Source organism: Rhinolophus hipposideros (genome assembly GCF_964194185.1).
Source record: "Rhinolophus hipposideros genome assembly, chromosome: 2".
Taxonomy (NCBI): Eukaryota; Metazoa; Chordata; class Mammalia; order Chiroptera; family Rhinolophidae; genus Rhinolophus; species Rhinolophus hipposideros.
This window is the reverse complement of record NC_138048.1, coordinates 61,903,025-62,024,984: the sequence shown is the minus strand read 5'-3', so window position 1 is coordinate 62,024,984 and position 121,960 is coordinate 61,903,025. Positions and strand designations below refer to the sequence as shown.

The 121,960-nt window shown below is 48.6% G+C and overlaps 6 protein-coding genes across 30 annotated transcripts; 4 read left to right on the top strand and 2 right to left on the bottom strand.

Annotated features, from left to right (window-relative positions):
* The first annotated feature begins 2,111 nt into the window (after positions 1 to 2,111).
* EIF4G1 (eukaryotic translation initiation factor 4 gamma 1) lies at positions 2,112 to 20,825 on the top strand. Of its 9 annotated transcripts, none has more exons than XM_081079996.1 (34): positions 2,112 to 2,242; positions 3,062 to 3,118; positions 3,333 to 3,426; positions 3,724 to 3,810; positions 4,288 to 4,308; positions 4,888 to 5,064; positions 5,326 to 5,395; positions 6,469 to 6,581; positions 7,402 to 7,494; positions 7,699 to 7,765; positions 8,078 to 8,896; positions 9,157 to 9,245; positions 9,333 to 9,519; positions 9,604 to 9,737; positions 9,862 to 10,020; positions 10,160 to 10,348; positions 10,496 to 10,693; positions 10,917 to 11,063; positions 11,257 to 11,493; positions 11,665 to 11,769; positions 11,883 to 12,042; positions 12,241 to 12,341; positions 12,976 to 13,078; positions 13,299 to 13,401; positions 13,749 to 13,981; positions 14,125 to 14,243; positions 14,338 to 14,510; positions 14,820 to 14,945; positions 15,107 to 15,188; positions 16,770 to 16,868; positions 16,980 to 17,114; positions 17,228 to 17,309; positions 17,430 to 17,570; positions 20,209 to 20,825. In XM_081079996.1, exons 3-34 carry the CDS (start codon positions 3,367 to 3,369, stop codon positions 20,388 to 20,390), a joined length of 4,791 nt encoding a protein of 1,596 aa, XP_080936122.1. In that variant the 5' UTR covers positions 2,112 to 2,242; positions 3,062 to 3,118; positions 3,333 to 3,366; the 3' UTR covers positions 20,391 to 20,825. The 9 variants fall into 9 exon arrangements, with proteins under 9 accessions (XP_080936122.1, XP_080936119.1, XP_080936118.1 ...); XM_081079993.1 differs by having other exon boundaries at positions 5,296 to 5,395; positions 10,163 to 10,348; XM_081079992.1 differs by having other exon boundaries at positions 5,296 to 5,395.
* A 620-nt stretch (positions 20,826 to 21,445) lies between these two features.
* Positions 21,446 to 30,087, top strand: FAM131A (family with sequence similarity 131 member A). Of its 3 annotated transcripts, XM_081079948.1 has the most exons (7): positions 21,446 to 21,644; positions 22,812 to 22,872; positions 23,893 to 24,035; positions 26,257 to 26,350; positions 26,588 to 26,770; positions 26,952 to 27,068; positions 28,358 to 30,087. In XM_081079948.1, the coding sequence occupies exons 4-7, from the start codon at positions 26,281 to 26,283 to the stop codon at positions 28,831 to 28,833; spliced, it is 846 nt and encodes a 281-aa protein (XP_080936074.1). In that variant the 5' UTR covers positions 21,446 to 21,644; positions 22,812 to 22,872; positions 23,893 to 24,035; positions 26,257 to 26,280; the 3' UTR covers positions 28,834 to 30,087. The 3 variants fall into 3 exon arrangements, with proteins under 3 accessions (XP_080936074.1, XP_080936073.1, XP_080936072.1); XM_081079947.1 differs by lacking the exon at positions 22,812 to 22,872 and having other exon boundaries at positions 21,460 to 21,644; XM_081079946.1 differs by lacking the exons at positions 21,446 to 21,644; positions 22,812 to 22,872 and adding an exon at positions 23,062 to 23,220.
* On the bottom strand, positions 30,011 to 44,092 carry CLCN2 (chloride voltage-gated channel 2). 2 transcript variants are annotated; one of them, XM_081079926.1, is made up of 24 exons: positions 43,862 to 44,092; positions 41,433 to 41,589; positions 41,160 to 41,291; positions 40,686 to 40,814; positions 40,465 to 40,598; positions 40,281 to 40,358; positions 40,122 to 40,200; positions 39,881 to 40,006; positions 39,702 to 39,786; positions 39,511 to 39,612; positions 38,499 to 38,583; positions 38,215 to 38,370; positions 37,767 to 37,836; positions 37,423 to 37,533; positions 36,984 to 37,197; positions 36,524 to 36,657; positions 36,132 to 36,304; positions 35,901 to 36,015; positions 35,599 to 35,672; positions 35,311 to 35,370; positions 35,131 to 35,169; positions 34,851 to 34,955; positions 30,756 to 30,842; positions 30,011 to 30,613 (listed from the first exon to the last, which is right to left on the bottom strand). In XM_081079926.1, the coding sequence occupies exons 1-24, from the start codon at positions 43,931 to 43,933 to the stop codon at positions 30,419 to 30,421; spliced, it is 2,712 nt and encodes a 903-aa protein (XP_080936052.1). In that variant the 5' UTR covers positions 43,934 to 44,092; the 3' UTR covers positions 30,011 to 30,418. The 2 variants fall into 2 exon arrangements, 1 of the variants encoding a protein (XP_080936052.1); XR_013995364.1 differs by lacking the exons at positions 30,011 to 30,613; positions 30,756 to 30,842 and having other exon boundaries at positions 34,857 to 34,955; positions 35,599 to 35,709.
* Positions 44,093 to 44,133: 41 nt separating this feature from the next.
* Positions 44,134 to 50,715, top strand: POLR2H (RNA polymerase II, I and III subunit H). 4 transcript variants are annotated; one of them, XM_081079886.1, is made up of 5 exons: positions 44,134 to 44,468; positions 46,979 to 47,062; positions 47,146 to 47,239; positions 47,776 to 47,859; positions 48,770 to 50,715. In XM_081079886.1, the coding sequence occupies exons 1-5, from the start codon at positions 44,447 to 44,449 to the stop codon at positions 48,885 to 48,887; spliced, it is 402 nt and encodes a 133-aa protein (XP_080936012.1). In that variant the 5' UTR covers positions 44,134 to 44,446; the 3' UTR covers positions 48,888 to 50,715. The 4 variants fall into 4 exon arrangements, with proteins under 4 accessions (XP_080936012.1, XP_080936011.1, XP_080936013.1 ...); XM_081079885.1 differs by lacking the exon at positions 44,134 to 44,468 and adding an exon at positions 44,893 to 46,044; XM_081079888.1 differs by lacking the exon at positions 44,134 to 44,468 and adding an exon at positions 45,833 to 46,053.
* Positions 50,716 to 51,874: 1,159 nt separating this feature from the next.
* On the bottom strand, positions 51,875 to 56,432 carry THPO (thrombopoietin). 4 transcript variants are annotated; one of them, XM_081079848.1, is made up of 6 exons: positions 56,033 to 56,432; positions 55,768 to 55,936; positions 55,405 to 55,532; positions 55,038 to 55,124; positions 53,412 to 53,579; positions 51,875 to 53,176 (listed from the first exon to the last, which is right to left on the bottom strand). In XM_081079848.1, the coding sequence occupies exons 1-6, from the start codon at positions 56,327 to 56,329 to the stop codon at positions 52,514 to 52,516; spliced, it is 1,512 nt and encodes a 503-aa protein (XP_080935974.1). In that variant the 5' UTR covers positions 56,330 to 56,432; the 3' UTR covers positions 51,875 to 52,513. The 4 variants fall into 4 exon arrangements, with proteins under 4 accessions (XP_080935974.1, XP_080935976.1, XP_080935975.1 ...); XM_081079849.1 differs by having other exon boundaries at positions 52,377 to 53,164; XM_081079851.1 differs by having other exon boundaries at positions 52,505 to 53,159.
* A 2,903-nt stretch (positions 56,433 to 59,335) lies between these two features.
* CHRD (chordin) lies at positions 59,336 to 68,225 on the top strand. 8 transcript variants are annotated; one of them, XM_081079780.1, is made up of 23 exons: positions 59,336 to 59,620; positions 59,853 to 59,956; positions 60,421 to 60,550; positions 60,691 to 60,819; positions 60,895 to 60,994; positions 61,116 to 61,203; positions 61,563 to 61,704; positions 61,818 to 61,958; positions 62,043 to 62,125; positions 62,201 to 62,348; positions 62,506 to 62,612; positions 62,734 to 62,853; positions 63,495 to 63,651; positions 64,002 to 64,222; positions 64,670 to 64,783; positions 65,075 to 65,347; positions 65,428 to 65,521; positions 65,636 to 65,692; positions 65,929 to 66,032; positions 66,487 to 66,589; positions 66,984 to 67,138; positions 67,311 to 67,410; positions 67,753 to 68,225. In XM_081079780.1, the coding sequence occupies exons 1-23, from the start codon at positions 59,473 to 59,475 to the stop codon at positions 67,806 to 67,808; spliced, it is 2,874 nt and encodes a 957-aa protein (XP_080935906.1). In that variant the 5' UTR covers positions 59,336 to 59,472; the 3' UTR covers positions 67,809 to 68,225. The 8 variants fall into 8 exon arrangements, 7 of the variants coding, with proteins under 7 accessions (XP_080935906.1, XP_080935909.1, XP_080935904.1 ...); XM_081079783.1 differs by having other exon boundaries at positions 62,016 to 62,125; positions 67,756 to 68,213; XM_081079778.1 differs by having other exon boundaries at positions 62,016 to 62,125; positions 67,753 to 68,213.
* The last annotated feature ends 53,735 nt before the right edge of the window (positions 68,226 to 121,960 follow it).

The following is a 121,960-nucleotide window of genomic DNA, read 5'->3' as shown; positions in this document are numbered from 1 at the left end:
CCCTCCCACAACAGTGACTGTGCTTTAGAGTGAGAAATTTTCATAGTGGCTCTTTAACATTCAGTGGTTCATTCAGCAACAAATAACAGTGGAACCTTATTCTGCATTGGACATTATTATAGTTTGTGGGGATACAAAGATTGAAAAAAATCCTCAAAAAGATGATGTAATGGAAAATAAAACAATTGTGATATATTGTGATGAAAACTGTACAGGGGTGTGAACAATGTACCCTGGGATCATTGAAATAGGGCCTAAGCACCCAGGTAAGTGAGGGGAAATTATTGAGGAAACACTTCGAGAAAGATGAGTTTGTCCAGAGGAAAAGAGAGTAGGATACAGCTAAGGGAGTAGCAAAAGCTGGAAGGAGTAAAAGGTACTTGTTGTCAGAAACCGTGGATAATTTGGTTTGCCTAAGTATATAGAATGAGGGAACAGTGTAGCAGGAGATAAAGTTCTAAGCCTTCTCTGACTAGGTTTAGAGGAGCTTTGTTGTTTAAGAAATTGACAAGTATCCCTCAATCACTGCATGAGAGCAGGAAAAGTGACATCAGCCATCTGGGTGGGAAAGCTCACCACGGAGGCCCAGGCTAGGGAAATGAATGCTTGAACTAGGGCAGTAGAAATGGGAAGATGGGAAAGGGCAGAAGATTTTTTAAAGATAAAATCAAGAGAACTGGATTTTGATCCAAACACCAATAGATCTGCTGTCTGATTAGATGCAGGACGTGGACAGGAAGGAATGTAGGATGAATCCCAGGTTTTCTGCTTGGGCATTATTCTTTGAAAAAGAATACATGAGCAACATGTTTGGGGGCAAGGTGAAGGACTCTGTTGTGTAAAGAGAAATGACAAATTCCTATCTGGAATGCACAATTTGAGATCCCTGTGGCAATTAGGTGAAATACCTTTTAGGTATTACCTTGTTTTGACTGGAGTTCAAGAGTGTTTTCTGAGGAACAAATTGGCATGTAGGCAGTAATTGGTTTTTATTTATTAGTTTGCTTAGGGAGAAAGAAATGAGAAGAGTAGAGAGAGGAGCCACACATGATAAAGTCACAGCACTCGAGGAGTGTCACAGAGAATACTCTAGATCTGCATTTTCATTCTCACTATAGTCTCTCCTCAATGGACCTATTTCACTCTTCTTTCTTTGGAGCTTCAGTTCCTCATACACAATGGGAATGATAATACAATCTATTCTGTAGGCAGTTGTGAGAATTGAGATCACATAGATCATATGTATTAAGTGACCAGTTAACCATTGCTACTGAGAAAATTTTTCTTCTGAGATTACGTGTACACACAGACAGGAGAGACAAAAAAGTAAGAGAGAACCAGAATCTTTGCTAGGTACCTAAGCACTGTTTTAAGCACTTTCACGTTAATTAGCTCCTTTAATCCCCAATCCAATGGAGTGGACATTATCATCGTGAGAAAAAGCATCAGGGGCTTCTTCCCATTTTACAATGGGAAGTATTAGGTAGGTAGGTGGTAGGTACATTGTCAGGGAGTGAACAGTTTGGATTGAAACCAATCTATCTGATTTTGACTACGTGGATTTGGCTCTAGTACAGACCCTTCTGGTGTCCCAAACCTTTTGGCAACCGGGCAGGGGTCTTGGGAGTACTTTTCCCATCATTCTGAATTTTCCATGATTGATTTTTTTTACCCTCCCTGGGAGTGGCTGAACTTTGTGAAAAACAAATCTATTCAGATGAATTTCCTAGTTAGAATATTTCAATTCTTTTAGCATAACATTCGATTTAAACTCTTTCAATGATCTACATTATTTTCGAAGGCTGCATAATTCGTATTTCTTTCCGTACTCGTACCACGATTTACTCAGGCAGGACTGAGTCTTTAATTTAATGATTCTAAGCCCCCAGCCAGCAGCTTACCTAGCACTGAATACTCACTCAATAAATGCTTGCTCAAGGTATGAATGAACTAAGAACTGCGGAACAGAGACTCAGAAAGGGGTCTGTCTGGGAGTTCTAAAGTTCGGGAGGGGACACGGGGGCGGGCAGTGGCTGTCACATGACGAGGCGGGGCAAATCCCATGTGCTCCGCGGCGCCGGGCGCGACTCCGCCCTCTGCGCCGGTCACGTGGGGGCGCCGGCTGCGCCTGCGGAGAAGCGGTGGCCGCCGAGCGGGATCTGTGCGGGGAGCCGGAAATGGTTGTGGACTACGTCTGTGCGGCTGCGTGGGGCTCGGCCGCGCGGACTGAAGGAGACTGAAGGTAAAGCCGCCATGTCCGGGCCCGACCCGGCCCCCCCACCCCCTCCCCCCGCATCCGCCGCCATCCGGGCCGGGACCGGCCACTCTGTGCCGCCGCTCCAGCGCCCAGGCTCCGCGGCTCGAGTCCGGGCCCGGGCCCGCCGGGGCCCGATCTCCGGCCCACGTGTGCTCGGCCTGGCCCGGCCTGGCCGCTGGGTGGGGGTGGGGGAGCGCAGGGCCGGGATATGCGGTCCCAGGGGCCTGGGAGGGCGCCGGGTTCGCCGGCCGCGAAGTGCCACTGCGGCCCACCCCGAGGAGGCCCGCGGACGCAGGCACCGCGGCTCCGGGCCCGCCGCCCCCTCCCCCCTCCGCGGCCCGGCCGCCGGGAAGTGACACGTTGTTCTTTGGCACTGGCCGGCCCTGCGCAGGGAGGGCGCGGGAGAGGGAGGCGGCGGCGGCGGGCAGGGAGGAGCCCCCGGCCCCGCCCGCCCTCCGGGCCGACCCTCACTGGCTTGAAACCGGCTCGTCTTCGGCCGCCGCCCGCCCGGCCTTTTACGGCCCGACTCCCGCCCTTCCTGGCCTCCGCTTCGGGGCGGCGGCACGCTTTGCCTTTGGTCCCGCGTGGGTGCCCCCGCGGCCACCCGCGGCAGGCGTGCCTTGTGTGCCCCTGGGCCAGGCCCCGAACCCGGTGTCCCCAGGTGGGGGGTGGGGACACCACGGCCGAAGCTGCTAGCTCCGTTTGTGATCCGGGAGCCTGGTGCCAGCGAGACCTGGAATTTCCGGTCTGGTTGGTCTTGGGCCCCGCGGAGCCAGGTTGATACCCCTCACCTCCCAACCCCAGGCCCTCGGATGCCCAGAACCTGCAGGCCGCACCGTGGACTTTTTCTTAACCGAGGGGGTGAGTGAGGGGGTTGTTTCAGCCGATGAGGGGGGTGGTTGGGGGCTTGACAACGTGTTGGTGGGGACACAAGCTGTGTCTTTTCTGCTCCTTTGCCCCCGTGGCACGTCCGGGGCCCGGTGTGGGACCTAGCCTTTGCTTCGCCCCCTCCCCCACCCCGTTTGCCTTAAGTTTGGGTCCCTTCCCCTTTCCGAGCTCCACTCTTTCCTAACAGGTGCTGGGGGGACCCTGATGTGGCACCAAATGAAATGAACAAAGCTCCACAGCCCACAGGCCCCCCACCTGCCCCATCCCCTGGACTCCCGCAGGTAATGAGGGAGGAATTAGCAGACACGGGTGGGGGTGGGGGAGACCAGGCAGCCGGTCAGAAACAGGTTCCAACCCTCTGGATTTTCCCACCCCCATCTGTGTCAGGGCAAAGTGCAGCTTCCTGCTGCCAAATTGAGACAGGGCCCCTACTTGTTCCCAGGGGCTAGCTGTCATGGGGAGGGGGTATGTGGACTGTTGATGTTCTTGCCACAGATCTGCTCCCCTTACTTTACCAGCTTGGGTTTCTGCCCCACCCGGGTTTCCCCTCTTGCTGAACTCTGGTCTCCCCCCTTCAGCCAGCGTTTCCCCCGGGGCAGACAGCACCGGTGGTGTTCAGTACGCCACAAGCGACACAAATGAACACGCCTTCTCAGCCCCGTCAGGTGAGGGGCTGTGGGGAGGGGAGTAGGGGACCTGGGTGGGAGCCATGGAAAGCGCAGACCAGCTTGGGCCTAGGATGGAAACTCTGGAGGCCCTGTACCTGCCCCAATTTCCTGACAGTTGCTCTGTTCTTTCATGCGGCTCTGCACTTTGTGCTGTTGATTACTTTGGCCCCTTGGGGAGTGTGTAGTCGGTGGGGGTGGCATTCCTAGGGGTCCTGATGCCATGAGAATTGGGGACAATGCTTTGGGTTCTGCTGCCAACTCCTGTTTTCCTATTTCCTCCTTTTACGGGGAGGCTGCCATTGCTCCATTCCCCTTCCCTTCTTTTTGGACTGTGGTAAGATAAACATTCTAGCTGGTTCTTGGCCTTTCTTTGTTTCCTAAATTCTTTCTCACTAAATGGGAGGATTCCTGTCTTACTTCCCCCTTATCACCTTGGGGGTAATTCTCTTCTTTCCTGTCCCCATGTGCTCTCAGGGAGGATTCAGGTCTCTGCAGGTAATACCCTTTTGCTAATCCTGGACCCTCTCCTGGTCTCACTCTTACCGTCCACCCTAGTCAGGGGCTAGACATAGGGACGGGGAGGCTTTAGAGTGGGGACTTGTTTGCTGTCCATACCCTCAGTCTGAGGCCGACCGATGCATGTTAGGGACTAAATCTTGCAGAGTGCATACCTGGGAACCAGGCAACTTGCATGTTAGCTGTTAGCTCCTCAGTAACTTTGGGTGGAGCAGTGCATGCTGGGGAGTAGGTTGCCCTAAAGGGCTTTACTTAGGCATGATGCATCTAGGTGTTAGGAAGCCTCTGTGGAGACGTAGCCTGGTGGGGGTGATATGAGTGTGCATGGCAGTGAGGGAGTAAAAACAGAGAGTGCAAAGTGTATACCTGAGTGTGGAGGGCACGTGTGAGTACAAGAGGCCACTTAACCATCATTTGGTCAAGTGGGACTTGGAAGGACTGGTCCCCATGCTCCGAAGCCCGCAGTACTTCTCTCCACACTAGAGACATTACGGAGTGGCCACTTTGCTGTCCACTTCTCCCCTTCCCAATATCAACTGTCTTCCTCCCTCCTGACAGCACTTCTACCCTAGCCGGGCCCAGCCCCCGAGCAGTGCAGCCTCCCGAGTGCAGAGTGCAGCCCCCGCCCGCCCTGGCCCAGCTGCCCATGTCTACCCTGCTGGATCCCAAGTAATGATGATCCCTTCCCAGATCTCCTACCCAGCCTCCCAGGGGGCCTACTACATCCCTGGACAGGTGAGGCTGGAGGTTTAGGCACTGGAAGTCAGAGAACCTTGTACCCCAACCCTTACCTCCCCTGTCCTGACCCTCCGGTCCCATCTCTTCTCCAGAGGTGGGACTTCCTTCTGGTCACTGCCCAGAATTGGCTTGTCCCATCTTGCCCTACATTCTCTTTGTAGTCTGATAAGGTGCTCAGCTCCCTCAACTCTTTCTCTCCCCTCCTCCTCTCCCTTCCCCCTCCACCAGGGGCGTTCCACATATGTTGTCCCAACACAGCAGTATCCTGTGCAGCCCGGAGCCCCAAGCTTCTATCCGGGTGCAAGCCCTACAGAGTTTGGGACCTACGGTAAGCGGTGAGGGGGAGTGGTGTGAGTGAGTCCCAGGGAGCATCTAAATCCACCAATTCCTCAGATCCTTTCCAGGCTGGTCTCTTGGTCTAAAAATGATAGCGTTGATAGGTAGTAGGGATTGGTGCTTAATATTGGGGGATGGTGGTGGAAATTTTAGCCTATTGCTGAGAGTTGGAGTCCTCCCCACCTCAAGAAATATTGAATCAGGCACCAGTTTGAGGACCTGTCAATAAACATTCCCTCTGGCACTCATTCCATGGTTGGGGGGAGACTTTGTAACATGGATTTGGGAGGTTTTTGTAGCTGTTTTTCATTTACATTCTAGGAAAGGATTAGTCTGTTCTTTATGGCAGTGGTTTCCAAAATTTTTTGATCATCAGGAAAGATTTTGAGTATGTATCTCTAATACGTGTATGTTTTTGTTTGTTTATACGTATGCATAATTTAAACAACACTTAGTGTTGCTTGTGAAAAACAAACAAGTGGAGATTATGGATGAGATTAAAGAGTGCATCCCATTTTGGAGACCATTGCTTTAAGGAATTCCTTTTACCTCATCCTGGGCCTCGTTTATAATGTTACTTTTTTGTTTCCTTGCCCCTGAGTAAAGGGCTGGAGACGGGAACTGGACTCAGGTTGAGTGGCTCAGGGTTGGCAAATCTGTTTTTCGCATTCTCAGCCAGAGACCTGATTCTGTTTCAGGTTAAGTAGTTGCTGCTCCCTCAGAGTACATGTGGTGTCCCGTAGTGGGGTACATACACAGCACCTTATAGGGTAGAAGAAGAAGAGCCAGAGTCTTGGTGGCTGGTGTGTGGTGGGAAAGGAGCGCCTGCCTACGAGGGGTGTGTGTCAGTGTCAGGAATTCTTGTAAACGCAGTTCAGACTGGTTCCCCAGCTTTGATAGACACCTAGTTCCCTTGGGGAGGAGAGTGGGGCAGGGCAAGGGGCCGGCTGTGGGTGATGAGAGGTTCTGGGGTTGGGAGGTGGCTCAAGGAGGCATTTGTATATATGGTTGGCCCTGACGCTGCCACCATTCTTCCTTTCCGTGTATGTCTCCCCTCCACCCAAGCTGGCGCCTACTACCCAGCCCAGGGTGTGCAGCAGTATACCCCTGGTGTGGCCCCTGCCCCGGTTTTGATGAACCAGCCACCCCAGATTGCTCCCAAGAGGGAGCGGAAAACGGTGAGTAGAAACAAGGGGCCCTAGGACATCTGGGAAAGGGAGAATCAAGGTCGGGTGTGTTGTGGATCAGGGAGCAGGAAGTTGAAGGAGCTCATCAGCTGAAGTGGGCAGAGAATGGGGATCTGTGAAATGTGAAATGCTTAGCTTCTCTGTAAGGCACAGAGGTTACAGTGTAGAAGAAGCTCATGGGAAGCCTGAAGTGGCTAGTGGAGAAATTCCTGAGAGACGTGGGTTCCGGGGTCCATACGATCTGCGTTTGGTTTGGGGTTTCTGATGGCTTGCTTTAGATTTAGAAATGGTTTGTTTTCTGTGGCCCTACCTCCCCCACTCCCCAGTCCTGGAAGCTCTTGAGGCCTACGCCTCTGCTCAATCCTCAAGCCCTGGGCGTGGTGCCCAGAATAGGGTGCCAGGGCTGGGGAAGCCGCTGAGTCACCCTGGCTCCACCCACTGGATCTGGGCCCTGCCCCCAGAGATCAGGCCGACTAGCCACAAGTGAGCTGGATGGGTGCTAGACAGGGGTCCTGGGCCCCAGGGTGTGCGGCCACTGCCTGGGGGACTGCTGGTAGGGCAGGGATGAGGGCGGGAGGGGCATTATGATGTACGGGCGGCTCTGTGAGGTCAAGGGCCTCTGAGGGGTGGGAGCCAGGACAGGGACAAGAGCAGCCCGATGGGTTGACAGTAGAACTCATGGGGTTTCTGGCCCCCACCCACCTGCTTTCCGGTGGGGGGTGGAGGGTTGGCCTAGAGTCTTAGGAGTGAGGCAGGGCAGAGACGTGGGCTCCTCCTGCTTCCCATTTATCCCATAGCTTTCTTTCCCCAGATCCGAATTCGAGATCCAAACCAAGGAGGGAAGGATATCACGGAGGAAATTATGTCTGGGGCGCGAACTGCCTCCACACCCACCCCTCCCCAGGTACTGTCTGCTCTCTGAGTAATGCCCTGGCTGGGATGGCGATTCTGCCCTGGACTCCCAGGTCCCTTGGTTTTTTTCCTTCACTAAGGGATTTATTTCCCTGCTTTCCTGGATTTCTAGGCAGAGCTAAAGTAGAAATGGCCCTAGTAAAGAAGGGTTGTGGGACTCTGCAGGGCAAACTTGGTAACCCTTTGTGTCCTGCAGACGGGAGGCAGTCTGGAGCCTCAAGCTAATGGGGAGACACCCCAGGTTGCTGTCGTTGTCCGGCCAGGTACGTGGGCACGTGGGGCAGAACTTTTATGGGGGAGGAGTGTGACACTGTAAAATGCCAGAGAGGTGGGGTTGACTTGAACTGGGTGCCAGAGAAGAATGACGTAGGTTTCAGGTAGTGGAATTTTGAGGGTAGACTGGTTTTTGGCTGAAAAGGGAAAAGGTGGGAGAAGATTGTGGCGTTGTGGCGGTGGTGGTGGTGGTGGTGGTGGTGGTGGATGGATAGGTTAGGAATGTCTTGGCAGGGAGGAAGAGAAGCCACAGCAGTGAAGGACTTGCCTTTAATTACTCATTCTTCTCTCCTGTGGTGCAGATGACCGGTCACAGGGAGCAATCACCGGGGGCCGGTCGGGGCTTCCTGGAACAGAGCACAGCCCTTCAGAATCCCAGCCTTCATCACCTTCTCCGACCCCGTCACCACCCCCAATCTTGGAACCAGGGTCTGAGCCTAGTCTCGCAGTCCTTTCTATTCCTGGGGACACTCTGACAACGGGGATGATACAGATGTCTGTAGAAGAATCAACCTCTGTGCCCCGTGAGACTGGGGAGCCGTATTGCCTCTCTCCAGAGCCCACTCCCCTCGCTGAACCCATACTGGAAGTAGAAGTGACACTTAGCAAACCAATTCCAGAGTCTGAGTTCTCTTCCAGTCCTCTCCAGGTTTCCATCCCCCTGGCATCTCCCAAGGCGGAAGTTCTTCTTGAGCCTAACGGCACGATTCCATCCGAGGATCTGGAACCAGAGCTGGAGTCGAACCCAGAGCTTGCCCCTCTTCCTCTCCTGGCTTGTCCCTCTGAATCCCCCACGCCCATTGCTCCAACTGTCCAACCTGAGGAACTGCTCAACGGAGCCCCCTCGCCACCAGCTGTGGACTTAAGCCCAGTCAGTGAGCCACAGGAGCAGGCCAAGGAAGTTGCAGCACCAGTGGCTTCCCCCGCCGTCCTCTCTGCCACTCCAGCTATGGCTCCTCCAGCTACTTCCCCTGCTCCAGAGGAGGAAATGGAAGAAGAGGAAGAAGAGGAAGAAGAAGGAGAAGCTGAGAGTGAGAAGGGAGGAGAAGAACTGCTCCCCCCGGAGAGCACCCCTGTTCTAGCCCACCTGTCCCAGAATTTGGAGGCAGCAGCAGCCCCAGGTAAGGTGTGGCTGGATGGTAGAGGTGGGGCAGGCGGAGGGTGTGGTTCTTTCTGTTCATTGATAATCTTTCATTTGTGCCATTGTGACTGGGTAAGAAGCCCTGTGATGGAAACTAAACTAGATTAAGGAATTTTAACTCCGGAGAGGGTGTAATGGAAAGGGGAAATTTTACACAGTGGCTGCTTTTTCTTTTTCCCAGGAGTTAGGGGTACTCCTTAAGTTATTCCCAATCCTTTGTCCTTTTTCCCCCGTAAATAGTGGCAGTATCTGTGCCAAAGAGGAGACGAAAAATTAAGGAGCTCAATAAGAAGGAAGCTGTAGGAGATCTTCTAGATGCCTTCAAGGAGGTAAGGGAGCAGTGGGGAGGGGAGAGGGTAGAGTCTGGGTGTGGCACTGGTCGTACTACAACCAACAGGATGTTCCTGTGGTTGCAGGTGAACCCGGGAGTACCAGAGGTTGAAAACCAGCCTCCCGTGGGCAGTAATCCTGGCCCGGAGCCTGAGGGCAGCAGTGAGCCCCCACGGCCTGAAGACTCAGAGGAGCCCTGGGACTCGAAGGAGGACAAAATTCACAATGCTGAGAACATCCAGCCTGCGGAGCAGAAGTACGAGTATAAGTCAGGTATGCTGAAGGGAGGGTTAGGATGCGGGGTGCTCTTGTTAGGGCCCCAGGAGACAATAGTACTTCATCCCGTCCTTCTTGCAGATCAGTGGAAACCTCTAAACCTTGAGGAAAAAAAGCGTTATGATCGGGAGTTCCTGCTTGGCTTTCAGTTCATCTTTGCCAGTCTGCAGAAGCCAGAGGGCCTGCCCCATATCAGCGATGTGGTGTTGGACAAGGTGGGTGGGCTTGAGGGGGAGGCTAGCTCGGTGCTGACTGGTGGCCTCGGGAGGAGCCTGAGGTCCTGAAAGAACAGTCAGTAGCCGTGGCCCGTTTCTGATACCTTCTCCGTCCACTTCACAGGCCAACAAAACACCACTGCGGCCACTGGATCCCACTAGACTTCAAGGCATAAACTGTGGCCCAGACTTCACTCCATCCTTTGCCAACCTTGGCCGACCAGCCCTCAGCAACCGTGGGCCCCCACGGGGTGGGCCAGGTGGGGAGCTGCCCCGAGGGCCGGTGAGTGAGACTGACTAGAGGGGCAGCTGGGCAGGGGGAGTGGGGGTGTGGCCCTCTGGTTGGGGGGAGGGAGAAGTCAGCCTTGGAGATGTGTGGTGTTTCGAGTGTGCTGACTACTTCTGTACCTTCCCTTATTTAGCAGGCTGGTCTGGGACCCCGGCGCTCTCAGCAGGGCCCCCGAAAGGAGCCACGCAAGATTATTGCCACAGTGTTAATGACCGAAGATATAAAACTGAACAAAGCCGAGAAGGCCTGGAAACCCAGCAGCAAGCGGACGGCCGCTGATAAGGACCGAGGGGAAGAGGATGCTGATGGCAGCAAAACCCAGGTACCAACTTGGGGCCGGCTTGGCTTTTTTGCTTCTGTTTCATCCTCATCTGCAGTAAGTCCCCACCACCCTTTCTAATCCCTCCCAGTGGCCTCTGTTCTGAGACTCACTGGATCCTGTGTCTTCTCTGCGCCTTCTCCCCACCAGGACCTGTTCCGCAGGGTGCGCTCCATTCTGAATAAGCTGACACCCCAGATGTTTCAGCAGCTGATGAAGCAGGTGACGCAGCTGGCCATCGACACGGAGGAACGCCTCAAAGGGGTCATTGACCTCATCTTCGAGAAGGCCATTTCAGAACCCAACTTCTCTGTGGCCTATGCCAACATGTGCCGCTGCCTCATGGCGGTTAGTTTCCACTGTTTTCTAAGTCTTGTGGTTTGGTTTCCACTTCTGTTCCCAAGACTCCCTTGAGTCCAGTTCTTGCTTCTCCTCCAGCCTGTGTTGTTGATGGCAGCCAGGAGGAGGCAGGGCTGGGGCTCGAGGTATTCCTGGGTTAGGTAGTTAAAGATTCTGGGAGGGCCTGCATGTCTTGGACTAGTCTGAATGTGACATCCTCTTCGACATACAGCTCAAAGTGCCCACTACAGAAAAGCCAACAGTGACTGTGAACTTTCGAAAACTGTTGTTGAATCGATGTCAGAAGGAGTTTGAAAAAGACAAAGATGACGATGAAGTTTTTGAGAAGAAGCAAAAAGAGATGGACGAAGCTGCTACGGTAAGAGAAAACCCAACTCCACTGCCCACCCAGATGCCCCTCAGCTGTAGAGTTGGGGGTGGGGAGAGTAGTTTGGGGGGTGTCTCTGCCTTAGGACATAAGTGCTTGTTGCTGAGTTTAGAAATTCGATATGTAGGAGGGAGTTTTAGCTGTGTGGTTGGGTATCTTTTGATGTGATCCCCTTGACTGGCAGGCAGAGGAACGGGGACGTCTGAAGGAAGAGCTGGAAGAGGCTCGAGACATAGCCCGACGGCGCTCTTTAGGGAATATCAAGTTTATCGGGGAGTTGTTCAAGCTGAAGATGTTGACAGAGGCCATAATGCATGACTGCGTGGTTAAACTACTTAAGAACCATGACGAAGAGTCCCTCGAATGCCTTTGCCGTCTGCTCACCACCATTGGCAAAGACCTCGACTTTGAAAAAGCCAAGGTAGGAGTCCTTGGAGGTGGAGGGGGACAGGCTGAAGCGCGCAGGGCCTGCTGTGCACTGACACATTCCCTGTTGTGTCCGGGCCACTGAGCCACAGTGATGGAGCTGAGGGCCTGCAGCTGGAGGTAAGGGATTAGAAGTTCCTGGCCTGATCCTTTTGCTTCTCCCTAGCCCCGAATGGATCAATATTTCAACCAGATGGAAAAAATCATTAAGGAAAAGAAGACTTCATCCCGAATCCGCTTTATGCTGCAGGATGTGCTGGATCTGCGACGGGTGTGTGTTCCCTCCTTCCCGTCGCTCGCTAGTCTTCTGCCTCTGACCTCACAGCCCCCAGTTGCCGGCACTGCTTTGGCGCTCTGATGTCTTAAGTACCTCTGTCCCCACAGAGCAACTGGGTGCCACGCCGGGGGGACCAAGGTCCCAAGACCATTGACCAGATCCACAAGGAGGCAGAGTTGGAGGAGCATCGGGAGCACATAAAAGTGCAGCAGCTGATGGCCAAGGGCAGCGACAAGCGTCGGGGTGGCCCTCCAGGCCCACCTATCAGTGAGTTTGAGGCCAGACTTGAGGAGGGGCAGTGTGAGGGCCTGTGCTTTCCCCTGATGACTTCTTCTTAGTGCCACGTGTCTGGGCCACTGAACTCCATGATGGAACTGAGGATCTGAGGAAGCGAGTCTGGGGCGGCCCGAGGGGCAGGGCTGCCGGCCTCACTCACAGCTCCAGTGTGCTCTCCTTTTGTCCCAGGCCGCGGCCTTCCCCTTGTGGATGACGGCGGCTGGAACACGGTCCCCATCAGTAAGGGCAGCCGCCCTATTGACACCTCACGACTCACCAAGATCACGAAGGTAGGGCTGTGTGTTGGAGGGAGTGATGTGGATGGAGGGTGAAGAGGGATCAGGTGGCATTAGACACAACTGGGTCTTAGTCCCCTGACTCCCTGAGGTGGGGAAGGTGACAGCTGCATTTTCCCTCTTGGACTAACTGGTTAGATTACCAGAGACAGGACTACCCACCCCGGGAGCAAAGTATTCACATTGCTTCTGGCCCCTCAGTGGTCAGCAAACTGATGCGGGCACCAGGTGCAGCCCATTCATTCCCTGCTTCTGCACTTCCCACAGACTGAGAATGGTTTTCATATTTTTAATGGTTGGGAAAAAGTGAATACTGTTATGTGATGTGAAAGTATGTGAAATTTAAATTTCAATGTCCGTAGTTTTATTGGAACACAGCCACACTCATTCCCTTCAAGTATCGTCTGTGATTGCTGTCCTGTGACAGTGGCAGTGTTGGAGTTGAAATAGAAACTGTGTGGCTGGAAAGCCTAAAATATTTACTACCTGGCCCTTTACAGGAAAAGTTTTCTTAAAAAAAAAAAAAAAAAGTTTTCTTGGCCCCTGGTCTAGGCCTTTCGTGGCTGCGTGTGGCTGGGGGCTTTAGCCAATTAGACCCATGACTTTCCACTTCCCTTTCCTTCCTCAGCCTGGCTCCATTGATTCTAACAACCAGCTCTTCGCACCTGGAGGGCGATTGAGCTGGGGCAAGGGCAGCAGTGGAGGCTCAGGAGCCAAGCCCTCTGACGCAGGTATGGGAGGTCACTGTAAAGAGCTGCGTGCTTATTTATTAGCTCTTGAGGGTAGAGCTTTGTCTCTGGGAGGCTTTTGGTACAGAGTGGTTAGTTAATCCAGGGGCTGTGTACTTGGTAGGCTTTAGTGTTGGGATTAGGACCAAGTATCCTAAACTGGCAACTAGGTGATAGGATGTAAGAAAATGGAGGTTTTAATCTTGCTTTTCTGCCTCCTCAGCATCAGAAGCTGCTCGTCCAGCTACTAGTACCTTGAATCGCTTCTCAGCCCTTCAACAAGCAGCACCTACAGAAAGCACAGAAAACAGACGTGTGGCCCAGAGGTGAGGTTTTCTAGGTGTCTTTGTTCTTCACACGGAGAGGACCATGATTGGGTTTCGGTTGTTGCCATAGGAATCCTTAACACCTACAACGTTCAGGGGCCCTTGCTTGAGATTGGAGCAATTTTCCTGGTGCCAAGAACAAGGCCCGGGCTTGAGGAGGGGCAGTGTGAAGGCCTGTGCTTTCCCCTGATGACTTCTTCTTAGTGCCACGTGTCTGGGCCACTGAACCCCATGATGGAACTGAGGATCTGAGGAAGCAAGGCTGGGGCGGCCCATTGGTTGGGTAGTTAAAGGAAACAGCGCCTGGGTAGTACAGGTGAGAGACCATGTGCTTGTCTTTCTTCCAGGAGTAGCTTGAGCCGAGAACGCGGTGAGAAAGCTGGGGACAGGGGAGACCGCCTAGAACGGAGTGAACGGGGAGGTGACCGTGGGGACCGCCTTGATCGCTCTCGGACACCTGCCACCAAGCGGAGTTTTAGCAAGGAGGTGGAGGAGCGGAGTAGAGAGCGGCCCTCCCAGCCTGAGGGGCTGCGCAAGGCATCCAGCCTCTCAGAAGATCGGGACCGCGGGCGCGATGCCGGTAAGCGGCTGGGAGAGGACACGAGGGGAATGGTGTGCGCTGCTTTGGAATTTGCCAGTCCCTACACCGTCTTCAGAGCTCATACCCCGTTTGCTGGGAAGACGGGAACTGAAGAGTCTCTGATCTGTTTTGTATCCCCTCAGTGAAGCGAGAAGCCACCCTCCCCCCGGTGAGCCCCCCAAAGGCCGTGCTGTCTGAGGAGGAGCTGGAGAAGAAATCCAAGGCAATCATTGAGGAATACCTCCATCTCAATGACATGAAGGTTGGCAGTGGGAGGGAGCTGAGTGATGGCAGAGTGGGTGGGGTGTGGGTCACACGCAGACTATTCTCCCTCCTATACCCTGTGCCCTCTGCAGGAAGCAGTGCAGTGTGTGCAGGAGCTCGCCTCACCTTCCCTGCTCTTTATCTTTGTCCGGCATGGCATCGAGTCCACACTGGAGCGCAGCGCCATTGCTCGTGAACATATGGGACAGCTGCTGCACCAGCTGCTCAGTGCCGGGCACCTCTCCACTGCTCAGTACTACCAAGGGTACGACTGACCTCTGTGGGCCTCCACTTTTACACACCTACAGAGTTCCCTTCTTTGTAAGGCCTGTGGACCCTTGGGTAAGAGTGTAGGCTCCTCAACCATCCTGGTCAATATTACTTCTGGCAGGGATGGGTGTGAGCCATCTAAGGACAAGAAGGTGGCCTTAGCTGGAGATAATTGCCCCATGTTGAGGAAATGTTCTTGAGGGGCTCCACAGTTGATCCTTTAGACATGCCTTGTTGACCCAGAAGAAGGGTCAGGGCCTGGCTCCTCTTTTCTAGAATGTCCTGATTTGAATTCCCTTTGTAGGCTGTATGAAGTCCTAGAATTGGCTGAAGACATGGAAATCGACATCCCCCATGTGTGGCTCTACCTAGCAGAACTGGTGACGCCGATTCTGCAGGATGGTGGCGTGTCCATGGGGGAGCTGTTTAGGTGAGCTCCGTTTGGTGGAATTCAGGGAGGATAAAGGCAGAAAGAAAGAGGAGAGGGAAGGGAGGAGTGGCAGGTTCGACACCTGGTTTAGGGAAAAATGAGGTAGTGTGTTGAGAGAGCTTTTTGTGGAGGCTATGAACACAGACTGAGTTTTCTTACAGGGAGATTACGAAGCCTCTGAGGCCCCTGGGCAAAGCTGCCTCCCTGTTGCTGGAGATCCTGGGGCTTCTGTGCAAAAGCGTGGTGAGTGAGAGCCTTTCAGGGGTGATGCGATCAGGACTTCTCTTGGCACCATGCGGTTTGGGCTACTTGCGGTGACCCTGAAGCCTCGTGGTCCTTTGGTAGAATGGGGTTAATGGAGATGGTACTGTTGTGTTGGTACCTTAGAGGCTGGCACACTCCCTCTGACCAGTTCCTCTTGTGAGTTCTGGACGAGGCATGAGAATGGGAATCTAAGACCCTAGGCTCTTGATTGGTTGATTCATTCATTCATTCATTCATTCATTCATTCATTCATTCATTCAACTAGTGTTTTGTTTTTGTTTTTCTAAACAAACATTTACCACATACTGGGCCCTGGGAATACAGCAGTGAATAAAACACAGGAAACAAGTTGGAAGAGAAAAAAAGTAAGAAATGACAGCTTTGTAAAAACAACAGTGTGAAATAAAGCATGAAATAAAGTACTTGAAATGGAGTATTTTAAAGTACTGTGAGGTTGCAAAGGAGTGTGTTTGGTAATGTTCATGACAGTAAGCTTTTCCTGGAAGGGCACTGAAGCTGCCTTGTGAAAGTTAATTGGTGACTAGCATGTGGAAAGATGGGAAAGGCAAGCTGGCTGTGGTGCCTTCCAGCTTCTCAGTGAGAAGTTGGTAGTGAGAACTTGGAAAGTGCAGTTTCAAAAGAGTTCAGCCATCTGGAACCCGGAAGAGTGAGACTTTGAATTGAAAGGAATTGTTCCTTCGGTATCATATTAATCTTTTTAGATAGAAATATGTACCAGGATAATTTGTGTTTTTTTTTTTAAAAAAAGAAAGCATATTGAACTACTTAGGTATTTTCATTGAATGTGCGGTGCCATAGATTATAGGATGTGTTTATGCTCTGCTAAGAAAAGACTTGTGGTCATATTTTTTAAATGTAACATATCAGCAGTGAGACAGCTCCATTTTAGTGGTGTTAAAATGGGCATCTTTAAAGTCCATGAGCTACAACTTTATTAAGAGTTGATGTCATCATTTCGAATATCTGTTAGTATAAAAGAATAATGCCTTTAGAATCTCTTGCCTTGTACAGAAAATGGGCTGACTGCTGTTTGTGTGAAGATTTCTCGTTTGCATTGGGGGTGGAGGGTATATCTGCTTCTAAAATGTTCTGGACTTGGAAAACAAGCATACTTGTTAGTCATCCTCTCCCATAAGCATTGTTACTTGGAGTAATGAAAAACTAAACTATTTTAGAAAAAGGCAGATGAGTGTGGAAAGCTGGAATAAGATATTTGGATTTAGTTGCGTATCTTTTGTGGTTCAGTAATTCTTTGAGATCTTGTGGAAGCTAATGAACATTTTTCCTGGAGACTCTTAGGTCATCCCCACCAGCCTCATAGCACTGCGGTGGGTGCGTTCTTGTGTCTAGGACTGAAGTCTGTGCCCAGTGCTAGACTAGGTGTGGAGGGACTCTGCCTGTTTGGTACCTCGGTAGCATCCTTAGGTCCTAGCCCCTGGTAGGCACTTAGTGAACTTGGAGTAAGTATCTGATGGATGCCATTTGTGGTGCTGGTAGATTATTGAAGAGAGATAGTTGCTGAGTTGGTCTGTTTTTCAGGGTCCCAAAAAGGTGGGGGCATTGTGGCGAGAGGCTGGACTCAGCTGGAAAGAATTTCTACCTGAAGGCCAGGACATTGGTGCCTTCGTCACTGAACAGGTTTGTGGCTGCCGTTAGGTTAACTCCATGTGGGGCTGGCTGATGTCTCTCTTTCCTCATTTCACTCACCTGGTACACTTTCCTCCTGACTATGGGCCGTTTCGCTTGCAGAAAGTGGACTATACCCTGGGAGAGGAGTCAGAAGCCCCTGGCCAGAGGTTGCTCTCCTCTGAAGAGCTAAGCAGGCAACTGGAGAAGCTGCTCAAGGAGAGCAGCAATAACCAGCGCGTGTTTGACTGGATAGAAGTATGTTTCTCCTGAGTATTGGGAAAGAGGGATAAAGGAGAGGTGGTTCTTGGTGTGGTGATGGAGGTACAGTGAGAACTTGTGAACCATGTATTTCTCTTTCTCCTGCACAGGCCAACCTGAGTGAGCAGCAGGTAGCATCCAACACATTTGTTCGAGCCCTCATGACAACTGTCTGCTATTCCGCAATTATCTGTAAGAGGAGCCAGGGAGATGGCGGGGCAAGGGAGGGAGGGAGTTTTTGGTCTTTGCCTCCTGGTTGTGAACCAGGCTGAGGGTGTGTTATTCCACTTATCCGTGTCTTCCTTCCTGTAGTTGAAACTCCGCTCCGAGTGAATGTTGAGGTGCTGAAAGCGCGAGCGAAATTGCTACAGAAATATCTATGTGATGAGCAGAAGGAGCTGCAGGCACTCTACGCCCTTCAGGCCCTTGTAGTGACCTTAGAGCAGCCCGCCAGTAAGAGCCGGGATGGGGGGAGGAGAAGGGGGCAGTGGAAGAGCTGCCAGATACCAGGGGCAGTCATGGAAAGTGCCTCAACCCAGGAAAGGTTGGGTGGTCATTGGAGAGTAAAATGCTCTGATGGTTGATTCTTGACCTCTATGACGTTTGTTTCCTTGCCTACAAATGGAAGGAGTTAGACTCAGCCTTGAAGGCTGGCTACCTGTTTTGTGCTTAGCCAGCTATTAGGTGTCAGGAGTGCAGAGATGATAAATGGTAACGTTTTCCTCTGCCTGGCACAGGACCGAGGTGCTTTTCTTCCCTCATTTAATCCTCACAAGTATTGTTTAGGGTAGATGGTGTTACCCTCTTTTCCATATTGAAAGACCGAGGCTTAGGTTAACATGCCTGAGGTTGTGTGCTTTCAGCAAATGGGTATGTGCCAGGGCCCTGGATATTACATTGAGTAAGTCACGCACAGTTCCTGTGCTGGCCTGGAGTCTATAACAGAGTGATAAGTATTGGAAGATGGGTCTGGAAGGGTACAGCTAGTCTGAGGGATAATGAGTGGGAATTGACAAATGGGAACTAAGTGACAAATAGGATGGGGAGAGACTTGGAACAAAGGAACTATGTAAAGGAAGGCCCTGAAGTAGAAAGAACTGGACACAAGATAAAAGACCTTTTGAAGGAAGGCCATTGCGGGAGAGCAAGTAACCAGTCATATATAAAGCAAGATGGACATGGGCCAGGTCACACAGGGCTGTGTAAGCTGTGGGACAAATTTTGGGCTTTAGCCTAAGGCCCGGAAGAGGCCTTTGGGATTTTTAAGCAAGGAATAAAAAAATTCTATCTTAGTTTTTAGATCATCCTGGCCAATAGTGGGAAGAGTGGTTTGGAATGGGGGTGACTGTGAATGTGGCAGGATCAGCAGATCAGGAGTGGTGTTGGTAGTGGCTCAGCCTTGCCGGTGACAGTGGAGATGGGAGAGGAGTGGACAGTTTTAAGATGCACTGGCCTGGGAGAGGGTGATGAGAGACCAGAAGTCATATGACTCCCAGGATGGTTTTAGCAGGTGAGGTGATAGTGTGGCACCATCCACTGGGTGGTAGGAAGCACTGGACCGAGTAGTTTGGTCATCATGAATTTGTGGTCTGTGGGTAGTGGTGATCAGGGATGCTGGCAGACAGCTGGGTGTGTGGATTCATTTGGAGACGAAGAGGTCAGGGGTGGAGGTTAATCTGGCACAGGGCAGCACATGCAAGTCACAAGAAGACAGGATTGCCTGAGGGAGAGTGTTGAGAGCCTAAGATGGCACCTTGAAGTGCAGCACCCACAGCTAGGGAATCATCGGACAGGGCCCTATGAACAAAGGACAGTAATTTTAGGAGAGGGAAGTGGTCAGTAATGCAAGACGCTACTTGAGAGTCCCATGGGAGGAGACCTGAAAGTTAAGGGCTACTGGAATATAAAAACATGGAGGCCACCCTGGCAGAAACATTTGGTGGAACAGGGGACAGAATCTGCATTGGAAAGAACTGAGTAAAACTTGACTGAGACAGGAAAAAGGAAACAACAAATGTAGACAAAATCTGAATTCAATTAATCTGTTGTCAAAAGACAAAAATCTTTTGTTTGGTTGTAGGAGATAGTGGTTGTAAAGGAGGCCTTTTGTGTTGAGATTGGAGAAACTTGGGCTTAAAAATACAGGGCAGAGTGGATAATCAATTATATAGGGTCCCTAGGATGGGTGTGCATGGGACTTAGAGCACACGTTTGGGGTAAGTGACCGGCTGCTGTTGGCGGTGGTACAGGAGTGGGGGGGTTGTCCACAGGTGGCGGCTGTAGATAGATCTGAGGGTGTCCTGGCTTACAGCTTCTCATAAATGGCTCAGTGTTTCACAAATGGACTCTAGATGAATCTTACGCTTTATTCATTTCTTTATTCAGAAATGTATTCACTACTCAGCCTCTTGCTTTTAGAAGTGTTAAGTTTGCTTTGGAAATACTGGCAGTGCAGTGTGGCGAAGGGAATCAGTTGTGTTCAGGGTTATAGGACAAATGCTTGGAAAGGGTAGTAGCCAATGGGTGAGGGAGAAAGAGGGTCAGAGCAAGAGATGCTTGAGTTGAGCCTAAAAGAATTCATCAGGAAGGTGACAAGAGAAAGGATGTTCTTGCCAAAAAATATAGCACATGTAAAAGTGTCAGAGAGGGTGTGTATGTTCAGATGTGTGGAAAGTTAAAAGGAAATTGGGATCGACCATTTGTCAGAATCTAATGGGGGCCAGTGGATGCTCTAGGTTATACCTTGTCAGTGATACAGCTGGGACTTTTGTAATTTCCCTAATTCAGGAGTACCAGTTCTTCATGTAGTTTTTTCCATTAAACATCGTAAGTGGAGAAATTTGAAGCTGCTGAGGTGAGGCTGGGCAGATTTGTAAGGTTTGGCCAAGTGACTGATTCCTGTCTCTTAGACCAAGAGATTTTTAGCTTCCTATTAGAGACCTAGTCACTTTGAAATGGTCAGACACACAGTTGTCAGGATGGTGGGTCAAGAGTCTTGTTTTAATATTGGAGCTTGAGGAGGGATCCTTTGCGGATGGGATGGGGTCGTTGTGGGCAGTACGCCTCTTAACTCTGTCCTGCCTGCTTGCAGACCTGCTTCGGACGTTCTTTGATAAGCTGTACGATGAGGACGTGGTGAAGGAGGACGCCTTCTACAGCTGGGAGAGTAGCAAGGACCCTGCTGAGCAGCAGGGCAAGGGCGTGGCCCTTAAATCTGTCACAGCCTTCTTCAAGTGGCTTCGTGAGGCAGAGGAGGAGTCTGACCACAACTGAGGGCGGGGTGGGGCCGGGGACTTGGAGCCCCATGGACACTCGGATGGCCCAGCCAGCCGCCTGGACTGCAGGGGAGTCAGCAGCAGTGGCGGCGGCAGTGGGTGCCTGTAGTGCGATGGTGTCTAAGCTAATAAAGTGGCTGAAGACGCAGGATGGCTTGGGGCTGCCTGGGGCCCCCTCCAGGATGCTGCCAAGTGTCCCTCTCCTCCCCTTGGGGCACAGAGATATATATAAAGTCTTGAAATTTGGTGTGTCTTGGGGGGGGCACCACTGCCTGCCCCTGAGGTCCTTTTTTTATTTTCTGAAAATCACTCTTGGGACTGCCGTCCTCGCTGCTGGGGGCATATGCCCCAGCCCCTGCACCACCCCTGCTGCTGCCTGGGCAGGGGGAAGGGGGGCACGGTGCCTGTAATTATTAAACATGAATTCAATTAAGCTCACTGCCTGTACTTTGTGGCCTGCTCCCTCTGGAGAAGGTATGGATCAATGGGCAGCCTCCTTTCAAGAGCTGGCACTCATCTATAGCACTGTTCCTGTAACCTGGCACCCCTCTTTCCTTTTCCCGTCCATAATTGTGTAAGGTGGGGAGGTCACTTTCCTGGAGGGTGGGGCCCTCAAAATAGATGTGGTGGGGGGCCCATATTAGGACAGGAGGAGACAGTAGCTGTGCAGTGCTTCATAGAACACACTTAGCTGGTTTTGCTCTATGTGCTCCAGACCCCTTTGCGTGTAGGTCTTGGGTTTCGGGCTGTTTATAGCCGGCAAAGCCCTTTATGGTTTCAAGGTCTCATCTGTAAAATGAAGGGGCTGGGTGCAATGAGATCTAATGTCCCGGTGCAGTGCCTCTGGCAGCCTGGGCCCGGTGCGTGCCCGCCCATCGTGGTTACCTCTGGCGTCTCCCTTTCACCCCGCCCCACCCATTTTAAGGGGTCGCTCCGCAGTTGGGCCTGAGAGCATAGAACGAGCTTTTTCCATACGCCGCTCGTGCGTGGCCATGACGTCGCCTTGGTCCCGCCCGCTTCGGGTGGTTACGCTAATGGCCACGCCCCCGTGCTGACGTCACCAGCCCGGTTCTCTCCGGGGAGCGGCGGCGGACGCGCGGCTCCCACCCCCTCCCTCTTCCCGGGTTCTCCCCTCCCTGGTGGCGGCCGCGGTCCGACACTGCAAGCTGATGGCCCGGGTCCCGAGTGCGGGCTAGCGTGCCTGGGTGCCCGGCCATGGGCTGTATCAGCTCTGGGAGCCCGGCGGGTCAGGGTAAGAGGCGGAGGCCGGGCACCGGTTGGGGAGTCGGGCTGCGACTGCCGGGTGCGCGGGCCGCGGGTGGGTGGGGGCCTTGAGGAGGGGTCGGATGTCGAGAGAGGGAGGAGCCTGCACCGAGGAGGCGGGCCAGGCGAGAGGAGGAAGCAGGCGCGAGCGGGGAGGGGGCTAAACCGACTTGGGTTCGCTCCCTTGGCCTCCCTGCTTCTGGGCTCTGCAGGGCAGACTCGTGTCTTTCCGCCTGGATTCCCACCGCTGAGGGCAGGAGGCGCACGGCCTGGGGAGGGGCCAGTCAAGCCTCCTCCGCCCATGGCGACTGGCCTCACACCGGTTACATACACTTGTCTCACCGTCCTGGGAGTGGCCCTATGCTGGGAACCTGCCTCTCCCATCTGTGTCCCAAGCCCCTTACGCCTGCAAACGGTCAAGAACCCTACCAGGGAGTTTTTGATTAAACCTTACTCCGCACTTCAGAGTCAGCTGGTGGATGAAGGGGACTGAGGCCTCACTTGGGGCACCTGTGAGCACCTGGTCACCTCTTACCTCTTAAAGCTCTTAGTTCTCTTCCCCCACATCCAACAACAAAAAATCATCCTACCCTGTGGAGGGAAACGAGCGGAGAGGGAGGCCATCAGGGCTTCCTTTCCACAACTGCTGACCCTTGCTTGGGCCTTGGTTCCCATGAATGGTAAATGCTGGGGCCTGGCCTTAGTCCTCTGCGTCTGAGGTTGGCCAGCTTACTTTACTCCAGTGTCATGGATTTCTCCACGCCTAAGGCCAGGCAGGGACTTGTGACGTTGAGGGCAGGGTTTGAAATAGGTCCTGGGTTTTCAGGGCAAATGGTCAGTCACACAGGCCTTAAGTGTGGTTGGTACTTGAGGTTCTTTGGAGCTAAGACTCTAGCTGAGATTTGTACTTTCCTTGGGCTCCCATGAGGGATTCTGGGATTTGTAGTCCTAAATGAACCTCATGGCTTTTGAAGCTGAGAAGCAGCAGGCTGCTCTGATTCCTCTGGCCCTGCTAAGGCTTGGAGTTCTGGAAGTCATTCCCTCCTGTAGTCGGGAGAGTTTGGCTGATCTCAGGACTGGCCTCAAGAGCCCTGGTTAGGTACCAGCTGGGGGCCAGGGATGGCCTGTAACCTTGTGTCTTCCTTCTGGTTGGTAGCATTTCTGGGGACCACCAGCTGGCTGAGGCTCAGGGACAGAGACGGCTGCTCCAGCTAAAGGTCAGTTGTGATATATGTTGCCTGTTGGCACTGTCTAGGGGACAGGCCTCAGCTCGCTGAGCTCCAGAGAGCTTGGCTGGGCCTCTGGCACTCCCACCTCCTCAAAGACACGAGGCAGGCATGTTCTCCTTATGTGTCTAGGCACAGGTTCCAAGTGGGGAGGGGACTGGCTCAGCATCCGGAACTAAAATAGGAATAGAACTGGGAGCGGAGCCTGGAGCAGTTCTGGGCTTTTGGTTGTCTGCATCAACACAGCTAGCATGCCTATGATTTCTGTGCTGGGTAAAATGTTTCTGTGGCAGCGTGAAGGGCCTGGAGGACGATGGACTTGTCAGACAAGTCGCAGAGGTGAGACCAGGGGCTGTAGATGTGATCTGGGAGGTGATGGGAAGCTGAGGAGTAGGGTGCTCAGGTGGCAAGAGGAAAATTACTCTGGCTTCGATATTGGGAACCCGGCTGAAACAGGAACAACCAGCCTGGGGCCAGACAGGGCATCAGGGAAAAGGCTTGGGGGACTGGGACGAAAGTCGGAAAAAAACCATGGGGTTGTCAGGAAAAGGGTGAAGAGCTGCATACCAGGTGAGGCTGGCAAGAGCAAAGACCCAAGGAAGGAAGGCAGCAAGCCTGCAAAGGGTCTAAGGTGGTGGTGGGGAGGGCGACAGTCAGGGGAAAGGGAATGATGATGATGGTGGAAGAATGAGTTGTGCTTTCCAAGAGGAGTGGGTAGACTGAGAAACTGAGAAGATTCAGAATGTATGAAAGCTTAGGTTTCATCCTAGGGTTTTGATGGCAAAATATCTCCAGAAGAGGAAGGTGGCCAGTGGCTGCCACAAAATGGCCCCAGGGGCCTAAAGGTCAGGGCTGTGGGACAGGGGCTTTCAGAGTTGTGCACCAGGTGGTTGCTGATAATTTGGGAGATGGAGAAGGGGGTGAGGAAGAATGATATGGCCACACCGGATGAAAAGGGGGATCTTGGCAGAAAAGGGAGCCCAGCTGAACAGCCTTTCCACCCCCCCGCAGTGGCCTCGGACCCCGCGTGGGCTGTGGAGTGGATCGAACTTCCTCGGGGCCTCTCTCTGTCTTCATTGGGATCTGCTCGGACCCTTCGAGGCTGGAGCCGGTCCTCCCGCCCTTCCTCCGTGGACAGCCAGGACTTGCCAGAGGTGCTGGACCCCTTGGTGTTGGTGGCGGGGAGGGGGGCCACGTCCACGTGAAAGTGATCTGTATCTCCCACCCCCGCCTCGCCAGCCTGTTTCTGGCTCCCTTTGCCTGTGAGCGGAGGCGCTATCCGGCCGGGAGCGAGGCCGCCCCCGCGCCGGTCTGCTCTTCTCGGCGCGGTGCCAGCGGCGGGCGGGCTGCTTCGCGCCTTGGTCGCTGACGTCAGCGCATCCCGGGCTGTATCCCGGGAGACCCTGTTGCATGGTGATGGGTTGCCAGGGAGACATACACCTTTTCTCGGGGCCTGGGCCGCAGCTGCGCGGAGCGCCAGCACGGATGGCGGCGACTGTGGGGAGTGAGGGGAGGGAGGGTGAGCGAGCCAGGAAACACCCAGCGGGTGCTCCTCCCTCCAGGCCTGGCCACAGGCTACCAGCGCCACACTGGGGGCCCTGTCAGCCAGGTACTGAATGGCAGGGACAGAGGGTGGGCCTGAGGTCAAGGGGCAGGTAGAGCCCCTCTTGTGAGGAGTGGAAAATGATGGAGGAGAGCTAAGCAATGCCTGGGAGGGGGCGTGTGCTTCCGACTTCATGTATTCGCTGAGGGAAATATTTGCCAGGGGCTTGCCAGGGAGCACTAAGCCAGGTGCAGGGTGGAGGTAGGAACCCAGGTGAATCAGACTCAGGCACTGGCATCTGGAGATCCCTCGGGAGAGAGGCAAGGGCGATGCTGGGGTGGGGGCGGGGTTGAAGAAGCCAGAGAAAACTGTGAACTGAAAACATAATAGGAGGTGGCACTTGAGTCACCCCTTCAATGGTCGGGAGCGTTTTGTCAGGCAAGGATGGGATTCTTAGCCCAGGGGAAAGCTGGGTTCCCTGGCAGGAAGGCTGCTTGCTGACAGGGAAAGTGGAGATGTGGGGTTTTTCTGGGCAGAGATCAGTGGTGGATTCCAGCCTGGCCTGGGGCAGGGGAAGGAGGCAGGGGCCTCTGAGAATGGGTTACTTCAGTGCCTGGCTGTGAGCTTGCACTTCGTTGCATAGTGGAGGAGCCCAGAAGAGATTGTAAATAGGGACATATTCATGACCAGTTGCACTCCAGGAAAATTGTTGACATTTACACCTTGCCTCGTTCATTCAGCCGATGTATTTTGAGAGAGCGCTCTGTACCAGGCACTGTGCTAAACGCTGGGGTACAGCAGTGACCACAATAGACGGAATTTCTCAAAGAGCTAAAGAACAGTGAGGGAGACCAACAAGAAATAAGGAAACACAAACAAGAGACCATAATTACACACATGGGGTACTTTGATAGAGGATGCTGACTTCTTACAGACGAGAGAGAGTAGACAACAAAGAAGGGTGGTCAGGAAGGCTCTTCTGAGTGAATAATGTTTTAACCAAGACCCAAAAGATGAGAAAGCCAGCCAGACATGGACAGGGGGGAGGGGAACACACATGAGGCTGAGAAAATGGCATGGAGTGGGAGGAGCTCAGGGGACCACCACTTGGGTTAATCTGGGGGGTGGGCATTGAAGACTTGAGGAAGGGCAGTGGCAGTGGGAGTTGTATTAGAGGATGAGGGTTGTATTAGACGCAGTTTGGAGATGGAACCATTAGGCCTTAACATAAGTAAAACGGCAGAGTGGATGGTAATGCTGAGGTAAGTAAGCATGACGGGACAGTTGATGGGAATTCTGTGGTTTGGAGCCAGATTGAGTGGGAGAATGGTGGGGTGAAGCAAAGTAAGGAAGTCTGGAAGCAGGGCCAGCTATGGGGAGAAGGTGTTTGGTTTCGTTTTGGTCATGCTGAGTCTGTGGCCTCGGTAGGCTCTAGAAGCAGCTAGAATGTGGTCTGAAGGCTTAAAACGAGGAGAGGAGCAAAAGAGAGGGGACCTAGATGCCACACCCTTCTCCCTTCTTCTCTTCTCAAAGACCCTACTCCATGGTTCTTTACTTCCCAACCTGCCTCCTTCCCTTCTGGGAGCTGGGAAGGTGGAGGGTTAGCTGAATTTCTGCTCCGTTGGGCCTGACCAAGTCTCCATTGGTCCCTGGAAGGATACAGTTTGCTGGTCCAGTCTTCTTACCGTTTTACATATCGCAGCAGCTATTGGGACACGTGCTACCCTGCCATCTCTTACCAGCTCCGATTTCCCCTGATGCCTTGGGGGGGTATGGGCATGTGGGAGGACACTGTTGTCAGAGGAGCACTCACCCTGATTCTGTCCCTCAAGGTGAATGTTGGAGACACAGTCGCGATGCTGCCCAAGTCCCGCAGAGCCCTAACTATCCAGGAGATAGCTGCGCTGGCCAGATCCTCTCTGCATGGTATGCACCCCCTCCCATGCTCTGCCATTGGGTCCTGTCTTCTCCCTTTCGCACATGCCCTTGGGGACTGTATCCTGTGAGGTCTTGCGGGGATCTCCCTTTTTCAGGTAAATCCCAGCCTCCTCCTCCCACCCAAAGGCACCTGTGGAACTTAAGTACCACCACCCTTCCACTTCCTTTCCAGATGCTCCCTGGCCCATGCTCTTACCAGGCTTCCTGACTCTGCCCCACCTCCAGGTATTTCCCAGGTGGTGAAGGACCACGTGACCAAGCCCACCGCCATGGCCCAGGGCCGAGTGGCTCACCTCATCGAGTGGAAGGGCTGGAGCAAGCCGAGTGACTCGCCTGCTGCTCTGGAATCTGCTTTTTCCTCCTATTCGGATCTCAGTGAGGGTGAACAAGAGGCTCGCTTTGCGGCAGGTGGGTGACCGAAAGGGGATCAGCCCTGCCTTTGTCATAGGGATGCTTTCTCTCATCTCCTCAGGCCTGTTGTGGGGGTTGGAGTCTTTCCATATCCCTTTGTCTTCCCTCTCCTGTCTCCAAGCTGAGCCCTCATCTTAGCTCACCTTCTCTGCTAATGAATTCCGGTCGTGCCCAACAGGAGTGGCCGAGCAATTTGCCATTGCAGAAGCCAAGCTCCGGGCATGGTCTTCAGTGGATGGCGAGGACTCCACTGATGAATCCTATGACGAGGACTTTGCTGGGGGAACTGACTCAGGTGAGAGGACATCCCATGCCAGTGCTGCCAGCTGGGGTGGACCTGCCTGACAGGCCCTGTGGTTCCGAGCTCAGCCTTCGGAAGGGGAGAGGAGTGCTGCAGACTCTGTGCTGGCAGTCCTTGACATTCCCGGGCAGGAGGGCTGTCCATGCTCGTGGGTGGGCAATCAGCAGGTGGAAATGGAAGTTCCTTTCCCACAGGTGCTGAGCCTTCTCAGCCTGTCTGTGCAGTTTGGCCTTGCATCCTCAAAAAAAAACAAGCCCAGAGACCTCACCAGCACCTATATGCTACTGTGTCCCTGGGAGGATGTATTGTACCTTACCTCTGAAATGAGCCCCAGTGCAGCAGCACAGCACCATATGGGGCTGTGGCCCCAGGCAAACAGGAAGGCTTGCTGGGCCTGGACCGCCCGCGGAGCCACGGGCTCCAGCTTAGCATCGTCACATTCCAGCTGAGACCTGACTGGGGGCCTTTCTCGGGGCCATTGCTTGCAGAGGGGACCCTGCGGGGCTGTGCAGCTGTGCATGGCCCTCCTTTCATCTTCCATTTTCTGGACTACACAGCTGACTTTCTCTAGCTTCTGGACTGAAGCCTCCAAGGCCTCCATCCCCACCTCCCCCACCCCCTTTGCCTTTGAAATATAGGCCTGCACCCACTCTCACCCCTCTAACTAACTGACAAGTTCTCAGAGGTGGGCAATACATTAGAGCAGGTCGGAGACTGTTTCTGTGGTCCAGAGGGGACTGGTTTGGATGACTGAGACCAAGACAGACCTGAACCACAGCATTTTTGTTTGATTGAGTTCCAGGCCTGCTTTGACCCCTGGTATAACGACTAAAATTTATCCAAGGCCACTACTAACCCTTGTGGAATCTTTGTGCAAATGAGAAAGGTACCCCTTTCTCTGGTGGGCACAGCCCCATGCCAGGGCATGCTGCTTGGTGAGCAGAGGGTGGGCTGAAATTCAGCCCTCACTCACTGCCTTGGACAGGCTTCCCTTGTGCAGCAAACAGTCTGCAGGACCTTGTATGGTGTCCCTGCATTTATTGCTTTCTTACTGTGTGCCACTCTCTCAACAACCCCATAAGGGAAGCAGATTAGAAGCTCCTATTCACCATTAAGGAAATTGAGACACTGAGAGGTTAAGTGACTTGCCCAGAGTTTCCCAGCTCCTATCCGCCCCCCCCCCCCCCAGAGCTGTGCTGAGGATAGAATGGGGAGAATGTGGCTTCTAGTTTGTCCAGTTAAGATGGGGCTAGAGGGCTGTCTTCTTTTCTCTCCCCCGACAGACATGGCTGGGCAGCTGCCCCTGGGACCCCACCTCCAGGACCTCTTCACTGGCCACCGATTTTCCCGGCCTGTGCGCCAGGGCTCCGTGGAACCTGAGAGCGACTGCTCACAGACCGTTTCCCCAGAGACCCTGTGCTCTAGTCTGTGCAGCCTGGAGGACGGGTTGCTGGGCTCCCCAGCTCACCTGGCCTCCCCGCTGCTGGGTGAAGAGCTGCTCCTTGCCAACCTGCCCTCCAGCCGGGAAAGTGCCTTCCGCAGCCTGGGCCCATTGGAGGCCCAGGACTCACTCTACAACTCTCCCCTCACGGAGTCCTGCCTTTCCCCCGCCGACGAGGAGCCAGCTCCCTGTGAGGACAGCCAGCCGCTCTGCCCGCCACCAGTGGGCAGCTGGGAACGGCAGCGGCAAGCCTCCGATGTGGCTTCTTCTGGGGTGGTGTCCTTAGACGAGGATGAGGTGCAGACGGAGGAACAGTGACCTGGATCATGCCTGGTGGTGGCATGTGTCCCCTGGCTACTGCTGGGGGTAGAGCCTCTCTGCCCAAGTGTGGGCACGAGGCTTCCAGCAGAGCTCCAAAGCCTAGAGGGCTCCTGGGAGCACTCCGTCTTGTTGTGTGTTTTGCATGAAAGTGTCTGGAGAGGAGGCAGGGGCCAGGCTGGGGGCGCATGTCCTGCCCCCACTCCTGGGGTTTGCCGGGGATTGCCCGGGGCCCCTGGGGCATGGCTACAGCTGTGGCAGACAGTGATGTTCATGTTCTTAAATCCAAAATGCCATATACATATTTCCTCCTTGGATGATGTGAACCTGAGGGGTGGTTGTGACGGCTGTGTGGGATGGAGCTGGAGGGAGCCCGGCCTCCCCCGCTCCCCCTGCCTCTCTCTGCTTCTCTCCTCACCTCTACATCCACAGTGCAGTGCTTGATAGAATCACCCCCACCCAGGGAGCCGGGAGCCTACGGATTGAGCCATCATCCCCCAGGCCCCCCTCCCTGCTGGGCTCGTGCTGTGCTTCACCTCTCCATCGTCTCTAAATCTTCTTCTTTTTCCTAAAGAAAGAGGGGTCTTGGTCTGTTCTTTCAGTCGGATCTTCTCTGGGAGGCATTGGAATGATGCAAGCATGTGCCGTCCACCCTTTTCCTGACCACCCTGACACGGTCTGGGCCCTTGCCCAGTCCCTTGTAGGAAGTATGGGCAGGGGCCTGGCAGCTCCCAGCCTACCGTGCTGTCACATTCAACGAGTTCGGTGGGGTGGAGTTGGAAGAAGGGATGGTTGCTAGTTGTGACTTTCCTGTTATTCCAGAGAGGGCCACCAGGGGGCCCCACCAGTGGCCAGGCAGTTGTCTGCTGATGCCTGAGCAGGGCAGGAATTGTGCCAACTGGTGACCGGCATGAGGGAGCGTCTCTCCTTGGGGAAAAGAGGGTAGTGCCTTTCTTGGCTGAAGGAAAGTCCAAAACTACAGTACTGGGGGCCCCTGTTCCAACCAGGGTGTTGAGGACCAGGCAGTGGAGGCCGCTGCAAATCCTGCATTCCGTGGACAGCAGGCTCTGGAGTTTTATGGCTGTGGGGGTGTGGGTAGCTGCAGATTTCAGGCCTTGTAGGCTTCAGCCGGTGAGAGGTCCCAAGGTAAGAACAAGAGCTGATGGGCACAGGTATTCTATATATAAGTGGCTCATTAGGTGTTTATTTTGTTCTATTTAAGAATTTGTTTTATTAAATTAATATAAAAATCTTTGTAAATCTCTATATACATCTGGTCATTGGAAGTTCCAGTATAAACCCATCTTAGTTCTACTCCTTTTCACCTTCAAAGGGGCAGCAGGGATCAGGCGGCCCCAGCTCCCTCCTGTCAGGGCAGTGCCGAGCTCCCTGCCTTGGCTGCAGGTGGGCGCTGGGTCAGGTTCCAGGAAGGGGGAGGAAGAAGCTGGTGCCCCATCTGGAAGGGGGCTGGGGCTCTAGCCTTTGGCTGCACCTGCCTCCTTCCCCCAGGCAGAAGAACAGGAGAGCTGCAGGATCTGGGCCAACAGACACAGCCATCGCCATCCCACGCCGCCCATTGAGGGGCTCACTGGCACTTGTCGTCACTGTCAGAAGGGCTGCCCTCGCGGGGAAGGCCGTGGCGGGAGCGGGGCCCCCAGAGGGCATGCACCTCAGTGGTCTCTGTGTCACTGCTGCTGGTGGCACTGTCACGGAAGCTGGCGAGTGGTGGCCGGACTTTCACGCCCTGTGCTGTGACAGAGCCCTCAATAGCCTTCCGGAGCTGGAAAGGGAAGAGGGTCAGATGTGTGGATTCGTAGCTTCCTGCTCAGACTCCTGCCCAGCACTTCCCCTAGATAAGCGGGTCATAAGCCTCCACGCCATTTTGGAAGTAGACGTGGCTTAGATGGCCACTATCATCTCACCTCCTTTAGGGTGACGATTCCAATGAGTCTGCCAATACTGGTGACGTAAGCATGGTCCACTCCCAGCAGTGAGAAGATGGTGTGAGTCTGAAGGGTGGGGAGAAAATACATTGGACTTTATTCACGAAGGGAGAGGGGAGAGGGGCCCGGGTCAGGGTGTTGGGGGGAAATAGAAGGGGTGTCATAGATGGTGTGGAGGAGGGGGCAGGACCCCTGGAGAGAAAGAACAGTGAGAATGGACAGCCAATCCTCAGAAACTTGATAATGGGACACTTTATGTTGCTTATGTTGATGAAGAAGTGGACAGAGGAAGGAGTCTTCATCCCATGCTACAAAGGAGGATGGTGGAGGACAGAACAACTGTTCAACTATGACATCTAATGAACGGCTAGGCACCCAGCTAGGTCTTTCTTACATTAGCATTTAGTTTCAGCTCTGTCCTGAGAAGTATGATACCCATTCTACAGGACAGGCAGCATGAGGCTCAGTGGTGAAGTGACTTGATCATCAGTAAGAAGGGGCCTTGGGCCACTGTTCATCACTCTAGAGGGAGGATGTACAGCCCGAGTGGTCCTGTGCAGATGTCCGATTAGTCATGGATATATCCAGGCAGGGGGGAGGGAGGGAGGGAGGTTCCCACCCCCTAGGGGCACTGACCCTGAATCGTGCGCCTCTCACCCCACCTTGGTGGCTGGCACTTGCTTCCCCTTTGCCCTCAGCTGGCAGGCCAGTTAAGGAAGGTATCCCTTCACCCTGGCTCCAACCCTCCAATCCTGATCTCTCATAGTTTGCCTTTTTTGGGGCCCAAAGCACCCCAGGTCCTGTTGAGATGTAGCTTGCAGTCCAGGGGACAACAATCTCCCTGACCCTCTCATGTTTTTCTTGTTTTGGGCCCTCCTCCAAGCTTTCAAATGTAATCACCAAGGGTTCAGAAATTGTCAGCCAGTTCCCCTTGTGCTCTAAGTGGATTTTCTTGGGCCAGATGTCTTGAAAAACACTCTACTGACTCAGCAGTTCCTGGAATTTTTGGCTTATCATCTATCACACTGTTTTGAGTTTACTTGTAAGCCTCTTGGCTTAATGTTTGAATCAAAATGGGCATTAATATCCCGGCTTCTTGAATACCAGTTACTTAGAAGTCATTGTCTTAACACTTAAAATGTTTTTCTTACACAGTTGCTGAATTCTTTAGGACAGAACTTCCAAAACTTCCCTAACTTTCTCCTTCTAAGGCACGACAATACATACGCAAGGAACTAGAAGTTCGGTTTTAGCATAAGCTTTTCTGTGCTCCTTCAATACCTATGTCATAACTGTCATGTGGCCTCATATCTAACTTGAATCCTACATGTTACAAGCTATCTTTAATTTCCTCATCTGACTTCAGAGGGAAACCTGACTTTAAAAGATTTCCTATTTTAATAGTCCCTTGGCTTTGTCTTCTTGTGGTTTAATAATCCCTCATCTTTTCCCAAGGATCCTATTAAATCATTTCCTGGGATTTTCGATTCTCTACAATCCTAATCAGAGTGAGCTTCTGGCAGGCTATATCCCTTTTAGGTTTGCAAACCACTTGTCCTGGGCAGTCACCAAGGCTTACTGATCTGCTTCCTGAACATCCTGGCCTTTCTCCTCGACTCCCTCACCATCCTCACCAGGACAGGGCTGTAACACCCGAAGGGATTCTGCTTTCTGTCTTTCTTCCCTCCAACTTGGCGCTGCCATCCTATCGGCTTTCTCAAACTTGAGTTAGAGCCCGGACTCTCCAGAATGGCCCATAAGATCCTTTCCAAGCCAGGCTCCCCTGGTTCCAGACTCACGTAATCATTCATCCTTTTCTGAAAGCATCGACTTCTTCCATACTTCAGCCCTTCCCTCATTCCACCACCTTTGAAAGCCTCCTATTGTTCTCCTCTCAGTGTAAGTAGTAGCAGTAATAGTACTAGTTCTGAACATATATTGAATACTTACTATGTTCCTGGTCCTCTAAGTGCTTCATGTGGTAGCAACTCCTTTAATGCTCAGAAAACCCTATGGTGTAGGTAGTATGATCCCCATTTTACAGATAAGGAAAGTGAAGCACAGAAAGGCTAAGAAATTTGACAAGGTTACACAGCTAGACAGCAAGTGGCATAGAGGATCTGGGTTCAGCCAGTCTGGCCTGGTGTTGGCACTTGAACTTGCCCCACCTCCACCCACTGCTTCTCTGTGGGTGGCCTCTGAATGAATAAGGTTCTTAGCTGGTATGGTGATCTCCAGTTGCACAGGTTCCTAAATAATCTCCAGTATATTCTCTCTCTCCCCTCTAAATGTTCCCCTCCTGAACTTAACTGGGCTACTACTTACTCCTCAGGCCTGCAAGGATGTTTTGAATTCTAATCTTTTATGTTCTTATCGCTTCCAGTTCTTTGTACTTTTGTTAGTCGGTTCCTCAAAGGCTTCTTCTCTTCCTCTGATTTTTAAGTTTGTAACAAACACCTACTTTGTTCTTTTTCATTTTAATTTAGTTAGACACCAGGGAGCTCATCGGAGAGCCTGTATTTCTTGGGCTTGGGAACAGTGAATCGACAGGGAGAGGAAGAACATGGGTCTGTGAAAGAATCCTGGGACTGGGGCCAGGGGATCTGGCCTCTGGGCCGGACTCTGCTGCACTGACTCAGGCAAGTGACCTCGTCACTGCCTCACTTTCTCTGTGTATTAAAATGGTTAAATCCACAGGCTTCTGGGTCAGACCATTTTGGATTCCACGTCTGATTCTGCTTCTTACTAGCTATGTGACCTTGGTCACCTTGTCTAATTTATCTGAATCTCAACGTCCTCATCTATAAAAACTGGAATATCATAATATTTTATAGTGAGGATTAAATTAAACATGTGAAGAGCATAGCCCAGTGCCTGGCACATGGCAGGAACTGAAAAAAGGTCAGCATCATCATCATCATCATCATCATCATCATCATCATCATCTTCATGTGATGTTTGAGGACTAAGTAAGATGGTGGAAAAGCTTTAGCGGTTTTAGGAACAAAGGCTTTAAATAAAAGCCAAGTGTATCATTCTCAGGCCTGTCTCCTTTTTTTCTTGCAACTGCAGTTCCCCACTCACTTTGATCTGAAGTCTTTACCCAAAGGCTTGTAAGTTCTTTTATTAACGTTTTGCTTTTTTTGTTTCTCTTCTGTCCCCTGTCCTTCCTGCCCAGGCCCTGCTTGTCCTCAGAGGCTGGCTCTCAGGCACAGCTTGTGTTTAGGCTAGCAGCCCAAGCTACAGACCTGGGCAATGCTCCCCCACTGTTCTCCACCCCCATGCCTCGGGTTTGCACATTAAATCTAATAATTCAGCTAATTTACCCCTTGGTTTCTGCCTGCTGCTGGGTGTGCCTGAACTCCCTGCCTTCACTTAGAAGCCCAAAGGTGCCCAGTGACGCCACAGCCCCTTCATGTGGAGCCCCTGCCCTCTAGTGTCAGCCTCACCCATCAGCAATCTGTCTGCACTCAAATTTTCTGTCCTTTTCTGCAGGCCGTTTTGCCCTTCTGCTGAGCTGTTTTCCTACGTCTCTACCAGTTTTCCTTTGGCCTACAGACTTTCTGGGGTCTGACATTCCAAGCCCCCCACTGGGCGTTTCTCATCTTTGTTTATCTCTTCTCTGCAGTGTCCCCACCCCTACTTGGATGTTTGTTAGATTGTTTATTAGATTTTCTTATCCCGCCTGTTTCTCACCCATTTTTTTCAGCGTGGGTGTATCAGCGTCGTTGGGTGCTGGCAGCCTCCTGCCTAGCTCTGACCCTAGCCTGGCCTTCTGGCTTCTACCCAGCTCGAGCCCTGTCTTTATTGCTGCCTTGGGCCAGAATTCCCTGGGGGGCAGGCTGAGAAGAGGAAAAACGATGCCTGACTCCACCGCAGGCAGGAGGAAGCTAAGGGGGTCTGGCTCCTGGCCTCCCATCGTTTGGAGCAATATGTTTGAACAACATCTCAGCACACAGCCCACTCTCTGCTGTCCCTTCTTTTCCCAGTGGTTTGAGTCCAAACTTGTGGAAGGACCTGATCCCCACCCCGTGCTCCCGACAGCCCGGGCCAGCCCTGGGTTGCTGGGCCTACCTTGTGCAAAGAGGTTCGCTCCACCAGCTGGAAGGGGGCAGGGTCAATTTTGCAGTCACTGAAATTGACAGGTTCGTCTAGTTGCTGCTCCTCCCACTCCAGAATCTGAGGGTATGAGACTAGGAGGGTTAGGGAGAAGGTGCCAATAGCGCCTTGCACCTCCCTGAAAGCTGGTCTGCCCTTTTTCCTACCCCGTGGTCCCTCCCATGGGGACAGCAGCCAAGATGATGACTGAACACAGCCCAGAAGAAACAGGGTCCAGAGTCCAGTCACACCTTACCTCCTCAGGGGTCATCTCGCTTTCCAGGTCTGAGTCGCTCTAGGAGAGAGGAAGGGGGGGAGGCTGGAAGCTGCGGCTGGGCAAAGGGGGTGTGGCCCCCCAGTGGGGGACGTTTACTGCCTAGACAACTGGCTTGCCCTGCCTAGTGCTCCTGAGTTGGAGAAGAAAGGGGGCCCTTACCGCCAGGGAGATTCGGACCCGCTTCAGCTTGCGCTTGTCACAGGAGTCTGACTTCTCCAACTGTTTGAGCCAAACAGGAGAGAAAAGGAATCGATGTTATAGGAAGGAGGGAGGTGAGAGGAATGGTGAAGCCCAGGAGGAAGGGCGCACGCCAGGGACAGAGCTGGCATCTAGGAGGGCAGAAGGGCAGGGAGAACGGAGGCAGGTGCTGCAGGGCTAATGGAGAGGTGATCTGAGCATCAGAGAGCTGGAAAGAAAGAGCTAGACAGAGAGGCTCCAGCCACTCACCTCTGAAGCAGCCTCGGGGGGTGGACTGCCACAGAAGAGGCTCCTGAGGGCAATGCCAGCCTGCTCCACATTCCCTGTGTTCCCAAATACAAGGCCCCGGGGCAACGTCATCTTTATGGGAGAGGTGAAGAGGGCAAGGGGAGAGGAGGTTTCCTGCTTTTACACCCCTGGCCTATACAGGCAGCTTCTTAGCTGGGATGTGCCCCAGCCAAGAGGTGCGTAGAGACCCTTGTGTGGTTTCAGGGGCTGGGCTCTAGTTCTGTTGGAGGATGGAGGGAGGTGCTAGTGGGAGCTGGGCTCACCTGGGGGACTCTCCCCAAGGCTCATGGAGTTGCTGGGTCCCCTCTTGAGAGCAGGCTTCAGGGGTTTGTGAGTCTCCCCCCGGGCTGCAGGGAAGCCTGAGTCCTCTGTGTTCACCTGCACAGGTAGGAAGGGGCTGGTAAGTCTGTGGCTACCTGTAGGTTGTCCTCCCGATTAGTCTATGCAACCACATTGAGAAGGAAATTTGTGTGGCTGTGGGGCTTTCCCCTCACCTGGAAGCGGACAGAGGTCTCAGGGCTGGGGGCACTCTCCGGGTCGGGTGGTGGAGAGGTCTGGGCAGCTCGACGCTCCTGCATGTGCTTCCGCCGGCGGGCTGGGCTCAACTGGGCCCCTAGCAATGCCACTACCTGTGAGCGCTCGATGGAGCCCAGGAGGATCATGGACTCTGGATAGAGCAGATGGGAGGACTCAGGACCCGAGGGTGAGGTCCTTCTCTCACACTCAGAGTGGGGCCTTGGACACAGGCCACACACCAGACGGAAAGCCCTGACTGGCAAATGCTGGCCATTCCCTTGGGACCACGGGGACTGGTCCTGTTCCCTCCCCCTTCCTGAACAGCGAGGCTAGGAGATGTATAGCATCTGGGCCCCCCTCCTGGTCTCACCAGGGGACTCTACTAAGGCCAACATGCGGCCCTTGGTCCTGTGTAGCGCCAACCGCAGATCCCGGAAGGTGCAGCTGAGGGCCACATGGGGAACGTCTCGAACCATGATGTCCTCCACTCGCACCCGGTACTGCCTGCGGCAGAGAAAGGCACTTGGCTTGTGATCAGCATGGGGAGAGCAGCCTGGAGCATTACCATCCCAGGGCCATAAGGAATGCCCCAGCGCCCATGGGGACGGAGGCTAAGGGCCAACGAGTACTCCCTGCCTTTGTTTGGGTCAGGCAGGGCTCGCCGCAGCTCCCCCAGGCTGTGCAGAAGGGCAGCTCTGGCCAGGAGTGAGCAAGGGGGCCGGTCTCCCAGCTGCACTGGCTGAGGACCTTGCTAGAAGAGGGTGTGAGGGGGGTCGAGGACACCTGCCCCTCACCCACACTCCCCTTGTCACACGCCCGGCCCTCCGTACTGGTGGCGGCCCCAGCCCAGCTCAGGCAGATAAGGCAGTTTCTTGATTCGGATGATGCTGTCGTAGAGTGAGGGCTGGAGGCTCTGGGCCACGGCATTGGCCAGGATGACGGCGATCATGACCGGCAGGATGTGAGCAATCTGTCCCGTGAGCTCAAACACGATCACAGCCGTGGACACTGTGTGTGTCACTGCTCCTGCCAGTGCAGCCGCCCCTGGGGACAGCCACTTTCAGTCTCCTCAGGGTACCCAGGCCCCAGACAACCCTCCCCACCCAGGGACAGTCCTGTGAGGGCCCTCAGGGCCGCCCGGTACAGTCCTGGGGCTTGGGCTTCTGCGGCGAGGGAAGGCCAGGTTTCTGCCAGCAGGGGGCACCAGAGTCTCAGACCCTGTGGCCTCTGCAGGGGTTTTCAGGACAGATGGCGACCTGGAGTACTCACCCACCACTGCATAGCCTCCAGGCACAATCCGATAGGTGCTGCTGTCCGTGTGAATCCCATCTGGGAACCAGGCCGCCATGCTTTCGCCCACCAGACGCCCAAATGCCGCTCCTTCAGGGAGGGGGTTGGGAAGAGAAACAGGTAGTGGAGGGGGAGGGTGGGGGTACTAGAAAGAGAGAGGGTCAGAGGGTAGGGGAGGGGGGCCAGTGGGTCATTCAGTGCAGGGGACAGCCCTGTGGGGGTGGGGGGTGGGGCGGGGGCTGTGCCAAAACCCACACCCCGGCAAGGGGTGGCCAGAGGGTGGGAAGGGTGCAGGCTGGGAGAACAGGCAGCTGAGGACTCACCAATGACAAAGACAGGCATGAAGGCCCCACAGGGCACGGGGATGGTGGTGGCCAGTGCAGACATCCAGAACTGCAGGCAGGAGGTGGTTCAAACAGGTTGGAGGTGCCACCTGGCTCCAGGAAGCCCCCAGCTCCACCAGAGCAGCCTACTTTGCATTATCAGGTAATAAACGTCCAGCTATCAGAGCCCCCCAGAGGTGAAGGGATGGGGAAGGGCTTGGGAACCAGATGGCTTGGGTTCCAGTCGTAACTGTGCCACTCGCTGTATGACTTCGAGCCAATTATTTAACCCCTTTGTGTCTCGACGTCCAGTCTTTAAACCAGGGGAACTGATAGTACTTCCCCATATTAGGCTTAAAGGAGTTAATGTATGGAAAGTGCTGAGGACAGCGCCTGGTCCTCAGTCAGCCTAGGTAAGTGTTAGATACACCTCTGTAAGGAGCCCCACCTTCATGAGAATGAAGATGACCAGGGTGAGGAAGACGTTGGCACGTGGTGGGCTCCAGGCCTGGGAGGTTCCGGGTGGTTCTAGCTCTTCCACCAGGCCCTGGCGGACCCACGTCCGGTTGTCAAACAGTGTGACCAGCGTCTCTTTCTGTGAGAGCTATAAGTGAACAGGGTGCCTCAGGCTGGGGAATGAAGGGGAGAGGCCCCTCAGAGAGCATGGGCTGTTGGTTTTAGAGGGGATGCATTCCAATAGAAAGCACAAGTTCCTGTTCTGCCTGGGATTACCTGTCCAGCCATGAACTGTCCCAAGCCAGGGGGGAAGGTCAGAGTGGAGATGAGCAGGGTCACCAGAGCCGGGAAGAGCAGACGTCTAGAGAGAGAGATTTCACAGCATCAAACATGGGTGGTACATGCACTACAGGTAGAGACTGGGTGCCCTCACACACCTCCAGGCTGAGGTCACAGCAGAACCTTGGCTCTTACACGAAAGAGCCAAGGTCCCCTTTGCTGTTCACTGTATGACGGCCACGAGGGTGATGGCATCCGGGGTTATTATGAGCCCAACCAACTTTCTGTTGGCTCCCGACTCTCTAAGTGGGTAGCAGTGACAGAAAGTCCATCGCCAGCTCTCTCCTGGACACCTCTGAGCTGTGTCTCCTCCCCCTGCCCTCAGAAGCCCTGGCTCAAGGGCACATTGTGTGAAAGTGTGGACAAGTTTCTGCCTCTGTCTGTTTCTCTGTGGTGACTTAGAGCGAAGGTCAGTGTTAGGGGCAGCTGGGGTCACTTATGAAGTTGACCGGAGGTGCTATAGGGAGCAGGTTCAGTTGGCTGCCCTTTCCCCAAAGGACGTTAGTCCCAACAGAAGGCACGTCCCAGGTCTCCCCATTCCCAATCCTCAGGGTCACAACTGAGAGCTGTACTCCAGAGATAAAAAAAAAAAAAAAAAAAAAAAAAAAAAATCTCACCCGTCTCCACGTTTCACTGGAGGAAACGAAGGCTCACATACTCTCCAGGGAGCACTGCTATCTGTGCCAGGCCAAGTGCCTAAGGAAGCCTTAGTCTTTCATCCAAAATGCCCCCCTGCCACTGACCAAAAATTCAAAAGTGCCAATTTTCCTATAATTCATATAAGAGCCAAAATGTTCAATCCGCCTGGAAAACACCATTGGCTGATTTTTCTGAGTGAAGTGCAGGTTTTGGGCCACTATATACCATCTTACTGTCACTGCCCGCCCCCGGCCCCACTGTGACCCTCATAGCAGCCCAGTGGCCTAGAGAGGAGCCCAGGGCCACTCACTTCCTCATGAGGAAGCGGTTGATGGTTTTCTGCTTCCGCATCACCTGAACGATCTTCCGGTTCAGGTAGACAAAGAGTGCTCCCCCGAAGCCGCTGGCAATACTGCAGAGGGAAGAAGCATGCGGGTAGATGGGGATCTCCCCTCTCTCCCGTCTCCTCTCCAACGTGGCGCCGCTCCCTCAGCTCCTCACCCTATGACAGCGAAGGCCGGGAGCTCCTGGAGATCGAAGGGAAAGTCCAGCCGGAACCGGGTTTTGAACAGAGCAGTGATGGTCTCTGAAGGGAAGGCAGAATAGCAGAGGGAGGGAGGTGTGATGTCGAGCCCCCCGAAGCCATCTCGGGGCTCTCGTCACCCCCCACGACACCCCACCTTCATCACGGTTCCAAACCGCCAAGACCCGGAAGATGAAGGCACTGAAGGTGGCAGCAAAGAAGCCGCGCCAGTAGTTGCGCACGGCGAAGAAGGTGGAGGTGACCTCAATACTGAACAGGACCCCTGTGAGGGGCGAGAACACCACTGGGCGCTGGGGCCTGGCCTCAGGACTCAGACCGAGGCGGGAGGGCACGGGAGCTGCGGCCAAGCGCGGGGCAGGGGCCTGGCCCGCGTGTACCTCCGATCGGTGCCGCGAAACAGCAGCCCACGCCCACGGCACACGCAGCGGCCAGCATCTCGGTGTTCCGGGACTCGTTCTGGCCAGAGTGGTGAAAGGGGTGTCAGCATGGGCTCAGCAGCCCACCCCTCCTCTGCCTTTCCCCCGGGTCCCCCTTACCTCATAGATGCCCCCAAAGAGGGAGAGGAACTTGCTGAGCAGGGCAGCACACATGCTTGCTATATGCACAAAAGGGCCCTGGGAGGTGGGGGTCTGCAGTGAGTGGGGAAGGGGCACACCCCAACCCTGCCCTGGCTTCTTCCTGCACCAGGAGGGCCTCTTTCATTCCCCAACCAGCAGTTACCTCTTTGCCAAGGGGCATCCCGCTGCCCAGAGCACAGGTCAGCCCAATGACCTTTGCTACAAAGGTCTTGAGGGTGAGGTATTCCTTTAGCACCACACCCCGCAAGATGGTCTTCATCTCGGGGATGCCGGACCCTGGAGTGGGTACAGTCCCAGGAGAGTTATTTGATGTGCCCATTTCAGGGGGTTCCACCTCTGCCCTCCCCTCCTCTCCTACTGTACCAACAGCCTGAGGAGCCAGGATCTGTGTGAATCCCGCTGAGAACGTGATGAGGACAACAGGATAGGTGACCCAGGCCAGGTACTGGAGGAAGAGGCTGGTGTTCAAGCCCCGGGACATCCACTGCTGAGCTGTGGGGAGAGGACATGTTGTCGGACCTCTGGTGTGGATACCCAGTGCCCGCCTGGCCACTGGGACATACTGATATGATGCACTGTCCAGGGAATATCATACAGAACCTCGGTACAAGGAGCAGGGAGGCGGCCCTGGAGAGCCTTCACTGGGACAGAGATCATTGTAGGTAAGAGGGTCATTGGAGAGCGGAGGCAAGAAGTTGCGGCTTATGGGAGTGGCAGTGATTATGTCTGAAGATGGGCATTCAGGCTGGCCAAGTAGCCAAGATACTTGGACAAGTGTGGCACAGAGGAAGCAGAATGGTGCGTCCCAGCCCTCCTTCTGCCAGCCCTTGTCCTCACCCTGCAGACAGGCAGCGATGGCATAATCCATGGCCCAGCTGACCAGCGCCATGAGGAGCCCCAGCAGGACCAGGAAGATCCAGTCTTCACCAACTCTGGACACTAGGAACTTATGGCAGCGTACGGAACAGACTGGGAGCAGGAAGGGAAGAACGGTGGGCTGTCACCAAAGTGCTCCTACCCCTGCCCCCCCAGCCCCAACGGGCAGCTAGAATGGCCTCCGTCCCCCTCTGCACAGTACAGCCAGATCCCCTGCCCCAACCCAGGTCTCACTGCGGCACCGGGCACAACGGCTCTGTCCATATTCCAGGAGCTCTGGGGGAACCCGTGGGGACAGTGGACCCCTCCAGGGCTCAGGCCCTCCCAGGCGGATCCGAGCAGCTTCCTCTTTGGCAAAGGCCCCAAGGTCCTGGGTATACCGGCCATACATCTGAGTAATGGGAAAGATGGGGGTTAGCAGACATGTGTGGGCTGAGTGGGGATGCAGGGAGGGCCCCTGGGGCCTCAGCTCCCCTTCTCCCAGCCCCTACATTATATACCACCTCTTGAACCCACACTCCCCACTTTGGCTTGGGGTGTGGGAACAATGCACATTGCAGACTGTGGGGGCTGTCTGTCCTAGCCTGAGTGATGGAGACAGCCAAGGTACAGGAACACAGCTCTGGGGGGTGGCAAAATAATCAGTCCTCTTCTCACTGAGGAGGAGTGGGAGGGAAGGCCCCAGAGGAGGAAAGATGGAAAAACCTAACACAGTCTGAAAGTGGGAGGAGGGAAGGTCAGAGAATAAGAGATGGTCAAGGGCATGTGGGTAACAATAAGGGCCTCAAGGAGCTGGGGGCAGCTGAGTTGGGCCTAGGAGCAGGCAGCGCCCCAATCCTTATCACGTTCCTGCTAGGCCTCTGGCCTGTGACCCACTCAGCTGCACCCCTCCCACCTACCCTAATCCCCTTGTTCCCATTCTCCACCCTTAACCCCCACCAGTTTGCCAGCCCAGCTGGGAGTAGAAAGTCTCTCTGGGTAGGTGGACAGTTGGTGGCCTCAGTCCACTGTGGAGCTGCCTTGAGTCCAGTGGTGGGTGAGGGGGACAGAAGAAGTGGTGGCCGGGCTGTGACTGCGGAGACTGGGGTGATGGGGTGGGAGAGTCTCTGAGCCAAGGCTAGACCAGCCAAGCTGGGTGTGTGTTGGGGGGTGGGGAGTAGATTCCGGCTGCCACCCGCAGAGCTTCAGGACACAAAGGGCTCCTGTTGGGGCAGGGGGTGGGGAGGGAGGGAAAGATAGGGACAGAGAGAGAGAGAGAGAGAGAGAGAGCGCGAGAGCAAGGAAAGGGAAGAGAGGGAATTAGGGAGGAGAAAAGGAGGAAAGAGAGGCCAGGGGAAGGTGCAGGGAAGAAAGAGGAAGAAGGGAGGAGGAAGGGAGAGAAAGAAAGTAGAGTATAAAGAGGCAGATAAACAGTGTCCGTTGGAGCTGGGAGGTGAGCCTGTGAGAGAAAGACAAAGGGATTGGGGAGGAGAAGGGGGAGAGACCAGAGCAGAGAGTGCCCGGGAGAGAGCTTGACCCTGGGAACTCATTCCAGAGATAGAGACCCAGGCGAAGGAGATGGAGGTGTGCTGGTGCAACAGATAGACACCATTTCAGAGCCAGGTGCCTGGCTTCTGTGACCAATGCCCCACTGTCAGCCAGTGCAGAAGGACAGACACCTCCCCGCCATGTGAAGGCTTGCCCCTCTACCCTTGCTCCACCCCCACCCCTGCCACCTCTCCCTGTCATCCTGTTCCATCCAGTCACTCCCTCTCTTAACTGGGCAACTCCCAGCCTCAATTACAGCCCAGGCCCCCTCCTCCTGGAGAGGTTCCCTCCCAGACTCCTTCCTGGGCAAATTCCAGAACCAGCTGTTACAAAGGAGCCACAGGGCCCACTCCCTTCCCTACAGTTTGGGTCCCCCACTCCAGTGACTACAAGAAGGGGCAAAAGGCTTCTCAAACACTAAGTTACAGAGGTGGCCATGAGTCAGCTCTGAGCCCCAAGACCCCTGCTTCTAATGAGGTCAAGGCACACCCCTGGGGTGGGTGGGGGCTGGCTACTCAAGAGTGAGCATGGACAAAGGTCCCAATTCCCACATCCATTCCCGCTTGACCCATCCTCCCTAAAGCTCCTGTCCCCTAAGGTGGCAGGCCACTTTTGTTCCAGGGAATAGACTGAGGGGTTCCTGCCAATGCTGGGTTGCCAGCCTCCAGGGGTAGGGACTGGGTCTAGATTTGGGTCTGATCATCTTTCTGCATATACACTCCTGTTTCTATGCCTAGCACAGTAAAATGCACTTCCTGGGAACAGAGGGAATGTCATGGATGGTGGAGATAAGAACGTAAAGAGAGAAAGTTCAACAGTGTGAGCAGTGCTGGGGAGGAGTAGTGGGGTGCTGAAACGGCTCAGGTGGCGAGGGGGAGGAGCAAAGAAAACGTGGGGGGGAGTAAAGGGAAGGACACCTGGGACAAGTACCTGATGTCCTTGTCCTATGCAGGTCCCCAGCCCCGGCCAGAAACCTGCATGCAGTTTTCCACCCCTTAGTCCTTCAGCCTCAGTTTCCCCAGCTCAGAAGGCTGGGGCGAGGTTTGGATAGGCCCCCCGGTCCTCGCGCTTCCAAGGGTAACCCGAAGCAGCACTTCTGGAGCGTACACTTCAGAGCTCGGCTCGGCTTCACTTACCAGGGTCTGCTCGTACTGCAGCGCCCGCGGCTCCATCCCTTCCTCTGCCGCGGCGGCCGGGGCGGCCGCCATCTCCGCGCACAGCCCTCGGGCCTCCCACTGCGGCTCGGGCTCCGGCCCGGACTCGGCTCCCAGCCCTCAGAGCCCGCACCCGCACCCGTCCGGTCCCCGCAGCCCGGGCGGCCAAGTGCAGAGAGCCTCCCGCTCTCGTCCCCTCCTCCGCGGGCGGGCAGAGGGCGGTGCCCTTCGCGGTGCTCCGCCCGCCAGCCCATACACAGGGACCGGCCCAGCCCGGTGGGGGTCTGAGTCGGGGCGGCCTCCCGGGCTCGGGAGAGGCGGTAGGGGGCGCTAGGAATGCTGGAGCCGGCGCCCCCACTTCGCGGAGGCCCGCGGCTGAGACCCGGAGGTTCCGCGGGCACGTGCAGGGGCCCGGCGGTGTCTGCGGCCCCGGCGGGAGGAGCTGGAGACGCTGGGGCTCGGCTTGGGGCGGAGGACGGCAGAGCCGTCTAAATCAGACTCTTCGGGCCCAATTTTCTCTCTAGAGCGGCTCCCTCTCTTGTTTCTCCCGAGGGGCCAGCGGCTCTGATGCGCCGCTGCTTCGCCCGGGGTGAGAAGCAAAGCTGCGGGGACTCGGAGGGGAACGCTAGGCCCGTGGAGGGTGGGTTCTGGGGGGTGGGGTGGAATGCTCGGAGCTGAGACCCTCGGTCTCTCTCATCCTCTCCCTCCTCCCCCCCCCCCCGCGGCTGCCCCAGGGAGGGGCACCTGGAGCAACCTGGCCTGCAGAGGGATGCGGGGGGCCAAAGGGCCGATGACTGGAGGTAGGGAGGGAAAAAGTGAGCCTGAGGAAAGGGAGGTCTAGGTGCCCGAGAGGCTGCTCCTGGGAGGCGGGCGTGAGGGGACAGAGGTCGCTTCTCCCTGGCAGGGCCCAAGGAGAAACCCGAGTAGCTGCTGACGTCTCGCTGCCTGAGGGGCACGGCCTGTTGGGGCTCTGCGTTCTCTATCAGGGTCCAGAGAAGGATAGTGCAGAGGGTGGGGCGAGCACAGGGTGGATGGACTGTGTGTGTGAGATAGTGTCTGAGAGAGGACAGTGCCCAGGAAACAGGCAGCGTGCGGCAGGAGGCAGTACCAGGATGAAGGGGCATGTGGGAGGCAGAGGTGGTGCCCGGGAGGAGGGGGCACTGCCCAGGAAGGGGTCAGTGAGAGGAGCCAGCTCTCAAGAGGAAGGGGCTACGGAAGGGAAGAGTATCTGTGGGAGAGGACAGTGCCAGGATGAAAAGGCACACAGATCAGTGTCCAGAGGGAGAGGGCGGTGGTGGGTGAACGGGCAGTACCAAGCTGCAGGTGCGGTGTTCAGGAGCGCAGTGCGCTGGGGTCAATACCAGGCTGAAAGGGCGGCGTGGGGGAAGAGAGCAGTGGGGGAGGGTGCGGTTCCAGGGGAAGGGACAGTGCAGGCTTTCCTCTTCCCCTTAGTGACATCATGGCAAATTCCCAAACTTGAAAGGACTCAGCTCAGGTGACATCCAGCTGGGCAGAGCCGGCCCGGGCTGGCCTGGGGGGCCTTAGTACCAGTTGGAGGGGTTGGGTACTGCGCCCTGCTGGGCCAGCGCTCTGGGGGCGGGGTTCTGCTCCGCCCTCCCTTGGCGCGGACTGTGCCCTCGGCGGGCACGCGGACCGGCAGGGTAGGGCTAGGGCCGGGCTTCTCTGGGCCAAGGATCAAGGTCCCTGGCAGGCGTAGGCCCCCAGGCATTCCAGTCTTCCCTACTGGGATTCTAAAGAGGGCGCAGAAGAGCTTCAGCAGAGAGTGAGAAAACGCGCCACCTCGGCCAGAGCTGGGACCTACTGTGACCCCGCCCTAGGGCGGAGTTATCTGGACCTGAGACCTGCCCTCAACACTGAAGCAATGGTTCGGGGCGGAAGTTAGGAATCCCCGAGAGCGAGGCGACGGAAGTGGCCGCCTTACTGCTTGTCGGTGCGCATGCGTTGTTGTATTCGCTGGCTGCTGCTTTTCAGGCGCTGCGTTTTCCCTTCTTTTCTCCACGCGAGTGGGTGCACGTACTCGTAGTCGTGGTCGCGCGCTAAGCCCTTGTGCTACTCTCGTGGCCCTTTCACTATGGCGGGCATCCTATTTGAGGATATTTTTGATGTAAAAGACATTGACCCGGAGGGCAAGAAGTTTGACCGAGGTAAGTAAGGTATGTAGGGCGGTTTGGGGTTAGGGGCTAACCTCGTCCTTGGGGACACGTGCCTGTGCCTTTGGTCCACCCAACTCACGTGGTCTGCTCGTACCGACAGGTCCTGATGTGCGATCTCTCTTAGGAAACGTTTTGTAGATGAGAAAACTGAAACTCCGAACTCTCCCTGGGTTCATACATGTTGTGCCCTCTTCCTGCGTGGCCTTTCCGCGTGGTGCTAGTAAACTCCCGGGCATCTTTCTAATCGCTACCCACTCTGTGCTAGGCGCTGTGTGGTGCACCTTACACACACTTGGTCTTGCTTATTCGTTTCAGGAGCCTCCATGAGGTAGGCGGCGTCTCACCCTTTTTGCTCTAAGAGCTGGCTGCACAGCGAGTTATCCGACTCCAGGACCTATGTTCTTGTATTGCCCGTAGAGGCTTTAGCTCTTTGTGAGGTCCTCTCTGACTTAGAGTTGACTGCTTGGAAAAATAAAGAGTAGCTCTTTATTCTGTCATCGATCGATAATTGTTTCTGGTGTCGCTTCCTTTGCCTAGAGACTGAGATGTTCTTCAAGACAACACCAGTTCTTACACTTCCTGATAATCCCCTCCGCACAGCACCTGGCACAGAAAGACCAAACCTTTGGATGAATGGATAACTTTCCCAAAGTCAGATTGTTTCTTAATCACCAAGGCAGGCTTAGAATCTGGATATTATTTACCCTCAGAGGACCTGTGATTCTTTTCTGGGGATTCTGCCCACTGGTCATAGTTTTCTCTCCTTATTGCCTGTTTGGTTCTGATTGAGCCTGAACTTCTGTGGGAGCAGATGAGAGGCCAGTGGAAGCACACTGCGTTAGATTAAGTGTTCTGTTGCATATGGTCCCCCAAAGTGGGGTCTGCAGGCAATTACCTCTGCCTCTCTTCCTCTGCTTCCCTCTAGTGTCTCGACTGCATTGTGAGAGTGAATCTTTCAAGATGGACCTTATCTTAGATGTAAACATTCAGATTTACCCTGTCGACTTGGGTAAGTATTGAACACAGACAATAGCAGGAGACTTTTTGTCATTTCGGCTGTTCTTCACCCTCAGAGATTACCATTCTTTTCAGGTGACAAGTTCCGATTGGTCATAGCCAGTACCTTGTATGAAGATGGTACGCTGGATGACGGTGAATACAACCCCACGGATGACAGACCTTCCAGGTGAGGGAGTGGAGAAGGGAGTAGTTGAAATATGCCTGAGGATTAAGTGGATAATTGGTATAGAAAGACCCTTATTTAATTCATGGAATAAATGATTGTTAGCAGAATCTGAGGAACCTTGAGGAAATTGCTGCCCTTAAGAACTCAAACACCCAAGTATTTATCCAGAGGTTGCATGTTTGTGAGTCGTAGCTTTTTGGTGGAGGAAATGACCACTGAGTGACCTAGACTGTGTGGCCCTTGCGTCTTGGGAGGGAGTTTGGTGTGATGGGAATTTGGAGCCCCACTGAGTTCAAGGAGCCCTAGGAGCCCTACCACTTATTTGTTGAATACCCTTAATCTCTTTCAGCCTCAGTTTCCTCATCAGTAAAAGACAGATGGTCATACCTAGGTCACAGGGTTGCTGTGAAGACTAAATGATATTGTGTTTGGAAAATGCCTGTTACAATGCTGGCACTTAGTTACCAGTTACCACTTTTAAAAGGATGTTTTCTTATTAACTACCTTTGAGAATAAATACCACTGTTGTTCCGCAGGGCTGACCAATTTGAGTATGTAATGTATGGGAAAGTGTACAGGATTGAGGGAGACGAGACTTCTACTGAAGCAGCAACACGTCTGTAAGTTCCTTGATCTTGTGAGAACCCTTCCCCCATCTTATTCTGAGAATTAGGGCCATGCATATGCTTTCTGTGTTGGGTCCCTAGACCCAAGTACCTCAGACCTAGGTGGGACCCAGAAAGAAACTTTTGGGAACAAGTTTTCTATTTGAATGTAGGCTGCTCTCTAGGGCCTTTGTTGAGGCCTTAGGGCCAGGTGGTCCAAATGAGAAACTGGTAATATTGCTGTGTGCAGTGCAAAGGAAGGTTGTTTCCTCAGGAAATAAATGTAGCATTAAGTAATTAAACTGCTAGGCCTGTGTGTATGTGTGTGTGTGTGTTGCTACTCTGCAACCCAACCCCTAGTTATTTGGTTTCCCTGCCCAGCTATTTTTTCGTTTTTTAAAAAAATCTTATTAAAACAATATGTACCTTTTGTAAGCAATTTGAAAAGCAGAGAAGTAATGCGAAGAAAGAAAAACGTCGCCTATAATTCCATACCCAGAGGAACCTTTTACATAAAATTTTTGTCTATTTTAGGTTTTGACAATTTTAGGTGTGCTTTTTTTTTCTTTGAGATCATGTTGTTTATTACATGTTTTCTTCTCTTTTTGCTTAATGTTATGTAAAACATGTTTCGCATGTCACTTTAAAGCTTTTCCTAAACATCTTAATAGTTGTAAAACGTTCAGGAAGTGGCTATGTCTTAATTGATTTAACCATTTCCCTTATTCTGGGTATGTAGTGTTTTCCACCATTGCTAATATAAAGAATACTGCCTTGCACATATCTGTGCATTCCTCTTTGTCTGAATTTTGGTTCCTAAAGACAAAAACATTAGAAAGGTGCTTCTTTTCTTAGGCTGGTCTGCAGAGCCAGAGTAGCAGCTGCTCCAGAGCTCAGACTTATGAGACTGGACCTTCTGTTTCAGCTCTGCCTACGTGTCCTATGGGGGCCTGCTCATGAGGCTGCAGGGTGATGCCAACAACCTGCATGGATTTGAAGTGGATTCCAGAGTTTATCTGCTGATGAAGAAACTGGCCTTCTGAACCACGCGGGGAGCCCCCCTTGCTGCCTAGACTCCAGTCATGAATACTCATTCAAGCCTGAGCAGCAGTTGCTGGTGTTCACCTGTTCAGGACGGGTGCTGAGGGTGCATCGCTAGGTGCTCTGGGCTCACTGGGAAACTGACTTGCCTTGAACGACCCAGTGGGAGAGCTTAACAGGAGTCAGAAGTTGTTTTGTATATATGATTTTTTACAATTAAACTTTACTTTTTCAGACTTTTCGCCCCTTTAAAAAATTTTTTTCCCCCATTAACTTTAAAATCCTTTTTTCCAATTTGCCTATGATATGTTATGTTACCGGCCCAGAGCTATATGATCACATGTCAATGCAGGATCTGTCCCTGCCTTTTGGTATCTGGGTTCAGGGTTTCTCAGTCTCCTGGCTGACTCTCCCCAACAGTCATCCTCCAATGTGATTTTCTATCCGGGAGAGAGAGCGTCGTGCTTTTGGCGCCTGAGCGCACCCCAGGTCCGGAAGATACCACCCATTTGGCATAGAAGTTTGAATTGGCAAGGAGCCCTGTTCGTGTCCTAACACTTGCAGTCTCTTAGGAAGTCAGGTCACGTTGACTTGAATGAGTCACTTGCATAGCCTGGAAATGTTCATCATTTTTATGGAAGCTTTGGGTAGAGGCTTTTAGACACATGCATGGGACACGACTCTGAAGAGAATAGGAAGAGCGGGGTTTGGTGGTTATGGGAGCAGGTGGAGGAGCTAGTTGTCTGCTCTACATTCTAGTGGTTTCCTCGAGGGAGGGTAAGTGGTTTCTTACCAGTGACACTGAACAGGGAGCTGCTGCACAGACCAGTGAAGTGGACAGGGCAGCAATACCAATGAGGTTGGCAGTCCAGTGCCAGTGCCTCGGACAATGCAGCAGCCCGAGTGCAGCCACTAACGTAAAAGTGGGGGAAGAACACAGTTGAGGAAATGGTGATGCCTCCAGCATAGGAGCTGGCACTTCAGCCTGGCATTCGAGGTCTCTGAGAAAGTGTCCCAGGTCTCTGATTTCCCCTGGGAAATTCAGGTGAAGATCCTGACACATTGTGAGTGTGTCTGAAGGAGTTGTCTCTTGATTTCCTATTTTGACACGGGAGCCGGTCCCTCCCCTGCTGGGATGCCTGGGGTATCTCCTTTCCCATCATTTTCAAGTCTTTACATGAGGTGTTAGAAATAGTCTTTAGGGAAATGGGTTGAAATATGGTCCCTGCAGAGAGGAGGAAAAGGTGTTTCTCTTGCTGTAGTTTGGGGTAGGGAGGGTGGATAGAGAAATTGGAGAAGCAGTGGGAGTTGGGATGAATTTTTATGGAATCCTAGAATCTTTCCATGGAGTCAAATTTGTGGAGAGGAAGGGTTGGAATAGGATGAATTTAGGTTAGAGTGGGTATGTAGGAGAATCTAATTACCGGTAATAATTTGTGGGGTAGCATAGCAAACTGTCCTAACTGTTCTGGGGTGGCAGAAGAAAGAGAACTGGTGTACAGTTGAATAGAGGTAGGAATGTTCTGTTGTTACAATTTTTGTTGTTTGTTTTTGGTGCGTGTAAAGGGAAGAAGAAACAGAACGATTTGGGAATGGGTTAGATCCTCAATAGGGGCAGATTAGTTCACGCTGGAGAAGACCATGAGTTATTTGCATTTGCCCTGGAATAAGTCAATACTGGATGCCTGGAAGTTTCTGGCTACATACTTCTTGCAGTTTTGCCATCTTTGTCTCTCATCTGACTGTACTGAGAACCCCTAATTCTTTGTCTCTTTTGTGCTGGGTGCTGCCTCTTTCATGTACCATAAAGTGTTTCATTTGATTATTAGATTTAATCTATTTTGGTACTTCAGTAAATTAAAATTTCCACTTACTATTCCCTTTATGGCATGCTGGAATTTGTAGTGTAGATGAATTGCAGAAACTGACACCATCCAAGATTTAGACAACACTTTGAGCTTTGTGCATTCGTTGATTCCTTCTCCATGGCAACTGTTCTGTCCATGAGGGGAGAGAAGGACACCTGGAAGATGTCTAAATTGGTCCCCCCCATCCCCCAAGAGCTTTGGTTTTCTACTCAGAACTCTTTAACTTGTGTAAGGACTTGGAAATCTTTCCCAATAAGTAGAATCACTGAATGACATGTTGGACAGTGTCACAGTGGGGAGAGTATGGGCTCCAGGCTAAGGCAGCCTAGGGTATATCTTCTTTTGCTGCTCACCGGCTGTGAAACCATTGGGAACATGCCTGGCTTCTCTGAGCCTCAGTTTCCTCATCTGTAAAAATAGAGATGATAATACCAAGCTTTAAGAGTCATGAAAGCCTTACAAAAAGAGTCCACAAGGTTCCAGGCATACTCTGACTTTCATCCTGTTTTAGAATGCCTTTAGTGATCCTGGAATATTTGTGGCCATGTTTGGAACTCTGGGTTCCTGGTTCCTCTACCTACATGGTAGCCGTCCCTATCCTTTGGGGAGTTGGTGCGGAGGGAGGAGGAGAAAGCTTCCATTAGTTTTCCCTCCAGATCTGGCGGTAGCGCTGACGTTTGCAGTGGAGTTTTGTGTGGGCAACATAAACCTCTTCCTAAGCACCGAGTCTGCATTTAGTGGCAAAGTCCCCTCAGCCTGGCTTCTTTTCTAGAGGCATCCTAACAGTGTATGGTGGTAACACAAAGCCACTTTGGGGATACAACTCACTTCTGGGAATTAGGAAATGAGTCTTCAACTTGTACTTGACTTGTACTTGTCTCTCCTGCTGTGTGAGCCCCAGGAGACTGACTCATGCTACTTCCTGCACTTCCCCCTGACCTCCACAGGAGGGAGGCAGGAACCCAGGCCTGGTGAAGCTTCCTGCGGAGCTGCTGAAGCTGTGGCTGTTTGCTCAGCTGTCACATCCAGGTCTTGTCTTGACTGAACTGTCTGCACCACCTTATTTGAGGTGTGAGGCTCTCCTAGGCTTCCTGTTAGCTTTTCTTTTTTTTCCGTTTTTTAGGAAGGGATAGATCTGTTGCCCCCTGAGAAGAACATCTTTCTGTTCCTTTTCTGTTAGCTTTTGGGTCCTCTCATTTATTTAGTCTTTATTTATACAGGCTCAGTTTTGTCTATTACGTAGAAACAGCCTTTAGGGGGGCCAACTTCTCATTCATTTCTGAAGGGTAAGGATTTCCAAAGAAAAGGAGATCAGCGTCCCTCTGAGAATAATGGTAAAAGGCTTAAAGAGACCAACCTTATTTCTGAGTAGAAAACCAAAGTTCGTTTTTCTCTTGTTTTCTGACATAAGATTAGTCTCTGTCTCTGTTCAGAGACTGGCCTCAAAGGCCAGGCCAGTCCAGGCCTTTGAGGAATTATCGTATGCAAAAAAACACAGAATTTGTAAGTTATAAATTTGTGCAGAAAAATAGACCAAAGATAACTAGCTGCTCTGGTGAATATTATTGATAGCTTAAAAAAATAGCCTCTGATGTTTTATACAGTGAAAAATGATCCCTTTTTCTGTCCTATGTATCCGCTTTTACTAGGGCTTTGGGTGTCAGGTGAAAGCAGGAAATCCGGTGTAGCTGCAGTTGTCTCCCAGGGCCTTTCCTTTGGGTAAGGGAATTACACATGGGAGACAGTGCCTGAGTACCTTACTATTCCTGAGACAGATTATGGAAGTGAGGGTGGGCTGCAGTTAGAAGAGGACTGGTAGGATTGGGCATGATAGCAGAAGGGTCAGGAAGTGGGAGTTGGAGCTGGACCATGGGGGTGGGCAAGGTGGGTGAAGGGGAGAAGAATGTATATTGTCCAGTGGGAGGATGAGTTAGGGAAGGGGAATATCCAGACTGGAGACTGGGCGGTAGTGAGCCCGTGTCCGAAGTTCCTGGCGGAATATTCAGGGCTCCCAGGGCCCTGGGTGAGGGTCCAGGGAAGAGTCCATGAGTTCCATTCAAGGGTCTGTGTGTCCTGTTCAGATGTCCAGGGATTTCGTCCAGGGACCTGGAAGTTTGGTTCAGCAGACCAGGAATCTTGGCTCTGAGTCTCTGTAGCCTCTTCAGAAGTCCAGAGCCAGTAGTTCTGGCTGAGACACTGGAGTTTGTCTCCAACAATCCAGAAGTCCTGTTTGGGAGCTTGTTCATTGTGAAGAATAGAGAGGTACTGCTTGGAAGAGCTGTGGTAGGGAGGGCCCGCTTGGCACAGAGGGTGGGCCCTACTACATGAAGCAGGAAACGCACCTTTCCTCGGAGCAGTTGTTGGAAGGTCAGGAAAATGGCGTCGGGATCTTTGTGAGCTGTGGTCCTGCCCTGTGGAGGAAGCTGAGGGCAGAGGATGGGCCTGAGGCCAGAGACTGGGCCAGATATGCCTCCCTTGTCTGTGGGAAGGTAGGGTACCAGAACCTGGACTTTATGGATGGGAGGAAGCATTCGTTCCTTGATATGTCATCCCCTGTACCTCAAGATTCCTAGAATTCCTTTCTTCCCTCAGGTCTCCTAAGGAGACTGAGTCAGAAAGGAAGGACAATTTCTATAGTTCCCTTGACTGGGGCCTTACCTGGGTTCCAAGGAGGCCCTGCAGGGCCCCAAGGAGGAGGCGGACCTGTCCAGAAAGCTGTCCCAGGAGGGATGAGAGGCAAGTGGGTCCCAGTTGTCCCCGTGCTGCCATCACTCCCTCCAGCAGAAGGGTCGTTGCTCCCAGAACGTCCTGTGCCTTGGTCTGCTCCTGGGAAAGAGATGGAAGAGAGAAGCGGATTGCTTCAAAGGGCATGCAAATAGCGGGTGGGGAGCCTGTAGGAGTAGCCAGCAGAATGAATCATAAGAGCTGAGAATCGGACAGGACCATGGTCCCACCCAGCACAGGAATTCCTTCACAGTCTCCCGACAATTGGTCATCAGCCTCTGAATAACCCTAGTGTCCGGTAATCCAGCCTGGTCTTACATTTAATTTCAGTCAGAAAAGCTGTTTTTTCCCCTTACATTACACTGAAATCTGCCCTTTTATAGCTTTACCTCTTGGTTCTAGTGCTGCAAATCTCTTTCTGCTATAAAAATCTTAGGATCATATGATTTATTTTTAAAATGTAGAGATGAAACCATTATAAGAGTATAAAGAAGAAGGGAAGGGGCTTACTGATAAATGGCAGAGCTGGAACTACAAGGACCCCTTAAGGAACTGTCCTTCCCTGGCCCAGCCCCCCTGGACAACCTGAGGGAAGAAGGGGATCCCAGGGATCCTGAAAGCAGACCTACTAAGGAGTACTCCCTCCCAGGAGGTCTCAGCATCTCAGACTGAAGCACTTCATGCTATAGCACAAGACTGCCACTTCCTCCAAGCCAGTCAGACAGGCTTTATTTTTTAACCGTTCCTCACATAACATGTTTTCTAACCTCTCGCTGTGCAGGCTGCTTCATCCCGGACACATGCTAGTTTAATAGATCCCTCTGAATAAATTAGCACATGTCTAGAAGAGAATGTCTAGTACTCAGTCCAGTATTTTTAAGTGCAGTCCACTCAGAATACAGTTTTATTGGACTATTTCCGTAATGTGGATGCTAAACATCTAAAGTTGCCTAGAATCACTAGCTCTTAAATAGCTGCTTCAGAAATGTTACAAGCTAAGTTTGGGGTCAACTCAACCCTCCCAGATTGTTTTCATAGTGAGTTCTAGGGTTAGAAGTTTATATGAGGGAAGCGGGAGCATTGTGGCCTGAAAGCTGGAGTAGGGCTTTACTCAATTACACGTGTAGAATTTTTTTATGTATCTGTTAAATTTCACTATGTTTTGAACCTAGCCTTGCAGTGATTTGAATCTTGATTCTGTCTTTTGTTTGTTATTTTTTTGCTGTTTCCCAGCTTTGTGTCATCTGTGGCTGACAGATCATTCTTACTTCTTCATGCCAACTTAAGAAGGTTGAACAGAAATAAGTCAAAGCCATGGCCCACGAGAGACCTCTATCTAGCTTTTCATGGTGTTCAGCTTTGAATCTACTTAATGTACTGGGACTGCAAGCCATCAACCAGAGGATATCGTCGTAGTAGGATGTAGATTGGGTTAGGGTGGCCAAGCTGAAGGTGAGGTATTTTCAGGGAGCTCAGGAATTTTGAAGAATCTATAAGAAGCAGCACAAAATTGATGAAGACAGGATGTAGAGAAACTGAGGGAAGGGATGGCTTTCTTACCGTCTGGGTTTTCCATTCTCTCAAGCTAAAGTCCACAGCAGGCAGCAGGACAGGTGTGGACAGAGGGTTAATGTCTGGGCACTGGCTCTGTGGAAAAAGATTATTGGGGGAGGGGAGAGAAAGGAGCTGAAATGGGGATGTGGTGGCCCAATGATCAGGATAGGAGTAATATATCCAGATTCGAGCTTTTACAGGGCTTGATTGTAAATCATAATCCTTGGCAAAGAGTGGTGATCAGGAAATGGTGGCCTTACCAAAGACAATATTGGAGAAATAGTGATCGGATCAGGGAGCAAGAGGAAGTGATGGAAGTGAAGGTATCTTCTCAGTTAAATGGATGGAGGGGAGAGTGTTTGGGGATTCTCACCAGTCTGCCGTGAAGGACATGGGAATCACGAAGCAGTTTATTTAGGAGTCGGGGGTCACAGGCGGGAGGAGCCAGGCTGGACTGCGTCAGTCTTGCACTTAGGAGAAGCATGACCACCAGGAGCAGTTCTTAGATCAGGAGATGTGAGGTTGAAAGGGGTGAATAAGGAAGAAAACATTGTCGGGTGGGGGTCCAGGAATTCCCACTCAGGACCCAGACCTGAAATCCAGGGACTCTGCCACTCAGATGCCTTATTCCTGGGAAGTGGAATTCCCCCAGCCCTTCCCCACTGCAGCACATCTCCTCTCTTTACCCCTTTTCCACATTCTGATTCTGCCCTTGGCCCCTCAAGTGTGTTCTTACCAGTCAGCTCCATTCTGGCCAGGCTGTCTGGTTGGAGTGGCACCCTGTATGGGGCCTCTCCCCTGAATCCTTCCTGGGGCCATGGAGGCGGCTTGGGCTCTTGAACTTCTGGGCAGAGAGGGGTGGGGCACGGCACAGGTGGGCCAAGGAAGAGGGTCTGGAATCTATCCTGCAAGTGACAGGAATAACGAACACTTAATCAAGTTTCAAGGAAGAGACTCTGCCTAGGGGGGTAACAGATGCTGGGAAGGCTTGTGATGCTCACCAGCCCAGAATTGCTAGAGCTCTGACCGCTCCCATGTTTTCTTGTGATTGTAGCATATGGTGTCTCTTTGTCAGAGTTCCTCAGTGAATCTGATATGGGTTCGGTGCCCCTGCCTGCTGAGAGCAGCAGGACAGGATATGTACATACACACATTTTAATTGGCCTCAAATTCTGAGCAACCTTGGTTGTTTGGTTGGAGAAAATCTGGGATGGGGATAGAGAATGGAAGTATTGTGGCACAAGCCTGGAGAAGAGGGGGAAATGGGTAGAGGGCCAGGATGAGGAACTAGGAAACATATGCAATGTATTGAGAGGTAGCTTGGGAAGTGCGGCTGAGGAGTGAAATTAGGCAAACATTTTAAAAAACTAGATTACTAGAGGTCGGTGATTAAAAGATTAAGAGAAGGTGGTGTGGGAGAAGTTAACCTCTCATTCTTTCCAGTTTACCCATACACATACATAAAGCCTCCTTTTCTTTGCCCTCCAAATTCTGAAATACTGGGTTTTCCAAGGTGAAGAGATACACTAACAGTCTTGGGAACTTCCTTCCTGAGGCAAGTTATCCAGGAATGGGCACCTGCTAAGTGAGGTGATGCCCGCCTTACATGGCATACTTTGCCTTAGACACCGCCATATCTATTTGGTAGCCCACAACTTCCTCCCTGCCCCCTCTTCAGACCCCTTCCTGTTCCTTCACAGGACCCCCCACATGGCTTCCTCCTTCTTTCACAAGTTGTGCAAAGAGGCCTGCACCTGATTCAATATTGGGATTTCCTGTAGGTCTGTCAACATGCATGAGCCCTCCTCCCATCACCCTCTCCTTGTGCCCTGGCTTGCCTGACCCAGCTTCCCCAGACCCTGGATTAAGAACCTTAAACTAATTGGGAATGACTGGGTAAGCATGGCGATTGAGGCTGAGTCCATCTTGGTGCTGTGTTCCCTAAGCCCTAATGTATCTGTCTCATTTTCTCCCTGAGCCCATGCCCCCTTTCCTTAGGGCCAGTTGGGACTGTGCTATATTCCACTAAATCTGTGAGCAGTCCCTTAGGATCCAGCACCCACCCCCTCCCCCTGCGCTGTCCTGCTCCTCCCATTCTGGGAAGGCCATACTCTTCTTGACAAAGGTCAGTGCCTGTAGGTTCCAGTTTGCCTGCCCCTCCCCCAACTGGGAGCCCAATCTTCTTTCCTGTCCTTGCTACCCTCACTTAACTCCAAACTCTGCTTACCACTCACCGGGTGCAGGACGGCTCCAGGACCCAGGTGCAGAGCAGGCAGTACTCTGGGGAGTAGATGGGTAGGAAGGCATGTGGCGTTGGAGCATAGCCCCTTCACGGCAGTGGGGTCACACGCCTGCCCAGGCCACTTCTGCCCAATCAGAGAGCAGGGAGCCACCAGACACTGGCGAGGGCCCCCGGAAGTGACGCCTTCCTCCCACCCTGGTTGGACCTGGAGCCCCTGCCTGGACCATGGTCCACTAGTGGAGCCCAACTCCTCCACCCACACACACCACAGACAGGATTTGAATAGAGCAATCTATCTTTTCCTAGGAGATAGGAAACCTGGGACCTGACTGGAGAGGAGATGGGAGGGGAACAGGTTTTTTTCTAGGAGGAATCTAGCAGGACATTTTTGTTTTCAGTTTTTGGCTGGCCAAATTTATTTTCCCTGGACACGACAACTGCTGCCAAAATCCAGTAGGGCTCTTGCTTTCCCTGCTTTTCTCTCCTATAACTCCTAGGGGATCATATCTTATACCCCCTTTGTGAGTGGGAATGTGGGTTGCCAGTATTAGAGAATGACCCTGTGAGGGGTCAGTGATATGGGGAAAGGGGCTTTGGACAGCTTGAGAGGACTGGGAGGTGTCGGGTGTGTGCTGGGCTCAGGTGGTCCTCTGTTGGGGCCTATTGGCTTCGGCAGCTACGCCCACTTATCTCTGCCCTGTGCCCTCCTTTGCTTGCCGCTTCTTTCTCACTCTTCCATTTCCTACCATTCCATATGTGACAAGAGGAATAACCAGGCCCATGTGTCCCTGTCTTAGGAAAGACAGCTGCTGAACCTCCCCCGCAAATACCTCCTGCTGGCCCCCCTCTTCCTTTGGTCCTGGCTTTCGTTCCTTTACTTTCCCCTCAATCCCAGTCTCCCCACAGCTTCTGTCCTCAGAGGCGTCCAGGCCTGACCTTGGTCCCATCCCCCCACCCCCCTCCAATTCTTCCTCAGTCTCTCTCCTGCTCCTTCTCCCCAGGATGGGGCTGTCTGCTAAGGAGTATGGCCTAGATCCCGGAATTCTCCAGTTCAGCCAGATGAGATGCTTCCCAAGATTAGGAAGGAGGGTGCTGGGATGGTTGGGAGGATGGTGGGTGTGTGGGGGTGGGAGGGGACAGGGAGGCAGTCAGGACCAGGAAACCAAGACTGAGGAGGGTGGGGTGGGGTGGAGAGAATGAGGGTCCTCTGGGTGAAGGAAGAAGGTGAGAAAGTATGTCAGGTTGGGGACAATGATGGTTGGATGGGCCTGAGGACAGGTTACAGTAGGGAGGGAAACACTGTCACCAGACAGAAAGGAGACACTGTTTCTGGCCAAGTTCCTGTCCTGGGAACAGTAGAGTGAGGAGAGACCTCAGAGAAGAGATAGGGACACGGGCTAGGCAGTGAGAGTGGGTAGTGTAGGGTTTGAGAGATGCTGTGCGCCCAGAGTTGGGGAGGTCAGTTGAGGGGCCTTTCCTGCACGCTGTCATCCTTAAAGACAAGCCTTCATCCTTCTGGCAGGAACCGAATCCTAGCCCAGTGGCCGGCCCAGGCCTCAGGCCCAGCCTTTGCCCTTCCCTGGCCAAGGGATCTGGTCCTGGGCCGGACACGCACCTCCTGGTTCAGTCACCCTGTGGCGGCCGGCAGGGGGGGTGGGGGTGGGGGCTTCAGACCTGCCTCTCCTCCCCTCTTAGCGCCCCCTAGTCCCTCCCCTCCCCCTACCCCCTTCGCTCCCCCTTCCCCTCCAGCCCCTCCCTTCTCCCCTGCCCGGTCCCAGCCCCTCCCTCCCCTCCCCCACTCGCGATCCGGGCCGCGGCTGCTGGGCCGGACCCCCCGGGCTCAGCCCGGCCCCTCGCCGAGCCGCTGCCGCCGCCCCGTTTGCTGAGGAGGAGGCCCCCGACCGGGGTGCGGGGCGCTGGGCATAAAACGGGCCAGAGCCGGCGCCCGGGGCACTAGAGCTGCGTACGGCCCGGGTCAGCGCCCGCCCGCTCGCCCGCGCTCCTCCCGGCCGCTCCTCCCGCCCTGCCCGGCCGGCGCCGCGCCGACTGCACCGCGGCCCGACGAGCCCCTCACACTGCCGGGGCCCTGGCCCCTGCCCCCTCCGGTTGTACCGCCCCGGGCCCGGCCCTCCTCCCACCTCCCTCCTCCCTCTCCTGCTCCCTCCTCCCTCCCTCCTCCCCAGCTGTCCCGTCCGCGTCATGCCGAGCCTCCCGGCCCCGCCAGCCCCGCTGCTGCTCCTCGGGCTGCTGCTGCTCGGCCCCCGGCCGGCCCGCGGCGCCGGCCCCGAGCTCCCTGCGCTGCCCATCCGGTCCGAGAAGGAGCCACTGCCCATTCGGGGAGCGGCAGGTAGGTGGGCGCCCCAAGGAGGTACGGGCGGGGAGTCCTGCTTGGGGCAAGTCCGCGCCGGGCGGGAGGGGGCGCAGGGCGCAGGTGGCTCCGCGCTGCGGGCAGCCTGTAGGCGTGGGCGGGGGGCCGCGCGAGGCGCGTAGTGCCCGGGGACGCGGGCCCGGCCGCAGCTCCTGGGGCGGGCACACGGCGGGACTGGGACAGCGGCTGCCAGCCAAGCCCGTCCCGGCAGGCTGCTCCTTCGGCGGAAAGGTCTATGCCTTGGACGAGACGTGGCACCCAGACCTGGGGGAGCCCTTCGGGGTGATGCGCTGCGTGCTGTGCGCCTGTGAGACGGTGAGTGGACCCAACGGGGCCCTCACGGGTGGGGTAGCGCTGGGTTCTGGGACGTCGGAGTGGACTGGGAGCTGCTGAGGAGAAAGAAGCGAGCCTGCAGATATTTGGGATATTGTTCTGGCAGAGGACGGGCTGGGGGGAACGCCCCCTTCAAGTCTCAGGCGTTGGCTATTACTGCTCGTCCACTGTCAGGCTCTTTGACAGCTCCATTTCGTCCGTCTCTCACTTAACTCCGAGAACAACCTTGCTAGATAGATTCTATTACTATCCCCGCTTTTTCAGATAGGGACCCCAAAGTCCAGAGAATTTAAGTAACTTGTCTAGGGTCCCGCAGCTTGTAAGTAGCACAGCGGTCTGCCTCCGTGGCACCGCTTGCCTTGCTCCTGTGACTCCCCACCTCGCCCTTGGGTCTCACGGATTGGAGTCTTTCACTCACTTGGTTTTCCCGTCTTTTCCACGAGCAGCCTCAGTGGGGTCGCCGCGCGAGGGGCCTGGGCAGGGTCAGCTGCAAGAACATTAAACCCGAGTGCCCAACGCTGTCCTGCGGACAGCCACTCCAGCTGCCAGGACACTGCTGCCAGACCTGCCCCCAGGGTAAGGCCCGTTCTATAGTGAGGGAAGGGCGGCAGCACCACGGTGCTTGGTCCTGAGCCCCGTGGATGGGGCAGATGGAACGGATGGAGGGGTGCCCCGTGCCCAGCTGAAGCCCGTGGTGTCCCTCATTCCCCGTGCAGAGCGCAGCGGTCCCGAGAGGCAGCCGATGGGCTTGGCCTTCGAGTATCCGCGCGATCCAGAGCACCGCAGCTACAGCGACCGCGGGGAGCCGGGCGCTGAAGATAGGGCTCGTGGAGAGGGCCACACAGGTGGGCAGGGACCCGGCAAGGACTAGGGCTGCCACAGCAGGTGACAGTACTAGGGACATATTTCTCCTCTTGCAGACTTTGTGGCGCTGCTGACTGGGCCAAGGTCACAGGCTGTGGCACGGGCCCGAGTGTCGCTGCTGCGTTCTAGCCTGCGTTTCTCCATCTCCTACCGCCAGTGAGAAAGGGGAAAGAGGGAGATGTTGGCTGGGCACCGGAGGCGGGAAAATTGGGAGAAGCTGGAGGGGCTGCTAGTAGCTGAGGCTCAAAGTCAGTGCTCACTGGACCCTCATTCCCAGGCTGGACCTTCTCACCCGGATTCGCTTCTCAGACTCCACTGGCAGCATCCTGTTTGAACACCCTGCAGCCCCCACCCAAGATGGCCTGGTGAGATGATGCCATTTATGAGTGTTTAACCAGTGTGGGCACTGTGCTGAGAGTGTTCTGTTTTGCCTCCTTTGGTCCTCACAACAGCCCAGTGAGAGGAAGTCACTGACATTATGATGCCCATTTTACAGATGAGGGAACTGAGGCTCAGTAACAGAATGTGATTTGGTCAAGATCACACAGCTAGTAAGTGGAGGAGCCAGGCTTTGGACCCAAGCACCTGGATTCAGGGTCTCTTCTGAAGTTTCCTAGGAGGGCCTAGGGCTCCTTCCCATATTCCTTCCTCACTAGAGCTGGGCCTCTTAGCTGGTCTATCCTGCATACTGTCTGAGTAGGGCCTTCTTGTCTCTCTGCTCCAGGTCTGTGGGGTGTGGCGAGCAGTGCCTCGGTTGTCTCTGCGGCTCCTTAGGGCAGAACAGCTGCATGTGGCACTTGTGACACCCACTCATCCTTCAGGGGAGGTCTGGGGGCCACTTATCCGGCACCGGGCCCTGGCTGCAGGTGAGGGGAGCAAACAGTCCCTGGGCATGAAGTTCTGTCTTCTCTGTCTCTAGGAGTGGAGTGGGCTGAGGACGGGACTTTCTGATGGGCTCTCATGGTCCTCCCTCCCCCAGAGACCTTCAGTGCCATCCTGACCCTGGAAGGCCCCCCACAGCAGGGCATAGGGGGCATCACCCTACTCACTCTCAGTGACACAGAGGACTCCTTGCATTTTTTGCTGCTCTTCCGTGGGCTGCTGGAATCCAGGAGTGGGGGTAAGTGGGATACGGGGAGGGCACGTAAGAAGGGTAGGGAGAACATCTAGCTCTCAGAGGTGTCCACATGTGCCACTGTTGCAGGACCAGCCCAGGTCCCCTTGCAGCTCCAGATTCTACACCAGGGGCAGCTATTGCGAGAGCTCCAGGCCAATGCCTCCGCCCAGGTGAGTGAAGGTCTGGCTTTGCTGTCACCTGCTCTGGCCTCGAGCTGCGCCCACCATACCCTGCTTTGTCTCCAGGAGCCAGGCTTCGCTGAGGTGCTGCCCAACCTGACAGCCCAGGAGATGGACTGGCTGGTGCTGGGGGAGCTGCAGATAGCCCTGGAGAGGGCAAGTGGGCCAGGGTTGCGTATCAGCGGACACATTGCTGCCAGGCAGAGCTGTGATGGTGAGGCAGGGTGGGGCCTGGCACCCCGCTACACATAACTTAGAAGCACAGACAGTGCCAGGGGCCGGGCCAACGTGGGCATGTGAGGGATCCTGGGGATTGGGGGTACGAATGGCCATGGGGCCAGCCGGCTTCCACCTGTCTTGCTTCTCTGCAGTCCTGCAAAGTGTCCTTTGCGGGGCCGATACCCTGACCCCTGTTCAGACGGGTGCTGCTGGCTCAGCCATTCTCACACTGCTAGGAAATGGCTCCCTGATCTACCAAGTAAGAGTCAGGGGCTGCAGGAGGTGGGAGGGCAGCAGGGTGGGGTGGGGCTTTGGGCTGCAATGGTTCAGATCCCAGGCCTCTGCCATTCCAATTTGCCCTCCCCAACCCTGTCGACCAGGTGCAAGTGGTAGGTACAGGCAGTGAGGTGGTGGCCGTGAGCCTGGAGACCAAGCCTCAGAGGAAGGACCAGCGCACTGTGCTGTGCCACATGGCCGGGCTCCGGCCCGGAGGACAGCTGGTGAGTGCTAGCTGCAGAGCTGGGCCACGGGGCCCATGAACCGCAGCGGACAGTGCGGTGCTGTGGGAAAGCAGGGGCATGAGCAGGGATGTGCAGCGTCAGTCAATCATCCGCAGGCTCTCTCACTGGTGCATTAACGCACTGGACACATTTTTAGTGAGCCTCAGGCGAGGGCCTGGATACAAAGGAAATCAGATGTGGCCCCTGTCTTCAGCCAGCTCATATCCAGTGGGAGGTGTTAGACAGGGAGGCCAGTGCAGCAGATCACGCAGTAATAATCGCGAGAGCAATGGCTGCCACTTGTTGAGCCTTTCTATGTGCTGCGTACTGTACTGGTTGCTTTACTAATATTATTTTTGGTCCTCACAGTACGCATGTTAGAGAAGGTGAAGTGAAGGATCAGAGAAGTTAAGTAACTGTTCAGCAGTGTTCCATAGGTAGGAAGTAGCAGAGAAGGCACTCGAACCTGAGCCTCCAAGGTTCTTATCCAGTGTTACTGGTTTCTGGAAGTATGCGTGGGTGTGGTGGGGGCACAAAACATGGGCAGACTTCAGAATCTTGGACTTGTGTGTGAGCTGAGGAGGGGTTCATCTGGGATCTGGCAGGCTGCAGGTGGGGCTCACCCTTCCCTGCCCCCCCAGGCCGTGGGTGTCTGCCCTGGGCTGGGGGCCCGAGGGGCTCATATGCTGCTGCAGAATGAGCTGTTCCTGACTGTGGCCACCAAAGACTTCCCAGATGGAGAGCTGCGGGGGCACGTGGCTGCCCTGTCCTACAGTGGGCACAGCGCCCGCCATGACAGTGAGTGCCCCAGGGGTCTGCCTGCCTGCCCTTTGCTATCCTTTAACCAGGGACTCCAGCATGTGCGGGGAGGTGCCAGAGGGCGAGAGCCTGGTGTGCCTTTCTCTGAGCCTGAGCTCTAGGTTCGCAGACGGAGATGTGTAGGTGGAGGTGTGTGAGGTGGCCCTGCTGGGAGACCCTCCTTGTTGCCATGGTGCAGGGGTCTAAAGCTTTCTGCTCCCCCAGCCCTGGGCTGTGCACAGTGTCTGCCAGCTTGTGGAATCTGTGCTGGGCAACATGGGGAATGCTGGGATTGAGTGGCTGCTCTAGGCCCTCTTCTTATCTGTCATCTCTCCTCTGTCTGGATCCAGTGCTGCCCGTGCCCCTGGCAGGAGCCCTGGTGTTGCCCCCTGTGCAGAGTCAGGCAGCAGGGCACGCCTGGCTTTCCCTGGATACCCACTGTCACCTGCACTATGACGTGCTGCTGGCCGGGCTCGGTGGCTCAGAACAGGGTACCGTCACTGCCCACCTCCTCGGGCCCCCTGGGGTGCCAGGACCCCGGCGGCTGCTGAAGGGATTCTATGGCCCGGAGGTGAGGATATGATGGTGGGAGGCAGCTTGGAAAATACCTGCTCTTTAGCAGGAAGGTCTGTGGCTGGCGAAGCAGAGAGCAGACTGCCTAGTGTGGCCCAGCTGGCATGGGCTCAGGAGTCAGACAGACTGGCTGAGAATCTGACTCGACCTTTTATTATCCATTCTCCTTCCTGCATCCTTCTCTGGGGGGATCCCGTAATAGTATGTAACGTCCCGGACCTCCAGACTAGGTGAGATGACCAAGCCGCCTGAAGGGGGCTCGGTTGTCATAAACTCAGCATCAGAGCAACTGGGCTTCTGAGCTCCGCGGCATCACTCACGGGCTTTGGTTCCTTGGAGACCTTATTTAACCTCCCCGAGTCTCTGTTTCATCGTCTGCAAATTGGGAATGGCAGGCTCAGCCTTAGAGTGCCTTGTTCCCGTCCCCTATCCTATCTACTCACAGGCCCAGGGTGTGGTGAAGGACCTGGAGCCCGAACTACTGCGGCACCTGGCACAGGGCACTGCCGCCCTACTGATCACCACCAAGGGGAGCCCCCAAGGGGAGCTGCGAGGGCAGGTAGGCAGGCAGATGGGCCCGTGGGGAGGGGTCAGAGTAGAGCTGGCACTGCGTGCCCTGGGGGTGGTAGTGTCACACTCCCTGGCTGCTCCAGAGGATGAAGTCATACGAAGTCCATAAATGACAAGGCTGGCAGCCGACCACCCTGTCCCTGGCAGCTGGCATGACTGCGGTGGCTAGTAGCATCCTCCTGGGGCTCAGGGGCGCTCAGGGGACAGGTATTTCTGGCTGGCGGGCAGGTGGAGCCGCATGGGGGACCCGGGAGCTGCCTCAGCCCGCGTCTCCTCCCAGGTGCACATCGCCAATCAATGCGAAGTGGCCGGCCTGCGCCTGGCGGAGGCAGGGGCCGAGGGGGCGCGGAGGTCTGGTGCTTCCCATGCAGTGGCGGCCGCACTGCCCGCGTTGCCCGCTGTGCTCGGCCCTGACGCCCCAGCGCCTGCCAAACCCGGCAGTCCCTGGCGAGCCCGAGACCCCAACACCTGCTTCTTCGAGGGGCAGCAGCGCCCCCATGGGGCTCGCTGGGCGCCTAATTACGACCCGCTCTGCTCGCTCTGCACCTGCCAGGTAGGAAGCCTGGGAAGGGCGCACTAGGGCCTGGATTCAGGGTCAAGGGTGCCCAGTCACCTCCCCCACTCCCCCTGCAGAGACGCACGGTGATTTGTGACCCTGTGGTGTGCCCACCGCCCAGCTGCCTGAGTCCGGTGCAGGCGCCGGACCAGTGCTGCCCAGTATGTCTGGGTGAGTGCCCTGCAGGGGTGGAAAGGGTCCTGGAGGCTTCACGTGGGGGGTGAGGCCTCTCCGGAGGGAAGGGGGGGGTCAGCCTCTGCCTTCACTATTTCTTTGGCTCCGCAGAGAAACAAGATGTCAGAGACCTGCTGGGGCTGCCACGGAGCAGGGACCCTGGAGAAGGTGAGCTGGCAGTATATGAACTGGGGTGGGGAACCCAGAGGAGCTGTGTGTGGGTCCAGGAAGGGGACGGAAGGGCGAGAGTGTATGTGGGTGGGGGCGAAGGCTGAGGGCCGCAAGTTTCAGTGACACCTGCTAGGCATCCTTGACTTAATGGCCCACAAGGGACCCTGGGGTTAGACAGTGTGGGGTGGCCTGAGACTCAGTACTAATGGAAAGTGGGCACTGTCCCCCACTAGGCTGCTATTTTGATGGTGACCGGAGCTGGCGGGCAGCGGGTACCCGGTGGCACCCCGTCGTGCCCCCATTTGGCTTAATTAAGTGTGCTGTCTGCACCTGCAAGGTATGGCTGTTCAGTCTTCTCCAGTGCCATATCCCAGCTGGGTCTGTAGAGGTGGGAGGTGGGTCTGTAGAGGAGAGAAAAGCCCAGCCTTGGTGAGGAGAGCTCAAGGATCAATATAATGTGGGCTTTGCGAGGTGGCTTCCTGTAGGAAAACGGCAAGCTGGCTCCCTGACCCGGCGCGAACGCTGCCTCTGCCAGCTGCCTAGCTCCGTATGATCCCAGGCACTTTCTGTACCTCCCGAGCTGGATTTTCCTCTCCAGTGAGCAGACGTGATAGCACCTACCTGGCAGGGCTACACTCATGACTGAGTTCAGGTATATAAAGCACCAACCCAGGGTTTCTGAGCGAAGGACCATGGATATGTTACTCAAGCTATGGGGAAGGAGAAGGAAGAAGCAGGAGGCTTATGGCCCCCCTCCTTCCTGACACCCCTCACATAATGGATCCCTACAGGGGGACACTGGAGAGGTGCACTGTGAGAAGGTGCAGTGTCCCCGGCTGGCCTGTGCCCAGCCTGTCCGCGCCAACCCCACTGACTGCTGCAAACAGTGTCCAGGTGAGGGGGGTGGGCACTGAGGCCTCTCGGGGGCAGATAAGGCCCTTCACTGCCTTGTCCTGGGTGAGGGGATGAATAGTGAGGGTGGATGGAAGGGACTTCTCAGCCAATTGCGCATTTACTGAGCACTGCTCTGTTCCTAGCCTGGAGCCAGGGCTCTAAACACAGTGGAAGGAAGTGCATGCATTAGTGGGCTATGATGGATTCCAGCTCCTGCCCCATCCACATCCATCCATCTATCCATCCACCCATCTATTTAAATTTATCACCTACTAAGTGCCAGAAACCTCTAGGTGCTAGAGATTCAAAGACAAATAAAACCTGGGTCGCTCTCACAGAGCTCATATCTGTTGACCTGTTGTTTCTCCTTCCTTTCTTCTCTCTCTTCCAACAGTGGGGTCAGGGGCCCACCCCCAACTAGGGGACCCCATGCAGGCCGATGGGCCCAGGGGCTGCCGTTTTGCGGGGCAGTGGTTTCCGGAGAGCCAGAGTTGGCACCCCTCAGTGCCCCCCTTTGGGGAGATGAGCTGCATCACCTGCAGATGTGGGGTAAGTGGGGAGTGAGGGCCTTGTGTGAGGTGGGCACTGGAGCCCTGGCCTGGTGTGGGGAGACCTTCCCAGGAAGGACAGGCTTCTGGGAGCAGGCCTCCCCAAAGAAACTGAAGGCTGCTGAGCCCCAGTGCTCCTGGGGACCCTTAGGATCTGTTTTGTCTTGCCCCAGGCAGGGGTGCCCCACTGTGAGCGGGACGACTGTTCGTTGCCACTGTCCTGCAGCCCAGGGAAGGAGAGTCGCTGCTGCTCCCACTGCACGTCCCGGCAGGGTAAGTGAGGGGGTCTCGGGGCAGCAGAATGAGGCTGACTGGGAGGGCAGGGAGCATCTGCTGTGTGCAGGAGCAGCACTTGCAGCTGCACAAGTGTCATCCCACTCTGCCCTCACAGCTACCTTGGAGACTTCTGTGGATTACTTTTTCTTTACAAAGGAGATTTCTGAAGCTCAGAGGAACTAGGCAATTAGCCTAAGGTCACACAGCTGGTGTGTGCTGACTTGCTTAGAAAATTCTGACCTTTCTGGGGCCCTACCAGAGCTGCTCTGCTGGGCATTCTGTGCTACCCCTTTCATTTCTTCTCTTCTCCTCCTCCAGTTTACTCCCTTCTGTCTCCAGCAGCCCCCGAGACCAGGACAGTTCCAGAGCTGGAAAAAGAAGCTGAAGGCTCCTAGAGAGCCGCCAGAAGGCCACACGACCAAGAGGACGGGGCCTGGGCTGGGGGGAGGAGTGGTGCCGAGGACCCTGCAGTTTCCTGTGGGGAACCCAGTGCCTTTGGCTCCTCTTTTCCGCCTCTTCTCCCTCCCCTACTACCTCTGGGAACCACGACTCCACAAGGGCCAGGGGCAACCAGGGCTGACTAAGGCCATGTCTACCCCAACTCCTGTCCTGTCACCCTCGGGCCTCTGCCTTGGAAGCCCAACCCCTTTCCTCCTGTACATAATGTCACTGGCTTGTTGGGACTTTTAATTTATCCTCACTCAGCACCAAGGGTTCCCCCACTTCACTCCTGCTGCCCCTGAGCTGAGCAGAGTCATTATTGAAGATTTTTGTATTTATTAAAAAAAAATTTTTTTTTCAGTCTTTGAGCTAAAGATTGTTTCTTTGTGGCCAGGGGCGAAGGTCTGAGAGTAAAAGGGGAGAGAGGAGCTCTGGCTCCAGGGGCGGAGCCTTAGGGAGCAGGATGGCGCAGCAGTTGGCTGGCATGCCTGGGTCCCGCAGAGGGACGTGGGACTGTCTTTGAGACGGACTAGAGCCTCAAGAACAAAGGCGACCTGAAGTAGAGAATTTAGATGTAAGTGTAGTTTCCACTGGCCTACCCATGGCAGGCATTTTTGCTGATTCCATGTTTGAAGTTGCTCCAGAGAGAAAAATGTAACCCGCCTCGACCATCTTTGACTCAAATGAGATAAACACTTCCTGTTATTGTTCCTTGCTGGAAACTGGTTGTGTTCTGGACCAGTTCTAGGCAAATTTGAATCAGAGTGGATTGCAGTCAGCCCTGGTCCAATTGTTGGCTGAGCTTATCTTGGGACCAAGTGATATACAGAATAAGATTTCTATCCCTTTCTCCTCATTCCTGCCACCAGCAACTGGGCATTCCCACAGACTTCACCAGCTCATGATCTACCTTTTGTATAAATAATGTGGGATAAAATGAGTCTGGAGTTTTATGACCTAGTAGGATAGTAGGAAAGGGAAATCATAGCCTTCTTATTTAGAGTTAGGCATGCTGTGTGTGCTACAGAAGTTACTATCTTAACCTATTGAAGCATCAAGTGCCAGCCCTGCTCTTAACTAGTTGAGTCATTTAACTTCCATTTAAGTCCCTGTTTCCTTTCTGTAAAAACGTATCTCTCTCACAGGATTCGATGAGAACTTGTGAATCACGCAGCTCAGTGCTTGGCACATATTCGTTGGAAAGGCATTCTAGCTGAGGTAGGATTCCTGGCACGAGTTTGAAATGAAAGGCAGGGAGAAATCTGGGGAGGAGAGTGGCAATGGGTTTCAATTACGTTTTGATATTCTGCTGACTGCCCGGGGGGCGTGGGGAGGCCAGGCTGGGGGTGAGGGGATGAGGAGGATGGGGCTACTGGACTTAGAGCCCTGGCTGTCAGCAGCGGGATTGTGCGGGTCAGACACGGAAGAAACAGCAGCAGGAGGGACCCGGGGCTACACGCAGCGCCAGGTGTGGTGTGATGGAGGACTTGGCCCAGAAATGAATGTGCTGACTGTGCTGTCTTCCCTGGGGAGAGAATTTGGTGGGAAGAAGGGTTGTGAGGGAAATTGTGATCCGTAGATTTAACATGAGTTTGCTGCTGATGCTCCGAAGACGAGAGGAAGGGTAGAGGTAGCGAGCTTCCGCCGGAGGGCCTGACGGGCTCCCAGAGGGGGGCCTTACTGCCCCTCAGGCACCCAGCCGGCCTTCAGAAACAGCATCAGTGGAATAAACAGCTAATGGGTCTGGACAGACCATTGTGCTCCTTAGACAACAGTCCTTGAAACACCTTCCCCCGGCCAGCCTGCATTCTAACCAAGGCTGACCAGTCCCCACGCCCTGCTGAGTCCTGGGAAGGTGGTACAGTGACCGCAGAGGTCCATCCCTGCACAGTGTGAGTGACACATGTCAGACAATTTGGAAGCCCCGATCTGCAGAGACCTCAAGAGGTCACTCCATGCATTCCCCTTCAGGCAGCTGTACCACCTCAGAGAGCCTTTTCCCTTCCTAAAAAGCAAAACCAAAAATCCCTAAAACAACAACACCCAAGGAGAGGCCCATTTTCCTGGGTAGAGTATTTTAGTGTCTCCAAACGGTTGCTGGTAGGATTTAAAAGTTGGTCTCTAACCCTGGCTCAGTCAGGCCTTCTGCTTTGTAGAAGGTTTCACTAGGCCTCTGAGCTTGACGGGGAAAAGGAAAGTAATACACAGGGGCTCTGTATGGCTGGAGGAGAAATGGGGTGGTTCTGATACACCTGTTTTTTGAAAACTCCTTCGCATTATTTTCCACTTTGCCACTTTCTACTTGTGAACACCTCTTATGCATTCAGCAGTGACACCCTTTTGCCACCTTTAATTTGCCACATCCAAATTTTAGTCTGTCACGTGAGGAACAGCCACTGTTAGTTATCGCATGGTGGCGCTGCTGGCAGCCTCCGTTCATGTTAGGCCAAGTCAACCCAAGCTGTGTCTGTGCAGATATCTGAATAATTTACAGCAGTGACTTAAGAAGGGTAGTTTTCAAACCCTGACTCAGATGTGTGAAGGTGCTGCCAGACAGAGGGAAAAATGGGGCCTGGGGAGAGTGGAGCAACCCAGGTACTTACTGGGAGTGGGGAGTCCTGCCCCCTACCCTCACTCTACTTCCAAGTTGGCTGCGCCACTTCTTGGAAAGCTTGCTTTCCAAAGAGTTGGTTGCTTTCAAAAAAGTTTCAGAACAACTGTTTTATTGCATTTCACTCTTAGTCTTTTATGGGAAATGGGAAAACGAAAGTGTGACACTTCTGACACAACAAAAGTGACAGAAGGGGGAGGGCTCATAAAGTAATACAGTGGGACAAGGAGGGAGTTCTCCAGGCATGCTAGAAGGGACACATTTTGGCTCATCAGATTTTAAGTTAGAGATGATGTACGAAGGAAAAAACCACAGCGAATATGTGTAGAATACTGGAAATACATTGTTCAAGATGACAAAAGGGGAGGGATTAGTAAGGACTGTTGATGATTCGAGTTCTGAGAATGAGGCTACCCTCTTAACATTGGTTTTAATATATGTTTTCAGGATTTAATATATGTTTCCAGAATTATTTTTGCTCATCATAATCAAAGTAAATCATCATGAACAATTATAGTAATGCACAGATGTATGAGGAATAAAGAAAAATTCACCTGTTAGAAAGAATTCCAAATCCTGGATAACTGCTATTAATAACTCACTGAGTGGTTTTTTAAGTTTGAGTTCATCTGGCCCCAGCGGCAGCTCTGGCCCCAGTCTTGCCCCCACTCTGGGCCCTGCCCCCACTCTGGGCCCTGGCCCTGCAGCACCCCTGTCCCCACCCCTGTGCAGTGGCTGTGATGTCTGTCCTTGACCCAGTTGAGGGTATTTGTATGATAACCTCTGGAGCTGGAGCACCTGTAAGTCTGCACAAACAGGGAAAGCAGGAAATTGCATTTAAAGGAAATCTGACTGTTTGTATTTAACATGGCAGGGGAAGGAAAACCCCAGAAGTTTTGAAAAAATTCTCACCAACTCAGAGAAGTTGGCAAATTTGGCATTCAGTGATTTGATTTTTAGCAAATTGACTAGAGTCCACCAGTGGGGTTCCAGCTCCTTAGGTGATGGGTGTTGGGAAGGCCTGATGGTTGTCCTGTCCTCATGTGGGCAGCAGAGGTTGGCCAGTAGAGCTGTCGTTTGAAAATCTCACTGCATACCACCTAAAGCACCATGCAGAAAACACAGATAGGCTCGTGGAAAAGCTCAGAAAAGGGGTTCACGTGAAAGAAGGGGAACAAAGAAAGATGATGGGGGGAGGTACCTGGTGGACTCTTCCTGGGAGGGCAGACTCTAGATGTTGGAGGACAAAAGATGCCTTATTCTCCCCAGCAGCTTCTGCAGCTGGAAGCACATCAGCCCAGGTTGTCTTCCCAGGGGAGGAGGGATGCCACCTGGGGAACAGCCCAGAACCTCTCCTCCTGACTCCACTCCCCCCTAGGTCCCAGGAGATCTAAATCAGATTTACTTTTAGGATTCATTACTCCTCTCCCTTTGACACAAACATTACTGCACCTGCTGGCTAATGCCTGAAATTCCTTTATAAAGAGATTTTTCCTTCTACAACTGCAAGACGGGAGTTTTAAAATGCAAACGACTGGTTAAGATATTAGGTCTTCTGCTAAAGTATTATATAATCTGTCAACAAATGCAAATGATTATTGTCAGATACTGTTCCTTTTTAACAAGGGGAGAATTAGGTGGAAGAAAGATGGGCCACTGAAGGATGAGGAGGTAGGGAAATGGGAACTCAGTCTTTTTCCAGGCGGGGCCATTGACAAGGGTGAGGCCCATTACCTTCCAGAGCTCCCTGAGGTATAGTTTTTGTGTGAGATTGAATTTCTGTCCTACACATCTGTGCACTCTCCCAACTTAGCGGGAACTTGGCCACTCAGACATATGATTCACATCAACTGTGTTTTTCCTGACTTTTAGAAGCCTTTTTTTTTTTTTTTAAAGAAAGGCTGATGTCATTATGCAGGAACTTTTTTTCATAGGTTTCAACTGAGGTGTCACTTAGGTTCTCAATGGGGTACCACTGGAAGTGGTGCCAGGGAAGGCTTCGAGAAGTAGCTTTTTTATTCCCCGCCAGGGATAGATGAATGAGAGAACTTCCTGAGAGAGATAAAAGTAGTGTTTTATTTTTGTCTGATCATAAATGTAATAATTTTTCATTGGAAAAATTTTGGCAAGCCGAACAGGATAAAGTGAAGAAAATTTAATGTTAATTACTTAATAAAATTAGAACAACTCAGAAAAATCCCCATTTATCTTTGATTTCCAGCCCCCCAATCTTTTTCTGAACATACCACGATTTATTTCAACATTTCAGATGGTTATTTCTAGTGAACCACCTTTTTAAATTATAAAAATGATGTTTGTGTGAAGTAGAAAGTTTGGTTAAAGAAAAAAATAACAAATTTTTTTCGTAGAGAATACAAAGGTATTTTTTGTATTTTCTTCCTTCTGTGTGTTTTGTTGCATTTACACTGTATTGATAGTTTTATATCCCTCTTCTTCACTTGGCCCTATTATCACACATCTCATGAGCTTTTGCCATGGACTGTTGGAGTTTTAGGAGACTTTTTCGCCCGTATCTGGGTGAAGCCGATCCAAAACCCCTGCAGCCTGAGTGCAGGGGTGGGATAAACTCGGCCCTCGGGCCAGCAGGACAGCCAACGGCAGGGCAGATACTTGGCGACCGTGCCTGGGAGGAAGAAGGAATGAGTTTGGACACCTAAGATGAGCCACAGTCTGGAGCAGTGGGGAGCCATGAAGGAGCTGGAAAGTGGCAGAGAATCAGAGATGTGCCGCCAGGGGAGGAGGGGCTGCTCCTCTTGAGATCAGGCAAAAGCTGCTCCAGAGCTGGACCAGCTCCCTCCACATAGCTGTGGTTACCTTCATAGTTTGCAACGTGTGTATTCGTTTTGGATGCCAAGAAAACTCAGCTGAGTGGATTTGGGCTCACTAGATGACATTTTGTGAGGAGACAGGAGGCAGTTGTCGAGGGTCATGGTGATGGAGCTGAGGAGCAAGAAAAGTCTGCTTTACTAGAGACCATTTTGGTCATTTGACCTCCATCACTCCAGTTAACTTACTTGTAAAAACTTTCCAGAAATATGGCATATCTTCAACTAGCAGCAGCTTAATATAGTGGTGGTTCGATTCCAAGGCCTGACACTTTCAAAAAAAAAATTGAGGTGACATAAGTTAATAATATTATATGTTTCAGGTGTTCAACATTATAATTGGATACCTGTATACACTATTCGCTATAGCATGCTCACCACCAATAGCCTAATTCCATCCGTCATCAAACATTTGACACCCTTCACCCATTTTACCCTCCCCCACCCCTTTCCCCTCTGGTAATCACCACTCTGTTGTCTGTAGCTATGAGTTTGTTTTTGTTTTATTTATTTGTTTGCTTCTTTTTTTGTTTATATTCCACATGTGAGTGAAATCATACAGTTTTGTCTTTCTCTGTCTGACTTATTTCACTTAACATAATACCCTTAAGGTCCATCCATGTTGTTGCAAATGGCAATTTTTCATCTTTTTTATGGCTGAGTGATACTCCATTTTGTGTGTGTGTGTATCTCACTTATTCTTTATCCAAGCATCTATTGATGGACACTTAGGTTGTTTTCATATCTTGTCTTTTATAAATAATGCCGCCATGAACATAGGGGTGCATATATCTTCTCAAATTAGCATTTTCTTTTTTTTCTTTCATTTAAAAAAAAATTTTATTGGGGAATATTGGGGCACAGTGTGTTTCCCCAGGGCCCATCAGCTCCAAGTCATTGTTCTTCAATCTAGTTGTGGAGGGCGCAGCTCAGCTCCAAGTGCAGTCGCTGTTTTCAGTCTTAGTTGCAGGGGGCGCAGGCCACCATCCATGTGGGAACTGAACCGGCAGCGTGGTTATTGAGACCTCGCGCTCTAACCACCTGAGCCACCTGGCAGCCCCCGAATTAGCATTTTCATATTCTTTGGATAAATACCCAGAAGAGGAATTGCTGGATCAAATGGTCATTCTGTTCTTACCTTTTTGAGGAACCTTCGTACTGTTTTTCATAGTGCCTACACCATTGTACATTCCCACCAACAGTGCACAAGGGTTTCCTTTTCTCCACATCCTCTCCAACACTTGTCTTTCTTGTCTTCTTGATAATAACCATTCTGACAGATGGGAGTGATACCTCATTGCTTTTTTGACTTGCATTTCCCTAATAATGAGTGATGTTGAACATCTTTTCATGTTCCCATTGCCCATCTGTATGTCTTTCTTGAAAAATTGTCTATTCAGATCCTCTGCCCATTTATTAGTTGAGGTTTTTGTTGTTGTTGTTGAATTGTATAAGTTTCCTATATATTTTGGATATTAATCTCTTATCGGAAATTTCATTTGCAAATATTTTCTCCCATTTCAAGGTCTGACACTTTTTGGCTGTGTGACCTTGGACAGGTCATGTTTCCTGAGACTGTTTTCTGCAAAATGGTGATAAATGATGGTTATCTACATGATTGTTATAAGGACGGTAGGAAAAGTATGTAACATGTTCAGCATATAGTTGGCACTCAATGACACCACTGTAATTAGATCTGATTGTGTGAGAATCATCAGGAAGGTGGAAAGTGTTATTATGCCCATGAAAGAGGGAGGTTCTTTTGGAGTATGGGAAACTGAGTGCTCAGGCCTCCATTATGTGATGGGACAAAAATGATTACTGTGGGCCTGACCACAGCCTTTCTACTGTCAAAGAGAGTCTGTCATAGCCAGCTTAATTTTTGGTGTACGATTCAGTGGCATTAAGTACATTCACAATGTTGTGCAACCATCACCAGTGTCTATTTTCTAAATTTTTTCCTCATCCCAAACAGAAACTTTGTACCCATTAAACGATAACTAGCTCCCCATTCCCCTCCAGCCCCAGGCAACTTTTATCATACTTTCTGTCTCTCTGAATTTGCCTATTCTAGGCATCTTGTAGAAGTGGAATTATACAATATATGCCTTCTGTGTTGGGCTTATTTCTTAGCACAATGTTTTCAAGGTTCATCCACATAGTAGCATGCAACAGAATTTCATATCTTTTTAAGACTGAAAATCTATTGTATGTATAGTTCACATTTTGTTTATCCAATTACCTGTTGATGGATTATTGGGTTGTTTTCACTTTTTCACTATTATGAATAATGCTGCTACTATGAACATTGGTATACAAGTTCTATTTGAGTCCCTGCCTTCAATTTTTTGGGTGTACTCGTATACTTAGCAGTGGAGTTGCTGGCTTACCTGGTCATACTATGTTTAGCTTTAAAATTCCTCTTGAAGTTCTTTTGGCTGTGCATCTTTTGTTCTTATTATATTTCTCAAATCTTTGCATTCTGTTATAGTCCCTGCCCCTCTTTATTTCATGCCAATGATTTTTTGGAGACACTGGGTTATTTGTCTCTACAGATTCACATTCTAGATTTATTTATTGCCTCCTCATAGTGCCATTTAATTTGTTCCTGCATCCCCTACATTTCCTGTAAACTGGAGGTTAAATATAGAGTCTCGATTAGATTCTGGTTCAAGTTTTCCATGGGAATATTTCATAGGGGTGCTCTGTATTTCCCACTGGGTCATATCAAGAGGTACAAATCGTACTTCAGAAACATAAATCTACTCTGAGAATGAACCACCCAGGTATCTGGGCTTTATTTGGATTAGAGTTCTCGGAGCTGCATTTCATGGGAAAGGAGGAGGGTCAGAAAGTAACAGTCAATGGCAGTAGTGCTCCTTCTTCAGGTTCCCTACAGAGAGTGTCTGTCCCCTCTCCACACAAGCACCACTGAGCCTGGGCCTGGCCCAGGGCTCTGAGATGAAGCTTCTGGCCCCTCAGAGCTTCTATAGCTCGCCAGGTGGGGCCAGAGGGGAAAGCAAAGAGTGAGAAGTCCCCATGCCTGTCTCTGGGCTTTGTACACAGCTGATATTTTGGGGAATGTTTGCCTGTAGTGATGACGGTCTATGGATGAAGTGAGGAAAGAACGAAAAAGATGTTTTAGACGAGTGCTGGTGAGGATGTGGAGCAACTGGAGCTCTCATACATTGCTGGTAAGAATGAAAAATGGTACAGCCACTTTGGAAAACAGTTCGGTAGTTTCTTATAAAGTTAAACACATATTTATCCTGCAGTCAAGCAATTCCACCCCTAAGTATTTACCTAGTGAAATGAAAACTATGTTCACAGAAAGCCCTGCACATGAATGTTTATGGAAGCTTTGTTAAAAACTGTCAACAACTGGGAACAACCCAAGTGTTTTCAACAGGTGAACAGATGAACAAACTGTGCTGTGTCATTCCATGGAACAATACTACTAGGCAATAAAAGGTAATGACCTACTGATACGCTCATCAGTGTGAATGAATCTCAAGTTCATTATACTTAGCGAAAGAAGCCAGACCCAAAAGTATGCTTCTATTCATATGACATTCTAGAAAAGACAAAACTATATAGATAGGAAAGAGGTCAGTGGTTCTCAGGGACTGGGCTGTGTGCTACACGGGAGCACAGGAGAATTACTTTGGGGTGATGGTACAATTCTACATCTTGATGGTGCTGGTGTTTACACAACTGTATGCATTTATCAAAAACTTAGAAAGGGTAAATTATATTGTATGTAAGTTACCTTAATGTGAACTGGGGGAAAAATGGTAGTGTACTGATCACTTGTCATTTTGAGCCTGCCAATCAGGAGCAGATCACCTGGGTGATTATCCAGCTCACAGATTACCCACTGTCTCTTGAGTTTCCCGCTCAGAGAGGTTTTGTGTAAATCAAAGGGAACACGTGTCCCGCTCTCGGACTGCTCTGAGTGGGCAACCAACTGGATACCCTCTCCTGGGATTTTGAATCTTGAGAATATGTGACCAAAGGTTTGAGGATGGTGGCCAATGAATTTCATTGTGTCAACAGCAGCGGCTGGTGGACAGATGGTCCTTTGGTGAGGCCTTGGCATTCTCGTTACTGCTCTTAAGAACTTCCCTGCTTCCTCCTCCTTCTACCAATTTGGTTGAGTAAGTTTCTGTTGTTTGTAAGTCATGAAACTTGATGCATTAGAGCAGGTAGAAATGAGGAGAGGGAGGAAAATAGAAGTAGCTATGGGGAAATGAAGATGGGAGAAGAGGAAGGTAAGTAGAGGCAGAGCTAAGTAATGAATCTGGGGCAAGCCCACATGAGGGAGGCCTGTCGCTGGTACGGGGGTGGGTTTCTAATGTGGTCCTGATACTGCTACATTGCAGGCAGTGGTATCCGGCTCCCCCACTGTTGTGCTTTGTGGAGGTGGTAGTATGTGTGGGAGGCTGTTGAGCGGATGTACTAATGTACTTATCCTAGTTCTTCCTGGTTTGGAGTGATGACACAATGAATAACAGCAGCTGTTATTTATTAGCTGCCTACCATGTGCCATGCATTCTGCTTTCCATCTACACTGCCCTGGGTTAGGGTAGGTACTATGATTCCCACTTTACAGAAGAGGAAACTGAGGCTTAGAGAGATTAGGCAAGGCATACAAAGACACACTATAAGTGAGTGGCTGAGTGAGGGCTCAAATGCAGGTCTGATTCATGGAACACGGATTCAAGGGGTCACTTCAGTTTTAAGGGAGGGGACAGGATGTCCAAGGGTCCCCAGACTCAGTGCCTAGGATCCAGGTCCCTTTGAGGATTTATGGGGTGTCACCCCGTTCGCAGTATTCTCTAATAAGTTGTATGTTTCACAGCAGGTCTTCAGAGCTCAGCAATGTACAAGTTATGTAGAGGAATAGTTTTGATCTGGGAGCTTTTACAAGACACCTATGCCTGACCCCTAAACCAGAATCTCTGGGAGTGGGCACCTGGCCACAACAGTTTTCAAAAGCTCCCCAAGGGACTGTGATGCCGGTGAGGGAGGAGGACAGAGGCAGGCCTTGGAAGTGTGCTCAGGAGACGTGACTGGCCTTTCTTCAGTGCAGAGCTTCCCTCAGAGCCGCCAGCCAGGGAAGGGAGCAGCCTCTTTGGCGCATTACGGTCAAGGGCAATGGTGACAATCTGTTACCTGCACCCATGAGAAGACAGTTCTAGGCTGGTACCGCAGGGCTCCGGATCTCTCCTAGAAGCCTCGTAAACCCCTCATACTGTGGGCTCTGGGCAAGGCTCGTCCCTCCAGTGTGCCGTCACCTGCCAAAAGGTAGGGCCCAAGCCTTCCCCCATTGCGTTTCTCCAGGTGTGTTGGGTTCAGAGGTAAGAAGGGAGCCAGGGATGAGGCAGGTGTGTGTGGGTGTCTCATTTAAATTACAACAGCCCCCTGAAGCTCTTCTCCGTTGCTGTTCTCACCAAGTCTCTGCTCTGTTGTCCAGTATGTCCCACCTCCTGACCTGACGTGGGCCTCCGTCCCTGTTCATCATCTCTGGCCGTCAGTCGCTGGCTCCTCCCGCACCTCTCCCGCCATGCTGGCTGCCCACCCTCACCCTGTCCTTGGGTCATGGGACAACGCTCACTCTTTTGCCTTGTACCTAAGAGTGCTTTGTCACCTATCCCCAGATTTCTGGGGCTCACAATCCTATTTCAGTTTAGCTTTTTTAAGGGGGAAGTGTATGTATGTGTCCCATGCTTGGGTTCCCAGTGGTAGTTCCTCCCCTCATCGTCCCAGCCCTGGTTTTACTCTGAGCCCTCTGGGATGAGGCGTGCCTCCTTCTCCTTCGTCATCACCCTCATGATCACTGACTGAATATTTACCATGACTGAGGGTCCCTATGATAAGGATTATCATGCATGTGGCCCTCCAAACAACCACATGCGGTCGTTAGTATTATCATCCCATCCCCATTTTGCAGGTGAGGAGAACAAGGCACATAGAAGTGATTTTCCACAACAACATAGCTGAGTAGGTCCCCCATGATGTATGTCTCCCTCCCCACGCCGCTTTAACTTCAGATCTTTGCATTCCAGGAGGAGCTGAGTTTGGAGGGCCCAGGTGCAGCTGGGCCTGTAACAAAGCAGTCTTTTGCTCAGCAGTTGGTGAACCAGAGCTGCCCCTTTTTGTTCTATCTGGTTTGATCTGGGTTTCTGTCACTTGTTTCTGAATGAGACCTGACCAATACCCCTGATCTTGGCTCATCTGTTCTGTTCCCTCTTTTGGACATAGGTCTTCGCTGCCTTTCCAAGTCCCAGCTATACTCAGAGAGTCCCTGGCTGTGTTTGAGCTCCAAATCCCGGCAGAGGGGATTTAGCCAGAGAATGGAGTCACACAGGAAAGTTGTGGCTGCCCAGGAACCACTTCTGTGGGGGCCTGGGTAAGTAGGCAGGAGAGGAATTCTCAGACAGCGAGTTCCATCGGGAGCCAGGTAGGCACCCAAGAGGTGTTTCCTAGCGGCCAAAGTGTTCTTATGTGATGCGCACATTTTTGTGTGGGCATCAGTGGTATTGGTGCCACCGATAACTTGCTTTCTCTTGTCCTGCAGATGCCAGGACCTGTCTTCCACGTTGCGTCCCCTCCTCCTGTCTTCTCTGGGCTCTTTTGCTCCGTTTCTGGGCTCCTCCCCAACCCTCCACTCTAAGCGTGGCCCTGCCCCTTTGACACGTTGTCTTCTGGGTTCTTATTGTCTAGTAAGCCAGACCTGAGTTGTGTATAAAGTCCCCATGACACTGAGCAGAGGGTGATGAGGACAACAGGTGAGGCCAGCAGAGATCTGGGGACAGACCCATTCCCAGCTGGGGCAGCAGAGCAGACCACACAGAGCAGGTGGCATTTAAGCCGAGCCTTCAGCATCCCTAAGCTTTAGATGCTGCAGGTGGGGGAAGGCCTCAGGGCCCTGGGATGGGAAATCACAAGGGGAGAGTATGGGTTCAGTGGGGTTGAAGAAGGAATACAAAGATGAGGTTGGACAGACAGGTTGGGGAAGCCTAGAAAGGGCCTTGAATGCTGTATATATCTGCACCGGAAGAGCACAGGGTCCCCAAAAGTCAGGGCTGACAGATGGCTTGGAGGCAAACTATTTCCTTGGGCCACTACTGCCCTTAGATGTGGGCAAGCAGGTACCTGCCCCAAGCCGGGCCTCAGAGGGCCCTTTTGAGTGCCTTCCTCAGAGTGTTTTAACACCCCCTCCACCCACCCCTGGGATGTCTGGGCTGGGTGCCCTGAGCCTGCACTGTGCCTGTGTGGGTCATGGCTTCCAGAAGCCTGTTCCTTGAAATTTTCTAAGTTCCACTCTGATGTCCTAGACCAGCCAGAACTGCCCTCCCTGAGCCAGGCCCAGGACCCATGTGGGCCTTGGGCCCTGTTCTCCTCTGTGGTGTCTCTGATCCTCTGCTCCCAGGGTAGGTCAACCAGATGTCCTGAAGAGCTCCAGAACTCATGCCAGTGGTGTCCTGGGGCCCATGCACGGGTCCCACCTCCAGGAGAGCAGCCTGGTGAGTGGATTGCTCCTGCTGGCCAGTACAGTATGTTTTCTTGTGGGATCACATGACTTTGAGTCACTTAGGACAGAGGACAAATTCAAGGCTCTGGGCTAATGATGATCAATGGCCATTTCTTGGGCTGGTCCGTGTGTGTGTTCATGCTTCGGCTTTCACCTAGCAGTGCCCCAACTGTGCACGTGGGTCTACAGCACCTGAAGGTGGTGGGATTGGCAGCAAGGGCTCTCTGTGCACCCTCCCCACCCTGCCAATAGCACTAGGACAGTCACCCCAAGCAGTCTCCTGGGAGTCTCCCATCTCCTCCAAGGGCTTTCAACACCAGATCAACCATAAGGGGCCTTGCCCATGGATATCTTTCCTTGCTGTGATGGTTATGGTGAGCATGAATGAGACGGTTCTTTCTACGCTGGCCAATGGTTCCCTCACCTTTCCTTTCTGTGGTCTGTGAAGGGCAGGGGTGTGGTCAACAGAGAAAGAGTGATCATGGCCTAAAGAGTTCTAGAGGAGTCATGGTTGGAATAAGTGCTTCTGTGTTTATGCTATAAAATCCCCAAGGGTAAATTTAACACGATCTGAAATACTTGCACATATTTTTTTTTGCATGCTCTGGGAAGCATTTGTGATCTTTATCAAGGGAGCACCATTATAACCTTTGAGAGAGTCATGGGAAGCCAGCCAGCACTCACAGCTGTGCTATGGACAATGCCGTGTCCTGGGTAGCAATGGAACCAACATTACGTACACGGTGCTAAGGAATGCAGAGGCAGGAAGGTCTATAGGTTTTCAATGTAAACAGGTTCTGAAGAGCCACGGCATTGTGAGTAATAACAGCTTTGCTACCTTTTCCTCACAGTGAGATTTATGAAGTTAGCCAGGAAAGACAACTTTGACCATAAACAACATGAAGAGATGGTTCCTGGACTGGACAGGATGAGATGGTGCCTGTACGTCATGGAGAGCCTTCACGTGCTCTGATTGGACAATAAACAAACATGTAAGTACCTCTTCAATCACCAGGATAGCTCACGTGGGCCCATGGATTTTGATAATAGATTATAAAATCAAATTATTTATATTGACGGGCTCCACCAGAGCCTGCATACCGTGAGGATGGTCCTGCCTTGGGCAGTACTTCTGGGGATGAATGTGGGCAGCCCCATCCATCCTGGCCTGGAGATGATGGGCGCCCTGCACGGGGACCCAAGGCCTGCATCCTGTGCCTGTGTGCCTGCCTGGTCTTACACACAGGTGGGCACGGGGCACAAGAGATGTGCAATGGCATAAGAGTGGGGAGGGAAAATGACCTCCGTTGTCTGCTGGAATGAGGGAAAGAGTTAGGGCGGGGTGGGGGAAGCAATCAATCCTCAATCCTGTTTTTGGCTCCACCTTCGCCAGCATCTCTCCCCTCTCTCCACTTTCAGATGTACCTGGTGCCACCAATTCCTGAACCTGGCAGTTCTGGGGTATAAATAGGATTTTTTTCTTTACTTGCCCCACAGCTCAGGCTTGAGCCTTCTTGGTTCTGCTACATTGGTCACCCTCTGTCTAGTTGCTTTCCACCTTCCAAAATGTTGCTATTGACACCGCTCCTGCTTTCTTTTTCCTAAAGGATTTTTAATCTTTAAAAAAAAAAAAAAGGATTTCAGGAAGCAGTGAGGATGAATGTGTGGGACCAATCCAACACCATTAATCTACCAGAGCAAACTTTCAGCATTTAAATCTGATTATGTTTCCCTTCTGTGCAAAATACTTCCATGGCTCCCCACTGGCAGCAGGATAAAAATTCGAAATCTTGTGCCTAGGATTTTTTAGGCTCTGTCCTAAATCAGAGTTTACCCATCTCGTGGAGGATTCTATTAATTTCAATAAAGCAGAAATCTCAGGACATCTATAGACAGAAAGAGTCAAAAGTTTACTTTTGTTCTCTATTAAATGCCAATGCTGAAACGGTACTTGGGGATCACCTGCATCACTTTCAGTCCTTTTTCTCTGGAAAACTTTAATTGCTGAGTGGCCTTGAGTTGGCTAAGATTGGGGTACAATGATGGTATACTGGTGTGTGTGTGTGTGTATGTGTGTGTTCACACCTGCGGCCACAGCCCTGAGCTGCTGCAGGGAATTTCCAGTTCATGTTGCCAGCGGAGAGAAGGCAGACTCTTCTTTCTTTTCATATTCTTTCCGGAACATAAATTGCAGCTGGTGATAAAATCTGTTCAGTCTCCATCACTACCAAATCACACTGGACCACACAAATGCTTGGCCTGCGTAATCCTGTTAGACCTATACTAAAGGGACAGGCTTTTTCCCAGCTGGATTAGGGAGACATACATCCGCAGGGTGAGCTGGCAGGATCTCCCAAAAAGTGTGTGTGGGGGCGTTGGCGTCTGTTTTCTCTTCCCCTGGTGACAACATGGAGGAATTGTCATGAACAAGTGGAGTTGCATTTGATGAAGTTTGTCCTTGGCAAATTCTTACCTCACATTTGAGTGCCCAGCCAGAGGCCCGTCTTCTGGGAAGCTGTCCCTGACTATCCCAGGCTGCCTCTGATCTGAGCTTGGACTGTGTGCTTCAACTCTCTTTAAAGCAGTTATGGAGGGTCTGCCTGTGAGTCTCCCCACCCTGCTGTGAGTACCTCGAGGGCAGGCATCACCTCCTACCCCTTAGAACCCTAGTGCCAAACAAAGAGCAGGTGCCTGATAATTTACTGACTGACCAGCTGAACACCCAGTGTGGCTGTGCTTGAATCACGCCTCTGGTTCAGGTTCAGAATTCTGCATGTATTCTCTAAGAGTACGGTCTGCAGGCCACTGGGTGGGAAATAGTTAAACAGGAGCCTGGACAGGAATCGCGCAGGCACCTGCAGATAGAGGTTGTGTTTGTGATTCTCAGGGACAGCTTCATGCCAGAGGACTTTGGCCTTCATGTGGGGCCTCTGCAGTGTGGACTCCAATTGGGCCTGGTCCCTCCTAAAAAATCCCCCCTTTCATCTTCAAGAAGTCCCTCTAACATTCCTCGTAATACTGGTTTGGTGGTGACGAACTCCTTTAGGTTTTTCTTGTCTGGGAAGCTCTTTATCTGTCGTTCGATTCTAAATGATAGCTTTGCTGGGTAATTGACCACTGTTCTCTTGCTGCTTTTTAGATTCTCTCTTTGTCTTTGACCTTTGGCATTCTAATTACGATATGTTGGTGTGGCCTCTTTGGGTTCATCTTGTTTGGGACTCTGCGCTTCCTGGGCTTATACTTGGTATGTCTATTTCCTTCGTCAGGTTAGGAAAGCTTTCTGTCACTGTTTCTTCAAATTGGGTTTCAGTTCCTTGTTCTCTCTTTCTTCTGGTAAAATGCTGTGAATGTTGGTACCCTTAATGTTGTCCCAGTGGCCCCTTAAACTATCCTAATTTCTTTGGATTCTTTTTCTTTTTGCTGTTTTGACTGGGTGTTTTCTGCTATCTTATCTCTCAAATCGCCAATTTGATCCTCTGCTTCATCTAATCTACTGTTCATTCCCTCTAATATATTCTTCATTTCAGTTGCATTCTTTATTTCTGACTGGTTCTTTTTAATCTTTTCTATCTCCATTTTTACGTTTCCTATCTCTGTTGAAGTTCTCCTTGAGATCATTGAGCATCCTTATAACCAGTGTTTTGCACTCTGTGTCTGGTAGATTGCTTGTCTCCATTTTGTTTAGTTCTTTTTCTTTGTTCTGTTCTTTTATTTGGGACATGTTTCTTTGTCTCCCCATTTTGACTGCCTCACTGTTTTTTTCTATGTATTATGTAGGGCTGCTATGTCTTCTGGTATTAGTAGAGTGGCCTTATGTAGTATGTATGCTGTGGGACCTCTCTGGTCACCTGAGCTGGGTGCTCCAGCTGTGTCCCTTGTGTGGGTTGTGTGTGCCCTCCTGCTGCAGTTGAGCCTTGGTTGCTGTTTGCACATTAGTGGGAGGGATTGACCCTCAGGATGATTCATTTTGAGGAACTGGCCACAGTGGAAGAACTGCTGTGTAGGGGCTGACTCTACAGAGCAAGATTTGCTTTAGCAGGGCTCTTGTGCCTCCTCCATCTGCTTTTTGGGTGTCATGCTTGGAGGTGGCCAGGTGATGTTCCAGCTCAGTGTGAAGCTGGTCACTGGACATGCCAGCCCAAGGGTTTCTTGGGAGGGGCACTGCTGCAGGCCAAGTTCAGTTGCAGCCTGTGTCCTATCTGGGGCCACCTGGCATGAGCCATAAAGCAATCTGCAGATGGCTGCTGCCCACACTGGGCTTGGAGGTTCCTTGAGAGGCCAAGCTAGCAATTGAGGCCAGCTGCTGCTAGTGCCAGGCTTGAGGCTGCTCAGCAAGAAGTAATATTCACACCAAAGCCAGATGCTGCTTGTTTGTTTTTTGTGAACCTTTGAGAGATTTTAGGAAAGTCCACAGCATGAGCCAAGACAGGCTGTTTGTATGGAAAAGCCACTGGAAGTGGCTTGGATGTGCCCAAAAGTTGGGTGGGGCAGGGTCTCAGGGAATCACCAGGGCATGGCAGATGAACCATGTTAGTCAGGTCGATGGAGACTCAGATATGGCAGCTGCCTGCATCTGCACTCAAGGATTGGGGAGGGCTCAAAAAAGAAACAATTGATGCTGCCAGCACTTCTGTCTCAGAGAAAGCTACCCCTCCAGCTCTTGCCCTGAAGCCAGACAACTCAGTTCCTCCCCATATGTTCCTGGAGCCTTTTGTGCTGCTGCCCCAGTGTTGGAGCTCAGAGCAAATGAGTCAGTCAGCAAGTAAGTTTGTGTGCAGGCTCTTTAAGAGGGTTGACTAGCACTCTAACCACTCTCTATCTCACCCAGCCACAATCTCTGCTGGTTTTCATGGCCAAAAGTTATGGGTACTTCTTTCCTTGGCACTGGAACTCTGGGCTGGGGAGCCTGGTGTGGGGCTGGGACCCCTTGCTCCTATGGGTGGGGTACCTCCACAGCCAAGATATTCCTCCTGATTATTATTATTAATATTATCATTATTATTTACAAAACAACATAATACTTAGTCATTTATACACCTCAAAAAGTGATAATTCCAGCAAGCCTACTACACATCTGACACCATACATAGCTATTACAATACCATTGACTATATTCCTTATGCTGTACTTTACATCCCATAACTATATATATATATGTACATATATATATATATTAAAAGTTTAGTTGACATTCAATGTTATTTTATATTAGTTTTAGGTGTACAGCACAGTGGTTAGGCATTTATATAATTTATGCAGTGATCTCCCCCACCCCAATAAGTCTAGTACCCATCCAATACCATACATAGTTTTTATAACATTATTGATTATATTTTCCATACTGTATTTTATATCCCTGTGACTATTTTGTGACTACCAATTTGTATTTCCTAATCCCTTCACCTTTCTCACCCATCTCCCCAATCCCCCTCCCATCTAGCAACTATCAGTTTGTTCTGTGTCTGAGTCTATTTCTGTTTTGTTTGTTCATTTATTCTATTCTTTAGATTCCACATATAAATGAGATCATATAGTATTTGTCTTTCTCAGTCTGACTTACGTCATTTAGCCTACTATCCTCTAGGACCATCCATGTTGTTGCAAATGATTAGATTTCATTCTTTTTTATGGCAGAGTAATATCCCATTGTATAAATGTACCACAATTTCTTTATCCAATCATCTATTGATGGATGTTTCAGTTGTTTCCATATCTTGGCTATTGTGAATAGTGATGTAATAAACATAGGGGTGCATATATTTTTTCAAATTAATGTTTTGGATTTCTTTGGGTAAATATCCAGGAGTGGAATTACTGGGTCATAAGGTAGTTCTATTTTTAACTTTTTGAGGAACCTCCACAAAACCTCCGTTATTTTCCACAGTGGCTGCATCAATTTGCAATCCCATCAACAGTGCAGTTTCTCACATGTTCTCCAATACTTTTTTGTTGATTTATTGATGATAGTCATTCTGACAGGAGTGAGGTGGCATCTCATTGTGTTTTTTATTTGCATTTCTCTGATAATTAGTGACATTGAGCATCTTTTCATATGTCTATTGGCCATCTGTATGTCCTCTTTGGAAAAATGTCTATTCAGGTCTTCTGCCCATTTTTAATTGTGGTGTTGAGATGTACGAGTTATTTAAAATAAATTTTGGATATTAATCCCTTATCAGGTGCATTATTGGCAAATATCTTCTCCCATTCAGCAGGATATCTTTTTGTTTTGTTAATGGTTTCCTTTGCTGTGCAAAACCTTTTTAGTTTGATGTAGTCCTGTTTGTTTATTTTTCTCTTTTGTTTCCCTTGTCTGAGGAGATATATCAGTAAAAATATTACTAAGGGCAATGTCCGAGAATTTACTTTCTATATTTTCTTCTAGGATTTTTATGGTTTCAGGTCTTACATTTAAGTCTTTAATCCATTTTGAGTTTATTCTTATATATTATGGCATAAGGAGGTGGTCCATTTTCATTTTTTTTTGCATGTACCTGTCCAGTTTTCCCAGCACCATTTGTTGAATAGACTGTCTTTACCCCAATGTAAGTTCTTGCTTCTTTTGTCATAGATTAAATGATCATATAGGCATGGATTTATTTCTGGATTCTATTCTTTCGCATTGATATATGTGTCCATTTTTATGCCAATACCATGCTGTTTTTATTAGTATGGCCTTGGCCTTGTGGTATAATTTGATGTCAGATGGCATGATACCTCCTGCTTTGTTCTTTCTCAGGATTGCCATGGCTATTGGGGTCTTTAATGGTTCCATATAAATTTGAGGATTATTTGTTCTACGTCTGTGAAAAATGCCATTAGTATTTTGATAGGGATTGTATTGAATCTACATATTGCTTGGACATTTTAACTATATTAATTCTTCCTGTCCATGCACATCATATATGTTTCCATTTATTTGTATCTTCTTTCATTTCTCTCTTCAATGTCTTATAATTTTCTTAGTACTGGTCTTTACTTCCTTGGTTAAATTTATTCCTAAGTTTTTGGGTTTTTTTCCAATGAAATTGTAAATGGGACTCTTTTCTTTTTTTCTTTTTCTTTTTTAAGGAAGGTGCAGCTCACAGTGGCCCATGTGGGGATTGAACAAGCAACCTTGGTGCTAACAGCATCACTCTCTAACCAACTGAGCTAACCAGCCACCCTAGGGATTGTTTACTTAATTTCTCTCACTGCCAGTTCATTATTGATATATAAAAATCAACCAATTTCTGAATATTAATTTTGTATCTGCTACTTTACTAAATTCATTTATTAGTTCTAATAGTTTTTTTGGTGAAACTTTTGGGGTTCTCTCTATATAGTATCATGTCATCTGCAAATAATGACGGTTTTACTTCTTCCTTTCCCATTTGGGTGTCTTTTATTTCTTTTTCTTGTCTGATTGCTGTGGATAGAACTTTCAGTACTATGTTGAATAAAAGTGGTGAAAGCGGACATCCTTGTCTCGTTTCTGATCTTAAGGAGGATGCTTTTAACTTTCCCCCATTGAGTATATAATATTAGCTATGGGTTTGTCATATATGGCCTTTATTATGTTGAGATATAGTCCCTCTATTCCCACTTTGCTGAAAGTTTTGATCATAAATGGATGCTGGATTTTGTCTAACACGTTTCTTGCCTATGTTGACTTGACCATATGATTTTTATTTTTCATTTTGTTTATGTGGTGTGTCACATTAATTGCTTTGCAGATATTGAACCAACCTTGCATACAGGAATGAATCCTACTTGATCATGGTGTAGGATCTTTTTAATGTATTGCTGACTTCGATTTGCCAATATTTTGTTGAGGTTCTGTATCTGTGTTCATTAGGGATATTGGTCTATAGTTTTGTTTTTTCTTTTTTGTAATGTTTTTGTCTGGTTTTGGAATCAGGTTAATGGCGGCCTCACGAAATGAGCTTGGGAACATGCCCTCCTCTTGGATTTTTTTGGAATAGTTTGAGGAAAATAGGTATTCATTTTTTTTGAATGTTTGGTAAAATTCACCTGTGAAGCTATCTGGTCCAAGGCTTTTGTTTGCTGGGAGCTTGTTGATTACTGATTCAATTTTATTGGTAGTAATCAGTCTGTTCTAGGCTATTCTAGACTTCTAGGCTGACAGTCTGTTCCTGTTTTCTGTTTCTTCTTGAGTGAGCCTTGGAAGACTGTATGCTTCTAGGAATTTATCCATTTCTTCCACATTGTCCAATTTTTTGATGGATAGTTGCTTATATTATTTTCTTAAATTTTTGTGTATTTCTGTGTTGTCTGTTGTCACTTCTCTTTTATTTCTGATTTTTATTTATTTGGATCCTCTCTCCTTTTTTTTATTTTTGATGAGTCTGGTTAAAGGTTTATCAATTTTGCTTATCTTTTCAAAAAACTAGCTCTTTGTTTCATTGATCTTTCGTATTGTTTTTTAAGTCTCTATTTCACTTATTTCTGCTCTGATCTTTATTATTTCCTTCCTTGTACTCACTTTGGGCTTTGTTTGCTCTTCTTTTTCTAGTTCTCTTAGGTGTAAATTTAGACTTTTTTCTTTGAAAATTTTCTTGTTGCTTCAGGTAGGCCTGTATTGCTATTAATTTCCCTCTTTGGATGCCTTTGCTGTGTCCCATAGATTCTGGGTCATTGTATTTTCATTTTTGTTTGTTTCAAGGTATACTTTGATTTCTTCCTTGATCCCACTGTTGACCCATTCATTATTTAGTAGCATCTTATTTAGCCTCCATTTGTTTATGTGTTTTTCAGGGTTTTCTTGTAACTAGTTTCTAGTTTCATACCATTATGGTCAGAGAAGACACTTGATACAATTTAAATCTCTTAAATTTATTTAGACTTGTTTTGTGGCCCAACATGGTTTATCTTGGAGAGTGTTCCATGTACACTTGAAAAGAATGTATATTATGCTGCTTTTGGGTTAAATGCTCTAAAAATATCAATTAAATTAATCTAGTCTTGTGTGTTATTTAAGGCTGCTGTTTCCGTGTTGATTTTCTGTCTGGAAGATCTTCCATTGGTATCAGTGGGGTGTTAAAGTCCCAAACTATGATGTGTTACTGTTGTTCTCTGCCTTTATTTTATGTCAGTCAATATTTGTTTTATATATTTAGGTGCTCTTATGTTGGGTGCATAAATGTTTACTAGGGTTATGTCATCTTGTTGGATTGATCCCTTTATTATTATGCAATGTCCTCTTTTGTCTCTTATTATAGTCTTCATTTTAAAGTCTATTTTGTCTGATATAAGTATTGCTACTCCAGCTGTTTTCTTATTTCCATTTGTGTGAAATATCTTTTTCCATCCCTTTACTTTCAGTCTATGTGTGTCTTTCGATTTGATGTGAGTCTCTTATAGACAGCATGTGCAAGGGTCTTGTTTTCTAATCCACTCAGCTACCCTATGTCTTTTGATTGGAGCATTTAACCCATTTACATTTAAAGTGATTATTGATAAGTACATAGTTATTGTCATTTTATTATTTATAGTTTTAATCTTTGTGTGTTTTCTCCTTTCTTTTGCTTAAAGAAGTCCTTTTAACATTTCTTGTAATACTATAATGAATTCCTTTAGCTTTTTCTTGTCTGGGAAGCTCTGTGTCTCTCCTTCAATTTTAAATGATAGCCTTGCTGGGTAGAGTAGTCTTGGTTGTAGGCTCATGTTTTTCATTACTTTGAATATTTCCTGCCACTCCCTTCTTGCCTGCAAAATTTCTGTTGAGAAATATGGTGATAGTCTTATGGGAGCTCCCTGGTAAGTAACTAGTTGTCTTTCTCTTGATGCTTTTAGGATTCTCTTTTTGTCTTTAACCTTTGCCACTTTAACAATGTGTCTTGGTGTGGGCCTGTTTGGATTCATCTTGTTTGGGACTTTCTGTGCTTCCTGGGCTTGTATGTCCATTTCTTTCAGCAGGTTAAGGAAGTTTTCCATCATTATTTCTTCAAATAGGTTTTCGATCCTTTGTTCCCTCTCTTCTCCTTCTGTTACTCCTATGATGTGGATATTGTTATGCTTAATGTTGTCCCAAAGGTTCCTTAAACTATCTTTGTTATTATTATTATTATTATTAATTATTTTTCTTTTTGCTGTTGTGATTGGGTATTTTGTGCTACCTTTTCTTCTAAATTGTTTATTCAATCCTCTGCTTCATCTAACCTGCAGTTGATTCCTTCTAGTGTATTCTTTATTTCTGTTATTGTTTTCTTTATTTCTGACTGGTTCTTTTTTATGGTTTTTATGTCATTCTTTATGTTTACTATCTCTTTGTTGAAATTCTCACTAAGTTTCCTAAGCATTCTTATAACCAGTGTTTCTTTTCTTTTCTTTCTTTCTTTTTTTTTTTAAGGAGGGTGCAGCTCACAGTAGCCCATGCGGGGATCGAATCAGCAGCCTTGGTTTTATCAGCACCACACTCTAACCAACTGAGCTAACTGGCCACCCCTAACCAGTGTTTTAAACTGTATCTGGTAGGTTGGTTGCTTCCATTTCATTTAGTTCTATTTCTGAAGGTTTCTCCTGTTTATTTATTTGAGGCATGTTTCTTTGTTTCCTCATTCTGGCTGCTTCTCTGTGTTTGCTTCTATGTATTAGATAGATCTGCTATGTCTCTCAGTCTTTGCTGAGTGGCCTTATATTGTATGTGTTCTGTGTGGTTCAATGGCAGTCTCCCTGATCTCCTGTGTGTGTTCCAGGAGTGTCCCTTGAGTGTGTTGTGTGTGTTCTCCTGTTGTAGTTGAGCCTTGATTGTGTTTGGCATATCAATGGGTGGGATTGACTTTTAGGCTGACAGAATGTGAGGATTGGCTATGCCCATAGTGTATGAGCTACTGTTTGGGGGCTGACCTTTCAAAGGGGGATTTGCCCACATGGACTCTTTTGCCTCTTGAGACCACCCTTTGGGTGTGCTGCTTGTGGGGCTAACCAAGTAGTATTCCGGTGTGGTCTGAAGCTGGCCTATGTGTATGTTATTTCTGGTGTATCTTGGGAGGAGGTCCAGTGCAGGTCAATTTCAATCTTGGCTGTGACTGGCCCGGGGCTACCTGGTAGGAGCTACAAAGCTATATGTGGTTAGGTGCTGCCTGTTTTGGACCTTGAGGCATGTGGGGGTGGCCTTGCTGTGAACTGAGGCCACTGCCAGCAGTGTTGGGCCTGAAGCATCTTAGCAAAAGGCCCGGGGCTCCTTAGGCCTGTTGCTACCTGCTGGCGGCCCATGAGACACAGCTGTTGAAAGAGCCCCTTCAGGTGCATGGGCCAGGCTGGTTGACCCAGTGTTCAGAGTGCCTTCAGTGTTGCAGCACTACCGTGTTTCCCCCAAAATAAGACCCAGCCGGACAATCAGCTCTAATGCGTCTTTTGGAGCAAAAATTAATATAAGACCCGGTCTTATTTTATCTCTGCTCCGCCTAGCAGTCTCAAAGTGGCTTTTCTGTATGTTCTTAGAGATAGGACTTCGGTTCAACTAGGCTTGACGATTCTCAGTGTTCTGTGGTTTAGTTGTAACTTTGATGTGGTCGTGAGAAGAGGCAAGCACAGTGTTTACCTACTCTGCCATCTTGACTGGAAATCTGTCTGCCATTCCTTTGTGGTTCTATGCTTTAAAAAAAATCATTTTAGACAGTTCTAAAAATAGAGATTGGGGAAGGAGTTGGAGTAACTTGTAACCAGAAGTTTGCAACTTTCTTTTTTTTTCTTTTTTTACCAAATAATAGGTAAAACTAAAACCCAACACCTTCACTGTGCAATAATATGGTAGCTATTAGGTACTTATGGCCATTGAGCAATTGAAATGTGGCTAGTCTAAAGTGAGATGTATTACAGTTACAGTGCAGTATACAGTGGATTTCTGAGACTTAGTATGAAGTGTAAGTATGAAAGAATGTAAAAATATCCTATTATTATTTTTAAAAAAGTAGTTACATACTAAAATGACATTATTTTAGATATGTTGGGTTAAATAAAATATACTATTAACATAAATTTCACCTTTTTTACTATTTAAAGTGTGTCCACTAAAAATATAAAATTACGTACATGAATAATTTTTTAATTTCTATAGGACAGCACTATTTTAGATGACAAAAGATTGAGGATTTGTTTAATGATCAAGTGTGATAAAGTCCTTGCTGTATAGGAAGAAGAAGAAAATGGAACAACTTTAGATTTGTTAGAATAAATTATGATTAGAAATAAAAGTAAAGAATTAAGGATAAGCTGAAGCATTAAAATATAATGTATATCTCCTAAGCCAACAGAGGGAAAATGAGTGAATACAAAAAACTGTATCAATCCAGTAGAAAACAGCAAAGATTTTTTTCAAAGAGACAAAGAGAAGAGCTTATTAAACAGAATCAAAATAAAATGGCATCAATAAGTTAAAATAGTTCAGTAACTACTATTTACATAAATAGATTGTTAACTAGTTAAATGTAGATGATCAGAATGGATAAAAGCACATGAACCATATATATGCTGCTTATAAGACACAAAACCAACCATGAACATTGAAAATAATATGATGAAAAAACTTATCCTATACAAATATCATTCAAAAGAAAGATGGTATAGCTATGCTAATATCAGACAAAATCAGGATGAAGAGCATTTACAGGGACATATAGGGAATAAAAGAACATCAGATAGTAATAAAAAAAAATTCCACCAAACAGATATGACAATCATGAACTTTTATACTCTTAGTAGTATAACAAAAATGGAAAGAATCACAAAGAGAAATGAGCAAATATGATAGGAGATTTTACATACATTTCTATCAGACACTGATAAATCTAGTAGGCAAAAATATAGTAAGTATATATGATTTTCACCACAAATTATTAGGCTTAGTCTAATATGCTCAAAAAATTCCGAAGTTATATGTATTTTAAAGTATGCATGGAGCACTTATGAAATATTAACTACATACCAGGTGAAAGAGATGTAAGTCAACTTCATGCAAGTTGTGTATGCTGACCACAAAGCAAATACATTAAAAATTAATAATAAAAATAACATTATATTTTCCACATGTTTAGAACTGTAAGGAGTCACTCCAAAATAAATGAATTAAAAAAAATATCACAATGGAAATTACCCAATAGTTAGAACTAAATGATAAAAATACTATATGTTAAAACTTGTAATATGAAGCAAAAATAATAATAATTTTAAAGTATAAGACAGATTTAAAATTAAGTAAGGACTCAAGGAGCTAGAACAAGTATAACAGGGAGTTAGAAAATGTATAACAGAGTAAACCCAAGGAAAGTAGGGGGAGGAGAATAGTAAAAATATTGGGAGTTAGTGAAACAGAAAACAAACGAAAACCAAAAAGTGGCTAATTGAAAAAGAAAACTAACAAAATAGACAAACTTCTAGCAAGACTCATCAAAGAAAAAGTTAAAAATCAAAAATAAACAATATTAGAAACAAAAAATAGACAAAACTAGAAATGGAATAGAAAATTTAAAAAAATAGTAAGGGAATGATAGAACAACTTCATGTTGATGAAATTGAAAACAAGAAATGGATACTTTTCTTAAAAATATGAATTACCAAACTTGACCCAAGAAAAAATAGAAAGTTTGAATTCACCAATAATAATTGTATAATTAATCAAACATCTCCCCCTTCAAAAGACATGAGTTTTGCATGAAGGTTTTACTGAAGCTTCAAAGAACTGCTTCAGATCATTGAAATAGGGAGATTAATTTTTGAGACTAGCATACTCTTGATACTAACCAAACAAGGTCAACTCAAGAAAAGAAAATTATAAACCAATCTCATTGGTAGCCAGCCTCCAAAATGGTCCCCAATGACCCTCATCTCCTGCTATTGACATCCTTGTGTACTCTCCCACAGTGAGTCATGGCTTGTCTGTGTGCCCAGTAGGATACTGCAGAAGTGACAATGTATGACTTTAGGGGCTTGTTCATGAATGACAGCAAAGCTTCTCTGCCTTATTCTTTTGGATAGCTCACTTGAGCAAACCAGTGGCCATGTCACGAGCACATTCAAGCATCCCTATCGGGAAGTCCACATGATGCAGAACTGAGCCTTTTACCAACAGCCAGCACCAGTCATATGAGTGAATCATCTTAGAAGCAGACTAATCATCAGTTAGAGCCAAGCCGTCTAGCCAAGCCTTCACATGACTGCAGCAGTGGCCGATGTCTTGACTGCAACCTCCTGTTAAGTTGCTCCCATATTCATGGAGAACTGATACACTCACTTAAGAACCTAGATGCAAAGTTATAAATAAAATTCTAGCAAAATGAATTAAGCAGTGTATAATCAGAGTTTATCCCAGAATACAAGAATGTTTAACTTAGGAAAATTTTTTAATGTGATTCACTATATTAAAAAAATTAAAGGAGAGAATATATGACTATCTTAACAGAAGCAGAGAAAGCATTTGATAAAATTTTACATCCATGCATAATAAAACTTACCAAATGGGAATAGAAGGAAACTTTTTTTTATTTATTTAAGATTTTATTGGGGAAGGGGAACAGGACTTTACTGGGGAACAGTGTGTACTTCCAGGCCTTTTCCAAGTCAAGTTGTTGTCCTTTCAATCTTAGTTGTGAGGGCGCAGCTCAGCTCCAGGTCCAGTTGCCGTTATTAGTTGCAGGGGGCGGAGCCCACCATCCCTTGCAGGAGTCGAAGAATCGAACCAGCAACCTTGTGGTTGAGAGCCCACTGGCCCATGTGGGAATCGAACCGGCATCCTTCAGCGTTAGAAGCATGGAGCTCTAACTGCCTGAGCCACTGGGCCGGCCCCAGAAGGAAACTTTTGGAACATGATAAATGTTACCTAGCGATAATCAACAGCAAGCATTCACATGGCACAATTTCAGAAGCATTTCTTTTAAACTCAGGAGAGAGACAAGATACCTGCTATCCTCACTTCTTTTCCACGTTGGAGAATCTAGCCTGTGCAACCACTCAAGGAAAAAAGAAGAGATATAAAAATTGGAAAGGAAGAAATGCAAGTGTTTTCTTTTGCAGACTATAATTGTCTACATAGACAATTCAGAAGAATTTACAGATAAGCTATTAGAAGTATTAAATTAATTCAGCAATATTGCTGGATACAAGGTGAACATAGAAAAATTATTAGTCTTCCTACTCATCAGTCATGATCAGTTAGAAAATGTAAGAAGACAAAGATCTCATTCATAATGGCACAATAAAGTATGAGGTGCCCAGTAATTAATCTAACAGATGATAGGAGAATTTTAATGGAGAAAATGGTAAAACATTGTAGGAAGAATACAAAAGAAGATCTGAAAATAAATGAAGAGACATATGTGCATGGATCAGAAGACTCAATACCCTAAATATGCCAATTTCTCCTAAATAATCTAAAAATTAAATTTAAATTTAAAAATCTCAATGAAGTTTTTTTTTTTTATGGAACTTGACAAACTGATCTTAAAATTCATAAGGAAGAGCAAGATCTAGATAATTTTGGAAAAGAACACAAGGGGTAGGATGGAAGGAAAACCTAACCTAAAGATAACAAGACTTAGTGGTATTATAAAGGAATGGTAATTAGCGAGTGGGGTGATGGTACGGAACAGAGAGCCCAGGAAGAGACCCACGCACATATGGAAAAGATATACAGCAGTTGGTGTTTCAAATCAGCGGGGGAAAGGAATTACTTTTAAAAATAAGTGATGCGTGGAAATTTTGTTATCTACGTGGAAAAACTTCAAAATCGGTTTCTAGTTCCATACTCCAAAATATATAACTAAAAAGCTAATTTTAAAAACTTTTGGAAGAAATGTGGAGAGCTCTTTATGACCTTTGGTCAGGTAACGGTTTCTTAAACAGGACACAAAAATAAACCATAAAAGGAATGAGTGACATTTATAGAACAACTTCAGTTCAAAAAAGACATCTTAAATAAACTTGAAGACAAAACTCAGCCAGACTAGGGAAAGGTGTTCACTACTCGAAAGAAAATCCGAATGGCAACTTCACTAATAATCAAGGAAATAAAAATTTTAACTATGAGATACGATTTCACACCCATCAGATTGACAATAATTAAAAAGGGGTACTACCAAATATTTACAAGAATGTAGAGCAGATAAACAGAAACTCTCATAGGCTACTAGTGGGAGAATAAATTGGTACAGTCACTTTGAAGAGCAACTTGGCAATGTCTAATAAAAGTTAGATGTGCATGTCCTTCAACTCTGCAATTGACTTCTAGAGAAATCCTCATGTGTGCACAAGGAGACACATATAGGACCTGTATAAAAATTCATTACAACATTGTTCATATTGGAAAAACTGAAAATCATCTACATATCCATCAACACGAGAATGAATAAATAAATGGAATATTACAGAGCAGTAAAAATACTCCATATATACACATGGATAAATCTCAAAAACATAATGTAGAGGGGAAAAACAGTCACATTGTAAAATGACTTAAAGAATATGATATGCTTACATGAAGTTTGAAAACATGAATATTATATATAGCTTCATATATATTTTATAGTATACAAGGGAAAGATAAATATCAGAATTCTGTAGAGCTGGGTGTTGAGTGCTTAGATGTAAGATGTGTTAGTGTCTTTGCTTATTTGATTGAAACATTATAGTAAAAATCATAATAATCCAGATCTATGTAACTGTCACTTCAGACAGAAGGACTCCTGAGCTCCCTGGGTGTGCATATTTCATGGCGCGGGGCTTCTTGGTGGCCTTTCCCACTAAATCCTCAGCTCCCTCAGGGGCATTATTTTTTTCCTTTCTGTGTTCCCAGGGCCTAGCATATTGTAGATGTTCAACCCATGTTTGTTGGTTGATTGACTGACTGAATGGAGCAAGAGGGGAATGCAAAAGGAGGAAGGTAGGGCCGGCCAGGTGGCTCAGGCGGTTAGAGCTCCATGCTCCTAACTCTGAAGGCTGCCAGTTCGATTCCCACATGGGCCAGTGGGCTCTCAACCACAAGGTTGCCGGTTCAACTACTCGAGTCCCACAAGGGATGGTGGGAAGCGCCCCCTTCAACTAAAGATTGAACACGGCACCTTGAGCTGAGCTGCCTCCTGGATGGCTCAGTTGGTTGGAACGTGTCCTCTCAACCACAAGGTTGCCAGTTCAATTCCTCGAGTCCCGCAAGGGTTGGTGGGTTGCCCCCCCTGCAACTAGCAATGGCAACTGGACCTGGAGCTGAGCTGCGCCCTCCACAACTAAGACTGAAAGGACAACAACTTGAAGCTGAACGGCACCCTCCACAACTAAGATTGAAAGGACAACAACTTTGGAAAAAAGTCCTGGAAATACACACTGTTCCCCACTAAAGTCCTGTTCCCCTTCCCCAATAAAATCTTTAAAAAAAGTAAAAAATAAAAAGGAGGAAGGTAAGGAAGAGGATGGATAAAGAGATTGAGACGATGTTTTCATTGCCTGCATCTGACATGGCCTCCTACAGACCGAAGTGGATGGACTAGAGAAAAGCTAGGGAAATGAGCTCCACTGGTCTTGAGGCATGACTAGGGGGAGAAGTCTAGCACGTTTCCTGTGCCTCTCACTTGGGAGACGGTGATGGTGGAGTCACCACCTGACATTTTGCCTGTTTAGGTAGGGAACCCTGAAGGACACAGAGGGTTCAGAAGAAAGTGCTGTGAGATCTCCAGATATAAATATCCAGCTTGTACTAGAATACATGGGTCTACAGCTTAGGAGAGAGGCCAGGGCTAGGTGTGTAGATTTGGTTGTTATAGGGAAAAAAGGATAAGGTGCCTGGCGGTGCATAAGCTTCCTGGGGGAGAGAGGCAGGCGGCTGCACACAGACCTTGGAACCATCACGTTTAAGGGCTGAATAGAGAGAAAGCTCCTAGGCAAGGAGGCAGAGACAAGAGTTCAGAGAAGGAGGAGAACATGGAGAGTCGAGGAAAAATATTTCAGGTTGGAGAGTGGGGTCAGAAAAGGAAAAAAAGTCCAGAAAGATAAGAACTGAATAGTGTCTTTTGAATTTGGCAAAAGAAGGCCATTTGTGGTCTTTGCTGCAGGAGTTTCATTGGAGAGGTGAGAGGTGCAGCAGAATACATTGTGTCGTGAGCAATGAAGAGCTGAATAGGAGTAAGTGTGAAAGAGTGAATCTTGAAACCTACTTTTTTCAGATGCCAGGATTTGAAGAAGGGGGAGAGATAGGTCATTAAAATCAAAGGTGGATTTCGGGGTTGGAAGAGAGTTGACTCTGAATAAACTGAAGGAATCTGAAGAGAGAGGTTTAAAATATAGGAGATAATTGATGAATCAAGGTTCTGTCGGAAATGGAGGAATGCACTAATACTAATACTAGCAACACTAATTAGTACTAGTAATATTAATACTAGCAAACACAGAGCACCTACTATGTATTAGGTGCTCTTCTAAGTGCTTCATGAAGAATTTACTCATTTAATCCTTACAACAATCCTATAAGGCAGATACTACAATTACCCCATTTTACAGATGAGGAAACTGAGGTACCAAGAGGCAAAACATTATTATCATTACCATTTACTGAGCTCTTATTTATCAGGAGTATGACTGCTGACAACAACTCTGTAATGTATTACGTATTAGGTATAGTAAGAACACAGTGTGAGGCAATAGGACGTGGAAGGAGAGTTTGCCTCAGTCTGTGATTTTGGAGGGAAGGATGGATGTGGTCACAGAGATGAGTGTGGACTTGGGGGTGGTGGGGTGGGTGGAGAGAAGGCAACAGGAATTTGAGGCAGGTTAAGTCAATGGCTTCGATTTCTTTGGCAAAGTACAGAAGGAACACATTTATTGTGGAAAACACAGGTGACAATAAAAGAAAATAAGAATATTTTAATTCCAAGCCATTGCCATAACTACTTTTAACATTTTGTTGTGTTTACTTCCAGAATTTGCTCTAAGCCTACATATATAGGCATAAATACAACTGGGAAGTCAATCCTTCCTTCTGTTGGCAAGAATAAGAGTCAAAATACATAGACCTAGTGGGATCCAAATTCTGTAATTTTGGAGCTACAAGCAGAACAATTCTCAGTGTACAGGAGGTAGCTGTTTGACCTTGCTCCCTTTCTCTGAGAAATCTCCCTACAGGTCTTTAGTTACATGAGTCCTGCAAGAGCCTCTTCTGGAGTGGAAAGGTCTGAGGTGCTGTGACCTGAAGAAGCCCGGCTGCCTAGCACACGCACTGAAAAATTATCTTTGCAGTGGAGCGGCAGGGCTGCATCTTTGCAGATTGTTTCCTTGGAGAAATGTTTCAGACCTAAGTATGCATTTAGCTCAATCCTAGTGGCAAGGTAACATACCTCTTATGAGCTGACTACATGTGAAAACAAAAACAAAACAATATTTACATTTGTATTTGCTTTAAAGTAGATTATCCTAGATTAAACATTTGTGTGTGTGTGTGTGTGTGTGTGTGTGCTTCTCTTCTTCACTGAGGAAGTGCAAACACCACATTCTGGTCTCAGGGATGTAGTCCCACCAGTAATTGGGAGTGAGATGGGACAAGACTTCCTGGAATCACCCAAGGGAGCATTCAACAGATGGGTGCCCAGTGAGTGGCCCAGTCATCTGGGGAAATGCTGTGGGGTATAAGAAGTCCCTCTATTTTGAAGCGTGTCGAAGTCTGGCCAACAAATCCCTGAGAGAGGATGTAGGAGAGATGGAGGTGAGGTGTTCTAACCCTAGGAGGCGGAAGACACCGGGCCCTGTCCTGACTCCACACCTTTGGGTCAGCATGGGGATAAACATGAACTTAATTGAAGGGTGTGATCCCAGGACCTGAGAGCAATTGATTGATAGAGTCAAGCATCCAGACAGCTCCTTTTAGATCTGTTCTCTAGAAGTACTTGTGATAGCAAGAACACTGCTTTTATAAAGATAGGATCCTGCTCTACACATTCTTCACTTGATAATATATTGTAAATATCTTTCCATATAGTTACATGTTCTACATCAGACTGTTCAGTGGCCACTCCACTGTGGATGGACCATGGCTTATTCACTAATAGATATTTCCCCTGTGGAAAAGCCCACCGAACTGGACCTCCCTGGAGACCAAACTAAGCCCATCTTGGGAGCTAGCCAGTGCCATATCTTTCCACTCCTTTAAGGACCAGCTAAGTCAGTTCCTCCATCTCCCCCTTCTTAACACCTTCCTGTGGTGGTTCTGGACCACCTGTGGAAGCCCCAGCATGCGTTGTTCCCAAGCACACAGAATTCATGGAGAAAAAGGGGCCCAAACACACTGGGAAAACACGGAGGCCAAGGCGCAGCTGGGATCCCAGCCCAGACTCTCCATCCTCCTGCAGTGACAGTCTTGGCTGAGCAGAGCCCTTTCCTTCCAGTGTTTGGCTTGGATGTGAGACTAGGTGAGTCAGCCGTGCTGGCATCCTCCTTCGAGTCGAAAGTCTCATGGAGATGGGCATGTTGCCAGATCAGTAGAATTCTTGGTCTCACCCACAGCTCAGGTCCACTCTCTGAAACTAGGTCCTACCATGTGTCCTGTGACGGTGTGGGCAGAACTGAGCCTCGGGCGCTGACCTATGTCACCATTTCTACAGTAGCCCAGAGCCTCTTGTGGTGATATGGGACCTGCGCCCTAAATGAAAGGGCACTTCCCACTGTGTCGCCAAATTATTCCCTTGGGTTGGGGGCCAGGGAGCATCACCTCACAGGTGATGCTGACAGTCCTGGTTAGAATCCTAGTTCCATCACTCAATGGCTGGGTGGCCTTGGCCTTACTTCTTTGAGCCCTCAAAGATAAGTTTTCTTCATCTTTAAAATGGAAAATATCATCTCTACTTATGAACATAAAAAAAAGTCAATGCATATTATTAATGTAACGGGTTTAAAACTAAAATTCCCACCAGGCACCAATATGTATCATAGATGTGAAAATTTAAATTGAGATGCCGAGTCACTGATGGAGATGTTTTAAGGAAATGCCAAAATCTGCCTGAAGACTTGAAACCCCTTGCCTACTTGGATACTCTGAAAAAATAAAAACAGAGGGGATCGGAGGATGTTGTGAGGACGATTTCCTGGAAGAAAGCTATGCTGTCAGTTCCGTCTTGGGGACAGCGTGAGTTCCTGCTCCCTTACCTCAAACCTCGTGAGGGTGATTGTCTGCGTGTGTGTGGAGGCTCCTTCAAGAGCATAATATGTGACCCCTACAGTGGGGGTGTGGTAGCCTGGGCTCTGGTCCCACTGGGGAAACTTGGAAGATGAGATGACGGCTCACGAGCTGCTTTGGTTGGGCTACTGCCACTATGCTGGGACCATCTTGTACTTCCTGAGGTTTTCTTTTGTGATTTTTATTTTTGTTTTTTTTTGTTTTAGTTTCAGGTATACAAAACAATGCAATAGATATTTACACCCCTCACAAAGTGATAACCCCTCTCCCATGATCTACTACCCCTCTGACATCATATAGAGCAGGGTATGGGTAGCATGCATGTTTCTGCTGGACAAATGTGGGCCTCCCAGTAGAAAGAGTCTGCAAGGACTCCAGGTCTGGGGTTTTGTGTTAGGAGACTCCACTAGGTAAAGGCTGGAGCTGAATTCCCAGGGGTTGAGGAAGGGGTCTCAGGTGACTGCCTGAAATAAGATTAAACTTGAAATACACCCACAAATTACAGAGAACTTGGGGAGAAAGAGTCTGAGTAGGGAACCTGTGGAGAGGGCATTAAAGCATTTTATGGGAAAGAGGCAGAATTTAACATCTGCCTGGCAAGAAAACCTGAAGTCAACTTACAGCTGTTGCTGCCCCTTCCCCTGACTGCTCCCACAGAGCAGCAGTAGTCGTAGCCATGGCAACTGGCTGGGGAGGCTGAGTGGAAAAAGAGAGAAGAAGCCAGCCCCTCTACACTGTCCCCACTGTGGGCTTCCATCTGCGCAGGTCCAGGTTGGGGGAAGAGGGAAAGATGGATGGTAAAAATAAGTTCAGGCTTTTGATGAACACCTTGCATTAGCATTCTGATTTCTGAATTGAGACTGTTTGCAACCTACGTGACCACAGACACTATTCTAAGAACGAACCGAAAGATCTCAGGCCTGTTGGAGTTGTCTTCCAGGCTGGGGGGGGTTCCTCCCTGGAATACTGTCGGTGCAAGGAGACGATACACCAGTTACTTAGGGCTCTGAGCCCAGTGGTTAGCAGCTGGGACACACACAGAATCACTCTTTTCTACCTCACTCACCTGATCTTCTCTGGTTTACAGTCCACTCTTGCCTTGACATACTTTTCTCCAGCTCATGTGTTGTGCCTGAAGCATGTCATCTGAATGTCCAGGCCAAGTTCTCTTGGCAAATACCATTCTTGCCACTGATTATCTTGAGCCTAATTGCCCTAGAAAACAGATAACCTCTGTGACAGGCACAGTCTTCCTGGGGGAGAGAAGAGCATGAAGTGTTTATCCCATTTTTCAGATGGGGGTTGCATGGCCCCAAGAGTCAGGCCAGGAGATGGAGCAGGCACCCCGATCTCTGCCCTAAGGCCCCCATAGGCAGACTTCCGTTCCCTGCCACACTGGTTGCTCATCTGTAAAAAGAAAAGTTGATAACGTGTATCTCACAGAGTTAAGAGAATGAAATGAAATCATGTATTAGGTTGAACCTTAGTAAATAGCCAATATTCAATCATTTTTTTTACTCTACAAAAATGGCAATTTCAGATGGTTTATCTTAATGTTTTGTGAGCTCTAAATTATTAGTTATTGTGTTAAACAAAAGCAAATAACAATAACAACAAACTTCTTCCAACCATGCTCCATAATGAGTCTCCAGAATTCTGTTTGCAGGAATGTCTCAGGTCCCTGGTGATTTGTGAGGCAGCCACAACTGACAGCTTGAGACCTGTGAGTGCTCTAGACCTTCTTGGTCCCTTGCAAGTTTCTCGCAGTACCCAGAGAGCTCCCTCTTTCTCTTGTGGTCTCATTGCAAAAGCTAGCACAAATAACAAGACCCCTGTCTCCCAACCCAACACCTAGAACCCTTAAATGATCACATTCTGAAGTTTTACTACACTGTGTCTAAATGAGCATTTATTATATTCATCCTGCTGAACACTCGGTGTTTGTATCCTCTCAATTCTGAGGACTCGAGTTTTTCAGGTTTGAGAAAGATTCATTTATTCTTTGAAAATTTATCTCCCATCAATCAGATTGACAAATTTGACTATATAACACATTGAAAAACTTTTGTATAAAAAAGAGTTTAAATGCAATTGAAAAAGGATTCAGGGATGGGGGAGGGTGGGTGAAAGGGATGAAGGGGCTCAAAGTACAAACTTCCACTTATAAAATAATTAAGTCATGGGGATGTAATGTAATGTAATGTAATGTAAATAATAAAGCATGGTGACTACAGATAATAATACAGTATTGTCTGTTAGAAAGTTGCTAAGAGAGCAGATCTTAAAAGTTCTCATCAAAAGAAAAAACAATTTTTAATTATGTGTGGTGATGGATACTAATTAGACACATTGTAGTGATCATTTTGCGATATATTGAATAGTTATGTTATACACCTGAAGCTAATATAATGCTATATGTTAGTTATATCTCAATAAAAGAAAAAGGTTCAAAGAGACAATTCCCAGAAAGGATTTCCAAATGGCCAATAGACTGTGAAAGGATGGTCCAACTTACTAGAAATCAGGGTCATGCAAAGAAAAATTGTATATTGAGGTATAATTTGTACCTCAAAAATTGTAAATTGGGGTATAATTTATCATCCATCAGATGGGCAAAATTAAAATGCCTGAAAATATTAAGTCTTGGTGTGGTTGAAGGAAAATGGGGACAGCCATACAGTGATTGTTGGAGTATAAATTGAAGCGCAATTCGACAGAATCTAGTGAAATTGGAAATGTGCATATCCTATCATCTTGCAGTTCTACTTCTGGATACACATTTGGAAAAACCTTCACCCATATGCATAAGGCACATATTATTACATTGTTTCACGATGGTAAGACTTGGAACTACTGCATAAGTTCATCTATAAAGTATTGCATAAAAATGTGGTATAAGGGTGGCCGGTTAGCTCAGTTGGTTAGAGTGTGGTGCTGATAACACCAAGATCGCTGGTTCGATTCCCACATGGACCACTGTGAGCAAAAAAAGAAGGTATAGTCAGTAAGATAATGAAATATTCAATAGCGAGTTGCAGAACCCTATGTACAGTATGTTATTACTTAAGTAAAATTTAAAGTCACATGCAAAAGCATCATATATGTTATATAATCCATATCAAAATATATATATATATATATATATATATATATATATATATATATATGAAAAAAAATATGGAAAGATATACACAAATAATGGTGGTTGCTGCCCAAAGGAAAAAGGAGAGGAAGGGAGGTTGGGTTCTTAAAGACCATTAGCTTTATTTCTGGTTTTGTTTCTTTAAAAATATTACTTAAAGCACATCTGGTAAAACATTATAAATTTTCAGTACTGATTGATGGGAACAGAGTATCATATTATTTTCTATTCTATTTTGTAGTTTTAACATTTCTTTAGAAATTCCCTCTGTTTTATTTTCTTCTTCTGGAACACCTATTAGAAGGAAATTGAAACTTCAGAATTTATTTTCCACATCTTTTTCTCTCTCTTTTAACTTTTGCAAATATTTAATAATTTTTAAAAATAAAGTATAGTTGATATGCAATATTATATTAGTTTCAGGTGTACAACATAGTGATTCTACATTTATATGCCTTACAATGTGATCACCATGATAAGTCTGGTAACTGTCTGTCACCGTACAAAGTTATTACCATATTATTGACTATATTCTCTGTGCTGTGATTACGTCCTTGTGACTTATTTATTTTATAACTGAAAGTTTGTACTTTTTATTCCCCTTCACCTTTTTCACCCATCCCCCAACCTCCATCCCTCTGGCAATCATCAATTTTTTTGTCTATATTTATGAGTCTGTTTTTCTTTTGCTTGTTCTTTTTCTTTTCGTTTTTTTTTTTTTAGATTCCACATATAAGTGAAACCATACAGTATTTGTCTTTCTCTGTCTGACTTATTTCACTTAGCATAATACTCAGCTGTTCTTAGAGAAAGTCTGCCATTGAGAGAGATGGGTGGGGCAGGGTCACAGTGAGTCAGCAGCACTGAGCTGCAGAGTTCACCAGACCAATCAGATTCAGATTTGGATGTAAGTGTAGGGAGAGCGCAACACAGAAAAGATGGCGTCAGCCTGCTGGCTGTACTTGAGGAGGACTTCTCACAGGGATAATGCCGACTATCCTCCAGTTCTCCTCCCAAAGCCACACAACTCAGTTGGCTCCCCGTATGTCTCCGATATCCCCGAGTTATTGCCTCTCCGCTGGAGCCCAAGGTGAGTGCCTGGGAGAGAGACTGTGCGTGGGCCCTTTAATGGACACCTGGGTTTCTTGCCGCCTTCCATCCCACCTGGATGGTCAGAATCCCCATTATTTTTCACAGCCAGATGTGGGGTCTCCTCTTCCCTGTACCATTACTCTGGGCTGGGGAGGCTGGTGTGGGGCTGGGGTCCCTCGCTCCTCTGGGGGGAACCTCTGAGGCTGAGATATCCCTCCCAGTTCTCAACCGCCACACGGAAGTTTGGAATTAGCCAGTTCCGTGTCTCCGCCCTTCTCACCAGTCTCTATGTGGCTTCTTCTTTATATCCTTAGTTATAAAACTTCTGTTTAGCCAGACTTCAGATGTTTCTCCAGGTTGATTGTTCTATAATTTAGTTATAATTTTAATTGTTTACAGAAGAAAGCAGGCACAGTGTTTCTCTACTCCACCATCTTGGATTTCCCTCTCTTCATTTTTTTTTTTTTTAAAAAAGAGGATGCTTTATTGAAAGCAAAGGGTCACAGCTCCCGAGCTGGAGGGGGTCCCGAATGGGGCTGCCCACCTCTCTCCATTTTTAAATCAGCTTTTTTTTGGATGTTGAGTTGTATAAGTTTTATATACATAAAGTATATATACAAATTTTATATATATAAAGTATTTATATATACACTAATCTCTTACCAAATGCAATATTTGTAAATATCTTGTCCCATTCAGTAACTTATCTTTTCACTTTGTTGATGGTTTCCTTCACTGTGCAAAAGCTTTTTAGTTTGATGTAGTCTTATTTGTTTATTTTTGCTTTTGTTGCCCTTGGCTGGGGAGACATATCCAAAAAAAAATATTGTTAAGACTGATGTCAAAGAGTTTACTGCCTATGTTTTCTTCTAGGAGTTTTATGGTTTCAGATCTTACATTTAAGTATTTAATCCATTTTGATTTTATTTTTGTACATGGTGCAAGAAAGTAGTTCAGATTCATTTTTTTGCATGTACCTATCCAGTTTTCTCAACACCACTTATTGAGGAGACTGTCATTTCCCCATTGTATATGCTTGCCTCTTTTGTAGCAGATTAATTTACCATATAAATGTGGGTTTACTTCTGGGCTCTGAATTCTGTTGCATTGATCTATGTGTCTGTTTTTCCCCCACTACCATCTTGTTTTGATTATTACAGCTTTGTAGTATAGTTTGAAATCTGAGATCATGATACCTCCAACTTTATTCTTCTTTCTCAAGACTGCTTTGGCAATTTTGGGTCTTTTGTAGTTCCAAATAAATTTTAGGATTATTTATTCTAGCTTTCTGAAAAACACCATTGGTATTTTGATAGGGATTGCATTCGATCTGTAGATTATTTTGAGTAATATGGTTGTATTTTAACAATATTAGTTCTTTCAATCCATATCCTTCCATTTATTTGTGTAGTCTTTAATTTCTTTCATCAATGCCTTGTAGTTTTTCTAGTACAGGCCTTTTATCTCCTTTGTTAAATTTATTCCTAGGTATTTTATTCTTTTTTATGTAATTGTAAATGTTTGTTTTCTTAATTTCTCTTTCTGATAACTCATTATTAGTATATAGAAATACAACAGGTATGTGAATATTAATTTTGTATTTTGCAACTTTAGTGAATTCATTTATTAGTTCTGATAGGTTTTTGATGTAGTCTTTAGGATTTTCTACGTATAGTATGTTGTCTGCAAATAGTGGAAGTTTTCCTTCTTCCTTTCTAATTTGGATACTTTTATTTCTTTTTCTTGTCTGATTGCTGTGACTAGGACTTCCAATACTATGCTGAATAAAAGTGATGGGAGTGGGCAGCCTTATCTTAGAGGGAACGCGTTCAGCTTTTCACTGTTGAGTATGATATTAACTATGGGTTTGTCATATATAGCCTTTATTATATTTAGGTGTGTTCCCTCTATACCCACTTTGTTGAGAGTTTTTATCATAAATGAATGTTGAATTCATTTGTCAAATGTTTTTTCTGCGTTTATTGAGGTGATCATATAATTTTACCCTTGTTTTGTTAATGTGGGGTATCACATTGATTGATTTGCAGATATTGGACCATTTTTGCATCCATGGAATAAATTCTGCTTGATCATGGTGTATGAGCATTTTAAAGTATTGTTGAATGTGGCTTGCTAATATTTTGTTGAGAATTTTTGCATCTATGTTAATCAGGAATATTGGTCTGTAATTCTTTCTTTCTTTCTTTCTTTCTTTCTTTCTTTCTTTCTTTCTTTCTTTCTTTCTTTCTTTCTTTCTTTCTGTCTCCTCTCTCTCTCTCTCTCTCTCTCTCTCTCTCTCTCTTTCTCTCTTTCTTTGGCTAGTTTTCGAATCAGGGTAATGTTGGCTTCATAGAATGAGTTTAGAAGCATTTCTTCCTCTTGAATTTTTTGGAATAGTTTGAGAAGGATAGGTATTAATTCTCTTTAAATGTTTTGTAGAATTTACCTGTGAAGCCATTTAGTCTTGGACTTTTGTTTGTTGAGATTTTTTTGATTACTGATTTAATTTCATTATCAGTAATCAGTCTGTTCAAATTTTCTGTTTCTTCCTTGTTCAGTTTTTGAAGGTTATATGTTTCTAGAAATTTATCCATGTTTTCTAAGTTTCCCAATTTGTTAGTATATAATTGTTCATAGTATTCTTTGATGATGCTTCGTATTTCTGAAGTGTCAATTATAATTGCTCCTCTTTCATTTCTGATTGTGTTTATTTGGGCTGTCTTTTTTCTTGAGTCTGGCTAAAGGTTTATCAATTTTGTTTATCATTTCAAAGAACTAGTTCTTAGTTTCATTGATCATTTTTATTGCTTTTTTAGTCGCTATTTCATTTTATTTGTTATAGCTCATCTACATAATTTCTTATTTCTATTGTTGTATTTTTCTTTTCTTTTTTTAAAAAAATTCTATTGTGGTTTTTTTCCCCCCTAAGATTTTATTGGGGAAGGGGAACAGGACTTTATTGGGGGAACAGTGTTTATTTCCAGGACTTTTTCCAAGTCAAGTTGTTGTCCTTTCAATCTTAGTTGTGGAGGGCACAGCTCAGCTCCAGGTCCAGTTGCTGTTGTTAGTTGCAGGGGGCACAGCCCACCATCCCTTGCAGGAGTCCAGGAGTCAAACTGATAACCTTGTGGTTGAGAGCCCACTGGCGCATGTGGGAATCGAACCAGCAGCCTTTGGCGTTAGGAGTACCGAGCTCCAACTGCCTGAGCCACTGGGCTGGCTCAGTATTTTTTATTTTCAAGAGTTCTCCTTGGTTCTCTTCACAGTCTGCCTATTCTTATTTCTTTGATGCCAGACCCTCACTTATTCCTCTGAGGATTTGGATTATGTTTATGTCTTGCTATGATTGTAACTTTTTTTTTTAGTTGTCTGCTGGCCTTACTCAAAAGTTTTGGCCTTACTCAAAAGTTTTCATGGTGTTGGCCTTACTCAAAAGTTTTCTGATTGTTGACAATGCTTATTGTTGTAGTTGAGAGGTCTGCCACTTTAGATTCTCTAGTATCCGTTTGTGTAACTTGCTTGGGGCAGGAATGGGATGGGAGTGCAAGTGGGGAAGGGGAAGGGTGTACAGTTGGGAATAGGGTATGGCAGAGGCTGGTCTTATGGGTGTGGGTGCTCCAGTTTCTGGTATGCAGGGACACTGCCTTGTTCCTCTGAGCCAAGCCCACATGCAGCGTGGCATGGAGATGTCTCGGTGCCTCTAACTGGCTGGGTGTTTGTGTTTATGTGGGCCAGGCTGGTTTATAAAGATCAAACACTGCTCTTCTTGGTGGATCTCCTTTGAGTTTCCCTGGTCCTGTTCAGCTCTCAGGCACTTCTTTCTCTGGGCATGGTGCCCTCCCATCCACATTTTTAACTGTGTTTCTTCCTCCAGTCCAATCTCATCATCATTTCACCATTAGGAATTCTCTACAGTTTCGGATCCACCAACGGACCCCTTCATAATTTTGAGTTCAAAATTAAGAACATCTTTTATTTGTTAGGAATGTGTATTATTTATAGTCCACCATCTGAATCTCAAGCTTGGAGAGAGAGCTTAGGGCAAGCCATGTAGATTTGGGACTCATTTGAATAAAATAAAACTTGAAGCATGGGGGAGAGTAAAAGATATTCAGAGAGAACTTGTGCACAGAGTGAGGAAAAGCTAGCCAAGGATAGAATTTAGGAAATTACCTACACTTAAGGGGCTAGTATAAAATGAGGAACTAAAGGAGTGCACGGTCGGAGAGGTAGTGGAGGCTTGGAGAAGGCCCGAGGAGAGAGGAAGGTAGAAAGTCTAAGAGGTGACAGGACCAGCCTGAGACAAGGTCATGAGGCAACACTGAGGCTGCTGGTGACCTTTGGGAGCGTTCTCACTTGAGGAGTGGGTCCAGAGCCAAATGGAAATGAGTTGAGCCTGGGTGATGAGAAGAAAGCTGAGGCAGGCAGCAGGAGTCTTTCTATCACATCAGTGGGAGAGATGAGGCTTGAAGAAGGCAAAAAAAAAACACACACAATAAAACACAACTAGGAGGGTGTTCTGGTAGACCCTGGGGAGAAAGTCCCCTGCATTGACTTGAGGCTTCCTGATACCCACATATAAGAAAATTTCCCCTTTTATAGGAAGCAGATAGGATTGACAAACTTGATTATTGTTTCTACCTATAATGTATATACAGCAAGTGGAATATTGGAAATACTTGCAATTCCCTGTTATAAATCCACCTTTGTTTGCCTCTTAGTGTTCTTTTTATAGGTAGGGGAAATTTTTCCATTTTGTCATTGAATGATCAAAAAACGTACAATTAGGTGTCATGATTTTTGCCCTGGGGAAAGTAATAGAAGGTGTAGTAATAATTTCTGCCTTTGGAACATGTGTATGGCTGCTGCTCAGAGGCCATGCTCTCCAGAAAAATACTCCTTTCTATTTAGTCTGTCATCAGGAGAGCCACCCAGCTCTGAGATCCATCACTGCCTACACTAGCAAAGAAATTGGACCTTTGATGTAGGGCCCTATCAGTGAGGTTAATATCTGGGTTCTGCTTGGCACCACAAGGGGGAATACAAGGTGTATTAACCATGTACCTAGGTTCTGATTAGTTGAGTCCTGACACTTTCATTTCATTGCTTTGAAAGAATGACATTACTGCCCAACCCAGAGAGAAGAGTCCTGCCTAATTTAGGCAGGTTATGAAATAGAAGGAGATATAGACAAGGCATAAAAAGTGGAAATAAAACAAGGCCCTAAACACATGGTCCCAAGAGGAGAAAGGGGAGAGGTGTAGTGGACATTTGGGGTTCTTTTTTCTAAACAGCTTTATTAAGGTGTTTATGCTTTTATACCTTTATTGAGTTTTCAATAAGTTTATTCAATAAACTTTGTATTTAAAGTATACAATTTGATGTGTTTTGGCATCTGCAATGCTGTCACCGTTCTCAAGATAATGAATGTATCCATTAGTCCCAAATGTTTCCTGTGTCCCTTTGTATATCTTCCCCCACTACCCTGGGTGCCTAGACAATCACGGATCTGCTTTGTAGCACTATAAAGAAGCTTGAATTTTCTAAAATTTTATAAACATGAAATCATACAGTATATACTCTTTTTCTATTGAGATTCATTCATGCTGTTGTGTGTTTATCAATAATTCATTCCTTTTCATTGCTAAGTAGTATTCTATCATGTGGATATACCACAATTTATCATTTCATCTGATAGACATTTGGGTTATTTCCAGTTCTTAGCTATCACAAATAAAGCTGCTATGAATATTTGTGTACAAGTCTTTGTATGGGCATGTGCTTTCATTAGATACCTGAGAATGGAATGGCTGGATCATATAGTAGGTGTATGTTTAACTTTTTAAGAAACTGTCAAGCTGTCTTCCAAAGTGGTTTTTTGATTTTATGTTTCCACCAGCAATGTAGAGAGTTCCACATCCTCACCAACACTTACTTCCACATCTCTCTAATTTTAGTTTTTCAAATAGGTATATAGGAGTATCTCATTTTGATTTTAATTTGTACTTCAGGTGGAGTTCTATTAATTAGAGTTTCATCAACATATAAGAAAGATGAGTTGAGAATTATTCTGCCCATAAAATTGTCCTAAGAATAAATAGTTAAAACTAATTCCCCCACCCCCCCACCCATACAATGTAGCACGAATAATAAATGAGTCCCCTGTGTGCACTTCTGCTGGAGGGCACGCTGTGCCCAGGCGGACCATTTTGGAGAATTGCGCTGTCTCGGTAGGTGTGACAGGGCTCATGGTCTGTCAGCAGTAGGGGAGCTAGAGAGAGAGCCCCCTCCGTAGAAGGCGAGGCCTGTGAGGGGCAAGGATGTGGCTGGCATATCTATAGAGAGCACCTGGTTAAGTGGTGGGGAGCCCAGAAAACGTGAGCTAGAGAACCATGGGAAAGGTTGCCAGAGCCTCATCTTCTGTCCCACTCTCAGGCCCCACCATGCCTACGAACCAACATACTTGCCAGCCCTACAGCGAAGTCAGCCTTCCCTAACACGCCGTGTCTTATCAAGCCTTTGCTAATGGTGTTCTTTCTGCCTGAAATGGCCCCACCGTCCACCTTTCTCCACCTGGTAAATAATAATCATGGATCATAACATAAAATAATTAGAACAACTTTTCGATCCCTCCCCATGAGCCTTGCTTGGTATGATGCTGACCTCACTGCATCTATTTAATGTTCAAAGCAAACCTATTGAATAGGCATTATCATTCTGGTTGTAAGGTGAAGAAACTGAAACCTAGAGGTGGTTAGGTGGCTGATGGTCACCTTGACTAGAAGTGGTAAAGCTGGGATTCAAACTCAATTTCACTAAGGCCTAACTTCATGCCCTTAAAACCTATGCTACAAGTGCTACAAGGCCCACTGCCTGTGACATCTACATGGAACCACCCCAGTTGCCTGAACTTAGCCTCCTACCCCGCAAGTAGGATTTCCTTCCTGCTTCCTTGGGGCTCCCACAGCTCTTTGTTGGTGACCCTGAGTTCTGACCTTAGGCAACTTTGGGATTGAAGAATGTTAGGACAAATTCCTGCTAATCCCTGGAAACCGGGGCTCAGAAAGGGCAACTAACTTGTTTACTAACACACAGCTAGAAAGTAGCAGGACTTTGTAGGAGCATGAGCAAAGATTGCTTTAAGTACTGGACCATTTGGACCATGGTGAAATAGGCAGGACATGAGCGCAGAACTTTTTTTTTTTTTTTTTTTTTTTTTTTTTTTAGTTTCAGGTGCACAAGACAAGGTAATACTTAGACGTTCATCATTTATATCCCTCACACTGTGGACCCCCTCCCCCCATCCCTCCATCCACTATCCCTCTGACATCGCACCGAGCCATCACATTATACATATAAAATAATAGTTGGCATTCATTATTGTTCAGCTTCCGGTGTACAGTGCCATGATCAAGCATCTACAGCATCCCTGAGGTGGTCTCCCAAATAGGACACATGTCCATCGGTTACCCTATAAAATTTTTACAACATTATTACGTTCCCCAAATTAATTTTCCAAAACCCTGAGGCCGTCTTGTGGTTACCGAGTGTTTTCTAATCCCTTCACCTTCCCCCTTATCCCCACCCCACCGCCCATCTAACAACCCTCAGTTTTTCCTCTTTGTCCCCAAAACTGTTTCTGATTAGTTCATTCACTTATTCTTTTCTTTAGATTCCGCATATAAGTGAGATCATATGGTACTTGTCTTTCTCTTTCTGGCTTATTTCACTTAACATAATGTTCTCTAGATCCATCCATGTTGTTGCAAATGGTAAGATTTATTTTTTCTTTATGGCTGCGTAATACTCCATTGTATAAACGTACCACAGTTTCTTAATCCAGTCATCTACCGATGGGCATTTTGGTTGTTTCCATGTCTTGGCTATTGTGTAAAGTGCTGCAATAAACATAGGAGTGCATACAGATTTTTGAATTGGAGTTTTGGATTTCTCCGGATAGATGCCTAGGGGTGGAATTACTGGATCATAGGGTAGTTCCATTTTCAGATTTCTGAGATACCTCCATACTGTTTTCCATAGTGGCTGCACTAATCTGCAATCGCACCAACAGTGCACAAGCGTTCCCTTTTCTCCACATCTGCGCCAGCACTTGTTGTTTGTTGATTTATTGATGATAGCCATTTTGACTGAGGTGAGGTGGTATCTCATTGTGGTTTTTATTTGCATTTCTCTGATGGTTAGTGAGGTTGAGCATTTCTTCATATGTTTGTTTGCCATCTCTATGTCCTTTTTAGAAAAATGTCTCCTCAAGTCCTCTGCCCAGTTTTTAATTGGGTTGTTTGTTTTTTTGGAGTTGAGTTGAATGAGTTTTTTTTATAGATTTGTGATATTAACCCCTTATCAGATATATCATTGGCAAATATCCTTCCCCATTCAGTAGGATCCCTTTTTGTTTTATTGATGGTTTCCTTTGCTGTGAAAAAACTTTTTAGTTTGATGTAATTTCACATGTTTATTTTTTCCCTTACTTCCCACTGTGAGGGGATATATCAGTAAAAATCTTATTCCGGGTAATGTCTGTGAAGTTTCTTCCTATATTTTCTTCTAGATATTTTATGGTTTCAGATCTTACATTTAAGTCTTTAAGCCATTTTGAATTTATTTTTGTATATGGTGTAAGGGAGTGGTCCAGCTTCATTCTCTTGCATGTGTCTGTCCAGGTTTCCCAGCAACATTTATTGAACAGACTGTCTTTACCCATCGTACATTCTTGCTTCCATTGTCGTAGATTAAATGGGAATATAGGCATGGATTTATTTCTGGACTCTCTATTCTGTTCCATTGATCTATGTGTCTAGTTTTATGTCAGTACCATGCTGTTTTGATTACTGTAGCCTTGTAGTGTAATTTGAAGTCAGGTATCGTTATACCTCCCACTTTGTTCTTATTGCTCAAGATTGCTGAGGCTATCTGGGGTCTTTTATGGTTCCATATACATTTTAGGATTATATGTTCTATTTCTGTGAAAAACACCATAGGTAGTTTGATAGGAATTGCGTTGAATGTGTATATTGCCTTAGGTAGTATGGACATTTTAACTATATTAATTCTTCCTATCCATGAACATGGAATGTGTTTCCATCTATTTATATCTTCTTTCATTTCTTTCTTCAGTGTCTTATAATTTTCTGAGTACAGATCTTTTACTTCTTTGATTAAATTTATTCCCAGGTATTTTATAGTCTTTGGAGCAATTGTAAATGGAATTGTTTTTTTAATTTCTCCTTCTGATATTTTATCATTGGTATATACAAATGCAACTGATTTCTGAATATTAATTTTGCATCCTGCTACTTTACTAAATTCATCTATCAGCTCTAATAGTTTCTTGGTGGAGTCTTTAGGGTTCTCTATATATAGTATCATATCATCTGCATATAATAATAATTTTATTTCCTCCTTACCAATTTGGATGCCTTTTATTTCTTTTTCTTGTCTGATTGCTGTGGCTAGAATTTCCAGCACTATGTTGAATAGAAGTGGAGATAGTGGGCAACCTTGCCTTGTTCCTGATCTTAGGGGGGATGGTTTTAGCTTTTCCCCATTGAGTATGATGTTAGCTGTGGGTTTGTCATATGTGGCCTTTATTATGTTGAGATATGATCCCTCTATTCCCACTTTCTTAAGGGTTTTTTTCATAAATAGTTGCTGGATTTTATCAAATGCTTTTTCTGCATCTATTGATATGATCATGTGATTTTTATTTTTCATTTTGTTAATGTGGTGTATCACATTAATTGATTTGCGGATGTTGAACCACTCTTTCATACCAGGGATGAATCCCACTTGATCGTGGTGTATGATCTTTTTAATGTATTGCTGAATTCTGTTCGCTAATATTTTGTTGAGGATTTTTGCATCTATGTTCATTAGAGATATTGGCCTGTAGTTTTCTTTTTTTGTGGTGTCTTTCTGATTTTGGGATCAGGGTGATAGTGGATTTGTAAAAAGTGTTTGGGAGTCTTTCCTCCTTCTGGATTTTTTGGATCTATGATCTTGAGGAGAATAGGTGATAATTCTTTTTTGAATGTTTTGAAAAATTCACCTATAAAGCCATCTGGTCCAGGGCTTTTGTTTGTTGGGAGATTGTTGATTACTGATTCAATTTCCCTGGTGGTAATCAGTCTATTCAGGTTTTCTGTTTCTTCTTGAGTTAGCCTTGGAAGGTTGTATGCCTCTAGAAAATTGTTCATTTCTTCCAGATTGTCAAATTTGTTGGCATATAGTTGCTCATAGTAGTTTCTTAAAATTTTTTGCATTTCTGCAGTGTCTGTTGTCACTTCTCTTTCATTTCTGATTTTATTATTTTGGGTCCTCTCTCTCCTTTTTTTAATGAGTCTGGCGAAAGTTTTGTCAATTTTGTTTATCTTCTCTAAGAACCAACTCTTGGATTCATTGATCTTTTGTATTGTTTTTCTGGTTTCTATTTCATTTATTTCTGTTCTGATCTTTATCATCTCCTTCCTTGTGCTCCCTTTGGGCTTATTTTGCTGTTCTTTTTCTAGATCCCTTAAGTGTGAAGATAAACTGTCAATTTGTGATGTTTCTTGTTTCTTTAGGTAGGTCTGCAGTGCTCTGAATTTCCCTCTTAGGACTGCTTTCACGGCATCCCATAGATTTTGGGTCGTCGTGTTCTCATTCTCATTTGTCTCGAGATATCTTTTGATTTCTTCCTTGGTCTCCTGCTTCACCCATTCATTATTTAGTAATAAGTTATTCAGCCTCCATGAATTGGTGTGTCTTCCAGTTTTATTCCTGTATTTCATTTCTAATTTCATAGCACTGTGGTCAGAGAAGACAATCTGTATGATTTCAATTTTCTTAAATTTATCAAGACTTGTTTTGTGGCCTAACATATGATCTATCTTGGAAAATGTTCCATGTGCGCTTGAGAAGAACGTGTATTCTGCAGCATTGGGGTGAAATGCTCTGAAAATATCAATTAAATCCAAGTGGTCCAATGTATCATTTAAGGCTGTTGTTTCCATATTGATTTTCTGTCTGGAGGACCTGTCCTTTGTTGTCAGAGGGGTGTTGAAGTCCCCCACTATGATAGTGTTACTGTTGATCTCTGTGTTTATGTCAGTCAGTACCTGTTTTATATGTTTAGGCGCTCCTATGTTAGGTGCATAGATGTTTACTAGGGTTATGTCCTCTTGTCGGATTGATCCCTTTATTATTATATAGTGCCCATCTTTGTCTTTTAATATGTTCTTCATTTTAAAGTCTATTTTGTCAGATATAAGTATTGCAACTCCAGATTTTTTTCTCACTTCCATTTGCATGAAATATCTTACTCCAACCCTTCACTTTCAGCCTGTGTATATCTTTTGATCTGAGGTGAGTCTCTTGTATACAGCATATACAAGGGTCTTGCTTCCTTATCCACTCAGCCACCCTATGTCTCTTGATTGGAGCATTTAATCCATTTACACTTAAAGTGATTATTGATAGGTACATAGTTATTGCCATTTTTAAAATTTAGTTTAGTTTAAATTTTAGTTAAATTTAGTAGTTAGATTGTTTTCATCTTTCTTCTATTTACAGAAGTCCTTGTCATATTTCTTGCACTGCTGGCTTGGTGGTAATAAATTCCTTCAGTTTATTCTTTTCTGGGAAGCTCTTTATCTCTCCATCAACTTTAAATGATAGCCTTGCTGGATAAAGCAATCTAGGTTGTAGGCCTTTGTGTTCCATCACTTTGAGTATCTCCTGCCACTCCCTCCTGGCCTTCAATGTTCCTGTAGAAAAGTCATATGATAGCCTTATGGGAGTTCCCTTGTATGTAACCCTCTGTCTTTCTCTTGCTGCTTTTAGGATTCTCTCTTTGTCTTTAAGCTTTGCCATTTTAACTATAATGTGTCTTGGTGTGGGCCTGTTTGGGTTTATCCTGGTTGGAACTCTCTGCACTTCCTGGGCTTGTATGTTGGTTTCCTTCATCAGGTTAGGGAAGTTTTCGGACATTATTACTTCAAATATATTCTCAATCCCTTGCTTCCTCTCTTCACCTTCTGATATTCCTATAATGCGCATGTTGTTGCGCTTGATGTTATCACAGAGGTCTCTTAAACCATCTTCATTGTTTTTTATTCTTTTTTCTTTCTGTTGTTCTGTTTGGGTGATCTCTGCTAACTTGTCTTCTAAGTCGCTTATTCGATCCTCTGCTTCATCTAACCTGCTGGTAATTCCTTCAAGTGAGTTCTTAATTTCGGTAATTGTGTTCTTTAGTTCTAACTGGTTGTTCGTTATGATTTCTACATCCTTCTTTATGTCTTCTCTAAGCTCCTTAAACATTCTTATCATCAGTGTTCTGAACTCTGTCTCTGATAGGTTGGTTACCTCTGCTTCATTTGATTCCAGTTTTGGAGATTTCTTCTGCTCTTTTATTTGGGACATGTTTCTTTGTTTCCCCATTCTGGCTGACTCTCTGTGTTTGCTTTGATGTATTAGGTAGGTCCCCTAGAGTTCTTAGTTCTTGCTGGGTTATCTTATGTAGTATGTGTCCTTTATATTTGACTTGCACTACATTCTCCTCTGCGTGTGTTCCAAAGGTGACTCTTGTGTTGTGTATATTGTCCTGTTCAAGAACTTTAATTGCTTTTTGCTTGTAAGTAGGTGGGTTTAACTCCTAGGCTGACTAGTTGTGAGACTTGGCTCTGCCCACCGCAGGATATTCTGCTGGGTGAGGGTTGACCACTTAAATGAGGTTTGGCCTCTATGGGCTCTTGTGTCTCCAGAGAATTCCCTCTGGGTGTGTGACTTGTAGGTCAAACCCGGTAGTACTCTGGTTTGGTCTGGAGTTGGCTTCTGGATATTTTGAATCTTGTGCCACTTAAACTGGGCCCTGGTAGGGCAGTTTCAGAACAAAGCAAATCACCAAGCACAACAACAACAACAACAACAACAACAACAAAAATTAAGTACATTCACATGTAAAAACAACCGACAACCCCCACTCAACACAGGCAAAGATATCAAAGAAATAAAGACAAAACAAAGCAAGACAAAACAAAGCAAGACAAAACAAAGAAAACAAACAAACAAAAACAAAACAAAAAACAAAAAACAAAACAAAACAAAAGGAAACAAAACAAAAACAAAAAGAAAAAAAACAAAGCAAAGCAAAGCAAAACAAGAAGCAGCACCAGTCTTGGCTTAAGCCCACCAAGTAATCTCCAGGTTGTCCTCTGTTGTGGCAAAAAGTCCCCTGCCTATTGCGCAGGCAGCGCCGGTCACCTGGTGTCCAGAGTGAATTTGGGACTGTAGATTTGAATGCGAGGGGCTGAGGGGTCTGGATGACAGTTTTCAGAGAGTCAGTGCAGTTTCTGCCCTTGCCTGCACATATGCATGCTGAGAGTAGCACCACCAGCCCTGTGTCCAGAACTCCTGAGCCTTAGGACACTTCGTCCGTGTGTGTGTGGGGCGGGCAGGAGATTTTTGAGCTGCTGAAAGCCAGAAGTTGCCTCTGTCACTTACTGCTGATCTCAGCGAGTGCCTCCGCAGTTGCACTTGCCCTGGCCCAGGCCAGCCAGAAAGGGTGGGGGCTGGGGATGGAGGGGTCTTCTCTCTTCCAGGCCAGCCGTGTCACACTCCTCCCGCAGGCCCGAAAAGGTGGTGGCTGGGGGTGGAGGAGTCTCCTCTCTCCTCGTCCAGCGAAAATCCCACTCCTCCCAGCCTCTTCCGTGGGTCAGAGCTGGCTGCCAATCTTCCCAGTGCCTGAGCACTGAGGCTCCCCTGTAATCTGACACTACTCCTCAGTTCAGAGGTCAGTTTAAGACTCTGGAAGAGCAGGGGTGGGGGGGGGGTGGGAAGGATTGGAAGAGCGGGGGGAGGGGCCCAGATGTGGAGTCTGTGTTCTTTGTCTGCCTTAGGGCCCACCAGCTGCCTGCCCCTGCAGGCGAGATCAGCCGTGGGATGCAGGGAAAGAGCCCACCTTCTGGCTTTTGTGTTCTTTGTTCTGCCCTGGGCTCCCGTGCTGCTGCTGCTGCTGTCGGTGCGCTGCAGGGTCACGGCTCTACCGTGGGGGGTGGGGGCATGGTGTGTTTCCTCTCACCCTCCTCTCTCCTCCCCCGCTCGCCCAATTAGTGCACCCCTAAGCAAACCTTCCACGATTCTCTTAGCTGTTCTCCTGGCTCTTGTGTTCTCCGTTCCGCCCTGGGTCCCGCGGGTCCCTGGAGCTGCAGGTGCCACTGGGCCGCGGCTCCGCCATCATGAGCGCAGATCTTGAGACGGTCTCTGACCCCTTTGACCAGCCACATCCACCCTTCACAGATGACCATACCCTTCTTAGGGTTTGGTAGACATGTTTGAAGATTTTTGAAGAGCAACATTTTACTTGTAAAACTCTCTAATGACCTGATTGGCTAGGGTTGGGGGTGGGTGTGAGTGGTCTTAGGTCCAGAATGATGCTCTACTGAGACAAAGAAGCAAGAAGAAGGGAGCCAGACCTAGCAGGGCAGAGGTGCAGTAGGAGAGGGACAGAATAGTAGCAGCCTATAACTTCGGCAGTTCTTCCTGTGAGAGGATGATCAGCGTCTTTGGGACTTTCTGAGACAATGGAATCTCTTGTAGGAGGAACTTTAGGAGGAAATCTGGGGCTGCCCCAATCTCTGGGATACAGGGACTGTCAACTCTGGCTCTGGGGACAGACATTCCTGCTGCTGATGTTGCCTCTTTGTGGTTCCTGCCTGATGTCCCAGAGGGTTTGTGCCCTCCCTCCCTCCCCTCTAATACCAGTACTCCCTCGGCCCTGCTGGCGATTTTAGTTCTCTTTGAATCTGACACAGGGGACTCACCTGCCTGAGACTTGACTTGTGGGCAGCTGGGTTATTACTTGGGTCCCGCTCTCTCAATAACACATTGGCTGGAGGGCCCAGGGTCATTCTAGACAGGGCAGCACCCAGGCAGGCAGCCAGGGGAGCAGCGTACCTGGGTTTCTCTGAAGGCCTTTAACCACATATTAGTGAAACATGGCTCCTGGTACTTTCTCTCTCAAAAATCTGACCATCATGGGGTAATGTTTATGAGAGTTAAGAGAAGAAAAGCAGGAATCAGTAATGTAAATACTGTGTGAGTTTAGCAATTGACACAGAAGTAGGGAAATGTACCAATACACCTAGAAGGATTTTCCTGAGGTAGTATGATTGCGGGAGATTTGTCTTCTTTCTACCTTTCCATATGTCCCAGGTGTTCTATAGTATTACTGCGTTTTTAAGTGAAAGTAGTTGATTGAATGACGATCTGCTCCATAGGCAGAGCAGAGTTGGCCTCTGAGCGAGAGACACCCTCAGTCCTCCCTATGGCTGTGGTTTTTATTCGTTAAGCTTTTTAGTGTGGGAATAAGGGGGAGGAATATTCCTACTAGTTCCTGGAAGGGGTGGATTTTTCTGGGCATTGGGAATACACCCCTATTTTGTCCTTGTATGGTCCTCTGCAGAGGTGTCATGGCGCTGGTGGGAGTGTTGTTTAGCACGGAGATGTAATGACTGTATAATGTGGCTGGAGGTTACTTGGACGAGGCTTTTGTCGCCATCTTGGTTTTGGCTGGTTCTGGATGATCTCCTTGTCTCACCTTGAATTACTGGTCCTTTGTCTCTGACTGGCAGTTAATGGTTTTCTTGGTAGCCCTGTCCCCGCCCTATTTCATTCCCCCCTCAGAGATTTTACTCCCATATTCTTTATGGGGAATTGAGGGGCAATGATCCCTATT

Coding starts and splice junctions, on each gene's coding strand:
- EIF4G1 (XM_081079992.1), top strand. CDS start 3,367: ATGAACAAAGCTCCACAGCCCACAGGCCCCCCACCTGCCCCATCCCCT. Junction 7,766..8,077: donor TGCTGTCGTTGTCCGGCCAG/GTACGTGGGCAC, acceptor CCTGTGGTGCAG/ATGACCGGTCACAGGGAGCA. Junction 14,511..14,819: donor ACTGCTCAGTACTACCAAGG/GTACGACTGACC, acceptor TTCCCTTTGTAG/GCTGTATGAAGTCCTAGAAT.
- FAM131A (XM_081079946.1), top strand. CDS start 23,133: ATGCCTATGATTTCTGTGCTGGGTAAAATGTTTCTGTGGCAGCGTGAA. Junction 26,351..26,587: donor GGCCAGATCCTCTCTGCATG/GTATGCACCCCC, acceptor CCCCACCTCCAG/GTATTTCCCAGGTGGTGAAG. Junction 26,771..26,951: donor AGAGGCTCGCTTTGCGGCAG/GTGGGTGACCGA, acceptor CGTGCCCAACAG/GAGTGGCCGAGCAATTTGCC.
- CLCN2 (XM_081079926.1), bottom strand. CDS start 43,933: ATGGCGGCCGCCCCGGCCGCCGCGGCAGAGGAAGGGATGGAGCCGCGG. Junction 40,599..40,685: donor CCTGGCTCCTCAGGCTGTTG/GTACAGTAGGAG, acceptor TACCCACTCCAG/GGTCCGGCATCCCCGAGATG. Junction 40,359..40,464: donor GGATGCCCCTTGGCAAAGAG/GTAACTGCTGGT, acceptor CCCACCTCCCAG/GGCCCTTTTGTGCATATAGC.
- THPO (XM_081079848.1), bottom strand. CDS start 56,329: ATGTTTCCTAGTTCCTCATCCTGGCCCTCTACCCATTTCCCCCTCTTC. Junction 55,125..55,404: donor ATGTCCTTCACGGCAGACTG/GTGAGAATCCCC, acceptor CTTTTTCCACAG/AGCCAGTGCCCAGACATTAA. Junction 53,177..53,411: donor AGGGCCTCCTTGGAACCCAG/GTAAGGCCCCAG, acceptor CTCTGCCCTCAG/CTTCCTCCACAGGGCAGGAC.
- CHRD (XM_081079782.1), top strand. CDS start 59,473: ATGCCGAGCCTCCCGGCCCCGCCAGCCCCGCTGCTGCTCCTCGGGCTG. Junction 66,590..66,983: donor CTGCTGCAAACAGTGTCCAG/GTGAGGGGGGTG, acceptor CTCTTCCAACAG/TGGGGTCAGGGGCCCACCCC. Junction 67,139..67,314: donor GCATCACCTGCAGATGTGGG/GTAAGTGGGGAG, acceptor TGCCCCAGGCAG/GGGTGCCCCACTGTGAGCGG.
- POLR2H (XM_081079885.1), top strand. CDS start 45,972: ATGGCGGGCATCCTATTTGAGGATATTTTTGATGTAAAAGACATTGAC. Junction 47,240..47,775: donor ACGGATGACAGACCTTCCAG/GTGAGGGAGTGG, acceptor GTTGTTCCGCAG/GGCTGACCAATTTGAGTATG. Junction 47,860..48,769: donor ACTGAAGCAGCAACACGTCT/GTAAGTTCCTTG, acceptor CTTCTGTTTCAG/CTCTGCCTACGTGTCCTATG.